General features: G+C 48.3%; 4 protein-coding genes across 18 annotated transcripts; 3 read left to right on the top strand and 1 right to left on the bottom strand.

Moving 5' to 3' along the window:
- Nucleotides 1-16,319: 16,319 nt before the first annotated feature.
- Nucleotides 16,320-18,344, top strand: LOC122384293. Its single transcript, XM_043371570.1, has one exon. It carries the CDS (start codon nt 16,320-16,322, stop codon nt 18,342-18,344), a length of 2,025 nt encoding a protein of 674 aa, XP_043227505.1.
- A 12,964-nt stretch (nt 18,345-31,308) lies between these two features.
- Nucleotides 31,309-62,407, top strand: LOC122384287 (metal cation symporter ZIP14-like). Of its 4 annotated transcripts, none has more exons than XM_043371562.1 (7): nt 31,309-31,438; nt 53,476-54,078; nt 54,445-54,570; nt 54,824-55,027; nt 56,005-56,224; nt 57,528-57,715; nt 60,434-62,407. In XM_043371562.1, exons 2-7 carry the CDS (start codon nt 53,491-53,493, stop codon nt 60,584-60,586), a joined length of 1,479 nt encoding a protein of 492 aa, XP_043227497.1. In that variant the 5' UTR covers nt 31,309-31,438; nt 53,476-53,490; the 3' UTR covers nt 60,587-62,407. The 4 variants fall into 4 exon arrangements, with proteins under 4 accessions (XP_043227497.1, XP_043227494.1, XP_043227498.1 ...); XM_043371559.1 differs by lacking the exon at nt 31,309-31,438 and adding an exon at nt 36,503-36,651; XM_043371563.1 differs by lacking the exon at nt 31,309-31,438 and adding an exon at nt 41,069-41,256.
- Nucleotides 62,408-64,741: 2,334 nt separating this feature from the next.
- LOC122384286 lies at nt 64,742-73,468 on the top strand. Of its 11 annotated transcripts, none has more exons than XM_043371547.1 (6): nt 64,742-64,901; nt 69,449-69,514; nt 70,184-70,271; nt 70,643-70,941; nt 71,263-71,920; nt 73,095-73,468. In XM_043371547.1, exons 3-5 carry the CDS (start codon nt 70,210-70,212, stop codon nt 71,760-71,762), a joined length of 861 nt encoding a protein of 286 aa, XP_043227482.1. In that variant the 5' UTR covers nt 64,742-64,901; nt 69,449-69,514; nt 70,184-70,209; the 3' UTR covers nt 71,763-71,920; nt 73,095-73,468. The 11 variants fall into 11 exon arrangements, with proteins under 11 accessions (XP_043227482.1, XP_043227483.1, XP_043227492.1 ...); XM_043371548.1 differs by having other exon boundaries at nt 64,743-64,998; XM_043371550.1 differs by having other exon boundaries at nt 64,767-64,892.
- Nucleotides 73,469-73,732: 264 nt separating this feature from the next.
- Nucleotides 73,733-128,829, bottom strand: LOC122384285 (KN motif and ankyrin repeat domain-containing protein 3-like). 2 transcript variants are annotated; one of them, XM_043371546.1, is made up of 15 exons: nt 128,797-128,829; nt 125,460-125,672; nt 101,342-101,414; nt 92,104-92,372; nt 83,761-83,965; nt 82,968-83,317; nt 80,048-80,128; nt 79,636-79,786; nt 77,811-79,348; nt 76,718-77,505; nt 76,345-76,449; nt 75,968-76,208; nt 75,446-75,658; nt 74,966-75,058; nt 73,733-74,592 (listed from the first exon to the last, which is right to left on the bottom strand). In XM_043371546.1, the coding sequence occupies exons 3-15, from the start codon at nt 101,355-101,357 to the stop codon at nt 74,254-74,256; spliced, it is 4,389 nt and encodes a 1,462-aa protein (XP_043227481.1). In that variant the 5' UTR covers nt 101,358-101,414; nt 125,460-125,672; nt 128,797-128,829; the 3' UTR covers nt 73,733-74,253. The 2 variants fall into 2 exon arrangements, with proteins under 2 accessions (XP_043227481.1, XP_043227480.1); XM_043371545.1 differs by having other exon boundaries at nt 125,355-125,672; nt 128,797-128,811.
- Nucleotides 128,830-141,655: the final 12,826 nt, after the last annotated feature.

Raw genomic sequence — 141,655 nt, 5'->3', positions numbered from 1 at the left:
GTCCCCCAATATTTTACATTTTTAACATTGTGCCTATGGATGCTGCATGGAAAGAATCGACTTCAAACAACCTTCGCCCCCCCCCCCCCCAAAAAAAAAACATCGGGTCGTGACGGAGTTCTTGTTTAAAGAAGTAAAAAGGGTCAAATGAACGTTCTTTTAGGATAAGGACAACATTATCCCACAAACATGTTTTTTCTAACCCTCGCATGTGTAGGGGGGGGTCGGATTGACCCCCCTTCCCCATGGTTTTTCGCGAATAACTCGCGTAAAAAGCGGCCGATCGCGACGAAACTTTCAGTACCATCGCATTGATCAATTTTACACCTACCCTGAAAATTTCATGACCCTGACCCAAATGACCTTTGACCTGTGACCTCTTTTCCGAGACCATGTTTGGCCGGAATCGCGATTCGGCGTATGTCGGCTCGCATTAGCCGCGCGTTTGCAAGCTTTTCGTGGTTTCAAACGTTCAAACATGTGATTTGATGTTGCTCCCATGCATTAGGGTGGGTGTCAAGGTCACCTGAAGGTCAGGTCAGGTCATTGACCTTTGGTGACCTCGGGTGACCTCGGTTCACTTTTTCGAGTTTTACATGTTTCTAGGCTAGTTTTTGGAGCTGAATTCGAATTTAGCAACCATTTGAACATTTACGAAGTAGTTTTGGTGCCTTCGTAACATGTTACGAAGCTGTCAGAGGCGGTTGACACGTACTACGAATACCCGTCACGACGCCTACTGGTTGACCTGACCTGACCTGACCCGACCTGGTCTAAATGCTTAAAGACATCATCTGTGATCAAAACTAACACGATATTCGTGATCAGCACCCCGAAAAACCCCTTAGCAGCCACACTTTACGACTTTCTAATAGGTCCCGATTTTCCCGACTTTGGGTCATTGACCTGACCTGGAAGGTCAACCAATGACCTAGGACCTTAAAATTGGGTATCATCGGCTTCCTCTCGTCACGGGCAACACGCTCGTTTTTTCCGCGAAGCTCTAGCTCGATCAGGGGCCAAACGGCAAGGGTTAAATTTAACCGACCAAATCGGTTAAATCCAACCGACCCCCCCCCCCCCCTACACATTAGAAGCTGGAAAACGCCGCACACATGCAAGGGTTAAATTTAAATATAACATAACTCACCTCTTCTTTCTCGAACTATGCCGGGTAGGTATCCCTCAGTTTCTCGATCGATCTGCTCCGCCGTTCACGGTTGGCACCGACCTCCTGACGCCGGCGGGGAATGTCTGCTGGTCCATCAGTTCACCTCCCTGTTCTCCGCGGCGCATGCGATTGATAAAGGCTTCATCGACAATCACCGAGCTCTTCACAGATAACTTACCGGGTCCCATCCTTCGCTGCACGCCTTCCCCGCTCCTGCACTCTCCCGCACAATTTCACAATAGCCTCAACAATTCAACGTGAACTACGCGAGTCACCGCAACGGACTGAAGCGCGCGCCGCGGTTTTCGAACGCAACGGCTATAATACTCATCACAGCGAACTCACGCATCACGCAGGAAACTCACCCTGCCGCGCATGCGCGCATCTTCAAGCCGGGGGTACCTCACGCACAACTGCACGTGAATTCGCGAGAACTCATGCATTGCGCAGGAAACTAGATTTGCCCAAGCAAAACTCATTTCCGACTCAGTTCGAATTCACGAAACTAAGCACTCAGAACTCACGCATAACGAAGTCACCCTGGTGATGTGAGTTAGATCAGCCAATAAGTGAGCACCACTATCGTATTCACTGAGTTTCTTCATGAGTTATTACTGAGTAATGCCTGGCCTGAGTAAAAAATTTTTTCAGTGTAGGTTGATCTCTATGATGGTTCAGCCCCCCCAGTCTGGAAGAAGTTCCCGCGCCACTGTCTGGCGGCCCCCACCAGGGCCGCCACCACGTCGTCCCGTCTGGTATCCTCGATAGCGGGGTGCAGCGTACCCAGGAGCCGGAAACGCCGCACCATCAAAGCAGGGCAGTGGAGCAGCAGGTGCTCAGACGTATCCGGCGCCTCGCCGCAGGCCAGGCACCAGCTCGCCCGGCAGCGCGGATCCGTGCACTGCTCGCACTGGGGCGACGGGCTACGGCCGATGCGGTGCAGATATGCCGCCGAACCGGACCAGTGACCCGCTCGCACCTGGTGGATGTCGATGGCGACCTCTCTCGGGTAGTCTCGCACCGGCGGCGGGAGGTGGCCGGCCATCAGCGAGCGGTACCAGCCCACAGGCCACTGAGCTAGGGCCCGCGAGCTGGCCGTCCTCGCCGCCGCACGGTGGACGGTCCGCACATCGACTGGTGCCATCCTCCTGGGGGAGTGCCGACGCCTCTCCGGCCAGGGCGTCAGCGCGCTCATTGCCGGGAATGCCGCAGTGCGACGGGACCCACTGCAGGCGGAGCGGTCTCCCCCCGGAGGCAAGATCTGTCAGCAGCTTCCAGATCTCGGCTCCCATCGGCGACTCCTGCTCTGATGGACCCCCGCGGAGCTTCGCGAGTGCCGCCTGAGAATCGGTACAGAGCACGATAGGGTCGCCGGTGTGTGCTGGATGTTCGTGTAGGTGCCTTAGAGCTTCTCTGAGCGCCACCAGCTCAGCCCGGAAGCTGGAACATAGGCTGCCAGCTGCTTTCCGTAGCTCCACCGTCTCGTCGTCGGGATACACGATCAGGGGCACCAGCGTCTCCGCTGCTGGTGCCACCCACGACGGAGCCGTCTGTCCAGGCCCAGGTGGCGCACTGGGGCAGACCCGCCAGGAATGTCTCCGCCGTTGACTTCTTCAGCTCCGCGCCCGCACCCACCGGAAGGCCGGGGCCGATATCTAGACAGAAGGTGATATCACCTGTCTCGGCCCAGGGTGGGGGGCGGCGCGTCAGCGCCGGCTCGATCGGAGCCGTGACTCCGGCGGCCGCCCACACGGCCTGGCCGACGTCGCGCCAGCCGGTGACCGACGAGAGACGCCGGGCAACGACCGCGTCGGCGACGGCTCGGAGCGGATCGGAGTCGGGGAGTGACCTCGCCTTGGCCAGGAAGCGCGCCGCGAGAGCGTGGCGGCGCACCTCGACCGGCACCTGGCCGGCCTCCGCCGTGACTGCGTGTTTTCTCGTTGAGACGGGGCAGCCGGTGACCACTCTAGAGATGGCTCGTACCTCTCTCTCGAGTACCTCCACGTGGGAGGGAGGCGTGGCAGGTAGCCAGGCGGCGGCGGCGTGTTCGAGCGGGCCTCGCACGTAGCCGCTCGCCACCGCCCGGAGCTGCTCCTCCTCCAGTCCCCAGTTTCGGCCGGTGAGTTTTCGGAGTTGGGCGATGCGTGGGCGCGTCTTTCTTCTCAGCTCCTTGCAGTGGGCGCCGAAGTGGAGTGTGCGCTCCAGGGTCACTCCCAACAGCTTCAGGCTGTCCCCGGCGGACACAGCTTCCCCTGCCACACGAATGGAGCAGTCGGCCGCGTCTCTGGGGGACTGCGAGAGGACCAAGACTTGCGTTTTCTCGCCCGCCACTTGCATCTTGGCCCTTCCGGCCCAGTGAACGAGGGCGTCCGCTGCCATCTGCGCTCGCCGCCTTGCCGTTTCAATGTCATTACCCGCCATAGAGTGGCCGTGTCGTCCGCGTACATAAACACGGTCGTGCTGGGTATCTCCTTGAGGGCCGCCACCAGCGGCGCCGCCCACAACAAAAACAAGGACGGCGCCAGGACACTTCCCTGTGGCAGGCCCGCGCGGAAGACGCGGTCGCGGCTCCTGCAGCCGTTCACGGTGACATGGGCCCGACGGTCACGCAGGTAGGACCAGACCCAGTTGAACCAGACCCAGTAGGACCAGACCCAGTAGGACCAGACCCAGTCGGCATCTCGGCGTCGGCATGCCGACGTCGGTCCGACCTCGGCACGACGTCGGCTGGACGGCGGATACGCCCGCATGTACCGTTGTTCTATATACCCTGCATGTACCGACGTCCAGCCGAGGTTTAGCCGACGTCGTGCCGGCGTTGGGCCGAGATCGTTTGCCGAGGTTGAGGTGAGATGACGTCCGGCCGACGTCGGCCGCTGTCTTGACCGTTAAAATAATATGAAATGCGTGTTTCATATTTCATGAAGAGCTGTATTCAAAATATGTACAAAGTTACTCCAAACTACTCCAAATCACTTGTTTGTTATATAACTATTATATTTCACATTACCTACTAGGTATTTGTTTACAGTTTTCCTTGATCGTTCGATAGTAATTCCCTACGCTCGAAATTCGCGATGTTCACAATAAATTTTGTTTGGGATCCATAATCCCACAGTGTATATAAATACAGTGGCGGCAAATGCGCTTGGTCACGTGACCAAATCTGCACGTGCGGTTGTGGCGAGGGCACTTCCCGAAACTCTGGTGCCAACGGCCTCGCGGCGCCCATAGAGAATACATGGGACCTTTTCTTTTCAGACCTATCGTGTCTAAACCAAGCCATTTAGTGCAAGGATACGACTGGTTTGAGATTCAGTAGTCTTTTGGCTATAAATCGGCATAAGAAACGTATTTTTATCGGCAAAATTCGCAAAGTACCAGGTGGTTTTCCGATACCCTGCACGCCTCCTAACCCCCGGCGGCCGACCGGAGGAGTCGGTAGCGCTCCACTCAAGACTTTTGGCGATAGCTCAGAACACCTTACAGCTAGAGGGCTGCTATTTGGCACACCTTATCCTTGCTTCCATACGCATCTTTGGAAACCAATTGCATTTCCGCCTCAGGTCAGATCACTGACTTATGACGTCACACGTGAACCTCTGCAATAGTCCCAAAATACCGAAACTTCGCAATGCCCTCGGTGCCAGAGGAGCTGTCACAGCGAGATGATATATACAGGACCTAGTATCCTCTAGAAGTCTCAAAACTTGTATATCTCGGATTTCTCCTAGAGGTCACATGAGGTCAGGCCGATCGCGTGACGTCACCATTACAAGTCAATGGGGAAAATATAGAAACTGTAATTTTGACGCCGAGAATGATCTAAACCTAGCTCAAGCACATGGAATCGCAATTTCATGCAATTCTTGCAATGTCTAATGCTTCACTTTCGCATCTTTATCCTAGCGTGACGTCATTTATGACGTCACAAAGGTCACAAGTTTTTTCGTCAATAACTCCTGATAAAATTGAATTGGCAAGTCGGAAAAGTCGCCAATATACTCGGGAAGACTTACCGAATCGAATGATATAAGATATTAACCTCCTCCGACCAACTTCGTGACCTGAGTGCCTCTGACCTGGCTTTGACCCGATGTGAACACCTTATGTTGACCCCACCCAAACAAAAGTGTACCATTTTGACGCACCGGAGCATGACAAACATGATGGTGCTAAAATCGCTACTCTGCGCCGTTTTGGCAAAGTTATTTCTCAAAACCCGAAATCGTATTTTGGCCCTCGGGGCACTTGACCTGACCCTCAGAGGCCACCAGTTGACCTGAGACTTTTGAACCGTGCATCAATCGCTGCGTCCCCGGTCCCGTAACGGCACACATGCTTGTTTTTTCCCGCGAGGCTAGCTCAATTAGGGCGAGGGAGTCGTACCCGCTCGCTCTCGCGGCCGGGGCGTAGTAAAAAAACTAAGAAGTCTGGTGATGATTGATGCAAGATTCTTACAGATAATAGTAGATGAAGGTAGGGCATAAGTTATTAAAGATAAATGAAACAAATTTGCGCCCTCAGTAGCCTTGATTTATGCATTAAGAGTTATAGAACCATATGCGGCGGAACGGGGAGGGCACCGGGGCACCGTGCCCCCTTTAATTTTGACATTTTAACATTAGCCCTATGGGCGTTGCATGGAAAGAATCGGACCGAAAGTCGGCAGTGCCCCCCCCCCCTTAATTGAAGGTGTTCCGCCGCTACTGTATAGAACAACTGTAAGCTGCAGGCTCAGCTCTTCAGTTTCTACCTATGCCTGCAAGCACAATAAAATCAATGGAAGAGTAATAATAGATTAATTGTATTTTATTGATGATATTCAAGTTTCAGTGGTAACTATGTCACCGATGATTCAATATTATTTGCACGGTATCATTTACCACCACACGGCTAAATATTTAGTATCCAAAATAATGCAGTAAAATAAGCTGCGCCACGTCTGTCGACAAAATCTGGTGCCAACTCAAGGTCAAACGGAAATGTGGTCACGTGACCAATGTCCGGCAGCTGCATAATCCATTACCAGCTCAGTTGTAGGGTAGGGGGGTCGGATGGACCCCCCGGCCCCCATGGTTTTTCGCGGATAACTCGCGAAAAAGCGGCCGATCGCGACTAAACTTTCAGTACCCTCGAGTTGATCAATTTTACACCATACTATGAAAATTTCATAACCCTGACCCAAGTGACCTTTGACCTGTGACCTATTTCTCGAGGTCATGTTTGGCCGGAATCGCTATTCGGCGTACCTATATGTCGGGTCGGCTCGCATTAGCCGCGCGTTTGCAAGATTCTCGTGGTTTCAAACGTTCAAACATGTGTGTGATTTGATGTTTCTCCCATGTATTTGGGTGGATGTCAAGGTCACCTGAAGGTCAGGCCAGGTCATTGACCTTTGGTGACTTCAGTTCACTTTTTCGAGCTGTAGGTAGTGGTACAGCCCTCTGCAAACTGCGTGGTAGGTATTCTTGTTTCAACAAAAACGACAATAACGCGAATACTATGCTATTGGTTAATCGGAAATCGTTACAGCAAGACGCGCGAGACTCTGCACCTTAAATGGCATCATCACCGTATTCATTTTCCATCTACATAGTTCGGCAACAAAACCCAAAAGTTTATATTTGCCCCCAAAACAAACTTTTGCATTTTGTTGCCACACAAGGCGTTTACCTTGTTTAGTGATAGACCTATGTATAATCGAAGGAGTGGAGCATGGCGCATCTATGTATTTGCAGTGAGTCCCAACCGACTGATAGCATAGCCTTTGAGTTATCCCGCGCCCCGCTGGGCTTTTCAGCCATACGCGCCCTGCTGGGGGGGGGGGGGCAGATTCTGCCCCCCCTGTCTAACTTCCGAACCGATGGTCGTAGAAAGACGGGGAAAACGGCGATCGAAAGCTCTCAACAAGGCGGATCTAAAGAGCCCAAATTTTTTTTGCTTAAGTAGGTCAGAGGTCAGGTCAAGGTCAGGTCAAGGGTACAAAATGCAAGTTTCTACAGTATCGGCCTTGCACCGTAGTTGCCGAAGAATGGACTGAGACTGATTGCCCAAAACGTGTTCTTAGACTACCAAGACAATATTCGTTGCATGCAATGTCATTCAAAGGTCAAGGTCAAGGTCAGGTCAGGTCAGGTCAGGTCACCAAAAACAAAATATAGAAAAGGGCATGTGCGACACATGTTTTATGGGTCATTTTACTCATAGAATTCAATAGGCACACTCAATAAGTGATATGGACCATCTCTGGATGAATTTCAGGTCGAGGTCAGGTCAAGGTCAGGTCAAGTGAGGTCAAATTTTGAAGTTGGCTGTTAAGGCCTAAAAAGGTGTCTATCCGATGCAGTTTTTCACGGAGAATCGAATGGTGCTATGTTCGTTTCCGTACGAGGTCTAAAAATTCCAAAAAAAAATCATTTTTCAAAATTTTTGTGTGTCGTGACGTCATAAAATTTTGAATAACTCTCACATTTTTGAACCGATTCTTCTAAAAATTGGTATGTAGGTGCACATTGACTACTTCTCTGACATATATTCCGGTTTTTTCGATACTTTCAAAATTTTTGATTTTATCATAATTTTCCCAAAAAAGCCAGTTAAAAAAAAAATTGGGCCAAAATCCAAATTTTCAAAAAACCGAGATAGCCATTTGATAGACAAAGTAAAATCACGTATAAACTTTTTTGTTACGTCTTGATTCCTTTAAAAATGAAGATGTAAGCGGCGTTTGAAATTTTGCCGTTTTTGAGGCGAAAATGGCGAACATGACGTCACAAAAACGTCAATTTCTCAAAAATTTTCTGACGGATTTCGCTCAAATTTTCAGGGAACGTGTCAAATTGATGTATGATAAGGTACTGAAAGTTTGACGTTGCTGGCGTAACGCTTTTAGAAGTTATTGGCGAAAACGAGAGGGGGCAGATTCTGCCCCCCCCCCCAGCGGGGCGCGGGTTATTATCGGTTTTGTCGAATAAAGAATACCCACCACGCAGTCTGCTGAGGGTTGTACCTACATGTTTCTAGGCTAGTTTTTGGAGCTGAATTCGAATTTAGAAACTATTTGAACATTTACAAAGTAGTTTTGGTGCCTTCGTAACCTGTTACGAAGCTGTCAGAGGTGGTTGACACTTACTACCCGTCACGACCCCTACTGGTTGACCTGACCTGACCTGACCCGACCTGGTCCAACACTAACACGATATTCGTGATCAGCACCCGAAAACCCACAGTTTACGACTTTCTAACAGGTCCCGATTTTCCCGACTTTTGGGTCATTGACCTGACCTGGAAGGTCAACCAATGACCTAGGACCTTAAAATGGGGTATCATCGGCTTCCTCTCGTGACGGGAAACACGCTCGTTTTTTTTTTTGCGCGAAGCTCTAGCTCAATCAGGGGCCAAACGGCAAGGGGGGTCCAACCGACCCCCCCCCCCCCCTACACATTATAGAAGCTGGCAAACGCCGCACACATGCAAGGGTTAATCATATTGCTCACATTCTAGTCACGTGACCTTCGAAGTTTTGTGACCCTGACCGGTCAGGGGGTGAACGGAGGTCTTTTCCGGGGCAGTGCCCCGCGTACCAAGTGTCCAGGACGGCAAAGCCGCAGAGCAAATCGACCCGCAGCAGGACAATAGGCATGGTTGTCGGCAGAATAACCCACGGATAGGTCGCAGAGGCACTGCGGCATGGGCCGCCGCACGATTTGGCGCTGGTCGCCACGCGACGGAGGTGGATAGGCGCTTGAGAGCAAGCCGGGTCGCGACAGGAAGAGTTTCGTCAGCCAGGCAGCGCAAATCGTCATCGCGAAGTGCAATGCTAAAGACGGGCCAATCCACAAGGAAACTGGCAAGAGGGCTGACTGTCAACGGTCATCCAGTATCCAAGTTAACAATCCATCGATATCTGAGGTTGTCTCTAAACCTGAAGAATCGATGTCGATCGTAGGTACTTCCCGGCATTCTGGGAGAAGGACAAATTGCAGGGGAAAAGCCCCGACCCGTCGCCGAAAGAACATCTCTTGGGCGATCGTTCAGTAAGAGGTGAACAAAATGGCACGGGAGCCTTCGACGGCACGATGACCAGCGACGTTCGATCTGCCCCGTCCAAGATCAGTCAACAGAAGCTGGGCAAGTTGATGTCTGGCGTGCCGGACCGTATTCTTGTTCGTATCTGTGAGAAGTGGGGATATGAGATTTGAGAAAAGCTAAAGCACAACCCTAATGTTTGTTATTTTCGTGCAATGGACGCTGGAAAGCTGTGGCTTTATTTTTGGGACACTCTGTTCTGTAACCGGGACATGGAAGTGGACAGAGACATAAGGGCGCGAGATGATCAGGAGGGCGCCGTTAGACCATGAGAAGGGCGCAGTGCTGTCAAAAGGGCGCCATTCTCCCAGAAAGGCGACAGGTGATTAAAAATGCTATATGATCCACGGGCGCAGAGAGGTCAGATGGGCGCCACACAGTCAGTAATGCTAAGTTGGTGGGGATGTAGGGGCGCCATACGATTACGAGGGCGCCGTGAGACCATGAAAAGGGGCGCCATTCTCCTAGAAGGGTGCAGAGTGATTGCAAAACGTTATGTGGTCCAGGGGCGCTGAGAGGCCAGAAGGGCGTCGAACAGTTAGTAGTGCTAAGTTGGTGGGGACATACGGGCGCCAGACGGTTACGAGGGCGCCGTGAGACCATGGAAAGGGGCGCCATTCTCCTAGAAGGGCGCAGAGTGATTGCAAAACGTTATGTGGTCCAGGGGCGCTGAGAGGCCAGAAGGGCGTCGACAGTTAGTAGTGCTAAGTTGGTGGGGACATACGGGCGCCAGACGGTTACGAGGGCGCCGTGAGACCATGAAAAGGGGCGCCATTCTCCTAGAAGGGTGCAGAGTGATTGCAAAACGCTATGTGGTCCAGGGGCGCTGAGAGGCCAGAAGGGCGTCGAACAGTTAGTAGTGCTAAGTTGGTGGGGACATACGGGCGCCAGACGGTTACGAGGGCGCCGTTAGACCATAATAATTGATAATTAGTAGCCATTTTCACGACGGGCTATCCGGTGAATGCACCTAATTTGACTAATTCTGCACCTAATCTCTTTTACAGTAAATATATTTATTTTATGAATTTATATTGGAATGGTCAAATATATTAGTGTTTTAACCTTCGCCCCAGTGGGGGGGGGGCATATGTTACCACCCTGTCGCGTTTTTTGCGTGTGAATAAAAAACCGCGGCGCGTAGCGCCGCGCCGCTTGGGGTAGCTTTTGGTACATCAATTTTGGACAATGTGTGAAATTTTTGACCCCAGGTCATGTCAGGTCAGGTCACCAGGTCAAGTTAACTGACCAAGCCTAAAAAAGTTTGCAATCATGTCCAGCCTGCAATGTTTGTCAGAAAGGTTTTAAACTTGGTGGATTGCATGCTGTTATGGGCACCTACAATTTGTATATCTCGGATTTTTTATATCCGTGACCTAAAGTCAGGTCAGTGGCGTGACCTTTCCATTACAAGTCAATGGAGAAAAATGAAAATGCCTCTAGATCCGTGTGTACGCATAGGAACAGTCCAAATATTTCAGAATCACAATGATTTAGTCCACTCGTGACGACCAAGGGGTCATTTTTGCTGATAGCCTCTAGAAAGGTCATCCGAGGTCATTTGAGGCTACAAACAGTTTTTTTGCCAATAACTCACGATTGGAAAGAGATAGAACGCTGGGGATGGTTTCATTGTGTTTGTCTTGTTGAGACGCATCGACTGATATGCAACATGACCTTTTCCGATCAGGTCATGACCTTGACCTGAGGTCAAATTTTCAAGTTGACCTTTCAAGGTCAAATTATAGTTCATTCGACGCGTCTCGGCGAGGGGAACACGATTCTGGCAATAGAAATGTCGTGGCTTTTTGTAGTCGAAAGTTATTGTCGAAAAACACTTTTCGTAAAAACGGCTATTTTTGGAGTTTTTGCCCTCTGGAGGCTAAACCGTTGACCTGAGGTCAATATTGATAATGACCTTTTCAAAAGAAGAGTTCAAAAGCTACCGATTGCTGTTCCATGCGTTTTCCTAGCTATCATAGTTCCTGAGATAGCGGCATGTTTTCTGAAAAATATCATGACAATTGGCAAATTTTGACCTTTGATGACCTCTGGTGACCCCAATATTGCTCTAAGGTGAAAAATGACCAAATACTTTCAAACGTACGCATTGAGAGCTATCGACTAATTTTTACCGCGTCTTTCTAGCCCTCTTAGTTTTTGAGTTAAAGGTGGGTGGTAACATATGCCCCCCCCTCACTAGGGCGAAGTTGGCTGAGACCGCCACTGGGGCGCGGGTTAATCGATGATTCTCCGAGTGCGCCAATTTCGACTACATCGAGGACGATGGGTGATGAAAAAATGATACTCACCAGCTGAAATTAATGAAGCGCGAATAAATTCAACTTTTGTTTGAGATTGCGAATAAAAATGTGTTTGTTAATTTAAATATCATCGAATTAGTTTTTGTAAATAAATTAACAACAACCGCTAAAAAATGATGCTCACTGTTAATATGACAAAGCAGGCATATAAGCAATTAGTGCAACCCTAGCTGATAGCTACCTACTAAGAGACCCACTGAACCTAATTTGACCAAATCTGCACCTAATCTGCACCAGATGTGCACCAAATATGTACCTACTACTAGATGGCCGTCGTGAAAACGGCTAATGGCGCAGTGCTGTCAAAAGGGCCATTCTCCCAGAATGGCGCCGAGTGATTACAAACGCTATATTATCCATGAACGCGAGACTGTCAGGAGGACGCCGTTAGAGCTTGCGAAGGGCGCCGTGCTTTTCGAAAGGGCTCTCGTAAAAGACTTGTGGGTGCATTTTCATCATTGTGGGGGCCGGGGGGATAATTCAGGATTGTGGGTGCTTCTGCCCCCACAAGGCACAAAGAGATATAACGTTTGGAAATAATCAGATGCATGATTGAGTTTTATTCACGATCGATGGCAACACAAGTCAAATTCCTAAAACCAGACGTTTCGGCCACAGAGTGCCTTCGTCAGTGGACACTAGTGATTAAATTAAAAACACATAGTATCAAAAACAATCGGTATAAATCGTTCGAAGTCGACACATCGGGCACAGGTTTCGAAATGAAACGATTGTTTTTCGAAACCTGTGCCCGATGTGTCGACTTCGAACGATTTATACCGATTGTTTTTGATAGGTACTATGCGTTTTTAATTTAATCACTAGTGTCCACTGACGAAGGCACCCTGTGGCCGAAACGTCTGGTTTTAGGAATTTGACTTGTGTTGCCATCGATCGTGAATAAAACTCAAGAGATATAACATTACACCCCTGGTTTGTGTTTCATGCAATGAAAGCAAACTAACTATTTGGTGTCTTTTGTCTGAAAGTGACCATTCCATTAGTCTTTTTTTTTTGTAAAAGCTCCCTGTTTACATGGCTCCTATGTGGGCTGATTTTTAGCATTTGTCAGCGTGTGGAAGCACGGAATAGTTGCATGTTCTTGATCATTGTTCGGTGGTTTTTAGAAATAAAAATGAAATATAAATATGGGACTGTTATTTGGTACGTACAACTCATGCATAAACTACACTTGCACCTTATCAATGTACATCCTGCTACGTGAAAGATGAAGTCTGTGCATCAAACATATACGAGTCAGGTCACTTTTCGGTGGAAGGGGTTAGCCGCTTTATCTTTGTTAGTCTAAATGCAAGGAAAACTTGCCACCCTTCGGCCGCGGGTTACGGACAAAAGTACGTATCGCTAAAGTACGTAGGACAAAAGTACGTAAGCAAAAGTACGTAGGATTAAAGTACGTATCGCAGAAGTACGTACAAAATAAAGTACGTATGGACAAAAGTACGTCAAGGACAAAAGTACGTATCGCAGAAGTACGTACAGTATAAAGTACGTATGGACAAAAGTACGTATTGCAGAAGTACGTACTATATAAAGTACGTATGGACAAAAGTACGTCAGGGACAAAAGTACGTATCGCAGAAGTACGTAGGGTATAAAGTACGTATGGGCAAAAGTACGTCACGGACAAAAGTACGTATAGCTAATGTACGTTGGGTAAAAAGTAGGTACGTATGGACAAAAGTTCGTCACGGACAAAAGTACGTATCGCAGAAGTACGTAGGGTATAAAGTACGTATGGACAAAAAAGTACGTCACGTACAAAAGCCTATGTATAGCAAATGTACGTAGAGTATTAAGTAGGGTAGCCTTGGGCAAGACGCCCCAGATAATTTATTTTGCTACATAGGTACCTACTTTTGTCTCACACCACCTGGAAGGCCAAATTTGTGCTCAATGTGTTCTTTGGACATTTTACTTTATCATCCCTCAAATTCATTCACTTATGATCGGACTCCCAGCTAGGAAGTGCTTTGTGAAGCAACTGCAAATGGGACATTTTGCCCCAACCCCAGGGCAAAACGCCCCACGGCATGAGGCAAGAAGCCCCATACACTAGATTAACCTTCGCGGGCCCGGGGGCGTTTTTCGCCCCCCCCCCCCTGGCGAATATTTGCGATAGCTCCCGAACGTTTATAGGGATAGGAAAGCGAAACTTTCAGTACCGTTTCTCCCATCAATTTGACATCTTCTGAAGTAAAAAATTTGGACCTAGCCCCATTGATGACGTCACAAAGTCGATTTTTCTAGACCCCTGCACGGCATACTTCGGTGTCACAGACGCGAACTTCAAATGGCTGCTAAAAATAGAGTTTTAGAGATAAATACAAATTACGAGCACGGTTGTGTAGCGTTTGAGCTAGATAAAAATACAAAAATAGTTTTAGTGACCTGAGGTCAGAGGTCAGGTCAACGACCCCGAGCTGTGGTTTTAGTTTTTCGCAAATAACTTCGACAAAAATGGTCCTAGAGCTACGGCAGTGGTACCATCGCATTTGCCTTGTCAAGCCGCGTCGAATAATATATATTTTGTTTGGAAAAGGACAAGTTTTATGTTGACCTCATGTGACCTCGAATGACCTTTGGTTGACCTTGACACACCAAAAGTCGTTTATGATGGATTCCTACCCGCTGATCACGAATCTGGCATCTATTTTCCTCTAAGCCTTTATTTAGAGCCTCCGGATGGCAAAAGTGTCTTATTTATTATTACAAACTTGAATCAGTGAAATAGCCTCTAGCAAGGACTCTCGTCTGTGACCTTGACCTTTGAGCAGCCTTGTATCGTAAGATGAACCACAAATATGGACCTGATAAGCCTCAAAATATTTCAAAATATCTTGGAAGTTGACACGCAAGATGTACGAAAAGTGCAAAGTTTGAGGTCAATTTTGAGCATGACCTTGACCGTGACCTTTGATGTTGAGCACATTTTCGGAATTCTCAGATGATTTTCTTTCGTTTGACATCCAATTTTGCCGGTTTTATGCATCCTTCCGTCCTCTAGAACGCTCACTTTGAGATCACTACACATGTGCCGGTTTTTGCCTTTGACCTTGACCTCTGACCTTGAAAATTGATCTGAGGTCAAAAATTTTGGGTGCTTTAGAATCTTCTCGTAAGGACCTTTCGTTTGGTATCTCTTTTGTTTGCGTAGCTCCCTTATTTACGGAGTTAGACAGGGGGGCGAAAAACACCCCTCCCCGGGCTGCGGTGGTTGGAATTACCCCCCCGGCCGGGTTAACAGAAGAGAGGATCTTTCCCCAGAACCCTGCCAGTTCCGAGAAACATCGGTGAGGCGTTTTACCTCGGCGGGGCGACTTGCCCCGGTCTACCCTACGTGTGGACAAAAGTACGTCACGGACAAAAGTACGTATAGCAAATGTACGTAGGGTATTAAGTACGTACCCCACCCTTGGGTTAAGTTGATCAATGTGTAATACCTTTCTTATTCTTTATTTAACCCTCGCCGGCACAGGCCATTTTGAGTCCTTCGACGGCACAAGGGGGGGGGGGGTTGCGACGACACCCCTCGCGTTTGGCCCCTGATCGAGCTAGAGCTCCGCAGAAAAAACGAGCGTGTTGCCCGTCACGAGAGGAAGCCAATGATACCCAATTTTAAGGTCCTGGGTCATCGGATGACCTTCCAGGTCAGGACAATGACCCGAAAACCGGGAAAATCGGGACCTGTTAGAAAGTCGTAAAGTGTGGTTGCCTTGTGGTTTTCCGGGGTGCTGATCACGAATATCGTGTTAGTTTTGATCAGAGACGATGTCTTTAAGCATTTAGACCTGGGCCTCGTTTCATAAAAGGAATTACTTACGGCGTTCCGTCAATTATGCCAGATTTGGCGTATTTGATGCCAATTCGGTTTCATAAAGCCGGAGACCGGAGTAATTCACGCCATCGAAAGTACGGAGCTTCATTTACGGCAAATGCTCGATTCCGGACCAATTGATGCCATTTGGGTTTCATAAAACGACGTAATTAACGCCGAATATTTTATCAAGCTCTTGATATCAGTGGTGTAAACTACGCACAAAAATGTTGCGTGATTTTGAATTAATGTGAAGATTCGAAGCTAATTTTTAATATATTTTATAATGTTGAGCCCGGTGAGGAAGACAGAACAGCCAAAATGAGAAAAAGAAACTGCAAATCTTCTGTACCAGTCGCTTTTTTGTGGCCACTATCGGAATTTTGTTTTGTTGTGGATCAGCTGCCGCTGTTGACGATCGGCCGTCGCGCGCCGATCCGGTGACCCAGTTTTGTCGATCAGCTGATCGTAATTTGTCGGCCGGCCGCCAGAGGCGCTGTTTGTCCTTCTCGCGACGGACCTGTGTGGCGGCGGGCGGCCGGCTTGTGTGGCCGAGAGTTTTGAGCATTAGTAAGCGGTTACAGTGCTACCTTCGTGTTTAAATTAAGTTCAATAAAGTTCAAGTAATCGTAACATTCAGCGGTGGGATTATAACCGGCGCCGCGTGCCGCAGTCGGCGTGAGCGAAACCGATCAGTGTGCCGAAGATCATCGAAGATGGCGTCGGCCGGCAGCGGGAAGAGCGTTAGCCGGACGTGACGTCACAGGGAAGCTTCGGGACTATTCCGCGGGTGGCGCCACCGGTCAGGTGTGTCATGGCGGCGCCCAGTGTGATGATGTAAACAAACTGAGTGAACGGATACCGGACGGATAATCTGTGTGATACGGGACCGGTGATGGATAACTCGGTGGACACGAGTGCCGGGGCGACTGGGGCACTGAGCCTGCCCCTCCCCGTGTTCGAGTACGCCGAACCACGGCGTTTCTTCAAGCAGTTTCGGCGTTATGCGAGCTTGAAAAACCTGTCGGGCGTGGTGGCCCTGGACTTGATCTGTTATGCCCTTGGCTCGTGCAGGCGGGCGGCCTGGGTGGCCGACCGGGTTGAGGCAGAAGTACAGGCTGCTGAACGGGATGCTACAGTCAGTGCTGCTGAACAAAAGGTGCTGCATCTCCTGACGCCGGAGGTGATGAAGGGGCAGATCCTTCAAGGGCTGGACCAGCGTCGTCTGCAGCCAGGCGAGACTCCGCGGGAGTACGTAGAGGCGCTGAAGAGTCAGATTCAGCAGGTCATGCCAGAGCTGACAGCCGAGTCTCTGGACCGCATGACCATCGTACAGGCGATTAAGGGTGCGCCAGAGGTCTGGTCGCACAAGCTGGGAGAGGGCGACCTGTCCTCGCTGGACCAGCTGGTGACTCACATGACTCTGCTCCATGGCAAGCAGAGGTCAGCAGCGAGGCGCTGCCAGGAGACTGGAAGATCTGTGAGTCGAAAGTGTTATTCGTGTGGCCAGATGGGACATATTGCCAAACAGTGCAAAGGAGGGAGCCGGTCAGGCGGCTCGAAGGGCATCAAGTGCTATAAGTGCGGAGGTGTGGGGCACATCAGTCGATACTGTGCCAGTGGTGGTAACCGAGGTGGTGCCATGGGGAGTGCCAGTGGTGGCACCAGTGGTGGTGCTGGCACCAGTGGTGCAGGACCAGGAGCTGTGACGGCCAACAGGCGAGTGGTTGTCGGTTCGACGTTGAAGCTGGACGTGACGGTGAATGGACGGCTAGTGCAGGATGCAGTCGTGGACAGCGGCAGCGAGCGGACGCTTCTGTCGCGATCGACGGCCGACAGGTGTCAGCTGCAGCTGCGACACAGCCGAAAGGCTGTGGTGGGAGCTGGACAGGAAAGTCTCCATGTTCACGGAGCTGCAGATGTGGTTCTGCATGTGCCGGGCACTGCAGGTGAGGTGACCATGGAGGTCCTGGTCGCCGAGTGCAGTGACTGTGTGCTACTCGGCACAGACTTTCTAAAGGCGGCTGAAGTGGCTGTCAACTTCAGTACCGGTGTGCTCTCATGTTTTGGACAGGAGGTTAGAGAGCCGGCCGCCACCGTGTGCCGGTGTGTGGTGACAGATGGTGCGGTGGAGGACTTCGAGGACAGTCTGGACGAGGAGGTGATGCCGTTCCTGGACCAGGTGAAGACACAGGCTGACCTGTCTCACCTGTCAACAGTGGATCAGGAGAAGCTGAAAGCGGTGCTGGACCAGTCGGACGTGTTCAGCTCGCCAGGGCAGCTCGGACGAGTCACAGCTGTCGAACATCGCATAGAGCTGATGGAGGAGCCGCGGAAAAAGAAGCCGTACCCGATTCCGCCGGCTCTGCGAGAGACTGCCAACCAGCAGATCGCGGACATGCTGTCAATGGGCGTGATACGGGAGTGTGCCAGCCCGTACGCGAGCCCGGTGCTTCTTGTAAAGAAGAAGGGAAGCAAGAGCTTTCGAGTATGTACTGACTTCAGGGAGCTGAACCGCTGCACCGTGAAAGACTCTTTTCCTCTACCTAGGATAGAGTCGCTGCTGGCGTCGATCGGTCCCAAATGCCGTGTCTTCTCGCAGCTCGATCAGAAGGCTGCGTACTGGCAAGTGAAACTGGACGAATCGGCACAAGAGAAGACAGCCTTCGTCACCGATCAGGGGCAATTCTGCTACCAAGTCCTGGCCTTTGGTATGTGCAATGGACCGGCAACGTACCAGCGGATGATGACGACGGTGCTGAAGGACCTGCTGCACCAGTCAGTGGTCGTGTATCTGGACGACGTACTCATCTTCACGGAGACTCTAGAGCAGCATGTCGCTGTTCTGAGGGAGGTGTTCGAGCGGCTCGAGCGGAACGGGATCCGCCGGAACTCCCATCCGTCCGCCAACTGCTGTTAGCCGCTATGGCCGCCCAGTGCGACGCCCGCAACCGTATTCGCCAGGTTAGGCCCTCGGGTGTGCACCTGTGACCTAGGTGTCCGTACTTTTTGAAGGGGAGGATGTTGTGGATCAGCTGCCGCTGTTGACGATCGGCCGTCGCGCGCCGATCCGGTGACCCAGTTTTGTCGATCAGCTGATCGTAATTTGTCGGCCGGCCGCCAGAGGCGCTGTTTGTCCTTCTCGCGACGGACCTGTGTGGCGGCGGGCGGCCGGCTTGTGTGGCCGAGAGTTTTGAGCATTAGTAAGCGGTTACAGTGCTACCTTCGTGTTTAAATTAAGTTCAATAAAGTTCAAGTAATCGTAACAGTTTATTCGCCGCGCCGCGCCACTTTCGTAGTTAGGCACTTCTGCTTAGCTGGCTTTCTGCTGTTTTTAATATATTGTTTTAATAAAGGATGATCATCAATATCAATTTTGTTTTTTCATACATAATTTTTAAGATTTAAATTCAACATAATTGTTTTATAAATTCTCGTAAAAAAATAAGTGTTGACATGAAATTGTAATTTGTAGGATGCTTGATAAATTATGGTAACTACGCATTTACGCAAATGTGCTTAGTTACGGAGGTGTAAACAATTCCAGCTGTGGCTTTGTGAAACGGATTTATTTGCGCTCCGTAGTTTGAAAGGGTGTGAATTACGGAAAGGTGTAAGTTACGGCAGAGTTTTATGAAACGAGGCCCTGGTCGGGTCAGGTCAGGTCAGGTCAACCGGTAGGGGTTGTGACGTGTATTCGTAATACGTGTCAACCGCCTCTGACAGCTTCGTAACATGTTACGAAGGCACAAAAACTACTTTGTAAATGTTCAAATGGTTGCTAAATTCGAATTCAGCTCCAAAAACTAGCCTAGAAACATGTAAAACTCGAAAAAGTGAACCGAGGTCACCCGAGGTCACCAAAGGTCAATGACCTGACCTGACCTTCGGGTGACCTTGACACCCACCCTTATGTATGGGAGCAACATCAAATCACATGTTTGAACGTTTGAAACCACGAAAAGCTTGCAAACGCGCGGCTAATGCGAGCCGACATACGCGGAATCGCGATTCCGGCCAAACATGGTCTCGGAAAAGAGGTCACAGGTCAAAGGTCATTTGGGTCAGGGTCATGAAATTTTCAGGGTAGGTGTAAAATTGATCAATGCGAGGGTACTGAAAGTTTCGTCGCGACCGGACGCTTTTTACGCGAGTTATTCGCCAAAAACCTTAGGGGGGGGGGTTGCATCAACCCCCCCCCCCCCCTGTGCCGGCGAGGGTTAATGAGCATTTGTTACAAGGCAAAGCAAAATTTCTCGATGAGTAAATGGGCGAAATGGACAAAGCTATATTATTTGGTATATGAATTTATTATGAGTTCCCTGTAGTATGGCAACAGAGCAGCAATAAAGAAAAAGTGGCTCAACTTACACTACTATACCCTACTTCTAGCTTACGTACTTTATACACTACGTACTTTGGCATACGAACCGTACGTACTTTAGGCATACGTACTTTTTACACTACGTACTTTTGCATACGAACTTTTGCGTACGAACATTTGCGTACGTACTTTTGGCATACGTACTTTATACACTACGTGCTTTTGTATACGTACTTTTGAGTACGAACATTTGCTTACGTACTTTTGGCATACGTACTTTATACACTACGTACTTTTGCATACGAACTTTTGCGTACGAACATTTGCGTACGGACTTTTGTCATACGTGCATTTTACACTACGTACTTTTGCATACGTACTTTTGCGTACGAGCATTTGCGTACGTACTTTTGGCATACGTACTTTATGCACTACGTACTTTTTCATACCTACTTTTGCGTACGAACATTTGCGTACGTACTTTTGACATACGTACTTTATGCACTACGTACTTTTGCATACGTACTTTTGCGTACGAACATTTGCGTACGTACTTTTGGTATACGAACTTTATCGCCTACGTATATTTGCGTACGAACATTTGCATACGTACTTTTGTCCTACGTACTTTAGCGATACGTACTTTAGTCCTAAAATCCAGGGGTAGCCAGTAACAGTTGGTAGCATTAAGCCAAATGGGCGCTCAAAAACTACTACCCCATAGGGTTTTCATGTTAAATCGACCTTTTTCAAGCGAGCGTCACACGTAAGCTAAAAAATAAAGTGCCAATATTATTGTGGGGAAAGGTAGCCTCAAGCTTCCTCTACAACCTTTTTATCTAGCATTTTTCGATGCGGAGGCCATAACAGGTCCAAAAAGCATTGGGCGCTGCCCGAGGTACCAAAAGCCCCTCCATGAGAGCCCAAGTTCCTGCGCATGCGCACATTGCATCAACTCTGTACTGGCGTACATTAGTGATACCGCTCACGGACTCGGTCAGCCAATCAGCGTCCCCGATTGCATTAATAGATGTCGCTAGCATCACGTAAATCCTGCCTGCGAACACATTTTAAGAATGAAACAGCTGCGCCATTTCCGCCTTCCATTGATTCCTTCCATCTTAGTATCAACTATACGCTTTTCAACTAACTTTAGACTAAGTTTTAAACTATGGTCAGTATGTTATTTCTGGTACATATAATATAAAAATAACTGCTTTATGAATTTGGCTTTACTCGTTAGAATAGAATACTCTATTTTTTCCATATTCAAAAAATATATCACCTACCATGTATCTTATCCAGGTAAAATGGGCGCTTTTCGCGTCGTTGGTGTACCCGTTGTTCTATAGGGGGACATTCATATGTGCGACAATTCAAATTTGCGACACGCACGCAGGTGCTACAAATCCAAAAGTGCATCAACGAAGAAAGTGCGATTCGACGGAGGACCTAGTCGACAAAAGTTCTACAAAGTGTTGCACTTTCATTGGCTGGCGCAAGGCTGGAGCTGGGCGGAGGCGGGCGAAGCGCTGGCCAATAGGAGGGAGTGTCACAGACACAGCTAACTCGGTACTCTCTCTGCGGCCGGCCGGGACGGCCACGCCGGAGCGCGGCAACGGAGCTCGGACGGAGGGGAGGGGGAGCCGCCGCGCACAAAAATAGCCGCACCTGGCCGGTCCGCGCGCATACCTGGGACGGGGACGCCGGCGTGGACAATACAAATTCCAGACGCCGCCGTCAAAACAGGGGGCCGGTCTCGGCCCTCCCAGGCTGCGCGGCGGCGGAAGGGTCAGGCGGCGCGGCCCGGTCAGGCCGGGCCCGGGCGGCCGGCGTCCTCGCGGCCGGCCGGTCTCGGCGGTCTTCCTGGCCGGCTACGAGCCACAGCCGGTGAACATACATAAGCATTCATACATGCGGCGGTCACATGCTGTTTTGGACAAACGATTTCAGCGAAGGAAGCAGAAGACGGTGAATTCCCCAGAACCTGTTTTTTAATTCTGCATGTTATTTTTAATGCAGATTTGCAACGAAACGCCTTGGAAAGCACAAGAGATCGTTTCAGGCAAGATAAAAACATCTCCATTATGAACTTCAATAATATGTATTTTAACCCGCGCACTAAGGGCATCATCGTGATCCTCCCGTCAATCCGCATCGAATGATATATATGTTCACCTCGAAAGGTCAAGGTCAAAGATTGACCTCAGGTCACGTGACCTCGAGGTCATCATGTATATCATTCGATGCAACTTGACGAGCTGAACTCAATGAGACCATCCGCACGGCTGTATCTTGTTCCTGTACGGAGTTATTGGTAAAAAAAAAACCTTTGGTGACCTTTGATGACGTCACATGACCTTACAGCTGCCCAACAGCAAAACAGACCTCAAGGTAGTGAAGGTTGGTCGTATATGAAGCCATGTATGGTTATGGGGCCATTCCGACCCGTTTTAGTGGTAAAAACAGGGAGTTGCTTTTTCCCCATTGACTTATAATGGGGAGGTCGAGAAATTGACCTGACCTTAGGTCATCGATATCAAAATTCCGAGATACACAAATTGTAGCTACTTATGACCTTATAACATCCTGCGACCTTCAAAGGTCTCCGACATCTACTGTAGCTGTGGCACGGTGTCAAATTTGCAAAAAAAAAGTGACTTGAGGCTGAGTCATTCAAATTGACCTGGTGACCTGACCTTCAAAGTTAGGAGGTTCAAACTTGCACACCATGTGTAAAATGGATGAGAGAATAGTCGTGCCAAATTTCGCGGCGCCACGCGCCACGGTTTTCCCGCTATCTACGAAAAACCTAAGGGGGCGGATATCCGCCCCCCCCCCCCGTCGGTGCGCGGGTTAATAGAAACGTCCGGAGTCGGAGTCGGAGTTGGAGTCGGAGTCGGAGTCGATTTTTGAAGCCGGAGTCGGAGTCGGAGTAACCCTAAAATCCATCGACTCCGCAGCCCTGAGGCAAACAACTTTTACTAGGCAAAGCTTTGCTACTGTGCACTGCACAGCAGTGAATACCAGGTCAAAATGCAAGCATTTCCTCAATTTGGAGAGTATGTATGGTATGCCCCCTTTGCTACTTCCGAGACCACCTTTCGGGATCCGTCTTATATGATTCAGGCACAGTTTTCTCGCTTGGAATTTGTCAAGAGGTGACGCCTGCTTCCGGGCTGTTCAGAAGTGCCCCCTGTTCTGGGTTGTGGTGTTGCCCGAAACGGCACGAACCTTTCCCGATCGATGCATTTTTAGAAAATGATCCACTGAACGGCTTTAGTCCAGCGGCTTTTCCGCAAGTCTTGTTAACTTTTTTAGTATTTTGTCCCATCCATCATGTCTGATTATGATTACGGTGTAAAATAGAATAGGCATTAACTACCGGGTTCATTTACTAAATCAATTTACCTACTCTTCCAACAGGCTCGATCCATTGCAGGGCATTCCTATTTATCATGGTAAACGACGCATCCTTATGCACGTAAAATGTAGTAGGGCATTTCCTTTATAATCACTTGCCTATCCGAGAAGACAATTATGAAACAGCAACTTGCATATCAACATAAGTTCCTGAGAAAACTGATCCTTTTTCCACTCACTGACAGACACATCTTATCACGCGTCGATGAGCTATTAATGTTTGGGAACCGATTAACCCCTTGTCAGTTCTGTAAAAAGGAAAACGGTCAAGGAACGTGATATCCACGGATATCCACGGATATCACGTTGTTCAGTAAAAGGCACAATACGCGTATTGTGCCTTTTTCTGAACATTCATTTGGGCCCGCCGTATTCACGTCGACTTCGTAAGTCGATTTTCTTTCGTAAGTATAATTTGGTATTCACGTCGACACTTCTTAAGTTTTTATCGACGGAGTTCACGTGATTAAAAAAATTTGCTTAAGAAGTAGGTCATTCGTAAGGAAATTCTTACGAAAATAATCGACGTGAATGTCTTTTTACCGTCTCGCATCCTATAGGATGCGAGACGTAGATCGATTTTAGCGAGACATTTTGTGAAAAAGGTATTGGCTCGCAAAACACTTATTTGCTTTTATTTATGTGTAGGGTGTAATTTTGTTCGTTTTGCTTGAAAATGTTATGGAATATATCGAAACCGGTCGCGAGAACGAACTTTATATAATACGGACACACCAGACTATAACTCTACCTAACTATAACTACAGTTTAAAGTAATTTTTGACATTAATTGGTGACTTAATTAGCGGCTTCAGCCATACTGCAAAAGCGGTGGTACGCTCACTTGAGAAGCTACAAAAGAAGCTTATCAATGAAAGAAGCGCGATTGTGTTCAATCAGACTTGCCTATTGAATGGATTGCTGCCTAACTATACAAATATATATATATATATATATATATATATATATATATATATATATATATATATATATATATATATATATATATATATATATATATATATATATATATATATATATATATATATATATATATATATATATATATATATATATATATACAGGGTTACTTTTACAGGAAAAGTTGAGAGGGGGAATAAAGTTCGGGGCAAAGGCGGATCCAGGGGCATCTGAAAGGGGGGTGGGCGGCAATACCATTAGGTTTTTCGTTAGGATGGAACCCGCAGAACCTTACCTACCCCCAAATCCTATTCTTTCCTCGGGTTTCAGCCACTTTATTTTGGAAGGTTGCCAAAAAATAATTTTGCTAAAAAATATACGCACCTACCTTGGCTGTAAGGGGCGGGGGAGGTCCCAACTTGACTGCGCCCTTGCAAATGCCAATCAGTAGTATCAACCTATCAGTGGTATCAATAACTAGTAGGTATACCCCGGCCAAACATTAAGTAACGCCTTTCTAAAGAGAGAGGTTAATCCGCGCCCTGATTGGAGGTCATTTTGGCCCCCATGTGGGTTTTCTTGAAAAGCGAAAAACGGCGGCGCGCAGCGCCGCCAAATTTTTAGTACCTTACCGGGCATCAATTTGAAACCTTCGCACAAAATTTCAAGTCTTAGGTCACCTTAGGTCAGGAGTAATTGATGTCAAACTGTTCGAGCAAAAATGAGCAAAAAACATGAAATTCTTAAACGCTCACAAAAGCTACAGTTAACGAGCAATTCCAAAGTTCTTTGTGTGGTCGTGTATGTAGAGAAACGACGGCGCTACAAAACTGCAACCTCTTCAACTACAAGGTGGGCAGTGATATCCGAACAAAAACTAATGAAGCACAAAACATGAATTATTACTATTAGTATTAGTGAGCAGTGAAAGTTCCATTGGGAAAGCCGGCTGTGATGTACATTTTTTTTTTTGCGCCCTGCTCTGCATGCAAAGCAGATGAACGTGAAAGCTGCATAAAGAGAAAAGTCATTTATTACTCAAAGCTTTAATGCCTATGGGACAAAAATAACGTTGTTTTTCCTTCAATGATTCCGGTTTGGAGGATGGTTAAACACGGCCATTGTCATATTGGGACAAAAATTTTAGATGTCTGGCCTTGGCGTCGATGAAAAAGTGAAAATAATCGTGAATAAATGGGTCGTTTCTGAGAAAGAACACAGAATATAAAAGGGGGTCCAAAAGGGGGTCACCTTCTTTTTGCGTCAAAGGAGGGGCCATGGCCCATTGCCCCCTCCCCCTGTATCCACCCTTGGTTCGGAGAGGTAATCCCGTCCCCCGCCGGTTTCTACGCCGACGCCTGTACCGATATGTCAGTGATTGCGAAAAGACGGAAGAGACAAGACAAGAGACGGTCCCACCGACTATCCGATCGGTATCGGGTCAAATCTGGAGTTCCTGCTGCACTGAACGTAAAATGGTTGGATGGAACCGAAAATTGAAAATTAATAATTATCTTAACGCCAGCAACGTTGATTGATGACGAGAATCTGATTAACGATGGCTATAGAATCTGAATAGCGAATTGATTGAAAATGGGCTCCAAAATAAATTTGAAAGGGGGAAATTCCCCTTTCCCTCCCTAGCCGTTCAGACACGATTTGAAAGGGGGAGCGGAATTTTCGAAGGGGGGAAATTCCCCTCTTCCCCCTTTAAAAGTAACCCTGTATATATATATATATATATATATATATATATATATATATATATATATATATATATATATATATATATATATATATATATATATATATATATATATATATATATATATATATATATATATATATATATATATATATATATATATATATATATATATATATAAAGTAATGCTCCAATGGCTGCTTAGTGCATTTCATATGAGACACAAACTGCTTTGCGTAAGTCGCGAGGATAGTGATGCTATGCTGTTGGAAAAATGTGCCTATATGTGCTTTACTGCGCAAAGATTTTGACGCTGCCACTCACCAGGTGGTAGAAAAGCATCCCCTTAGATTATGACAATTTTCCACCTCTGCCCGGTAGACGATTTGTCTTATCAAACCTGTGCTCTGTAAGCTCCTATCTAATAGGCAGCGATTCGTTTTAGCGTTCAAAATATTCCCCACGAACAGGGATTTACCACGAACGCAATTTGGCATGCTGAGGCTGTGCAGCACAGACGGCTCGGTAAGAGGCTCGATTCGCACTTCTGCTGGACCTTGGCAGAGCCATGAGCTGGCGAGCCGTCCTGCATAAAAATACATGTCGACCTGTCATCGACCGTCGAGGCCATGTGCATTGTGCGTTGACTCAGAACTGAGCCGCTGGAGGCTCTCGTAGGTAATAAGCCTCAGGCTCAGAGAGCCCTTCCAATAGCATCTCACGGCTCACGCTCCTGGCTCGAGGATGCGCCCTTGCGCGTAAGCAGCTTTGCCAAATTATTCACCAACTAGCCCCTCTTTCTGGCCGCCTTTTTCAATGCGAATTCTGCCACGGTCGAAATGGTGGGCGCATGCCCAATCTGGGACGATCTGCAGCGCTGCCAGCCCAGCAGTCGTATGCTTATCTCACCAGTGCAGCGCTGGACTGTGCAGGCAGATGCCTTCCTGACCACAGTGACCAGCAATGACACGCTGTGTCATTTCGGCCCGAAGCATGCCGATTGCCGACTGTCTGGTTCAGCGTAAAACTGGCCGTAGCTCGGTGACCCATGACCCGAGGTCCGTTCTCGACTTAATGTTCTGTGACCAAGGGCCGTGCCATGCAGCGGTGCAGCCGAAAGCGTTATCCCTTAGGGGTAGAAATGATTAGGAACCACATATGTGTTGTCATAGGTACAGGACAAAGCTTTTGCGGGGCCCTGTACCTATAAGCCCACCATGCAGTTTCCCTTCAATCGGCCTTGGTCCAGCAAAAATAGTCACGTGCTAACCTCTCTCCTTAGAAAGACGCTACTTGATGTTTGGGTAGAGCATAGGCTGATATTACGGATTGGCATTTGCAAGGGTGCAGCCAAGTTGGGTCCTCCCCCCCTCCCCCTTTACGGCCAAGAATGCGTGATTTTTTATTTTTTGGCAACCTTATAAATAAGGTAGCAAAAATCCGGGAAGCAAATGGGATTAGGGGTAGGTTCGGTTCCGCGGGCCCCATCCTAACGAAAAACCTAATGGGCATTTGGTCCCACATTTCAGATGGTCCTGGATCCGCCCTTGTGCGTTTTACATTCGTTTCCTGTGTAGGTAGACATATGTTTCGACCCGTTTGAAAACCCGCCCGTTTTAAAACTGACCGACCCGTATTGAAACTGACCGATGGGTAGGTATTATCCGTTTTCACGACGGCCATCTGGTACACATTTGGTGCACATTTGGTGCATATTAGGTGCAGATTTGGTCAAATTAGATCCAGTGTATCTCTGATTAGCATATCAGCTAGGGTTGCACTAATTGCTTATATGCCTGCTTTGTCATATTATCAGAGAGTAGGGGAGAGTGGGGTAAGATGCCCACTCCCAGGGTGGGAAAGACGCCCCACCCCCTCTAGCGGGAAACAAATAATCTAACATGAAAATTAATATTCTTAGCGTAAAGCGGAAGCCTGTCTTGCTAACTGCACAAAAATTTGCGAAGCTTAGTTGAGCAACGGTTGGCTGGTGATTGCATGTTTTTTATTTGCTGCTTTCAAAAAAATATTTTGGTGTCAAAACATTGTAAAGATCAAAGAAGGTAAATAATATTTATCTCCCTTGCTATGGTCGAGATACATTGACATACGTGTACTGTGTCCCAACCAGTTTGTTTCAGGTTGTTGTTTTATGGCTAACATATTGTACTGATTAAATGTTAATTCGGTACCTTGGGGAAAGATGCCCCCTGCCCTGATGGGGAAAGACGCCCCCCTATTTCCGTACGCTGTCCTTCAAGCAACCCGTCGAATCATTATTACATACTTGTGATGGGAGACAAAAGCCGATCTGGGACTATTGAGAGTCCAATACGGTCGGGTGCTCTCCATGCCGGTCTCTCGGCCCACACAACGACTTTTTGGGCGGCATCTGACTCTGAGAGCCCTCATGACATCCTCTGTGAGCCCCATTATTGACTCCAAGGTCCCGCACGACATCCTTTGAGGGCTCCCACGCTGGCTCTACGGGCCGCGCTAGCATCTGAGGTCCCCAGTTACTAGGTTTGTACTGTAATATATACCTACCTAGAGTTCACCTATGCAGTTACTACTACTAGTGCTCTTATACATCTCGCCGAGCCGAACGACCGGCGCAGCGACGGCCAGCCGAAGGACAGACGAGGCACAGTAGAGGCACGCATTCAAACCAAATTCCACAGAAAATGGAAAAGAGGGAGACTGGAGTGTGGAGAATGCCGAGCTTACGAGTGCATACTGCATATCAAAGTCGACGTTCTCATAGAAAAGTGGCTTAGTATGGAAAACCTTCATTTGTGGCGCCGTGAATTGGCAGGCTATGTAGGCCGTGCATGTAGGTGCCTACAACAGAAATTTAATTGTGTTTACTATAAGGGTAACTAGTAATTTCATATAGGGAAACGTCCTGAGAACGATACCAGGGAAAGTTTTGTCGGAATCTTTAATTCTCGCAATTAAAGGGTTACGTGTTGCTACTTACGATGAACGATTTTATGACGATTGAGTAACAATTTGCAAAAACTGCATTTGCTTTCTCAGTCCAATTTCATCAACACATTTAGCTATGCCTATTATGTTTCATGTTTGGTTTTGCGCTACAGTGAGGTGAGACACTTAAAAAAATATTTCGGCCTCATCCACTTAACTACCTACTGGTTCATTGGTTTGTACACGGCAGTGTTCCGATGAAGATAAAATGACACTTGTCAATTTCTATTTAGCTCCTCAAGGCCTCGTCTAACATGTTAACTGGGGGGGCCAAACCCCCGCAGTCATCGACCTGGCCCCCCCAGTCAGGGCAAAAAGTCACTACTGGGGGGGGGGGGCCGGCAATAGCCAAAAAGCAAACGAATTTTTATTTCGAGGCGTCAGTGCACATAAAAACAAATGCGTAAACGAAACGATGCAATGTGAGCACATTGAAATACACCATTAGCTAGGGCTGTTATGTGTTTATTTTGTTTACCTGAACCATTTTTTCGCTCAGCAATACGTTGCATTTCGTCTTTTCAGGCGCCCAACTCCGTGTTCCGGATATTCTTTTTTCATTAATTTAGTCCGAACCTTTTGAATGGAAGGATTCACAAGTACAGAGCCCCCGCTAAGCAGAGCTTTGCGTTGGCCCTGCCCTCTACCCTCCGATCGCGCAATTCGTGATCTATGGCAGAATTTAGAGCCCGAAGTTTAACGTATGCACATAGCCGCGCACGGCCCGTCCCCTCACTGACTTCGAATGGCTACGGCCTGCCACCAACCGTAACCATACTCGCCAGGAGGCTCATAAAGATCGAGCGATGTCGCGCTTCGAACCCGGACTGTTATAACCGGGACGCGTGCGCTCACCAAGTGGAGTGCAAGGTTCTACCGGCAAAAATTTCTCCTTTAGGTATCAATCTGTTGTTTCTGTCTTCGCCCCTCGGGGCGTCAATCTCTTGTTTTTGCCTATCGTCGTCCTCGCTATGCGGCGTCCAACTTCTGGCTGGACGGTCACCGGTGTGCGGCTAGAGTAGCTCCTAATTGTAATGAAGCAGGTTCCCGTTCTGGGTGGTCGTACGTAGGCGCAGATGCCAGATTGGTGGTCTGTCTGTGGGGACGGGAACTCTGACAGCTGGATTATCTAAAGAAGTCGGCATGGAGTCCTGGAGGGCAAATGCCAGCCACTTAGGGTCCCAACGTACCTCAAAGCACTACTATCTTCATTTTTGTATAGTTTATAGCCTCTGACGACCTTAAGGTTGTGTCGAAGATCCACGGCGATTACGGAGAATCCACCTGAGAAGCCGTCAGTCTCCAAGTTGATACACAGGCATTACACTGGTCTGAGGGGGCCCTAGTGGGAAAATACGGTCTCCACTCAGATTGACCCTTAAAGCCTGGTATGGATCATATAAAACCAGTGTGGGCTACCATAGAGACCGACGTAGGTTCAGAAGCTGGCATTAGCCCTCAGAGATCGGCATCGAGCGCTCAGAGGGGCCCATCAGAAACCGATATGGTTCGCAAAAAAAATATATGCGTGTGGGCCCTCGACATTAGGCTCGGCATGCAAATTCCTTAGACAAGGCACTGCCACTCAAACACACGCTCAACAAAGAGAAGTGTCATTATTATTGTCTGATGGGGCAATGTGAGGAGACTATAAACTAATGTACAAGCATGGGTCGGATGGCCTACTAGTTTTTTTATTAAAAAAATAACAAAAAATATTCATGGTGTCAGGGCTGTGATGAAAAATAAGTGGCCTAAATCCGGCGAGAAAACAGGATTTGGGGGTACCCTAGGTTTGGCTTCTTCAGTTTCTGGCCCCCCCAGTGAAAATTCCTTAGACGAGGCCCTGTAGCTCCTACTATATAATTGCCTGTTTTCTTACACGTCATAGACATAAAAAAACGTCAAATCGTCCCAGAATTTGCAATCCCATTCTTTCTCTCGCCCCGGCCCCCTATACTCTACCCGGCCCAAGCGGGTCCGCCCGCGCTCCACGTGGTCCGGCCCGGCGGCTGGTGCTGTCCTCCCCTCATCCGTGCCGCTGAGCTCTGAAGCGCGGGTGCCCTAAAACCATGAATCACACCCACCCGGCCCGAGCGCCGGCCCGAGTAGGCCCGCATGGTCCGGCCCGGGCGGGTCTGGCGGCTGTGGATGGCACCGGCCTCGTCCCTATCGCGTTGTTGAGGAGTGTACCTGGCAAAGCACAGTGGAACGGGCAGCCTCATTGGTCAACCGCTAGCCAATCAAAACCGTCGCTTTTTTGAACCGCCTAAGGGCCTAATGGCGTCAGGCTCCCTGTAGCACTTAATCGCACTAACGAGCAGTCGCACTTCTGAATCTGTAGCACTCGTGTAGTATTTGCACTAATGAACTGTCGCATGTTTGATATACACCCGTTCTATATACCCTGCTAAAATCTTCGGCCGCATGTGTAATAGTTTGGTAGTCGACCACCATATGTCAGGCAGCGCGGCGCCGACCGGGTGCCACCGATGTGTAGGCGCAGGCCACGGGCCACAGGGCATGGTGAGCTCGGTGGGCGAGATCGGCCCACGGTCTCAGTGCGCGGCAGCCGGCAGATCGCGTGTGCTGCGCTACGAGGGTGCAGAACAGGCAGGACCAGCAGCCGGCGCACGCACAGGTCAGCCGTCAGGTCAGTGGCCTCGGCCCTCGCCCCTCGGATGTCTAATTTCAGTCATTCCAATTCTGGTCAGCAGTTCAGCACAAAGTATTGGTGCGAAATGGTCCACGCGGACCGAAGCACCCACTCAACAATCAATCATTCAAGGACAAAGTATCGCTGAGTTAGCTCTAACATCGTGACGCTGAACGGGAAAGGGCTCATGCCTGAAACAGACTCTTTCCGCAGTCAGGAAATCGCATGCGAGAGCTTATTCAAATACATGAAGCACGCTCGCATCAATCGCACGCAGTGCACCTTCCGGATGCGATTGATGCGGGAAGAATTATAATGTATTTGATTAGGCTCTCGCATGCGATTTCCTGAACGCGGAAAGAGTCTGTTTCAGCCTTTAGACCAGGCTTTTATGTATATATATATATATATATATATATATATATATATATATATATATATATATGACAGGTCAGTTAGTATGCGAAATCCGTTAGTTTGCAACGCAACTAGTTTCGTTGCAAACTACCTGACCGGCCAGGTAGTTTGCAACGTAGTTGCGTTGCAAACTAACTGTACTTAATTGTATTTGTATTTGTTTGTATTTACATTTAAGAGCGATCCACATACAAAGTGCGTGGCGATTTAGTTTATTAGCCTTCATTCGTTTGTATTTGACAAAGTGTCGTTTTTTACACATTCTTCGAGTAGGTAAATGTTAACATGATTATTTTTTCGTCACACTCGTAGTTTCGGGCTACCCAGCGGCAAAAAAAAGAATAGGTTGACATTTGACATGGTTGACATTTGCATATTAGGTTGCAGGTCCGAACCTATGATGAAACATTATTCCCTGTGATTGTATTTATTTTTACAAAGAGGTTGAGGTGCTACTATCATGCTCCTTGTTACAGCATATTACTAATGTGCATTAACAATAAAGATCGAGCAATAAATAATAACCAACCTTCATAATGTACCTACCGTGGCTTTGGTAAAAGCTAGGTATATAACAATTTAGCGGTGGTCCCTTTCTCTTGAAAAAAACAATTTACATTGTTTAGCATTCAAACAGATAAACATCTCCTTTTTACGAAAATAAAAATAATTTAGTTAATTTCGTTACCGATTAACTAACCAACTATTCATCAAATATTTGTTATTTGCATAGTTATTTGCCAAGACACAAATTTATATCTTACCAATGTTTATTTTACGTTCGTGCTTTCGGAAAGCACAAATCAAATGCCGCTAAATGCTTCGTGAGGGCTCTCTCTATCGTCTGGAGGTTTCGAAAGATGCTCTCCAGAGATGGCGCTAGTAAATTTGGCTGACATGACGTCATGCTAAAAAGTGATGGGTTTTGTGAGAGCAAATGTAATAATAGTTGAAAATTTTGTACTTTTGCTTAATTAAGAAAAAATAAATATACAATTGTTCAAAACAGCGTTTTCCGCATTCATCCTTCATTGTTTTAAGAGGAATATAGACAGTTCAAATCTTTTTTCTTGACCGCAATTCGCACACGCACTAAATTAAAAGCTGGAGTTTTGTGCGTTCGTAAATCGTGATTTGAGAAAATAAGTTGACAATAATCTTTTGCACTTTTGCTTTACAATCATTTTTCAATGCAGATAAATGCATAAATGATTCAAAAATAGGCATATTTTTGAAATATTATGATTTTCCACAAGCAAATTTTCCCAAAAACTTGAACTACTTACAACTGACGAACGCATCCAATAATCTGGATGTCTTAGGATGAGTTCGTCATTTTTTCCCAAGGAAATACGATACAGTTCAAGCTACTTAACCGATTTATTAGGGTACTTTTGCCAATGAATTAATAAATAAATGACAACAATTAATCTCATTATCAACCATACTCGGAAGAATTTTCTTCGCATAAGCGCGAACACATCCGCGCTTTCATGAAAAGTCACGCCTGTAGATGTCAGGACTGCTGCTTTATGTTTCGCAGGGTGGCGCAGCGCGCAGGGTACCGACTACCGAGGCTGAGGTCTCCAGACTCTCCACCACGATTTAACTTGGAAATGGCCGATGGGGAAGGTCTCACCCAAAAACGGACGCCCTTTTACACAGCTGCATAAAGAGAATGAATTATTGGCATAGCTGACCACACGTCCCCTCCCCCTCTCCGCCCCAGCTCAATAGGAAATATCGCCTATTTTCCTTAGTCAGTTATATTCTGACTAATTTCTCACTCTTCCCAGTAAACCTTAACATGCATGATGCAGATGTCCACTGCGTAAGTCGTGTGCTTCCGTAAGTGTGCCAACTATATAGTGTTGCCTACACTCTACAGTGCCTACTGCTTCCCCATTGTCGTTATAATTGGTGATTCTCAGGTCAAAAGTTACACAGTGGTCTCAGAGAACAATCGTTTCAACAAATTAACGATTCAAACCGTTGCATTCTACTTATATTCCGGTCAGTTCTGCTACTAAACGATTCCGGCAAAACACTCTTTAGGTTATGTATTATGCGAACCACCACACAAAATTCGCCCAATCAATGGTCAGTTATTACTGCTGGGCTGAACCGTCATACGCTATATAGCCTATTGCCTATTGCAGTCAATATTTTCAGAACGATACTGACTGACGAAACACAACGTATTCGCGGATTCGCACATACGTTGGCACCCAGGTGGCCTGTCAGCAGCCGCACAAATCCGCACAGCGCAGCCGGGATTTGACATTGAGATGGTACACCGTAAAGCATGCCTTTCCGCACAGGGACACACATTCTCAAAATCCAAACTTATTCCAATACTGGTCAATTACGAATAGGCATAAAGTTTTGAGGTTTTCTCATGTTCATTCTTCTTTCAACACACGCGGCAGACTGCAGCAGCTGCAGAACATCTCACAGAGCTGCGCTGGATGCAGTCATGAGCTAGGACACGGTTTGTGACCAATGACCGATCGGGGGTGCCAGCCTCCTCCCGGCACGCGATGCACTGGCCGCCGCGCAGTCGATGTCGGGGCACCGCCGGCATTCGCCGACAGGGTTCCATCCGATTCGGTGTATTGGTGGCAGCCCGAACAGTGACCCACGCGAAGCTGGCGGACGTCGATGGCCGATGAGCGATGCCCTTCCGCGACCGGCGGTGGCAGTCGGTCCCACATCAAGAACAGATACCAGTCATGCGGTCAGTCGGCGACGGCGCTGTCGCGAGCCGATCTGATGGTCGCGCGGTGGGCGTTGCCGACGTCCACCGGGACCGTCGACTGGGGGAGCGCGGCCGCCTCTTGGCCGCCGCCTCTGGTCGGCGAGCTCGTTGCGCTGTGGGACGGCATCCACTGCAAGTCGTTCACTGTGAAGCGGTCGTTTGACCGGACCTGGCAGGCGGGGAAAGGGGGCCTCAGATGAAGTAAAACCATCCCTCAGGCCAGCTTGAACTGGCTCTCCACCTCACCATGTTAGATAAGCGGACACCCTCGTGATCATCGCAGCGATGATTGCCAATTGGTGTGTCATTATGGGAGAGGATGCCAGCCTCCTTTGCAAGATAGTCTGCCTTTAATATAGTGCAGCCCGACCCATTGCCTGTGGCGCAGACTGGGCTTGATAATGCAGTGCAGGACACACCAAACGTAAGCGGCCATCTGTACCCCCTGTGCAGCAGGGCTGACTCAAGAGCCCAGAGTTGCCCTCCCCCCCACCATTCTGTGCACGTGATAACTGGATGGGACATGCCATGGTCAGCATCTGTTCAAAAGCTGCCCTAAGCATGTAAAGCTCCACTGGCATGCTCAAGCATGGTCACAGTCAGTTCTCACTTCTCAGTTGAACCTCCAATGGAAACCCATCACAAAGTAGAGATCAGGGCGCCTCTCACACTGCAGCACACTCAACGACTGAGGCACCATCTCATCACTTGCAGGTGGTTCTTGCCAGGAGCAATGCCAGCCACGCACATCAGGTGATAACAGCAGTGTACAACTGCAATCTACAAGCATCCATGTTCTTTCTGGTTTTCTCCTGTTGAGATCCACTGCCATGCATGAACTTGATGGGCTTTTGTTGCGCTCCTCCCATGTGCAGACAGGTTTATGCTGAAACAAAGCAAAGCAAATGTGATTAATAATGGCCCTGTTTCACCATCCAGACACTGTGTGCACTGATAGCTACGGCATACCATAGCATCACTCAAATGACGTTGCATGTGATCTCTTAGTTTATGATCAATCGCGTTTGGAACAGAGTGAGAGGTTCTGAAAAACCGTACCAAGAACAGAGGTTTGAGTTCAAATACTGCTAGCATGCTGCTGGTGCTGGTACCGCAGCGTGCTAGCGTTCTGGGATGCTGTCATAGCTTAGCGTCACAGTGAAGTTTGTTGACACTGCCATGGAAACCCAATGCTCTGACACACGCAGCGCACTGCAGTGCGTGCTCTGCCGTGAAACACCACCCATGAACGTTGGTTGCATGACCAGGATGGAGCAGTGTGGCAGACAGTGATTTTAATTTTAATTGCACTTCCTAGAGATTAAAATGTTGTTGGTGAAATTGCTATTCATTATTCCTATTACCATTGTCTAAATTTCACATTTCAAGACAGCATCAGCATTGACATGTTATATAAAATAAGGTTTAGACTTCAGGTGGTCCCGGGTTCAGCTATTAAGTAAAACAAGGGCAAAAAATTGTAAAAAAAAAATATTTTAAAAAAATACCTGCCTTCATCAACACCTCATCTAATCTAACCTCATCCTCATCTAACAAGGCCCTAAAAGCAAGCAAAAACCGTTTTAATAACAATGTAATATTTTGCAACCGCTGCACCATTACTGTCACGTACGCTATCCCTAGATTGGTTGCTGGTAAGTAGTGGTTGTCGTCATCAACTCGTCATGCAGCAGCTGATTGGGATGGGCGGGGCCTATTTTTATCCAGGCGATAGAGAGAGCCTTCGTGAGCACCAAAAATTGTGTATTATATGTCTTATCCACGCCATTTTCCCCGGCAAACACCCATCACCCATTGTGCCGGCACACAGGGGTCTGTTCTCTTCCTTCCATAATGCTCATCCCTTCCTCTTGGTTTGTGGGTGGGCATTTTTGGGACTGTGGGTGGTTAATTGCTTTTTAATTTATCATTGCTTCCATCTTAAGGTGCTAGGACACTTCTTGAATCATATGAAAGTTGTTGAAACAGTTTTGACTCTGGTTCTTGATGTGTGATGACCTTGCCTTTTATTCATGTAAGTGAGCCGAGAGTCATTAGGTAGGTAGCCAATGGCCGGGCCGGGCCGGGTGGAATCATTTATTGTTGCATATAAATATTGATATAGGTAATTCAGGCTGACAGACCACTATTCATTTGTAAGCTTAGTTATAGTAACAGGAGCTGTATCTGCCACTTGGCTGAAAGAGAAAATTTGGCATGGTATCAGATTTACCCTATTGCTCTGCTGTCTTGTTCTCCTGTTTTTGTGTGTTTGGACAGGCCATAATTTCTTGAAGAATTTCCCTGCTGATGCATTCCTCATGAAAATATTATGGTAAAAGTATACATTGAGTCCGAGTGACTGTTTAAATATAAAGTTTTCATATTCTTACATTATTTGACATCCTGAATCCAAAAATGATGCTTGTATGTCCTGGAAATAAAAGGAAAACATAATCAAACCTGACCTAACCTTACCTATTTACCTACAAACCTACAACCTCAGTTGGGCAAACTAGACCTTTGGAATCAAAATATGGAGGCATCAAAAGATTGATTCCTTATGGTGAGGCCCCATCTAGAATACGCCAACTCAGTCTGGGGACCGACGTCCAGAGGTGATCAAGACGCCGTGGAGAGGGTGCAGAGGAGAGCGACAAGGTTCGTCCACTCCGTGCGACATCTCGAGTACCAGGACAGGCTCAGGGAACTGAAGCTCCCCAGCATGTACTACAGGAGGCTGAGGGGTGATGTCATCACAGTGTATCTGATGTTGACGGGACGCCTGAAGGTGACAGCTGGTGACCTGCTGGAACGAGAACCGTCCCAGAGAACGAGGAACCACGGTCTGAAACTGAGACAGCCCAGAGTCAACACCCAGCTGCGTCAAGTCTCCTTCTGTTCGCGCGTCATCTCGGCCTGGAATGGACTCCCAGCGGACGTTGTATCTGCCCCAAGCGTCAACGCCTTCAAGAATCGACTTGACAAGTTCTGGGCGCACCGAGTCTACGAACTGAGACCAAGGCAGTGAAGAAGACGCTTGACGAGTAGGAAACGAAGTCACCGAGAACAAGACGGAACTAAGAAGACATTGAAATGCCACTGATCGGAAATCACCCAGGTCCCTCAGGACCTTTCTTTTCCGTGTATACCTAACCTAACCTAACCTTATGACCATATTTGGGCATAAATGCAGACCATTTCTAACTTACCAAACACTTAAAAATAAGAGAGTGTTTCAAGAAGGAGCATGCCTGATCTTGAACAGAAATGCTGGAAGTATCTCCTAAGCAAAATAATATTGCTCCTATCATAACAATTTGAATTATATAGGTAGTTAAAGGCAATCAAGGAATTGATTCACTTTCAACAGATAATCATAATATTGATTCCTCATCAGCTGGCTAATCATTATTTTGATTCACAGGTAATGTTAAGAGATAGGCAACAATAGCCGGGTACACAACGACACAAATCGGAGCGGGCCAGCGAGGCCCGGGTAGTGGGCTAACATGCGGTTCACACCACACTCCACATGCCTACCCAACGTCTCACTACACACGCCTGCGATAAATGGTTACCAGTAATTAAATGCCCTACTTCGATTTTTATGACGAATAAAAAGTCATTCAATCCAAAAAAGCCTATAATACTGACTTACAAACAATATTTCCTCAGCAGCTATGCGCCGATGTGAGCCTGCCTTTACCTGGCATCGGAGTGGGCCAGCTAAGCCACCTGCCGCGGAGATGGCCAGGCTGGCCCACTGCGAATTTCCACGGAGAAAAAAATATGCAGATGTCACGCTGATTTACTGACTCAGCACCTTTTCACTGAATTTGTCACCTACGGTGGGCTACCGGCCTCGAAATGAGAACCTGGGCGCATGCGCGTATATCGCATCTAGGACAATTTTATTGTCAAGAAGAGGGAGATAGGTAATTATGGAACGTTTCTAAAGCTGTATTTGTATTTTGACGGTCTGTGCCCAAGGTAGGTGTTATGAATTTATGTTTTTAATGAATGTGCTGGTTCGTTTGCTTGCTGGCTGCTCTTACTTACCTACTTTCTTGCTCTTTCGTTTTGATTTTTTCCCTGCTAAATTTCTACCTGATAAGGCATTTATAGATATGCAATATATTTATACTTGTCTCTAATTTCCATGTAATGCCAGTGCATGGAAATACTGGGTGCTTATATGCATTCAATAATATTGCTGCAGTTCTGTATTACCTATTGAATGAAATGAAATAGGCTGTTTATTCTATTAAAAATACATATAGGTATTTGTGTGCAGGCTGTGGCGGTCTTGGTAAAGCTGGCGTCTCTGTCGACGCTAGCCGGCGAATGTGTCAATTTAATTTATATTTTATACTGGGTATAATAAAACATAATCTAACCTGACCTAACCTTACCTACAAACTTACAACCTACCAACCTACATACCTACACCTTACCTACCTACCTGCCTTCCTATTGCTGACCGTGACGCCAGCGTAACCGATACCGCTGTGTCCAGCATCTTGCTCTGAACTCTGATTTAGATTAAGGAAACTGCATATCAATATAGGAAAATGATAAAGAAGAACTTTTGTAGATTGATTATGCTGTTCTTGTTCCATCTTTCTGAACTCGCCTGTGGTTTGTGGACTCTTAAAACGCAGTAGATGCGTCAGTGTATTTCCCTTTGTTGGACATCTGTTGCTGGTTAGTTTCTGGCTTGAAAAAGTATTAAATTGTGTGTTGTCTGTATTTATATTAATATGCATCAACAAGTATTTTTGTCTTCTTCTATTCCAGGCTGGAGAGTGGTGAAGAATAATCCTTCAACAGAAATGTCTGCAAGATTGTTCAAAACATTGTTTTCTTTTTTATTTTCATTTAAGACTCTTCAATTGACATAATTACAGGAAATAGCATGTTCATTAAATGCATCAAGCCATGAGTTAGGGAAGTGAACTACTATAGAGTGATCAGTGAATGGATATGTTGGACTTTGTGCATAGTTGTGCGAAGTGGTGAAGTAACTTGGCTTGAATTTAGATTCATCCCTACTCTCCTAATTTCTAAAAAAAGTTCTTAAATTTTATTCCCGATTGTACTGTGTTCACGTTGCAAGGATGGGTTGCGAGTTGGTTGGATTAGTGGAAACATTTGCCTACAAAGTGTTGCATGTTGTTAAGCACTGCTGGCAATGCTTATGGTATGTGCTGTGTTGGACTTTGTGTATAGTTGTGCGAAGTGTTGAAGCAACTTTGCTTAAATTCAGATCCATCCCTAGTCTGCTAATTTTTCAAAAGGTTTAAGTTTCTTCAATTTTCTTCCTGTTTGTACTGTGTTCATGTTCCAAGGATGGGTTGTGAGCTGGTTGGATTAGTGGAAACATTTGCCTGCAGAGTGTTGCATGTTGCTTAGCACTAGTATTATTTGCTAGCAGTGCCTATGGTTAATTGTTGCTTGTGCAATTTCAGAAAAAATATATAGAACTTGATTAATTATATCTACATGTTTGGTGCATGCGTACATGTAAGGTGAGAACCAAGATGGAAAGGTCAGGACCCAACAGCTTACTTTTTAAGATATTCAATTAGAGCACATGGCAGTTGGAGTCACTCAGCTGAAAAGGGTTCATGAAAATCATTTGTACATGTACATATGCTTTCAAACCAAACTGGGGCCAGCAAAGAGCACCAGCCGACTGGCCAGGGTCAAGATCTAGCTGAGGTTGGGGGAGCAGCAACAAACTTCGCTGCTCAGATCAGGTGGTAGGTACTCTTCAATTCATTCCACGTGTTACACTGCTTAGAAATGGGGTATATTCAGAGGATAATTCTGCATTCTCCTTCATCCACCAGTAGCCAAAGGCCCGCAGTAGTCCAGGGACCTCAGTTTTCGATCCATGCTTGAGGTCCCAGCACAGCCATACGGACCCCAGTCCCTAGAAGTCACAGCCAAGCATGCTGAACGAAGATTAGAGATGCAGGTTGCCGTGTGTTAATGGTGCATTGTGAGTTTCCGTGTATAACGGGAGATTTGACGTTGTCGTGGCTTATACGACGTTCATTTATTAGTAGAATTAATGAATTGTTCGCATCTGAACGCCAAAATTTGGCCTTATAGGTATTACAGACGGCAAAACAGTTACCTCGTTATGCATCTCTAATAGGAAAGTTGCCTGATTTGGTGTATTTAGTCTGAAGTTAGTTTTACAAATAGTAGGAAATACATGCTAATGTTTTCGCTTTTTTCCTTATGATTTATCAAGTAAAAATGATATTTTAGAATATGATTTCATCTGTCAACACTCGTTTGCACAATATTGATGCGTATTTTGTTTGCATTTCACTTTTATTTTGAATAATATAGGAGGAACTGAACATAACTAAGTTTAGACTAGATTTCTTCCTACTGAAACGGGCCTCGCTGGCCCTCTAGAGGGCTTAGCTGGCCCCAGGTTTATGCCGTTGTGAACCCGGCTAATGACATGCAAGAATACAGCATTTATCTTGCTATTATTCTCATTAAGTGGTATCCTCAGTACCACAACAGATACCTATAGCATTGTTGTACTTTACCTTCACTACATTTGATAACAATTCACAATTTTTAAACGTCAAGAATACAAAAACTGAAGCAACAGGTAAAAACCATATCAGTAGGCGGAACTATGGTCAAGCGTACCCATTTTCGGGAACGCATTTTCGTTCCCATGTTTGGGAACGATAAACCCAAATATGGGAACGCCATGTAGGCATTATTTAAAACAAGAAAAAGAACCGTTAAATGACGTCCAAAAAATATAAAACGATCGTGAACCGCCTGATAGTTGTCTCAATATTGTTGGGAAAGAGTTTGATATTGTAAGGCCCATCGTAGTTTCAAATCGTTCCCCTATTTCTAAAGCAGTCCATCACCCGGGCCGCGAGCCCAAATTTGGGAACGCTCTCGTACACTGGCGCTGCAAGCGTTCCTTATTATGGGAACGGCGTACCCAAAATTGGGAACGATTTCACCGACGCCTTTCAGGGGCTCTTTTCATTAACAAGCATCACGTCCAACGCCGCAAATTATTGTTAACGCAACAATCATCAGATGACCTTTCCGGCAAGACCGTTGCATGTTTCGCCCGGTCTTCTGCGCTTTTATTTCCGTCGATCTCGCAGCGGACACGCCCCCCTCTGCAGAATTACGTAATCCACAACGCTCAGCGATGTTCAACAAGGTCTTCCATACTTATATCCACCGTCCGCGCCGAGGGTGGAGACATGTCAAGCACCTGTCTGCTAATCACCGAGAGTTGACGAGCACAAGAAGTATCCAAAAATGGGAACGCTGAATATGTTACACCCTCAAAACACCTAGTCCCAATGAAAATCTAGTTTTTTCCTTTCTTAATGAGTGTAAGTGGCAAAAGGCCTGGTAGGATGGGCACGAGGAATGATCGAAATCAGCATAAAAATTATAAATAAGCCACACAGAGCGACCTATATCAGAGAAATTCCTCCCAAACGATCATGCTTAGAAACGCCGAAGACAAAAACCACGCTCATGACGCTGCTTATAAAACAACGCTAAACAGCTAGCATCCAAATAAAATATGTCTTTCAGGGCTGATAAAATATAGCTGAATGATTTTAAACCACTGAAACTGAGTTTACAACAGTAGTTCGGTAAAATCACTGACGTTCCACGCGGTCGATCGCCCCGACACCAAAAGTCAACAATATTACCTCGGGACTGTTCGCGTGTTCGCTTGCATATGTCAGCATCTGGTGTCGCTAGAATGAAACTTCATAACCAGGCGAAAATTATTATACTTGACCTCAAACTGTAAAAAATGCTTCATTTTCCTTAAAATTGCATGTTAAATGTCGTATAACCCATATTTCCACCATTCTGTCATTTTTAAAAAATCATTAAAAATATCATTCCACGGCCAATTTCCTTGTTCCACGGTCAGATTAAAGATAACTTTATGGAGATTTAGTAGATACTTAAATCAGCGTGCACTTTTTTGAGACGTGATGCACTTTTGAGTTTTAGTGGGCGAACGGCCGAAAAATTGTCTTCCGTTCTCATAAATGGGAACGCCCGTTCCCATATTTGGGAACTCCGTTCCCAAAAATGGGAACGTTCCTATATTTGGGTACTCATGACCATAGTTCCGCCTACTGATATAATAAATATAAAAGCACTACAACAATGATAATTAGGGGTTTGAAAATTTCATTTTGCCATTTTACACAAATACTGATTGTTTAGTATGCGATTCATGTTACAAAAATAACATACAGTGTGATTTCCTCAAAACAGCTTTTACGTGATGGACAGTGCCTCTGTCTTTTTCCCATTCACAAGGCCAAAGGGACAATTTCTCAGTTTTGAGGTAACACTTTTTGCAAACCTACCACATTTTTCTACCTTTTTAAACAAAAATCTCACCGTCATGGGCCTTTTTTCAACCGTAACGATACATTTGAAGTCAAAAGTGTACCCAAATGAATCAAAAAATTGATTCTATGCCCATATTTGGTCATGGCTCCTCCCACCAGAATCAAATTATTGATGCCTCCATATTTTGATTCCAAAAGTCTAGTTTGCCCAACTGACCTACAAACCTACAACCTACAACCTACAAACCTGCAACCTACAACCTAAAACCTACAAACCTACCAACCTAAAACCTAAAACCTACAAACCTACAACCTAACCTAACCTAAAACCCACAAACCTACAACCTAACCTAACCTAACCTAAAACCTAAATTTTTTGCTGTTACATATTTGTATCAACAGCGTCACAATTGTCCACTCGGACCTATTATATACTAATACCATTATTTGTACAAAATTTCCAAGGGTGTTAATGCATGAATAAATAAACAAGAATAATTAATAAGCTAAGATAAGTATTTTTCAATTAAGAAATTTAAATGCAAAGCACATGGTGCCTGGTGGCTGGTGGTGCCAGTTTTTACCCATTATCCATGAAAAGCCTAAGGAATATCCCCCAATGGAGAAAAAAGGGGCTGCCAGATGCCGGCTGTCTGAACGCATGCTTTATCAGCATGCTGCTGATTTTCTCATAAGTCATATGTGGCAGCTCATTGCTGGCATTTCAATGGTGTCACTGATTAACCACACAGCACACAGTTCACATGATTTTGATTTTTGATTTTTGAAAAGTTGAAATTGACAGCAAGCTGGCAGCATAATGCTGAAAAAGAGTGAACAAGTAGCTCCCTGGTCTGCCCAACAAAGCTATAAAACTTAAAAGAATGCCCAACAAAATCTGAGATATCAGTGGTTTGAGCCTGGTCCCTAGAGCTGGTCAATTCAGATTGAAGATTTTGCATTTTAATGTCAAATTTTAATAATCCTCTGGTTCCTATGATTGATATTGATAAAATTATAAATGTTAAGCTAACTATCAATTATGGCAGTTTTGACTAGATTTTGTGGTGGCTAGTCTGCCTGGTCAAGCAGTTGGTGTGTATTTGTATTTTGTGGTGGAATTCTGCAGCCACTGCAAACATAGCTATCCCTTTCTTTTGCAATTCAACCAAAAATAGTTCAATAATGATACCTTTTTGAAGTAGCCTTGTAGTTTGCTGCTATTTTGAGTATTTCATATTGAGATAAGTGATAACAACATACCTTGGGCTAGCGATTGCTACTACTTTAACACTTATTGAAAAGTGAAGGATCCTGAGCTTGAAGTTCCTAGTGTTCATAGTCTGTTGGAAAGCCTTCTCTTGTTTTCTACAGATTGTGATGCTGACACTGATATTACATGATGAGACCAAATTCATTGGTCGCTAGCTGTGTCACTGCTGCCGGAACTCTGATTTTTATCAAGGACCTGGGGTGACCAGGGCTGAGCAAACATCTAAGTCATTTTATTGGAAGGGGGGTTTGATTTGAAATGGATGTCTGTTGTTGAGGTAGGTTCAGCTTCCTGATCGATTTTTGAAGTTGGAGTCAGACTTCAGAGGGCTCTTGCTTTGCTATAGATGCAAGTTGGATATGCAGCTCTTGAAAAACTACGCCTCTGAATTCTAATGCCAAGATCTCGACAACCGCCAAGATCTCGACGTCATGCTTCTGTCCGAAACTTGGCTACGACCGAGCACACCCAATCGCCTCCTGGTCATCCCTGGCTACTCCATCAGCCGGGTGGACCGACCTGACGGCCGAGGCTTTGGTGGCGTCGCCATCATCACCAAAGCGGACCTTACGCCTGTAGCACTGAAGCCACCAAGCTCGCAGTGCCCGGACAGTCTTCTGGAATCGCAGTGGGCATTGTTGAAATTACCAAAAAATCGCAATCTGATTGTCTGCTCGGTGTACCGACCGCCGCGTTATTCCGCGACCGCACTGCGTGCGGATTTTACAGACTTGGAAACCCAGCTTCAGCGTGTCCTTATCGACCACCCCAACGTCCCGTTTGTTATATGCGGCGATCTGAATTGTGACTTGTTAAAGAGCGCTAGCTCTCCCGCCCGTCAACACATCAGCGAGTTCCTCTCTGACTACTCCCTGGATCAACTCGTGACAACATCAACATTCACTACCGGTTCTCTCTTGGACGTGTGTATTGTACAAAACCGAAAATTTGTGCGTTCTTATAGCGTAGTCCATTGCCATTTCAGCCCACACAAACTCATCCACGTGACCGTCGACGTGCCTAAGCAGCGCCTAAAACCAACTGTCATCCAATCTAGATCACTTAACCAAGTGGACGTTCACTCTATCAACCAAGAGCTGCTGAGTGTCGATTGGCAGGAAGTTTATAACTCGACGTCTGTTGCTGACAAGTGGCAGGTCTTTTTAGACAACTTTCTACCTGTCTTCGACGACCATGCCCCCCTCAAAAATGTGCTGATAAGAAATCCTACAGCGCCCCCTGTATCTGCCGCCACCCGCGACATTATGTCCAGGCGTCGCTCCGCGTTACGTCGGCTAGGCCGCGAGTCTCCCGAGTATAAGGCTCTTAACCGCTCCGTCCGTGCCGCCTTACGCCGAGACCGCCGTCACGTCCTCCAAAACGAGATCAGCGAGCGTGGGGTAAACAAAGTCTGGCAAAGCATCAAATCAGTGATCGCTGGAAAGAAAGATGGTCCAAATATTCAGCCCGATCTATCTCCCGACGATCTGAACTCCTTCTTCGTCTCTGTCGGGCCCCGCATTGCCACCGAACTGAGTACCCAAAACAACGATACTGATCTAAATGTACGTCTACCCCGTGTCGGCGCATGCAGCTTTAGGCCGAGGGCCATCACTCTCGGGGAACTCGGACTCACAGTGTTCAGCATGCGAAACTCTGCCGCGCGTGGCACTGACGGTATATGCATCCGCATGTTAAAAGTATGCTTCCAAACTATTGGCGACATCATTTTACACATCATTAACGTCTCAATCACCCGTTCCGACATTCCTGACCCCTGGAAACACTCTATCGTTCAACCGATCTTCAAGTCGGGCAACCCATCTGACCCCAGCAATTTCAGACCGATCTCCCTAGTTCCCGTAATCATGAAAATCATCGAGCGTGTAATCCATCAGCAGCTCTATCACTATCTCACCCATAACCACCTTCTTTCGTCTACCCAACACGGATTCCGCCCCCGACACTCCACTGAGACTGCACTGCTGTCAGTCACAGATAGCATCCTTGCCGCCACCGATAGGGGTGAGATCTCAATGCTATGCCTCATAGACCTTAGCAAATGTTTTGACGTCATTGACCATGAACTCCTTGTCAAAAAGCTCCAAATCTACGGTATTGAGACCTCCTGGTTTTCGGCTTATCTTCAGGGACACACGCAGAGTGTATCCCTGAAAGACAAAACCGGCCGTAAGATAACCTCTCGACCGCTCCCAAACACCGTAGGAGTTTTCCAGGGTTCGGCTTTGGGTCCCCTCCTCTTCACTATATTCTCCAACGACCTCTCACTATTTGCCGGAGACGCCACCGCTTATCAGTACGCAGACGACACCCAGATATTGGTGAGCGGCCCACGCAACGACATCAGGAGTCTCATCTCGCGCATGGAGACATCGCTAGAGTCACTTAACGCATGGTTCTGCGCACACGCCCTGAAAGTCAACGCTTCTAAAACTCAACTGATGGTATTCGGTAGCCGACAAAACCTACGTAACCTGCCTCGCTTCAAAATCTCTTTCCGTGACGCTGAGCTCCTGCCGTGCGCGCAGGTGGGAAACCTGGGTGTTGTATTCGACGGCGCACTCACCTGGGAAGCACACGTGGCCGAGCTGAGCCGTCGCTGCATGGGCGTACTGATCGGCCTCTCCCACGCACGACACTGCCTCCCAGACGGTATCCTCAAAACGATCGTGACTGCACTCGTCATCTCGCGCGTCCAGTACTGCCTCACTGTATATGGAAATGGCTCCCAGAAAAACTTCGACCGACTTCAAAAAATTCTAAACTTTGCAGCACGGGTCATATTCGGCCGCCGGAAATTCGATCACGTCTCTGGCCTCCGCGATTCACTCGGATGGATGCCTCCGAAAGCTATGGCCGATGTTAAAACCATGGTAACTGCGCAGAAAATAATAAGCAACGGCGAGCCCGAAGCACTAGCTGCCATCTTCACGAATAACAGTGACGCGCGAGAGAGGTCCACCCGGCAGGACCACCTTTTCCACCTTCCACGCTCGCGGCTCGAGACTGGCAAGCGACGATTCGGCTACCGGGCCGCGGCGCTACTAAACAGTCTGCCTCCCGGTGTCATCGAACAGCGCCCCGCCCCATTCGCCCGTGCGGCCAAGGCTGCAGTCTGTCCGGCGATGGCGACCGCCCGACGATGACCCGTGTCAGGGGAAGGAGGTGCGACATCCGTGTGCGGTGTGCTGTCTGAATCGTCCGTTTGTATATAGAGAGAGCGAATGTCAAGCGATTGAATCTGTATGCCTGTGTTTCTTGTCCCCGCATGTTTTTGTTTGTGCCCGACTCAGACTCTGGACTGTAATCGCCACGCCCCGCGTGGATTGTCCATGAAGGTAATACAATACAATACAATACAATACAATGCCAACCACATTGCTCGGCGGACGGCGATGTGGGATCAAAGTACCGATAGGCGCTAAACATCCCGCCAGAGACGGTCCCTGCCCCTGGTCCCAGCGGATCGACTGCCAGCCCGGAAATTGACTTCCGATAGCGACCCGAGACGAAGGTGGTGTCATCCGATTCGTCGGTATTGTGGGCAATCAGATGTTCCCCCAGCGAACCGATCTTGTAATCCCAGTGATACCTACTGGCTTTCTCATTGCATGAAAATAAGTCCGCTCCACATACATTTACATTTTACCGGACGCTAGTGGAGCCTTTTTATCATATGTTGAAAGTCGATGGACAATTGACAAATGATAGCCGAACCGCCGCTTGCCCGTTTCCACCCGCGAACGCGGGAGATGGAAGAGGTGTCTTGTCTGGATCTTGCCTGGATTGTCTCTCGCGGATAGCCGGCTGTTAGCAACGAACAAGGCTGCTAGTTCCTTGGGTTCTCGGCGCTGTATGACCTTGTGTGCGATGACAAGGGTTTGGAAATCGGACATACCGCGCGGGGACAACATGATGCCATCTGGGAGACAGTGGCGCGCGTGTGAGAGACCAATCAACAGTCCGGCACACCGGCGGCAGATTTCGGAGACGTGTGCGTCTCATGACAGAGTGCAGTCGAAAGTGACGCCAAGGTTCTTCACCTGTGCGCACGGCTGCAACGCTGCATCACGGAATGGTACTCTAAAAATCTGGTAATTTACGTAGATTTTGACGACTGCCAAATACAATAAGCTGTGTTTTACTTGCGTTCACTTTAAGGGCGTTAGCGCAAAACCAGTCGTTGAGTGACGCGAGTGACGCGAACGAATCCTCCATGCGCGACATGAGAACTTCGAGATCCCGAGCTGGACCGCTAACCAATAATTGAGTGTCATCGGCATACTGAAACACTTCTGCGTCGCCCGCGTATAGCGACGAGCTATTAGAGAAAATGGTGAAAAGAAGCGGCCCTAACGCAGAGCCCTGGAAGATAGCCATGGTATTATAAAGAGGCCGAGACAGCACTTACGTCCAGATGCATCTTTCAAGATTTGCTCTGAGTGTGTCCATGTAGACACGCGGCGAACCAGGCAATTTCTAAGCCGTGCAACATCATTTTTTGCATCAGAAGATCTTGGTCAAAGACTGTTTAGATTGAATATCACCACTGCTTTCGCTTGCCCACGACACAGTGCCCTGTTTGGACTTTCGTGGCTGTGCCTTTTTGTAACGCAGTGCTAAGATCATCGGATTCAGGGTTCAGCTGTAAGTCGGAACTGTTTGCTTTCTCTCGCCATGGTTCGTGGAGTCTCGGGCAGGCGGGTGACGAGTGACGACTGGCGAGACGGTTGTATATAGACATTGTCGCACACAGCTGCATGTTTAACACGCGCAGTGGAAGGGTTGCGAGTAGTGATGTCAATTTCAGAAATTTTGGAAACCAATACCAAACCGATACCGACCAAAACCACTGAGAGTATACCAAAACCGAACCGATTTTCAGAAATAGGGGGAAATACCGACTAGATACCGAAATCAGGGAATTAATCAAACAAATGCTTCAAACTTTCTCAAGACATATGATAACCCTTGAAAGGTACCTAATACTTTGAAATAAGGTAACAAAAACAAATCAGGCAATCTGTTAGTTATTTGCATTGCAAAAAAAACATTTATAACTTATTTTGTAACTATTAACAAATATTCAGGCCAGTTATTTTACTGGAATGTGGATTCAAGTCAACTGCATGAGGTGTTAGGAAAATAATTTGAACCCTGAATCTTGTCCATGCCTGAACCATCAAACCTTCTTTCAATTCAAGTCATTCATTTCGAGTCCGGTCAAGACAGGGTTAAGTGTGTTATCATGATCCAAAAGTGGTGACCCAATTGACAATGATGGGCTACACTTTGGGCTGGCTACACCATTAATGTAAACAAAGCCCATGATACCTACAGTTAAACCCAAGTAGCATGGTGATTGGTGACGATACTGACGCAGCCAATTTTTCTTCATAAACAAATGTGTAACACAACAAAACTTGATAAATAATTACTTACGAGGCACACTGATAGATAGCAGACACCACTGTAATGATATCGCGATGAAATCTAAGTAAAATGTCCATAATTTTACGGAAGCATTGACAGACGTCACGTGTCATCTCTTCCATAATGGCGGCCTTACAGGCGGCGGCCATTTGCATTAAACTTTATAAAATAAAGTTTTTCTTTTCGTTTTTGCATAAGTCCACTTAAATCAAAATTCCTTGTTTAAATTTTGACATCTTAAAATTAATTCAAGAAAGTTGTAGGCCGCTTTTGCTGAAACATGAAGCACCAGAAAAACATAGTTGTTCAATTATTTTCAATTAATTATTGAGCTATATCGGTTCCTCAACCTGGCGCAGCTGCGACATTGAAATGTTTTTAGATGTGTTCAGTTTGGAAACTGCTGTGTGCGAGTCAAGCCAAAAGCCAATCATATTTTATAAGTGCTTATGATAAAATTGCTAGCGATCTGTATCTGTTGAGAGAGCAGGAAAGAGAACACTAATTGAAGAAAATAAATTATCCACAGGATCATGACAGCATCGCTCACTACAAGGCTTTTTGAAGTTCAGCGAAGTTGAAGATTTGTGGGGTGATGCGGGTGACGATGAAGTGACAAATGCTGCCTCAAATATTTGATGATAATGGTGAAGCTAGTGCTGTATTAAACAGGGTTTTGGATAATGTAATTGCATTGCAGTAAAATGGAGAGGAAGACAAGGTCAAGATCAATCACAGACTCCTCAAAACAAAGTCAAATTTGTTGCTAATAAATGCTTTGGAAATTTTGAGAAAGGTAGTTTAAGTATGTTTTCCAGCATACAGTGAGTTAAACATTAATTCATGTTTATGTCTTGCACATTGGCTTTCTTTGTAGGATAATTATCCTCATGGTATTGGAATTTACTAACACTGATAAGTTGCCATTTAACATTGGTAGACTGAATGTATTTGATATTACAGTTGATGTGATTGCCCATTTGTTAGGACATCATGCATTTGGGAGAAATGTGTCATGATTGCCATTTTTCTTCATCCAGTGTCATTTAGGAAAATCAAATTTAAGTTCAGAAGGTTTATCAAAAATGCTTTCAAATATTTTATGACAGTAGTTGATTTTCATGATACCGACAAAATACCAAATGCTTTTGGTATATAATACCGAATACCGAATCGGTATTGGTTCGGTATCGGTATACCGAAATTTTGGTAACCGATTGACACCACTAGTTGCGAGTACTACGCCCAGTGGAAGGGGGGGGGGGGCGGATGTCGCCCCCCCCTAAGATCTCAGCTCCCACTGGAGCTAGAAAGACGAAATTTGGAGGGTAGGTGGGGGCCATGGGGAACTCTGTTGTGTGTGAATTTCATGACACTAGGTCAATATCTTCAAGGTCAAATGAGGTCAAATGTGGTCAAATCTGCCATATTAGCGACTTTTTTGCGTTTACACGCCGATAACTCAAAAAGTTACCGGCCGATTTTTTTAAAACTTTCACTATACGAAAGAACAAACATTTGTGAGTATGTATGGTGAATTTCTAGATAATCCAACAATAAATATGGCAGTTAGAAGCCTGCTAAGGGTGAGATGTCGCCGGCTGAAGCGGCATCGGCCGACGCGGGAAACGCGGCAATCACAATTTTGTGTTTACAGTCCAGGGTTGTGCTTGACTCATGAGTCGAGTCAGAGATTTGACTCAACTCTGACTCAGATGAGTCAGGTTTGAGTCGAGTCGGATAAAATGTTGAGCTGTTGAGTTGAGTCAGAGTTGAGTCAGACAAAAATATTAAGGTGTTGAGTTGAGTCAGAGTTGAGTCAGTAAAATAACTTTTGACATTGAGTTGAGTCAAAAACATTTAGGAACATGAGTCAGCTGACTCATCTTTCTAGAAACAATATATAAGCTTTTCAATCTCCCCCCGCTTAACAACTTAGGCCTGGCCCTGCTGCCGGATTTTTTTTTCACCCCCGCCCCCCGCTCAACAACTTTTTTATCTGAGTCAATTTTGAGTCAACACACTTGACTCAACAAAAAAAATTGAGTCAAGTTTGAGTCAACTAACATTTTCATTGAGCCGCTTGAGTCATGAGTCGAGTCAAGGGAAAAATCAGCTCCTTGTTTGAGTCAGAGTTGAGTCAGGGCTTTCTGAAGTTGAATGATGAGTCGAGTCGGCAAATTTTTTTGAGTCGAGCACAACCCTGGTTTACACACTCATAACTCAAGTTGTTACCGGCCGATTTTCAAAAAATTTTGACCATATGATTGCCTGTACATTTCTCAGTCTTCTCACCGAATTTGACGCGAATCTAATATCATCAGCGGTAAGGAGCGCGATGTAAAGACGGAACCGTCCCGCCCCGGCAGTCTACACTCTACAATTCAGGCGGCGCGTAACGGCTAGCGCCGGCCGCCGCGCCGCCGCGCCGCGGCGGCGGCAGGATGTTTGACTTTACACCGCTATTACTAGAAAAGTTGTGAACCGATTTTCTTACTTCTTGCACGAGAAGATCCGCAATTCAATTCTGGACAGGTAGCCGAAATTTCACATTGATACTATGCTTGCGGCGCGAGTTATTGGCGAAAAACAGGAGGGGTGGGCGAAATCCGCCCCCCCCCTTCCACTGCGCGTGTTAACTTTTTGAATAGTCTCTAACTGTGTAATAGTATACAGTTAAAACTTAAAATTGTTCGCAATGTGAAGCACTCTCGTCTTTCTCTCCCCTTTCCATCTCTTTCTCTCCATCTTCTTCTCTCCCTTTTCTTCCTTCCCTCTCCAAAACTCACAACTAACTTGCACGATATCGTACAGTGTCGGGCCGCGCCCTCCCGTCGGTAGCGGGTCCCGACTTTCCTCGTGCCTTCATGACTGGCCCGGTGCACGGCTGGGGCAGACTGGGACCGGATCTGTGCTCGAATAACCCCACGTCGACCGTCCGCCGCCGAACCGTGTCGGCTCGGCTGGCTCGGTATTGTCCAGCGTGCATGACCTGGTGGTCCGTGCTATGGTGTGCTTCATATTTGACGGCCATTGCGGCACGTATGGAGGACAGGCACGTGCGACCTCGTCAGCATTCCGACGATTTGGATACTTTGAATCTGACCGGGTCTTTACTGTTATTTTGCTTTTTATTTATTTATTTTTGTTTTTGTTTACCAATGCACTATGGCTTGCTGCAGCGGATCGTTTATCATTTGTGTCGTTTTTATTGCGGATCAGTATGTGAAATCACTGTATAAAAATACAGTTCCTTGTACTGCTAGCCTACCGATATTGCAGTCTCAGGGCCTCGGAGGTAGAATTCCGTGAAAACCCCACTCCAGCTGGGTTGATATTCTCGGCCAGAGTGCAATCTGCCTATTTCTGTCCGAGTGAAGACCGACATTTCAACTGTGTGGTCGATACCAACGACATCGCGTCAGCTAAAATTACATTCCGAACAGTAAAGCTGACGATTTTTCAGTTTTGTCCAATCTGTCATTCAAGTGGCTTTTGAGACTGAGTGAAGGCGTGCAGCACGATTGTACTCGGCGTTATTGCCTTTTTCCTTCTGCATTTGATTGCCAGGCAACAGTTTACAGTTATGTGTAGGTTGGCTACGAAAGGCCTCATATAACAATAGCGGACAAACATGTCTGTTCAAGGACGACTGATAAATCCATCAGTCACAGTATAACACACTGTCCATATAAGTAGCTCCACTAGTATGCACCTAACAGCCCCTTTCTTTCCGCAGATTGTCCGTCTCGCCATGACGTTTCGGCGGTCGCCACCGCTGCTGGGACATTCACCACTTCTGCTGGTGCTGCTATTGCTCCCTCTGTCCAGTCAGCTGGCTGCCTCATCCGACCCTCTCCCGTCCGACCTCGCCGGCCTGTCCGAGCTGTTGACGGCACGGTACGCCCCCAACTCTACCTGGACAGAGTCGGCCGTGACGCGTCTGGCGACCGCCGTCCAGCGTGCTGTCACCTGTGACGCTGCGTCCTGCGGCTCCCCGCCCACCGGCTGTGTGCCGGCGCAGAGCCTGTTGGACGGACTCGGACCCGAGGCGGTCACCCTGGAGCGGCTATGTCCGGTGGTGTTACACCAGGCGCAGCAGCCGGGATGTCTGGCGCGGCTGGCGAAGCGCGAGGCGCCCGCCAAGCGCAGCCGTCCGTCGCCGGCGGAGGTCTGGGGATATGGTGTGCTGTTCGTCACCGTCATCAGCTTGTCGTCCATCTTTGCCGTGCTGCTGCTGCCGCTGCTGGGGCGCGTCAACTTTGAGCGGCTGATGCCGGGCCTGATCGGACTGGCGGTCGGTTCGCTGTCGTCCAGTGCGCTCTTCCATCTCATACCGCAGGTCAGTGAGCTCTCCGACTGATTCCGGTGGACTGTGTGTCAACGAGACATCAGGGCACATGAAAAAAATCATGATACTGTGGAGGCAGCTCTTTGGCACAGGTAGACACTATTTTTTAAAACTCGATGTAGTTGTGGTGTTCCCAAATTGTATCACCCTGTGTAATTGCATCAGCCAGGTTGTTTCCGCGGCGCATTACGTGATAGCCGATCACCGAGTATGACCTCAGCCGGGAGCTGAGACGAAAAGGATCAACCGGCGTCGGCCAACAAACACGTATAGCCTTTGACAATCGGCCTGACTCCGCTCAGAAGTGTTTCGTTGGTTATCTACAGTCACCACTGTATTTCTCTCCCCCGTTTGCAGGCGTTTGGAATGGTGGTAGAGGGTGCCGGCCACGGGTACCTGAACACGTCACTCTGTGTGCTGGCCGGAGCCTGGTTCTTCTTCATGATAGAGAGGCTGATGAAGATAACGCTCGACTTCAAAAAGGTAAACTGCTTAGAGTCGATGCCTAAGTCACATCGAGTAAAACAAAATTGCTGGCTTTTTGTGTTACAAAATTATTGAATTCAATATCCATCGTTTTTTTTTTCAAAACATATGCTGTTCGATTGAAGTTCCATCTTTATGTTATGTGGCCTGCGCTAGCTGATATTATGCGGAGCACGTCATCTCAGCTACCCACTCAGCGCCGATCCAGCTTCTCCTTCTTTCTCCCCACTGACCCCTCTCTCCCGTCCAGCGCCGGTCGTCTGCTGATGGGGACGAACCTCGCCTGGACTCAGTACTGGAGTCGCCCGGGACGCGCGGGCCGTGCAGCAGTCCTTCCAGCAGCACTGTGGGCGACCCGTCCACCGGCTGTGGCGGTGTGGTGCTGCCCAGCTCCCGGGACGTCAAAGCCACGCACCTGGAGCCCGTGAGGGCCATGTTCGGACAGGTTGAGGAGGTAAGTGATGCGCGGCGATCGGTGGCTTGAATGAGGACGACTTTGAAAGGGGGGGGGGGGCAGGAGGTGTAAGGGAGGGATTGGGGTGGATGTTAATGTAATACCACAGGCTGTGGACACTTGGCTGACTGTTTCAACAGCATCGTCTGGTAAGGCGGCCAAGCTCCATTATGTTTGCTGACTTTCCAAAGCTACAATAGCTGTCCACGGATCACTAAACACCTGGGTGGAAACACCAGTAGTAATGGTAGCGATAACTAACGACAAAACAATCATCGAATGGAACTTTTTGGTGCTCATTCCGTCTAATACCGCCAGGTAACTATAAGCCACCATTCCACCGGTGCCTCTCGCTGGCCCACTACCATCACATTCCCGCAGCTGCCGGCACAGCCCAATCAGCCCCTCCGTCGCTGCAGTGAGCCATATGGCCCGGCTCTCACGGGTGCCTTATCGCGTCCTTGCAGTGCCTGGCTGGGAGCGGGACCGACCGCACCCCCGGGTGGATGTAACGGGATGGACGGTCCCTGAAATGACGCGGTTTGCAGCGGGTGGGACCGCGTATGGTTTTGAGTAGTTCCGTCATACGGTTTATAGTGGGAGGTGTATGCAAATGATAACTCATCTATCCGCTTTGCTTCAGTGGGTTTAGTCGAAATAAATCATCGACCTCTGGAACTTTTCCTAGATAGCTAATTAAGTATTAAATGATTGTGCTGTCGTAATATCACGGCAAAATTTACTGTTAGTCATATTTGATTTTGTTCCGTTTTCTCAAACGATGATTGGTCGGGTATCGACATACAGTTATACCGTCGTTATTTTCTGCAGCTTTCTATAATTCATTTGCATGTTACCAGAATGGCCAGCTCCCTCCCCTAACTTCACAGTGTCGTTTATCCGAGTGCAATCACACACTTTCGGGTGAGTGATACCCTGCATACCCGTATACAAACATCTCTCTCGCTCTCCCCCAGAAACCCCACAGCCACCACCACCACGACCACGAGCTGGCGCTGCGCCGCGGCTCAGGGGTCGCCAGCGAGATCGCCATCGTCGCCTGGATGATCATCTTCGGCGACGGCTTCCACAACTTCCTCGACGGCCTGAGCATCGGCGCCGCCTTCAGCGAGAACATCCTGACCGGCATCAGCATCAGCCTGGCCGTCCTCTGCGAGGAGCTGCCGCACGAGCTCGGTGGGTAGGGGCACAGCGGTGGAGGCCGAGGAGGAAGGTGGATCGCAGGGACTTGGACAGGGTGGCAATGTTGGGTTGGATGTGCGTAGCTTGAGTGCTAGAGGCGGTTATGTTTGTAGTGTGATATTCTTAGCACAGGGTTGTCGTGAGTGCTGATAAAAAGTATCGATTCATTTCCAGTTATGGTTCATGTGAGGCTTTCCTTATCCAGAGCTGTTTCTCTTTCCATTGTATCATGTCGACAATCTCGAACAATAGTCCTACACATTTTGTTTTATATCACGCGATGGGTATCACAACTCAAATTTTAACGTTGGCGGCAACAGGCTGCCACAGCCGGCAACCCTGCTGCCTAAGACTGACGCCTAAGTCTGACGCCTAAGTTTAACGCCTAAGTCTGACGGTGTGAAGGCGGTCATATCACTCAGGCGACCCTGGAGTATGTCACTGTCAGGTTTTCTCCGCCAGCTGATTCACGGAAGATCTGGAATATGTCTAACCTAAGCCGCACGCATCCGTGCAGAACCGATATGATTCACTTATATAAACACTTGCTGCTGCCTGGTTACCGTATCTTGCGGGTGTAGGTTGTTGTTATAAGGGAGCTGAGGAGGGGCGTGGGCCGTGGTAGACTGTTGGTAATATATTTTATCATTAGTGCACCGCCATAAACAGACACGTCACCGCTGAACCTATTGTCAGTGTCCTTTGTTTGTTATTCTGCGCTGCTGGTCGGAGCTGGTTGTGCACTGTGCAGCTACCATATGCTACTTGCCCGTGTGGCGTATTACTAATAACCAATGGTCTGAGCTGTGTAAGCTGAGAGACGCCGCTTGACCATGCTAGGAAGGATATTGTCCCGATTTAGAATAGACACTTTCTCCAGCAACGGGGTAGTATCAGGCTATCCCACGTATCTCTCACGTGGCATTCAGTTTTTGCGTATTGCCGTGTTTGTCAAACAGGTGACGTCAGCGGTCGTGATCCTACACGTTTCTCAATATTGGATATACAAATGAACACGTCTTAATTTTCCACCTCCCACTCTACAGACTCCGTGCGTCGCGTGTTTACGCGGGCGTCATGCTCATTTACTGTATCTCCAGCCGATAGTCTTTCGTCTCTACTTACGCAACGTCAACACATCTCCAAAATAAACCATAGTGAATGACGTCATAGTTCTGGCAACTTCTCACCATTACCTACGCCTTCTTACAGCTCTCTCCCACCAGGTTCTCATCCTCTCTGTCTCGCAATAGTGTCCACTCTCCCTCTCTCACTGACCTCTGTCCTCTCTCCGCAGGTGACTTCGCCGTGCTTCTGGACGCCGGCATGACGGTACGTCAGGCGGTGGTGTACAACTTCCTCTCGGCGTGCACCTGCTACCTTGGCCTGGTGCTCGGGGTACTGATCGGCGACTTCACAGAGTCGACCAGCTTCGTGTTCGCCCTGGCAGCCGGCATGTTCCTCTACATAGCGCTGGTGGATATGGTGAGTGCAGCTCGGCTCGACGGGGTAAGGATGGAAGGAGAAAGAGGGGTTACATATCTACTGGTAGATTTGAATGGTGTAGGAAATGGGGAGAGGCCATCTTATTTTAGCCAGGACGTCATGGTATGGCGAATGGAACGGGTAGTGCCTGAATGTAAGGTTATGGTTTGTATGCGAGTTAGATTGAGAGCAGCGGAAGCCCATCAGGTACATCTCTAAAGTTATTTCATAATATAACTGATGGGAAGAGTAGAATTAGTGGCTGTGAGCCGATATCGTAGTATCTGGGAAGTTAAAACTCGTTAAATGTGGCACTGTGATGGGTTTATTTGTGGCTTCTGTGTCGCGACTGGCGTGAGTGATTGGATTTCGGCCGGGTGCTATTTTGGTGGTCTCCCGGGGGCATTGAATGGAAGTCATACGGTAATTAAAGGTAGTGTGCCAGCTTTCTTGGACCATATGGAGTTAATGACCCGGATAAGGAGAACCGGATTTTTAGAACTTATCCATACCTTCAAAACTCATGGAAACGTCTTAAATTCTTCAAATTTTGAGTACCCCAGTGCGAAATTCGCCCCGACGGGTTGTCGGTCGTACCCCAACCACATTCCACACCACTATGAACAATAAATGCACACACTAAAATCGCTATTACCGATAGGCTCATCCAATCAAGTTTCGATAAACCCGTTCATCATCATCTCCTGCGGTTTCGAACACGCCTGTTAGGTGGCTTCTGATGCTCGTCGAGGTCGGAATTTCCAAATACGCGTGGTGCGTCGGGCCGCGCGCTCTGACTTCGGCCAAGAAAAATGCGTCAGCTGATCATTGTCATTTCTGCCACTTGCGTGTGGTGTAATGGGGTCATAACTTAAGAGACGGCTGTTTCATATCAATTATTTTACATAAAATCATATTTCAAACCACAAATTAATGTTCGACAGCCAAATTTAAGAAACAATACCAATACAGGCTTACAGTTTAAGGCTCGACATTGTGTTGTCTACGATTAGACAGCTGATAACTCATTCCCGTAGGGGAGAGTGGGGTGGGTTGTATCAGTTTTTACTCCGAGACCCATAACCTCGTAACTATCCGTGATAAACTCATTATTTCCATACTATCCCCTTCCTTGATTCTTCTGCTTTTTTGTGCAAAATAACTTTTCCGCTACCTCTACCAGTTTTTCTTCTACGGTCTCCCGAATAGAACAATGTTTTTGATACAACTTGCCCCATGGCTTGGGTGAGTTGTATCACATGGTGGGGTAATTTGTATCACTATTTCACGTTTCAGGGAGAGTGCTTGCTACTGGTTTTGAACATAACAACAACATTAAATGGGGTTAATACAATGTATAGGTATGCTCAAAGGCTTCACTTTATTAGACCAAACTTAGGTCAATGCAATCCGAACGAAACATCAACAGACTAGACGCAAAAGTGGCCCGTTAAGAGCAAAGAAGTCAACACATTGTGCCGAAATGGAACGAGCATTGACTTGCTTCCTACAAACGCGAGCCAGGGCTTAGCTTTCGCTATCAAAAGCAACATAGCCATACATACATACATACATACATGTTACAACATACCCCACCCGGCTCTGATACAACATGTACCTAGCCGCGTTCTTGGAAAAAACATCCTCGTGCTAAAAAAACAGCGGACAGCTGGATAAATCCGTTTTCACTCACGCAGCCTTAGAACCTACCCTCACCACCGCCACGGATATCTTTCAAATTCGTGCACATCTAAATGCCCAGAACACACATTTTCTTGCAACTTATTTTTTTTAAATGACATTAAAAAAACATAAAATCGGCTCTCACCTCGAGACGCGTCCACTCAGCCACAAGACAGAACAGGGAAAGATGGCGCCCAGAAAACCTCGTCGGCTGGTCGTGTCGCGAGCGCCATCCATCGGATAAGTTTGGCACAATTCGCCCTGATACAACTTGGACATGATACAACTCTCCCCGCTCTCCCCTACGTCGTATGGTCGTAACACTATAATGACCTTTGCTTATTGTCACAAGTGCGCCGCATTCGCGATTGTTGCCCGACGCCTGTTTGCAGGTGAGCCCACTACAGTTGTTATACATATCTAAAAACCGATAAACTTTTAGGCGAAAAAGGCACTATTCCAGCCCCATTTTTGATTTTTTTTTGCGATATTAGGTAAAAACAGAAGCTTCTTATCCTAGGAAAAATAAAACGGGAAATCTTTCAAAGGTGGCACACTACCTTTAACTTACGGTGTCAGCCGCGCTGCGGGTCCGAGATGCGTCATGTGGCAGTGCTATATTTGAGCTACATTGGCAAAACATGTTTATTATTGTTTATTGTTTATTGAACACTTAAGAACTCATCCATACAACATGGCTATTCTTGAGTTGGTGTCATAGGAGGTGAAAAAAGCAAATACGAGGGGATGGTAAAAACATGGCACATAGATGGAATATGCTATCTGGCACCAATCATCATGATGTCCTTTAGCTGTTCTTCCCTACAATTACTTCACATCATTTTAATGTGTCATAGTTTCCCCTAGTTTCTGTCGTATTTGTCTCGAAGTATGCCCATCCGAGCCACATTGCCGCGTAACATGAGCATATTTGCCCTCCAGTCTTAATACCCCTGTCTCAAAGTCTAACCACTTCAGTCGGGCCTAGTCTGACCTCTCCATTCACCAAGTCACACCACCCGGCCCCATCGGCAGGTGCCTGAGATGAACGAGGCGGCCGAGAAGGCCAGCTCTATCAGCGTCTACCGCGGCCTGCGCGTGCTGCTCGCCCAGAACATCGGCATCCTACTGGGCGTGTTCTCCCTGTTCGCTCTCGCCTACTTCTCAGACAGCCTGACGATCGGCTGACCGCGGTGGGAACACGGCTTTAGCAATACGTCTCGGTGTGGAGGCAGCTTTAGTGGCACCGCCGGTGCCAGGCCGCGGCAGGCGGTCCTCTTCCCTGGCTGCCAAGCAGCCGAGGTTGTGAGTTACATGAGTTAAGACTTAAATGTCTCACATGACTGAGTTACTTATAGCAGCCGTAATGGTCACGTGTTTGTCGTGGGTCCAATAGCAGATCTAAGGGTTGATCTGGCATTTCTATGTACTTATCTTTGAATCCAGTTTACATTTCTGTATTAGTTTTTACCTTGTCACTTATTGAAGGAACTTATTGAGATTTTACCAAGCACGACATTTCAATAGTATTAATGGATGTTGAGATTTCCCGACGTACTTAATAGCGTGTTCCCGATTCCCATGTTTACATGAGGAACTATGCGTCGAATCTTCCACAGACTTACAACTGTAACATATTGTTACTGTAATATTTGTTATGCAGCAAGATGGCATGCCTTAGACTGCTACCTTACCCTGTGTAATTGTTGGCACCATATTCATCATTGCGAAGTCATTTCAATATCCATTTGTTATCCGTAGAGTACAAGTAATGGTTCAAAATAGCACCGATTTCCATTTTCAAACGTTGTTAAGGCCGGCTATTAAAACCATATCATGTGGCCTGAAGCCAGGTGTCTCACCTCACGGTGGCTATAAAAAAATGTTTGAAATTTCGGCACTGACTCGAGAATATTCCCTATTGAGTACTTAGGTTTGTGCTGAGTGCAGTTTTTCCACCAGCCTCCATTGAACCCACATCGGTGGGGCGCCTCAGAGTTGTTCTTCCACGAGTGTGCTGGTTTTGGGCAGTTGCCTAACCGTCCCACTGCCTAGCGGACTGTTCCCTGTAGGCTAGACGGCCTGGTGCTGTGGCAGGCGACCGGTGTCTGCCAGCCACGCTATTTGGACAGTAGGGCCCCAGCACTGAACAGGGTCAGGTCGAAATGTTTTCATTGTCAGAATATGACGTCAAAGTCTGTCGTGAAATCAGCTAGGCCTAGCCTCTTAGAGGAATAAATATGAATATTGTAATTAACAGGCATTTATCTTATATCTCTGATATCTCTTATATCTGGTATCAATGACATTGAACGCATGAATTCCGAAATCCAATTGTTTTCAATGGGCAGATCGACGAAGCCAGAGGCAACGCTCAGCATAGCTTGTCGTGTAGACCCTTTCCGATCGGGAAAATTCGTTCATGAAAAAGTCAAACTTGCATCCATCAATTTTGTCGTTGGTTAGCGTCGTGTTGTTCCAGACTAGCCTTGTTTAATAACGATAATGTAACTTTTGTACCGTCGTGGAATGATGTGTGTCTGATGGGTAGCTTGCCGCTACACTGTTATTCGGAGTTGATGCTGATTGACTGGATGAGATTTTCACGGGGAAATGTGGCAGCTCCCGCCTACCTTTGAGTTGCATGTTGTATGGCAGTAGGCAAATCATGAAGTCTGCACAGTGCAGATTATGTGTGAATAGTTTGTGCTGCTGCAACGTATGTTTTTTCGCCCTGTGGCCAGTTTTGTAAGATTATGTGACGTGAGTGATTGCGTTACGGGTATGCAGCTGGCCGTCGCGTGGAATTTCATATTATTTATACGCGTATTTGTGACACTGAAGTTCTCCTCTGTTGTGTTCGGAGTTATGTATATTTGCTCTGTTGGTTTTAGCAGCGCGGTATAGGAAAAGACGCGTCCTGGGTCTGAATGACGGATCTGAACCAATATGCACGGTGCAGTGAAGCCTGTGTTGACATCACCCGAGCTTGTTTGTGCTAAAACGTTTTGTTTTTAGTTTTCGATAGAAACTTTTTGTCGTTGTTAGCCTTTCATTTTGATCTAACAATTTTAGCTCTTTTTTGCGGATTGAATAGTTGGTGGATATCTGAAGAACGTCTCATTGTACTTTTTTACCAAAGTTACTAGTTTCGTTATGGTTTTGTAGTTATAAATGGACAAGTATTGTATCGAGAGTACATGAACCTCCAGGCTCCACGAATCAAACTATTAAAACAGTTACATTTAAGGCGTACCGGTTTCGTCTATTGACTTCTTCAGCGCCGTATGAAGGCGGCGCTGAAGAAGTCAATAGACGAAACCGGTACGCCTTAAATGTAACTGTTTTAATAGTTTGATTCGTGGAGCCTGGAGGTTCATGTACTCTCGATACAATTCGTTATGGTTTGTCTACGTTTTGAGGTTTTAGGACGAGGCGCAGGGCATGATCCAGCAAGATTACTTGACTACTATTATCCAGTATTCACTGGCTTTCTCTATTTTATGGTATCTGTATCTGACTTACACCAATGTTGTAGACGACTCGTTACCTCTTTTTTCCATCGATGTTTCGTTGCTGGCTGTCTTGGGCAGCAAACCATCAGTTGAATCTGCGGCGCATAACAAATCGTTCATTTTATTGTTGAGCAGTCGGTAATTTCATAATTCATATCATGATTCACACTGGCCTGACCGCTCTGTTTTGCGCCGAATGTGGGCATTCACGTCTTAGGGTGCGCGTGTTTCTTTTTGCGTTTGCTGTGCGGCGTGCGTGGGTATTGATCGGCATTGGTTGAGATTGAGAAATGCGTGCTGTGTTGAGGTTGTTAGCGATTTGAAATTGTTTACTTTTGGAAATCGATGTAATATAGTAGATCTCTGCAAGACGTCTCTGCATTGTGTGTTCGGATAGATATGTCCGAAGGTCCGAAGTTACAACTGGTTACAACAAATGTTTATGGTCGATCGATCTCTGCTATTTAGATGGCCAAGCTTTGTCGAGATGTCGAGGTTTGTCGTCGCCCGTAGTCACACTCGCCTTCCTTATTAGTCTGTTCCATGACTCCACTGACTCCGGCGCGATGGCGGTTCCAAGGTCGGAAGACGTGACCATCGACAACGATGTGACCATGTGACTTGGAAGGGCTTCGAGGAGACGCGAGATCAACAGGTGCCAGCGTCGAGCGAACGGGTTTCATAGGGCCTGTTCCAGCGCCTCCAGAAGAAATTCTTGACTGGAGGCTCTACCAGAGGTTTTACTGGAGGCGCTGGAACGCAATCTGGAGATTTCTGGAGATTGGCGTCATAGATACCAAAAGAATGACGATTGTTCTCTCTTGAAACGCAAAATTTGTTTTCAATTTTAGTTAAAAAGATAAATAAAATTATAGCAATGTAATTTTCTTTACATTCAAGTTGTAAAATAATCAGTCAAATGTCTTTTGTTTACATTCGTGATTGTCGCATGTGCACCATAATTGTAGACCAGAGCCTCCAGAGAAATTTGGACCTCTCAACTCTCTGGAGGCTACTGGAGGTTTCTGGAGCTTTGGCGAGAGCTTTCTGGAGCTTTCTGGAGGCGCTGGAACGCTCTCTGGAGGATTCTAGAGCTTTCTGGAGCTTTCTGGAGGTTTCTGGAGGCGCTGGAACAGGCCCATAGTAGGAGTGTTTGTAGGGGATCCCAGTCTGGGTCACAGTCGCCAGTCGGTGTTTATTAATTTAGTCCCACAACGGCTGCCAGGGGAGGATCATTCATCGCACTATTGTTTTTCATGATTTATGCATGCAATTTCACCAACCAAAGCGATTAATACATGTTATTTCACCAACCTAAAAAAAGAATCATCAAAGCGTTGCACAATTCAATCAAAACAAATCGTTCGTTCGAACTTCGAATGGCGGCATCAAGACAACTCGCTCCGGTGGCATTGCCTTCTTGATTCATTTGCAACTTTCATTCATTCAATCATTCATTCATTCATTCATTCATTCCCATTCGGGACTCATTCTGTACAACTATGCATTATGTGGTCTTGACTCATGACTCTAGAATGAGTAGAATCTTTGCGGCATTGAAGTCAACGTTGATACGATGACGTATCGTGACGTCAGAAGGATGTCAATTATAGAACAAATAAATCTGATATCATCAGCAAATCAATATTCAATCTTACTCTAACGAAGACTTTGATACAATGAATATTGCTTTTTATTTCAGTTCAAGTCTTTAACTGATATTTCTTGCCTTACTCTAATCTCATTTTGCGATAGGCCCATTAGGGACTATGACGTCACATTCTTTATATTTGATAAAGAAGTGACATGCATTCTGAACGCCTTGAAATGATTTTGGAGTGAAGAAATGAACCATAATGAACCAAGGGACGACGCAGATGATAGATGCAGATTATTTCAAGAGTTCTCTTTACCATATACCGTGATTTCAAGTGCACCCAAGCTCCCCAAGCTGCTTTGAATTGCTTGGAACTTGACAGGGACGGACGGTAGGCTGCTTGAAAGCGTGTGACTGTCATGAGATTGGTGTCTGATCCTGATGCCCTTGAATTGCATGCTAGTGACGTTCGGTGACATTAATTTAAGGTAAGTTGAAGTGATCGCTCATTTCAATTTCAGTTGGCATTTCAGTTTGGGTCGTGAATCAAGCACAGAATTGGTATACAAAGACGAAGTGCTTACCTACAGGAGAGTTAAACTTCTAGGTATCCAATTCCAAAATATTTTCTCCCATGAATCTTTGCACAATGTGCATGGCATCGGTAAGGCAGACATAGCACGAGCTGCCATATGTGATACCTACCATAGGCTGAAGGTTGTAGAGAGTAGGTTGTAGGTCAGGTTAGGTAAGGTGGGGCTAGGTTTGTTTTGTTTTGGATTGGTTAGGAAGACGCATTCCCGCACATATGGCAGCTCATCCTATGTCTCATGTCTGCCTTACCAGTGACGTATTGTCGTGCAACTTTGACCACCAAGAGCAATTCAAATTGGTATTCATTTACTTAAGGTCCACCAGGCACCATACAGAGGTTTCCTTAGGTGTAAAATGTTATATCATTATATTATATCATATATTTAGGAATACATCCATAAAATGGGTTTTCAGTGTTCCACGTCATGTAGCACAAGTAAAAGCATTTTCCTATCAATCCACATTTGCATCACCCTTTAAAAGGTTAAAAGGCATCTGCGATACACTTTTTAAAGACAGGAAGAGAAGACGCGTTTCTCGCACTCAGCGGTAGCCTATTCCACGCTCTCACCGCCCGATTGAAGAACGACCGACGGGCAAACTCTGTGCGGGCCCGCGGCACCTCCAGCTCGCCGTCACGTGTCGCTCTCGTTTCACGCACAGACACATCAGAGCGGTGGGTGATGCGTGAGCGGAGAAGCTCAGGGGCGCTCTCGACATGGTTCAGGTTGTACATGACGCACAGGTCACGCTCAGTTATCATGTCCTCGATCACCCGCCATCCAAGCTCTCGCAGTGTCCCGGTAATGTGTTCACGATAGCCAAGACCAGTGACAATGCGGGCGCCAAAATTCATGCATCTCTGAAGTCTGTGCTTTTGGGTCTTTGTGCAGCTTCCCCACACGCACATGCAGTACTGCAGATGAGGGAATACCAGTGCCTCGACCAACAGCTGCTTTGTCTCACGCGGCACACGACGCTGCATTCTGGCCAGCCCTATCAGAATGCAGTAACATCGGCGAGTGATCGCAGCCACATGCTGCTCCCACGTCAGGGACGAGTCGATGTTGACGCCTAGGACCCTCGCCGACTGCACAGGCACGACTTCCGACTCGCCGAATTTGACGGTGAAGTTGACATTATCATTTTGGCGTGAGGATCTCAAGATAAGCAGTTCGGTCTTCGAAGGGTTTATCTTTAGCCTATTTTGCGTGAACCAGCAGAGAGCTACAGACAGGGTTTGTTCTACGCGGCATTTAAGCTCTGACAGGTTTCTTGGCGAGTCTGAATCTATAAACTGGGCATCGTCGGCGTACATAACAAGCCTCCCATGCGGCACGTGTTGTGACAAGTCATTGGAGAACACCAGGAACAACACTGGGCCCATTATGCTGCCCTGCACCACCCCATGCGTCACCGGCAGCTCAGCACCCGATCCACCTCTAACTGACTGCGTGCGGTCGGAAAGCCATGCACGGAACCACCCCTGGTCATCAATACCGTACCACCCCAGCTTCTCCAAGAGGCGACCATGCTCGACGCTGTCAAACGCCTTGGAGGTGTCAGCGGTGACGAGTGAAGTCACGCGCCCTCCGTCGATGTTATCGGTGATGTGACCGACAGCATCGAGCAGGGCCGCCTCCGTGGATTGGCCGTGGCGGAACCCGTACTGCTGCGCACAGAGGATATGATGACCGGTTAGATAGTCCATCAGCTGGGTGCACACGACGCGTTCACAGAGTTTAGCGACCACAGACAACACTGATATAGGTCTGTAGTTGCTGGGATTGTCCTTATCGCCACTCTTGTGTATGGGGACAACGTTACTATAGCAACGTTACTATGTTACTATAGCAAAGCAAATTCGTTTTCCAGGAGTGGGCCAAAGTTGCCCTTGGTGACCAAAGTTGCACGGAACTACAGTAGGTACCCAATATGCACAAAGCCTAGCTTACACAAAGGGAACAAGACAAGTGATTCAGGTTTGGATTGTGGGGCCAAGGCACCTTCTAATCAATCACATGTTTGACTGGGATGAGGACATAGTTTCAGCAGGGAAATGGTTGATTTTTGTACTTTTTTCATTAGCTGTGTGTGCTAATGCACCATCAAGTCTTGACTCAAGATTGCAGTTGATTTGCATTGTTCCTTGTTGTCTTGCTCTGTTGCACATTGCTATTCCTTGACTAATGAATGACCTGATCATTCAAGTGTGTCTGGAATCTGGATTACCACTTACCAGTATGAACTTAGTGCAAGACAGCAGTACAAAAGTTGAACCATGTTGTAATATTTATGCCGCTGTTATCCCTCACCAGCTTGAGCTGATGCTTATTGCTTAGTCATATATACAAATTACGATGGCTGGGCAGGTAGTGTGGTATGTTCCTCTCTTTTCTCCCCTGGGGATCCAAAGAGTTGGATTTGGATGTTTGGGGATGTTTGCAAATGGTTACTCCATACTCCATTTCTGTTAGCAATGATTGGTACCTACCTACTTAATTTAAATCCATTCAATTCCAAGCTGTTTTCTCCCATGAATCTGTACAGTTGTCAAGACAGTTATCTTTAAAGAATCCTGAATTGTTCACATTATAATTCAATCATGCTGGTGTATGCACTAACTTAGAGTTTTACATTTTCATTTTCATTTGTGACTTTTATATGTGAAGTCAGGAAATTCAGAGATAAAAAATGAGGTGATTTTCTCAATTCCATTAAAGATGGGCATTTATCTAAACCAGTATAACGCCTTTTGGGGCGACTAACGGAGCGAGCGAGAGGGTGGGCCTTGCACGTGCGAAATTGCGAGGGGGTACCTCCAACTGACTTGTGCACGGCACCCTACTAACCGGTCTCTAGCGATGTGCCAAATTTGGGCACAATCGGCCCAGCCGTTCTCGAGATCTGGAAGCGGCACCCTGCACGTGCGCACGTGCAAAATGGGTCCCAACTGACTTGTGCACGGCACCCTACTAACCGGTCCCTAACTGTGTACCAAATTTGAGCGCAATCGGTCGAGCCGTTCTCGAGATCTGGAAACGACCCCTGCACGTGCGCACGTGCAGCAGCACCCCAACTCTGGCACATGGATATGTAGTGCCTAGTGGGTGCCTACCTACATGCCAACTTTCAGCGCAATCGGCCAAGTAGTTACCGAGATATTGCAACAATTACAAAAGTGACACCTCTTCGTTTTGCACGTGGCACGTGCATAAGGGGTCACCCACATGCATCGGGAATAGTCCAATACTTGGTAGAAGGAATGAAGCTACCCTACAAAATTTACCGCGTGTAAATCGGTCAAGTGGTTGCTGAGATATAAGCCTCGCAAAAGCGTGACCACGGCCGGCCGGCCGGCCGGCCGGCCGCTCATACTCAGAAATTTCCGTTAATCTAAGGAAAGACTACGCTCGCTTCGCTCGCTCCGTAATAATAAACACTGTAAAGTGAGGCTGTGTGCTAGCTGTGTAGATATGCCCATAACAAAAAGATTCAAGGAGGCCAGCCAGCTCTAAGTACAAACTGATGTATGAGTAATATTATGAATTATATTTTTAAATTTAAAGGCTGAGCTACACTATGCGTGACCGTCCAGGAAATTACGTGCGTGATCTGCAGATCCGTGATTGCGAAACTTCCTCATGATATCGGTTTCTGCGGTTTACCAGAATTTCCATGAATTATTGTGTGCTGACGTAATAATAACAACTAATAAATGGTTTCGCAAAAAAACACTTCACTTTGCTATCTTCTATAATATTTTTTTGGTAATTAGTTTATTTTGTTAATAAAACATCAAAAACACATGTAAATTAAAGAAGCAATTATTAATTACGTCACTTGGATTCATACGGTGCGCCACCAAGTGCGCCAACAACTGTCTCTTATCACGCAATCTCGCAGATTCTGCAAACAAGTTCGTAGCTCTGAACTTTATATCGGTATGGAACATCCTGACCGTCCTGACTATCCGGCATTTCCTGTACTGAACGTCCGGGATTTCCTTGACTGAATCTGCGTGACCCCAGGGCCCAGTGTAGCCGACCCTGTGTATCGTGTATTTCCTATCAGCTGAACTTGACCTGCGTACCGATTTTCTGCAAAACCCGTAAACTCGCAGATCACGGACGTAGGATCCCGCATAGTGTAGCTAGACCTTTACTCAGTGTGCTTAAGTTTATCAGAAGTAGCATAATGATGATAAGGACACAGCTGCTTTCATTATGTAAATTACAAAATTTAATTCATTATTCATTAATCTCAGCTTTATTAAAAACACATCCTCCCAAAATCTTTATGTCACCTTATTGCTGTATCATTGATGTCATTTTCTTTTTGCAGATACTCTAGCAACAATGGTGGATTAGCCTGGTATTATTTTGAGCAAATCGCTACTTTTTTATAAAGGTAAGCAATCCTCACGCTGTACCTGTCATTATCTTTGTTATATCTGTGCTTCAAAGCTTTGTGCACAGATACAGATACATTGTGTATATTTTCTATGTGGCAGTGAATCTACTGACCAAACAAGGATGATAAGTCTAAGGGCCTGGGAAACCTTCAAGTTCTGTGATCAAATCTTACATAAGTCATATACCAATTATCAGTGTTGAATCCATGCATCATTTAATTTCCCTTTTACATATTGTTATCAATGTTATCTAAAAGTGCGAGGAATTGGATGCATTGGCAGTGTTTGCTCGCCGGTTGGCTAATTTTTCCGCTGCCTAAATGGGCATTAGATACCCTTTTTTAAATACCCTTTTGGAAGAGCATTAGACTTGAGGTGAAAGTCTGACCTCTGCTTTGGGATGATGTGTAATGTGCAGAGCAAAGGGTTCATTACTTGGTATCCATTCGACTTGTGCTGGGGGAGAGATACATGCTATTAGCATTTCGTCGTCGAGTTGCATTATGAATTGATGCACCTGCTTGCTTGCTGCCTGTACTGACTGCGGTACTTAGCCACGCAGCACACATGCCTTTTAGCTAACATTTCAGCATTAGTAATGGTGTAGTTCACCTAGCCTACCTTGTCTGTCTGCACTTGGTGACTGGTCTGTCTCCTGCTCCTAGAGGTACCTACTTTATTTGTGTGCAAGATGGACGGACAGAGCCGCACGTGCATCGAATGGATGTGCAACGACGAGTACGAACCGGGAAGGTGAGGATGATGAAAAGATAGATGGATGGATAAGTGCCGACGTTTTCCTCCATGCATGATTGCTTCTTTACTTGCGCTGGGTGGCAGGCACTGCACAGGCAGGTGCTAGGTATGAGCGCATCTTAACAGAATTTGAATTGAAAAATCGTGTTGCATTACAAGCGTGCTTTCTAGAGGAATATATCTCGCTAGCAGCATCCCGTGCTTATCATTTTGTCTTCTCTTTTTTTGTGGGAGCTAGCCAATAAAACCCGTGCTAGTCCACCCGTTTCCAAACTTTAACATGATTCAACAGCCATCCACCGATCACCGCTCGGTACCGGCAGCCTGTCCGGTGCTCTCTGACCCGCCCCGTCGCCCGTGCGCGACAGTTTCGACCTGGCCAACATCGTGTCTCCGCCGGACCATGAGTCCATGTTCCACTCGCTGATGAACGCCACGCCTCTGGGCGGAGACGAGGGACCGGGTACACCGCCAGTGGGCGCCCACGGCTGGTCACTGGGCCGCCGGCCGTCCGACTCGGCCTCCATCGCCACCCCCACGTCGCTAGTGTCGCTGGTGCGCCATCTGGAGGTTTCTCCAGGGGAGAACTCGGCGCCGCCGCCGCCGCCGTCCGACATGACCTCGGCCACGGCCACCAAAATGACCGTCAAAGTCGGCGATGAGGCTGGTGAGTGGATGATGGAAAAGTGGGAAGGGCTGTAATAGAATTAGTAGGTTGAAGTGCAGATGTCGCCGCGTTGTACCTCCGTGTTTGTCTTTTGAAGCTGAAATGCTTTATGTCTTGTCAGTTTATAATGTCGCTTTGTTTGCTTTTCAATTCAATGCATAGAAGATATGCGTTTCAAGGCCGAATCCGGCCGAATCCACCTTGGGCATTAAGTCAAGACCTGTGCGTTTTGAAGCGTTGAGTCGTCACAGCGAGTGTTGCACCGCCGATAGACGTATATCCAAGATTTCTTTTATCTGACCGCCTGCTCTCCCTCCCCAGCCGACACGTTCGCCGACCCTGTCCCGGCGCCGTCTCTGACCCAGGCCGTCTCTGAGGCTCTGGGCGCCGCCGAGTCACAGCAGGACGCGGACGAGGTAGGCTACAACCTGACGCGCGTCACCTCAGCCACGGATCTCGCCGAACTGCCGAGCGTGGAACGCCCCAACCTGGAGCGCAGACCGTCCGTATCGTGCCCCAACACGCCGCCGCGTCAGCGCCGCGGTCACCGGTTCTTCACGCCGTCCATATTCTATCCGGAGCGGCCGGCAGACATCTGCCGCGAGTGGCGCGATAGCCACCCTGACCAGCCGGACGCGGCTGCCCCGGCCGGCGGGGCGGCGGCCGTCCCGGCAGCCGGAGTGTCCGGCCTTCCGCCGGCCTCGTCCCTCGCGACTGCCGGAGGTATGACCGATCCGCCGGCTGAGCGTAAAAAGAACCGCAACAGGCCGCGTCCCAGCCGCCTGCGCGAGCTCAACTTCCTTGCACCCACCTCCATGTAAAAAGAAGGTGCCGACCCACCGGCGCAGACCTATTTACCGATCGCCGGCGCCGTGGACTTTGTAGACAGCTCCGACGCGTTTAGACGCCCCTGGCGCGGTGGTAGTGCCACGTTTAGAATCTGCCAGGACGGCCAGTTGTATAAGCTGTGGGCGAGGTAGTTAACCCGCGCCCCGTAGGGCTACCGGCGGACCCTACCACCCGTAGGGGGGGGGCCGTTTCGGCCCCCCCCCCTAAGATCTCGGAAAGTTACCGGCCGATTTTCAAAATTCAAACGGCGTTCGATAGCCCCACCCGGGAACTACCTTGTGACCAAATTTCATTGACCTAGGTCAAACCGATGACGTCACAGGTCAGGTCAAAGGTCAGATTTTCACCGTTCACAGGCAATTCAAGAAATGTGCTGTGAAAGCGAGTAAATTGGTAATTTATTGAAAACAATCGATGGTATATTGTTCGTCAAACACATACTTTGCTATCTGAGGTCACTGATACCAGGTCAGGTCACAGCGAGGTCAGGTCACCGGGGGTCACAATATGAATGTGTCGTGTGATACATGTTTTATGGTCCATTTTACATGACAAATGCGATTATGTGGGTTAGGCAGCCTTTGGGGCCAGCCTAGGTCACGTTTTTGTGAAGGTCAGGTCAAGGTCAGGTCAAATTAGGTCAAATTTCAAAGTTGATATTTTTGCATAAAATGGGTATTGATTCGATGCAGCTCGTCACGGGGAGTCTAATGGTGGTCTTCGTTTTGCTCTACGAGTTCTAGAATTGCCAAAAATTGAGTTTGAAAATTTGACGTCATCATTTTTGGACAGTTTTTTCGCTATAACTTGGCCAAAAAACGAGGTATCGATCTGAAATTTGGTATGTAGATAGAAGACGGTAGGCACTATCACATATATTCCGGTTTTTTCGAAACTCAAAAAACTTTTTGGATTTTTTGGCGAATATATCCAAAAAAATGCTTTTTTGATTTTTGGGGGTCAAAACTCAAAAATTTCAAAAATTCGAGATAGCAGTTTTGTAGCCCTGTCAATTCTACACCTTTTATGTTTTGATCATTTTTCTGTATCTTCAAAGCTGTAGTCCTGACAGGTCTTCTCGCGAAGGTCTTTTTTCGGTCGAAAATGACAGAACATGACGTCACTCTGACGTCATTTGTGGCCAACCTATCATAGCCTCTGGAAAAATTTTTGGTCACAATGTGTAAAATTGATGCCCGGAGGGGTCCTGAAAGTTTGGTGGCGATATCTCCAGCCGTTTAGGAGATATCGACCGAAAAGGACAGGGAGGGGCCGTTTCGGCCCCCCCCCCCTACGGGGCGCGGGTTAACTGAAGGACTATCCGCGAACGTAGCTCTCAAGGTGGTGTACTTAGTTGGAAGATACTGACAATAATTGCGACGGGGTTGGCTTTCTAGTGAGCCGGGTTCTGCTGGTAGTGGGCGCTGCGCGGAGTCGTCGCGCTGTATTCTCACTATGGTCGCGAAAGGTGGGTTTCCGTGGGACTGTGATGGTGTGCGCCGTGTGCTCCCCGCCCCGTTCGGCTCGCCCGTGTGGTGAGCGTCTCCGCCGCTGCGGTCTGAAGCGGCCTCTGTCGGCCGAGCTGGCCAGGTTGGTTTGTCTGTCTGTGATTGAGCTCTGCCGCGCCGCCGGGGGCGAGAGAGATCTGGGTGCACTACAAATATATCGCTGTTTCAGAGACGGCTTTGAGGGTGGATGCTAGGCCGAATTGTTGGCAGGAAGGATAGGATTGAGTGTACCGTCTTTGGGCTTCAAATGCGTTGGCACAGCATCGCTGTCTTGATGACCACGCACATGCTAGTTTGCCAAGATTCGAAGTGAGGCGGACAATCTAAATATGAATACTAACCGGCACACAATTAGCACTGAATGATTCTGCGCCCGCCTGTCGTGCGTTCTTTCTTTCTTTCTTGCAACTCAATCAACCTCTCGTATGACCACCCAGGTTTCGAGGAATGTATTGGCAGCGGATGGTTAAAAACCTCACCTATCGCACGTCAAACACAAGCACACATTAAAAGTCAGTTACACATTCGTTGGCACATGTTAGTACTGCAGATTACCGCTGACTTCGCCCACAGCTCGGTAAAGCAGGATACGTCTGGCGCTGTTCGGTCCGGTACAGCCGGTCACAAGCAGACTCCTCACTCAATGATAAAACTTGGTCAGTGCACCACTCGCTTCACGCTCTGGAACCCAAAACGTCTGGGGAGTCCGCGCTGAGCGCCTGGGTTGAATAGGAAGGCAACGTCTCGAACAATTCTGACTGAGGTTAGTTGTGCGTCGCAGCGAACGACTCGTCTGGCTGAATCAGTTACATATCACGACCAGCCCGTGCCACCGGTTCTCGGGGCGCGGTCTGCCGCCCGGCCGCGCCGCTGCGCGCGTTACAAGGCACTGTCACCGACCGATCCTCCACACCTCCCCTGGACGGAGTATCACCACAAGCCCACATCACGCGCTTCAGTGCAGCGACGACAGGCTGCGCTTGCCGAGTCCCGGCGTGCCGGTGGGCGTGGCTCCGCGCGGGGGAGTGGCGCTGGCCCGGCCGCCCGGTGTCCGCGAGCCGCCCTTCTTCAGCCTCAGCGAGCCATACGGGGAACTGCCGCGAGAGAAGTTGGAGTGGGCGTACAGGAGGAGGCCGACGTCACGGTGGCCGGCCTCCATGGCCACCTGGAGCGCCGTGCAGCCGTCGTTGTCGGTGAGTTGAGTGTCACACTCGGGGTGGGCCAGCAGGACGCGTACGATCGCCGCGTGGCCGTGCTCCGAGGCGCACATCAGACTCGTGCTGCCGTCCTCGTCCTGTTAGGGGAGAGGGGAAGGGGGCGTCAGACCTAGCTGCTGCTTCCCGTGATCTGGGGTTCGGAGAGGTTTATATCTCCGTGGCACTGGGGATGGTAGGACTGTTAAGTAGCGCCATTCATCGGAGATCTCGTATCCACAGAGCTGAGGGGTCCGTTTGAGCGCGACGCCTACACAAAATATCGGAATTACTCTAAGCTGAACGGGGATAAACTTAGAAAATCCTAGATAAACCTAAGACGTTTCGAGACTATGGACACTAAGACGGCCACTAATGGACAGCCCATCGCCTGGAGGTGATATTCCTTTCAATAATTTCATACCACCAGTTCAGGAGCACCGGTAGCAGATCTGCAGTGACCACCGCACGCACCTGTATGTTGATGTCTGCTCCGGCCTCCAGCAGCAGGTTGACCATGTCCAGCCGGCCGTGGGAGACGGCCAGCATCAGCGCCGTCTGACCGTGCTGCGGGACAGGGGCGACGGAGACGGGCGTCAGACTCGGGGGTAGCGAACACTCGAGGACAGCTCACAATGGAGACTGATAATACGGCTCAGTAGGGTAGCGGAACGCCGCCATGATGCATGTTGGCTGAATTTAAACAGATAATGCTATACGACCATCATGCTAGAGGAGGTTTGGTAAGCGTGACCGGTCGCACTCGCTTCACATAAAAACGCTGATTTCGGAAACATCATCAAGAGGGCCCGCATCTGCTGCTGTCCTGATTAAATAAGGTTTGACGAGAAGATTGACGAGAAAATAGTATGAAAACATCTGAACCAGCTAGCTGAGTCAGTCCCACCTCAACGCGTTCCGAACAGTTTTCAGAATACACCACCATCATCTCACCTGTTTGGCTCGGACATTGACGTCGCCGTTCTGGAAGAGCCTGCGGACCACCTGGCGGTGCGTCTCGGAGGTGATGTGGGCCAGCGATAGGAGCATGATGCACGTGTAGCCGGCGTTGTTCTGCCGCTGCACGTCCACCACCTTGCTGTCCAGCAGCACGCTCACCACGTCAAAGTTGCCGTGCGACACCGCGTAGTGCATCACCGTGTTACTCTGCCGGGGGAGGCCGGGGCGGCCGGTCAGTGAGGTTAGTGCAGCTGGGAGTCTAGGGCTGAGGGACTAGTCAGTTTGGTACGGTTGTGGTTTCTTGGTGGTTCAGACTCAGAAGAAAAAGTAACACATTTTTTTGACGGAATTCGACGCAAAATTTCCGATGCACAAGGAATCAACCAATGGACAATTCAAATGAAGATGACAGAAATGAAAACGAAATGACGGATATATTCAGCAGAATGCCAATAATTGTCACTTAATTACGTAAAAGCCGCATCTATACCGAAAAAAAACTGATCCTATACTCACGTTGTTATCCGCCATGTTGACCACGGTCTTCAACAGGTCGAGCGACATGCCTTCCAGCACGTCCAGGTAGTCCTCCACCACCAGCGGGTCGGCGTCTCGCGATCCGGCCACCTTGAACCACTCGGCTTGAACGAGAGCGCGCGCCTGGGCGACGGCTGACGACCCCTTGCCGGCGCCCGGGGCGCTCAGAGAGTCGTTCAGCACCTTCAGAGCGGCGCGCATCTCTGGACTGGGCTCCACCCTGGGGAGAAAAGGGGATTGAGAGGGTTCGGTGAGGGCAGGTTAGGAAACGGGAGCTTATCGTCATAGCTGATACAAGCAATGCAGGATGATGATTAAGACTGAAGAACGGTATGAAAGTGTAAACTGGTACGCACTTTATTCTGGGAGCTTCTGGTTTCTTCTCTTTCATCTCCTCCGTCGAGATCATTTCCTCTACCGCCGTGAAATCATCTAAATCCACGGGTTCCAATGTCGATTTTCTGCAAAGACGAAACAACCCCAAGTCACATACTGTAAGACCACGAGAAAGATCATATCGAGGGATAGGACGTACGATTGCAGGGCTATACGAGTACGGTGTTCCATTACTTTAGCAGATTTAGGTAAACGCTTACAAGCAATGTTTCTTAGTTTAAACAGCAAAGCTACAAACGTGATTTTGGCAAGACAACCCCGGGACGAAAAATCCTGAATCATTGCGATGATACGCGTCACCGCCCCCTCCCCGTCCACCTCAGCAAAACTCACTGATCTGCCGCGTCGCCCTGGCCGAGCTCCTGCCGCTGAGAGTCCGTGTCACGGGGCGCCACAAACGTATCCCTGCGGCCAAACTGGCGCTGTTTGGGCTCGGCGTCAGACACCTGACCTGCGCCGGACACCAGTCTGGCCGACTCGGGCACCGCCGCCGGTCCCGACTCCGCCGTCACCGCCGGCGCACCATTCGTCGGTGACGACTCTTTGGCCGCCGGACGCGCCGTCGAAACCGACGGTGACGGCGACCGGAGCTCCCGTCGCGGCGTGGGCGGAGTTGTTGATCCCACGGGCACCGGGATGCGTCGAGCGGTGGGCGGGGTGCCCGCTCCGGCAGCCTTGCGTGCCGTCGGCGGGGTGGCTGAACCGGCAGCGGTCGGCGTCTTGCGGCCGGTCGGTGGGGTGGTGACTCCGGCAAAGGAGGCCGCTCGCCGCACCATAGCCGGGGGAGTGGGAGCGGCCGGGGCCGCCTTTCGGGCGGTGGGAGGCGTCGCCATCCGGCGGGGGATCTTGGAGCCGCTCGAGGAGCGGGAGAGCGGCGGCAGCGGCGACTCGCGGTCGGCAGGTGTCGCCGGAGGGGTGGACGGTGGCGCCGCCAGCGTCTGAGTCGCCTGGTGACGGCTGCTGACGGGCGGGGCCGGGGCGGCCGGCGCAGGGGCGGGGGCGGCGGCAGCGGCGGCTGGGGCCGGGGATGGGGCCGTCTGGCAGCTCTGGTGACGATTAACCAGGTGCTCGCCGCTGGCAACACTCCTCAGAGGAGTCACCTCTGTCATGGTGGTCTTCACCTGAGCCAAAACAGACGGAACGTTCAGCGGTCAGTACAGGAACAATGACACGACACAACAACCGTTCATCAGAGTGGAGTAGTAAGCCTGGTTGCAGATGCAGCGATTCGTGTGAGTAGAAACCTCAGACATTTACACCCTTCACTATGAAAGCAAATTATAAAAGTATCAAAACAAGCTGGCAGTGTTCCACTACCTGAGCGCTGACTCACTGCTACCCAGTAAACGCCAGCCCAACATATTAGCCACCTGAACACAGCCTTCCCAGAGCAGCGCGTCTCGATCAGTGAGTTTAACTTTCTTACCTTCTTCAGCGGCTCTTTGAGGCGATCGGTGAGCACCGCTCGCGACATGACGAGCGGAGCCACCGTGGCCGTCGCCGCATCCCTCCTGTGCGCGGGGGACGGCCGAGTCACCGCCGGAGCAGCGTCCGTGGCTGTAGCCACCGACCGCGTGAACCGGCGGAACTCTGCCGTGACGGCGACATCACGCCGCTCGGGCCGCGCCTCGACACCCCGGCTGTCCTCCTCGAGACACTGCACGCCAACACTGGTCATCGCCGGGTGTACCTGGGCGGCGAAGGCACGCGTCGACGGCCTCCAAGGCTCCGGCTCCCGATCAGTCTGAGCTCCCGAGGAGCGGAGCGGTGTTGGTTGCGGCGGTGGCTCCGTCTGCGAGGAACAGTTGACGCTCTTCACGAACGAGAACGCTCCTCGCACGTAGTTGACGCCAAGCTCGTACTCCTTGATCTGTGTGAACGTGTCTCGCGTCTCGCTGGACGAGGCTCTGGTGGATCTCTGAAGCTCTCGCAGTTCGTCTAGCTGGTCGCGCAGATCACACATCTGACGCAGCTCATCGAAACCTAGCTCGGTGGAAGCCCCGACGTCTCGGGTGGCCGGCGGCCGGTCCGTGCTCGTCTCGGCACTGACGGCCGCCGCGGCACGGGTCTGAGAGCCGCGCTCCACGCCCGGTGGACGGCGTCGCTCCCGCTCCAGAATCTCCTGAACCGAGTCATCTCCGGCCACGGTCTCCACATGCGTACCTCCGACGGTCAGCTCCGAGCGCCGCGTGTTGACCCCCACCGTTCGGTTGCCACCGTGCCCGCTCAGGATTGAACCCAGCGAGAACTTGCGGCGGCCCCGGTTTTCTTGACCGGCGTTCAGGTCGGTAAGGACGTAGACAGAGCGTTGGGCTGGCGCGGGACGCGGAGGCGGGGTCGGTGGGCCACCGCCAACGCACGCGTCCCGTGTAGGAACCCGCACTGGTGCTGGTGGAGGGGTGGGGTCGCGGACAGCCATCCCCAACCCGACACCCATGTCCCGAGTTATCGGCTTGGGAGCGGCCACCACTCTTGGAGGAGTTGGGTCGCGGACGGCAAGCCCATGACCCACTCCGAAGTCACGCGTTGGTGGTTTCGGAGGAGCAACAACTCTTGGTGGAGTTGGATCACGAACTGCAAGACCATAACCAACGCCAACGTCTCTTGTTGGAGGCTTGGGTGGTGTGACCACTCTTGGAGGCGTCGGCTCGCGAACGGCTAGGCCGTAACCCACGCCCACATCGCGTGTCGCTGGTTTGGGTGATGTGACGACTCTAGGAGGTGTCGGGTCTCGTACCGCTAGGCCGTACCCCACACCAAAGTCCCTGGTGACCGGGCGGGCTGGCGGAGTGACCTCCCTCGTGGCCAACCCCACATCACGGGTTCGGCCGCGGCTGGAGGGAGACTCCCGCATCGGAGTCGCGTCCAGTCGCTCCGGGCAGCCGTCCACTCCGATGTCTCTGGTTAGCACGCGACAGCTGGTGGTGGCATCCTGTAGCACACGGCGGTCGGGCGAGCTCGGATCTATGAACAGAGAAGCACACAGAGCGCCGTCAAAGCCGCCGCCGCGCCGCCGCTATCCGCGCCATAAACATTAAACAACCACAGTGACTGCTGTGATGACGGCAGATAAATCTCGCCACAGGCTGAGTGGGCCAGATTGGAGCTCTGTTAGCCCAAACGAAGGCCGCCGTCGCAGCGGCAGTCTTCGAGGTCGCGAGATAACTGAAAATTCGACAGCATCGCAATAAGAATCTAAGGCTAACCGTGCAGCAGGGGTGGCGCGGCACACACCAGCGCGCAGCACCTACCCTGAGCGGGTGAGAGGCTCCTGGAGCGCAGGCTGACGGTGTGCTGGGTGGTCCGTTCGGGAGGGTCTCCCTGCGGCTCACGGCGAGGCCGGCTGCGGGTCAGCTGCTCCTCCATCGACCGCTTCTCCTCCCGCAGCACGGACAGCTTGTGCTGCAGAAGAGCAGGGAAATGGTCAGACACCCGGCCCGAGGTGGACCGGTCACAGGGCTGGGTAGAGTCCGGGGAGCAGCCTCGGAATGATGTGTTGGTGACTATCTATAATTCATGTTTTCACTAATTTGACAGCTAACGAATTATTTATCTTGCCATTCCACGAGCAATTGCGATCAGCGATGCAGAGCTTGATGCGATGTCTGACGTTTGTGTTTGCAAGTGTAAGGACGTTTGATCCTTTTTCAATCTTCAACTCACCTTAAGTAGAGGAATGGCCTTGACTTGCTCCTCCAACTCCCGTATCCTTCTTTCATATTCATTATTCGCTTGTTCTTGACGCTGAAAGCGTAGCCGGCGGATCAAAACAAAATACCCGGCTGTAAATGAAACAACAACGGCGAAGAAAGCCGTACAAAATAACCACATCGCTTATAGCCAAACCGTACAAGCAGCTATCGAAATAGTGAAACCTGAGGAGGAATATGTGAACACAGACAAGGCGAACACAGATAAATGCAGAGCCCCCTGTTCACGGCCCATTTTTGTTTTGAATTAGATCGGCCTTGAAAATTTGAAAATGTAAACAAAAACAAAGTGCGCTTTGCGCCGTGACTCGAAATTCCAGAGATTCCTCATCAAACTGGAGAGCACGTGATAAGTGATTTTGGATACTCCGATTGGAAAAAAATATACTACAAAATCTGGAATATATTGAATATATTGAAACATCGTTCGTTCCACACGATCTACAGTTTGGATTTGTTCCACAGCGTGGAACAGCCGAAGCCTCTCTTTTGTTTTCTGAGACTGTCCAGTGGCACCTAAGAAGGGGATCTCCTGTATTCGTCGCTAATTTAGACGCCAGAAAGTGTTTTGACCGCATTTGGCATGACGGTCTTTTCTATCGTCTTCTTGATCTGCTTGAGAATCGCTCGTGGTGTCTGCTTCTCTCGTGGTATCGCAAGCTTACTGCCAAAATTGACTTTATGGGCATTCGTTCCGACAGTTTCCCACTAGAACGTGGAACGAGGCAAGGGGCCATCCTTTCCCCAGTACTGGCTAACATATTTTTTCGTCCCTTAATACAGACTCTTGATCATAGTGGACTTGGGGCTGAACTAATGGGATATCATGTCCCCTCGATCTGTTACGCTGACGACATAATGCTTGTTTCTACGAACTCCATGAGTCTTGGCCATCTTTTAAGCATTGTGGGGGAGTTCGCGGGCACTTGGAGACTCGAATTCACTCACCCTGATCAGTCTAAAACTAAAAGTCATTGCCTTGTCTTTGGTGCTGAACATTTAGCTGAGCTGCCTACATGGCAGTTGGCCGGTCAGCAGTTATCTATCCGCTCTGAAACACAGCATCTAGGTGTGACCATCAGCACTGATTTACGTGGCTCAGCGCATGCGCGGTCTCGAGTAAGACGTGCCCGTGGAGCTTTTTACGGGCTCACACCTGCAGGAATGTTTAGCAAGGCTATGTCTGCTTTAGACAAAGCTTTTCTATGGCGCACGATTGTAGCCCCTTCTTTGACATCTGGGAGCATCGTTGCTCCACTGAGAGCTGCTGACATAAGTAACCTGGAATTATTTCAATCTTCTAGTATAAAGGCAGCCATTGGGCTCCCTGTGTATGCCCATCATTCTGCCCTAATGTCAGCGCTTGGCATTCCTAAGGTTCAAGAGCTTCTCCGATCGCTTACGCTTCGCGGCTTTGCTCATCTGTTTCGCTCGGATCATAGGCTTAAGCAGATAATGATTCGCAGCCTTGCTGTTCTAGCTACTACGCCTTCAGAGTTAGACGGATCATTCTTGAGCTTTACACATAGCCTCGGAAATAATAATTTTGAAGTTACAATGAACATAGCATGTGGCAATGTTGATGGTGAGCTTATTCGTGGCTCTTGTATGAATGATGGAATTGTGGACACAATCAAATTCCTGCTCAACAGCACTTGCTCTCATTCGCGTAAAATTCTTAGGCTCATAACAGTCACAAATGAAAGCACCAGGCACACAACTTGAACTAAAGTATAGGTACTATCGATGGTTTTAGAATGTCCAATGATTGGCTCTTGTGAATGTCCTTGCGTGGCCTAGCATTGTTCTGCAGGCATTAATGTATGTACCTACCTGGCCCAATGTATATGTACTGCTACTTGTTATAACTGTCACCTCACCTTGTCACCTCACATTGTGTGTGTGATGCAAATAAATGTGATGATGATGATGATGATGATGATGATGATGATTGGTCAGAACATGGAGGATATCCCTATTGCAATTTGCAATGCTTTTATGCCGTATGCGACCTTGGTCATTGACGATGACCCAGTGAAATGAATAATGAATAATGATGCTAACAGCTGAATATTCTAGTATAGGCAAAACATTATGCCAGAAGACGGCCTTGTGCTAGAGATATGTAGGTAGGTATTTATATGACCTCGGGTCGGGCTGGGCCAACTGGGCCGACTGGGCCAAACATTTGCTCCGCCTTCCTAAAGAATCTGAGCCAGCGTCTGACGTGCCAATATTTACGGTTACGGATCAAACAAATCAATATAAAAGGACCACCGCCACATCGCAACAGTGAAGGTGCCAAAAGCCTATGTCTACCGTTTGTCAGCGCTTCCCTGACAGATAACACCGTAACAGCCTCAGACACTGGCAGCCTGCCGGTCGTTCACGCAAACATGTCTTCCCATCGGCTGGTTTACTCAACGTTACCTTTCCGTTTACATTGAATTCGACAGCAGACAACAGGCACGCGATTAGATTTCCGACAAACATAGCCAACGGAACGGACGGCCGACTTGGACGGCTGAGCTTTCGAAAACATGTCAGCATGACACGACAAAGGCAGCACAGAGAGGTCAGCCTTCGCTCTGACACGCAGGCCAACGGAAACAATGAGTGGTGAATAATGGAGAGCCCCAGGATACAGGGCTGCCCGAGAATATCTTCGGTATCCCTTCAAATTTTGTCTTCATGTAAGAACAATAGGCTGGGTTATAAGAAAAAGCAATTCTTGCGGCGAATGCTTCTCAGTCTTAGGTGATGCATAAGTGCCAATTATTTTTCATGATAATTAACATGATCTGGCCAGTTTTATACCGTATTGTCGCATAATGAATGATTGACCATTCCCTCCTTTTGCGGTCGTTTCTCACCGTATCCTCTGCCTGACGCTGAGAGTTGCTGGAGACGGTCACCCTCGTCTCCATCCGGCACTCCTTCCTGCCCACCAGCCTGCTGTCCGTCTGCTCCCGCCCCGATCCCGGCGTACCCTCAGAGGTCACATGGGTGGTGACCTCTGACCTCCTGTGACCCGGCCGCAGTTCAGGCCCGTCCTCCATACGGCTGAGCTTCTGCAGCGAGCTGATGGTTTCGGCCATCTCTCGGGCGAGGTCGGAGGAGCGTCCGAGACCGTTCCCCGCGCCATCCGATGAGTCTGAGAGTGACGAGTTGGACGAGGCACGCGGCAGGTCCTGTTCTACAGTCCGCCAGGAGCGCAGCGTCGCTGAGGGAGGACAGGGCTCGGTCAGAACAGGCAGCTGTGTTGGCGTGTGAAGTAAGGTGTGGTGATTTGCTGTTCAGCCACGCGGGAGTACAGGCTGCAGTCTGGTCACGAGCGCTGCTGCCGAATCTGTTTGCACAAACCCGCCCAAAAAGGGCAGACACATCGACTCAAGATGCAGGGAGTCATGGAAAACAAATCATCCGCCTCGGTAGAGCACGGCAGCGAAACAGACCATTACTCTTTTAAGTGCAGGTGCATACCTACTTATGCTCGTCGCAAAGACGTCGATGTCCACAGTCCATATGCCGCAGACGTGTGCGAGCATTGTCAAGTCTGCACCCAAAAAGGCACACACGTAGCAACACAGTACCTATTCATCATCGCCCACTGCATGCACATTTCGGGAGTCGGCGCACACACTGAGAGAGCTCTGCAGCCCTTACCTGGCCTGGGCAGAGAGTGGTACCGCCGCCCGTTCGGCCGGTACTCGCCACCGTCGCTGAGGTACGCGTGGTTCTCCTGACGCACGCGTGACCTCTGGAAGGTCTCCTCGAAGTCGGACATGACCTGACCGAGTGAGCTCTCCAGATCGGTTGCCAGCTTGTTGTCGGTCTGGGTGCGTGACGGTGGGAAGAAGTGCGCCGGTGCCTGAGGCACGAGAGACATGGAGGTTAAATCCATCGTTTCCGGTGATGGAATACGTCTGAACGTTCTGGGGAGGGGGAGTACTGGGGCCACACTGTGCGTTGCACCCAAAGGAAAACCACAGACACCACAGTGCCGCACTGTCTGAACCAGTTCCACTGACTTATGGATGCTAAGTTTGTGGTGCCATCAGTAGATTGCGCATGTAGGTAAGCGAGCCGGTTTTCAGGCGTATCGCCCACGTCAAAGTCGTCAAAACCGGTTCTCGGTTCGTCCATGTGCTTAGCAAGAATCAAATTAAGTCTGTAGTTTAAATGCGATTCTGTTGTTCACATGCGATCTGATATGCAAATGCGCTAATGCAAGCGGGTCAGACGGTCCGGTCGCAAACAAAACGCGACCCCGGACATAACACGTCACTAGGTAACATTTCAGGAGTCGGGGTCGTAGGTTTGCAATTTGCATCTCCACCGAAGTCTCCAGGCGAGTCGGCGTGCATTGTTAAGCCGTCATGCCACCCTGCGGGGGCATTATAGCCGGCCACCGCTCACACGTCAGCCGCCATCGCCCATGCAACTCGATCTGTGTCCACTTGTCCAGGTGCGGCGGCGAAGACGTCACGTTGGATCCGGACGCCACGACGCCGTGCCGTGCAGAAGCACAGAGCGCAACAGCGTAAACAACATCCCCAGCCTATTCCGCCTGTCGACTGACAATGAGCAGGCGCGTAACCACCACTGGGGACGCTGGGGACCGGTCCCCAGTAACTTTTGGGTTACTGGGGACCGTCCCCAGTAAAAACCGACGACCTCCCCAATTTGCTTAAATAGCCAAATATTGTCTCTAAATCGAGGTGAAGAGTAGTATGTAGTCAACGGAGAAAAAAAAAACTGGATGTTTTGTTTAGTCAGCGCCCGGGTGGGCCTCTAGCCAACTTCGCCATCGTAAGGGGGAGGGGGCTTTTTGGCTAGCACCAGATTATCTCGGAAAGTATAGCTAGAAAGACGTGGTAAAAGCAACAGACAGCTCGCTACAAGTATCTTTTAGAGTTACCTATTTCATTTTCGATCAGGTCGTCGCTGAGGTCACTGGAGGTCACCAAAGGTAAAATTTTCACGAACTTTTGTTCCCAATTTTGACATTTGACAACTTTTCACAAATCGGCGCATAAGTCAGGAACCAATAGAACTGCAGTGCTGCGGGAAAGCGCATTCGATAGCTCTTTCAAAGGCCTTTCTGAGCAATGTTCTCAGATTTGACCTTAGGTCAACGATTTAGCTTCCAAGTTGGCGTTTTGGCGGAAAAGGTTTTTGTATCATAACTTTTGACTCAAAACTTGTATGACGCTGATTTTACCGGCATCGCCTTTGTCTCGTCGAGACACGTCGAATGAACTATAAGTTGACCTGAAAAGGTCAACTTAACCCTCGCCCTGGCAGGGGGGGGGTCGATGCGACCCCCCCCCCCTAAGGTTTTTCGAAGATAGCGTAAAAACGGCGGCGCGCAGCGCCGCCAAATTTGGCACAGCCTATGGGGCAACCTTTTTACATATGACCTGAAAATTTCAGGTCCGGGTGACCTTGGGTCAGGTCACCAGGTCAGAAAAACCGGTACAAGGTCATGGTCAAATTTCAATTTTCTTTTTGCACCTCTCCAACTCACAGTTTTCGACTGATTTCCTTCAAACTTTCAGGATGTGCTAAGTTCACCGAGTTGTATAACATATAGTCCGGCTTTTTTGAGGTCACTGACCTGAGGTCAGTTAGAGGTCATTACGTCGTAATGTTAAGCCTATGGGAAAATACTAAATTCGGAAAATACTGGAGATATCCGCTTCGTTCTATCACTTTTGTGCTTTGAAACCACGGTACTTAACAGCAGGTCACTTGGTGATTCTTTGTTTGGTGTACTTATCCATGGGTCAGGTCAAATGAGGTCAACTGAGGTCAAATGACGTTTTTGCCAATAACTTGGCACATAATGACGCTAGAGCTTAAAAAATGGTACCATTGTGTTCCTGGTGATCAGCCGAATCGAATGATATGCGATATGATGCAATTTGATTAACTTGAACTTAATTTATTAATTTAAGTTTACTTAAAATTTAAGAAAAACTTTAAGTACACTTAAGCAAGCTAAAAAGTATATCATTCGACGCGCCTTGACGTGCTGAGTTAGTTCACTGGTGCTTTTCTTTTTTCTCTATCTTAATTAGATCGAAAGTTATAAGCGAAAAACTTTCGACCTGTTTTTAGCGAAATTTTTACATTTATACCCCCCAAAACCCCCCTAAATATTGACCTAGAGCAACCAAATTTGCACAGGGGCGAAAACTCCAGGGGAACCACCTACCTACCAAATTTGGTGTTTCTAGGTGCCATAGGAGCCAATCGCGAGGGGGGTCGCATCAACCCCCCCCCCCTGCCAGGCCGTGTTATGAAAAATGCCCTGCCAGGGCGAGGGTTAAAAATTTGACCCATGGTCAAGGTAACGGAAAAGGTCATGTTGCATGTCATTCGAGTGGTATTGTTGAGCTGAACACATTCATGGTAGCGCTCTAGTATGTTTCTACCTAAAGTTATGGTAAAAAAAAAACTGTTGGAAGATGTTTCATGTCCTGAGATGACCTCAGGGGCATAAAAGGGGTCGCAGGTGCAATTTTCCGGTTCAAATTCAATGTGTCGTGTTTACCTGTGTCACGGTGTTTGAATGTGTTTTCGGCCAAAACAAAAACAATTCAATTTTCTCCCAATGACTTAAAATGGAGGGGTTGCAAAATTGACCTGACATTAGGTCACCGATGTTAGAACTTTGAGATAGAATTGTTCATGCTGCAAAAGCTCATGCCAAAGCTCGAGTTTCTTCTGGGATGTAAACTGTAGGAATGACAGTCACCATTTTTTTAGAGGCATGGTTACTTTACTTGACCTGGTGACCTGCCCTTAGGTGACCTGGGGTCAAAATTTTCACACACAATTGAGGTGTCATAAGCCATACCAAGGCCCTAAATCCAAGTTTCGCGGCGTGCGCGCCGCGGTTTTCCTTACACGTGCAAAAAAAAACTGGCAGGTTTGGCCAAAAACGCCCCCCCCCCCCCCACACACACACTCGGGCGAAGGCTGATCCTGAAATATACCTTATATTTGGACTTTGCGGCCCTCCATGTGGTCCCCAGTAACTTCAGACTCGTGATTACGCGCCTGACAATGAGGCGTCCGTCAGCCGACCGCGCCGCCTCCAGAGAAGCCGTCAAAGGCTGTACTTTCCATTCCGTCCAATCGTGCTTGTTGCGCCGCCGGGTGAGGCCGAGCGGCGGGCGGGATGGAGGAGTGTCGAAACTCGGCACTCCGCCCCGCCGAGCGGTGAGAAGGGAGGGACGCTGCCGTTCCTATAACAGGGACCCCAGCCCGGTGCGCGTCCTGACAGGTATGGGCCGGCTCGGCACGGCCTGTCCATCATAGAGGGTCGAGTCACGAGCTATGGGCAGTGCCGGCTCTCACCGGGAGCAATGCCACGGCTATAGTTTCCTGGGACGGTCACATTCACCCTTCTGCGCACTATCGTGGCTTCAAGAATCTGTGTCGCACGGACCAGGTTTTTATGTGCTTTCGTAGTTGAGTTAGGTATACATTTCTATTTATTTATCCTGATATTGCAATGCTTCATCATGCTACTATTCGTTACACCATTGATGAATGACCCATTCATATTCAACAACTACGTCCCCCTCCCCCCAACCTATGACTATCGAACCACCAACCGGCCCTTCTATTCATCGTACTCGTATGTCAGCCCGCCAGCCTCCCTGCGGCAGACAACACGAAGGATAAACACCGGTCCACACCGGGTCACATACGAGCCGTACAGCTAGTTCTCAGTCTCTCGCTCGGCAAGGTCGGACGGCTGCGTCTCGGACCCACCCAGACTCCAGTGAACGCAGCAACACTTTCACCGAGTGACCGTCTCAGTGCCGACGCCCTTCAACACTGTCAGCCAGACTCTGACAGGTAGCTTCACGCAGCGTTTCAGCTATTATGATTGTATGCTTTTAAGACGTTTAATTACCCCGGAACCCCTAATCTATTTTCGCAAAAAAGTGCATAGTAAATGATCACGAACTTCAATAACTCTTGTATATTGATAGAGACAAGTAGAAAAACACGGAACAAATAGTGCATGTTTTTTTTTTTAGTGCATGGACGCGTTTCGATTATTAAATCTTCATCAGCATGACAATCACAGAGAAAACAAGATATAGCACACAAACATTCGAGCTCGTCACAGTGCAATCGTCTTGATTTTAAAAGTTCATGCATATGACATATTCACTACTAATCCACCTGTAGGAGAATATCCACGAAAAAATGGTAGCAAAATAGATCACTGACATACATATGACACATGGATAACAACAAATTTATACAGAACGATCATGAACAAGTAGGTACTTATACAAACTAATGACGCGTCTTCTTTAAACTATACATCGCCGCTGGTTTTGCCCATTTCATCGAACCCACCCTAATATTAATCGTTTCGTTCATTGCTATAAATGCCGCCTCTGTCGCCTTCCGATTGTCGTTGTTTTTACATAATGCTATAATTTCCGCCCCGCCCCATCTTGGTAAATGATGTGTTTTCTGAGCATGAATTACTACCGCGCTATGTTCTGCGTTGTTTCGCATGTCCCGCTTATGTTCCTTTAATCTAACGTCTAAGCCCCTCCCGGTTTCCCCTATATATGATTTGTCACAAAAACCACAAGGAATCTTATACACTAAACTTTTTTCTTCTCCATTTCTTTTTGTGTGGTTTTTCAGTATATCCCCTACCTTTGTTCCCGAAGAGAAAGCTGTTTTAAATCCAGTCATTTCAATCTGTTTCGCTATCATCTCGGCTGGTTTCGAATTGACACAACAATCTTACATCAAACTTTTCCATATAGAGTTACGAAGACTGAAGCAAATGTTGCGCAGTTGCGTTTCAGCTATTATTCCAGCGCATGGCCCATGCGTGTGGCCTCAGCTCCGTAACGTTACACCCGTAGTGATACAGTAAACGAGTTGTTGTTGTGACCCTGTAACACTTCTGCGATACGAGAGACGCGCTGTTGCGGTGGCCCTGTTCTACTGCGGTTGTTGTGGTTCGGTCATGGTCTTGGCTCAGCGACTCATGATGCGCTCGATACGCCTCATTGGTGAAACAAACCACTTAAAAAACAGTAGCCTGCCATCCGAAAATACAGTCACAGACCGACTCAGCTCTCATCCGGTTCCCGTGCTGACATTGCGTTCATTTTCACAGCAATTATCGAGTGTGTCGCATGTGTCCAGTGACGTGTGAACGTTACAAACGACGGTGTCACCATCGCTCATCATTGTAGCTTGCGGTTCCTTCAGTCGTTTACCGACAGACAACAAGTCGCCGCGACAGGCTATGTCCAGTCCACCCGATACCATCTCCTCTGTCTCACTTCCCGTCTTCAGATCTTTTGAACGACGGTCACCTTTCCCCAACCCTTCTCTGAGGAAGCCGTCTGTAGCACTGTCGATCGTGTCGATAGCACCCAAATGACCCTGACCGGGCCACGCATCACCAGCCGCCCCTATCGCCCCGCGCGCGCCACGGTGCCTTTCTCCTGGGGGCAGGTGTTCCTGCGTGGACCAGCGCGGCGGGCTGCGGGCCTCGCGAGCGCGAGGTGCGGGCCGGGCGAGCGCGGAGGGCCGGGAGAGCACGGAGGGCCGGGCGAGCGCGGAGGGCCAGGCGAGCGCGGAGGGCCAGGCGAGCGCGGAGGGCCGGGCGAGCGCGGAGGGCCGGGCGAGCGCGGAGGGCCGGGCGAGCGCGGAGGGCCGGGCGAGCGCGGAGAGCCAGGAGGGCCAGCCGAGTCCTGTGATTATGCCCTGGGAGCGGTGAGTGGCAAGGGCGGTAGTGGTGACCTGTTGGACAGGAGAGAGGATGATATAAAAAGTTGGTTTGGTAAGAAGGGACCGGACGGTAGGACGGGCACCGGCTTAGTTTGTGGGCCGAGAGATGCGATGTTGAAATATAAAGTGCTGCGGTATTTTATTCGGTCTCGATGATTCCGAATATCTGTCAAATATCGCAGAATAATATCAACCAACGCCAGCGGCTGAAAGCACAGTTCGCAATCCCTTCAAACGCAAAGTGGCTAGTGTCTTCTGTGCCGCGACGTAATTAGAATCCCATTCACGTTGAGAACGCACAGTCTACATTTGCTCCCATGGCCCGGCTGAGTGGGAATGCAGCGCTGCAGTTCCTTGAGTGCCTCTCGCCGGCACGGAGGCGCGCTAATTGCCGCACTCGATCAGCCGAGGGCGAGGTCCCTTCACTGACCCGTGTGGCTGCCAAGCACGTGCTGTCCAGCGCCGGACGCTGGGAGCAGCTCCCCACGGAGCTGGACGTCCACCAGTGCCGCCCCGCCGGGTCCCACGTGACCTGCTCTCCGGGGGTGCGTGACACTAGCCCCGCGGGGTTAATGAGGCCGTAACAATCGGTTGGCCGGCGCACCGGAGCAATCCATAGAGCCGGCTTTGTTCCTGCTTTCAGACAATGTCGTGAAATAGAGCACCGTCTGAAAGGGTCAGAGCAGGGCATCGTTTGACCCAGAGGTCGGCGGTGGATTACCCACTTCCCAGGCTAGGTGAAACCGCACATTGCATCGTGATGTGACTCACTGCACTAGAGAGTTCTGCTACATCACTTTGCAGAAAAGGTGATGTCGAATGAATGTAGAATTAGCACCAACTTTAATCTCATACATAAGTGGAGGATAAATGCCAGCGTGACTTAACATTCCCTCCTACCCATGCGAGCCACTGTTTTCGCCTTCTGGATGTGATTCGTTTCGCGCCCCACGCGTGATTCGATCGTAATTAAACTGCTACGACATACTCAGAGCCGACTGAGAGCCCATGAACATCAGACTTCCAATGCCTTCAATGACTGATGACGGCACCCCGTGTCTTTACAATCTCCTTACAAAGATACCAAACATAAGTGTAATGGTAGTAGTGAACGAAAAGGTCGAATCAGCAGCAGCAATGCCATTTGTGTAAAAGGGAGTTGCCCACAAAAACTGGCGGCATTTTAGAAGCATAGCTTCAGCACTTTAATTGCAGTAAGTGGATGAATAAGAATGAATGGAAATCGTACAAATTCCGACCTCGATCCATTTGACTTCAGTCGAATAACAAACGAGTCGCTTTCTACCTTATCTGGGTGGAAAGCATGCATAGTAAGACAATGAGAGCAATTAACGTTACGACACGCCGAGAAGACTCATTCACAATCACGCTTGCATGCTGGATGGCACACAAAACGACACACATAGGTCCAATCGATGGAATGTTACGGTCTGTGGCAATCAGCAATAACTCTAATCTTGTTAGCTACCATCTCGAAACGTTCACTCACAGCATGCGGCTGATACACACTCACAAGTCCCGCTTGTGATGCAACAAGTCCACACACTACAAGAGGCCAGTACGCGATAAGTAGGTAGGATCAAACACGTCACAGGGGATCAAACCAACGCGTCTCTGGAGATCAAACCAACGCATCTCTGGGGGATTAAACTGTCACATCAGCGGCACAAACACCGCATATCTGGAGGTCACACATCACATCACATCACATCACAGCACACGGGTCACACCCGTCACACCTGAAAGGCGGCCAACTGACGCAGTTTGACGGCCCCGGCCAGACATTGTGATGTGGAGGAGACGAGAAGGGCGGCCCGGTAGCCCAGCTGCCACCGTCTCATCGCGTCCGTCATCGGCACAGGCTACATGGGTGGGGGACCGATGGGCAGGGGCGTATCATATGGCGAGCGGCGTGAGGATTCAGACTAGCCTCGGGGTAATTGCTTTATTTCATTGCTGAAGTATTTACTTCTTTTATCTTCTCATAAATGCTCCAAACATGAGCCACGGTTCGTGTCAACATGACTGTCTTCAAAACATGTGAGGAAATAGCGTGATATTTGTTTGGGAGTAATTTAAAGGCAACTTACGTCCGCCACTTCCATGTCACAAATCAGGAACATGAGTTGGGCCCAGCCCAGACCAGCCGACCACAACCGACCAACCCAGACCAACGACCCCCGTTGTCCTGCTTACCTGTGCCGGTGGGCTGATGGACTTTGGTTTGTCGGCCTTTTCCTTGTGCAGTCCGAGCAGTGTGTTGTAGGACTTTTTGTGACTCTTCTTGGTGCGCCGCAGCCGGCTGGCCGGTCGCTGGCTGTCCCGGTTGTCATAGTAGCTGTCACAGAAGCGGACAAAGTCGAGGTCGATCTTGTAGCCGTACGGGACAGAGTACGAGCTGGGTAGGTGACGCGGCAGGGAGTTGTAGCTGCGGCTGGTGCGGCTGAATGACAGCGCCTCGCCGCCTGCCGGAGACACGGAGAGGGAGGGATATTGGTCAGACAGAAAGTATGAAGAAAAGCGACAACAAAAATAATCAAAAAAACACCATCCTTTATTTTCATTTAAAACGTTCGAAACAGCTGGACCACGTGATAATGCAAATTGCAAACGTTAGTGCCTTAGTGGAATGATGTTATGTGACTGAGTGTTACATGGGACATACATATGTTATGTGACTTAGTGGATGCTTTGGTGTTGCGAAAACTGATTAAAGACGGAATGAGTAGAAGAAAAACAATCTGGCTCGACGAAAGATGGTGGTCTTTACTAGATAATGCCACCGTTTTCCGCTACATGATGCACCTAAACACCACGCACATTGCACATCCCGACACACAACTCCGTTCATGACCTCAAAGGTCATCATCCATCACTATGCCCGCGGCTACGTGATGTGACCTGTTCTGTGAGCTTGCGGCTGGAGAAAGCATTCCTATCGACCCACCAGCTGTCGCCGTTGCTCAACCGCGATCAAGAATCATCAAACGTGACCCCGTCAGCTGAGGTCACCACTGGAGACACCACGGCGGCGGGGCCGGTCACGAGAGGTCACGTGAGGTCAGGTCACGCACCGACACGGTGATCTGCATACTCAGCTCACACGAGCCTGCGTGACCGTCACAGAGGAGGGGGCGACGCCGGCCCAGAACGATCGGAACGATCGCAATACAGTGAAAGCAAGCTGTGACGATGAGAGATAAACGTGCACCTGATGTAGGTTTGCAGATGACTGATAGGTCTGCGTCAACTATGCGTTCATTTAAAGCGCTATTTTTGGACATCTCGCACAAAAAAGCTTGCCCTAACATTCAATCAAAACTGGCAAGTAATCATGAAACTAAAACCTTGCCCACCAACACCACTGATCTATTCCACCCCACACATGTCTTCGCCCTCGTTTCATTTACTCCATTCATCTGCAAAGTAGGTGGATAAAAACCAGCTCGACTGGGGCAGAGATTAGATCGTAAGGTCGTTTGGTCGGCCGCGGTAACGGTTATTGAATGACACAGCGCGCTATACAAATCAACAGATGGACTTTTTACCCACTCAAAGTGGCGTAAGCCTTCGGTATGCCTGGTGGCTTTGACATGTCCTATCCCAATTTTCACACGTCTCTATCTCAGGGATTTATCCACAGTCCCAAGCTACTTGTTCAACGCGAAGCGATGGAAACAAGAAAAGTGTTTCGTAGCGATGAGAATCGCGAGGCAATGCAGAACTTCGCAATGTTCCGACGGCTGTTGAACAGTTCGATGAAAATGGTGATTAATGAATAGATTACTCCTTTTTCGGGCCGCGGATTTTTGTTTCTTTTGCACGGCTGCAGACGGACAGTTAAACCAGCCCCGTGGTGCAGCCAGTATGAGGTCAGCTAAGACGGTGGCACACGCCGGACAAATGGTGAAGCATCCCACACAGAGAGTTAACGTACGGTAGACATTCGTGCTATAAAACATGCATGCATGACATGATGATGATAGCGGCTGGTTCTGCAAATGGAGAAGGCGTCTCTGCATGGCTGAATATCGGCTCTCCACAGTCCACACCATAGTATCCCCTGGCCATCGGAAGATACCAGCTGGGTATGATAACGGCTAAAGACAAGTGAAGAACTGAAATTTATTAGTGAGAAGTTACAGAAACAAGGCCGGAAGGCGTAAGAATTGTCCTATGGCGACCATCTGGGCCAACCGGTAATTTTTTCTTTTAAGTATCGAAACAAAATGTGAACTGTTCTGAAAACTTGAAACGTTGAAGTGTCAAATTCCTTTCCTATACATAGGAAAGGAATTTGACACTTCAACGTTTCAAATTTTCATTACGGAGCGAGCGAAGCGAGCGTAGTCTTTACCACATGCCGAGATATCCCTTTAACATTAGCACGTGCATTTGGGAAATGGCTTCGGCCCGCCTCGGCTAATGTTGAAGGTATTTGGGAAACGATTCGGCCCTAGGGCTTTTTGATTTTCCCAGACAAGATTTTACTGAATATTCTGAGCGGAAGAACCAGTTTCAAAGACGGTCGTCAAGTTAGATGTAAGTGAATCCTAATCTATAATCTAAGATTCGGAATCAGGTGAGCCCCTACGATTTGGACCAAACTTGGTCAGTGGATAGTACGTAACGTCCTGATTACGATGCACCCAAAATCTAAGCTCGGCCCGCCATATTTACGAAGTTACGGAGGTTTGAATTTCAAGGTCATTTGGGTGAGCCCCTGCGATTTCCGTCAAAATTGGTATACGGACATATTACATCCTCCTCATTACAAATATCATAAAAGTTAAGCTCGGCCCGCCATATTTTTCAAGTTACGGAGTCACAAAGTTACGGAATTTCAAGGTCATTCGGAGAGCCCCTCCGATTTTCGTCAAAATTTGTATGCGGACACATTACATGCTCCTCATTACGAATATCGTAAAAGCTAAGCTCGGCCCGCACTATTTCAAAAGTTACTGACGTTTGAAACTCACTGAAATTCAAACAGCTCTAACTTTTGAAATAGTGCGGGCCGAGCTTAGCTTTTACGATATTCGTAATGAGGAGCATGTAATGTGTCCGCATACAAATTTTGACGAAAATCGGAGGGGCTCTCCGAATGACCTTGAAATTCCGTAACTTTGTGACTCCGTAACTTGAAAAATATGGCGGGCCGAGCTTAACTTTTATGATATTTGTAATGAGGAGGATGTAATATGTCCGTATACCAATTTTGACGGAAATCGCAGGGGCTCACCCAAATGACCTTGAAATTCAAACCTCCGTAACTTCGTAAATATGGCGGGCCGAGCTTAAATTTTGTGATATTCGTAATGAGGAGCATCTAGTGTGTCCGTACACAAATTTTGACGGAAATCGTAGGGGCTCTCCAGAATGACCTTGAAATTAAAACATTCGTAACTTCGTAAATATGGCGGGCCGAGCTTAGATTTTGGGTGCATCGTAATCAGGACGTTACGTACTATCCACTGACCAAGTTTGGTCCAAATCGTAGGGGCTCACCTGATTCCGAATCTTAGATTATAGATTAGGATTCACTTACATCTAACTTGACGACCGTGTTTCAAAGAAGATATTTATGGATTGTGTGTTCACTAACAGCAACAGCAAAAGTAAGTGACTGCGTGTTTACATACTTTTGCTGTCAACGTAATTCAACTAAACAAGGTTATCGTTCCAATGCCAATGTATTTATTGCTGCAGAACATGGTCGGAATAATCATTATTTCTACATAATGCACGCAAAAAACGAACAATTTAAATGCGTGAAGCATCTAAACGTGCCACAATGAAACATTTGATATTGTTCCAGCTGGGATCCAAGACGCGTTTGATTCAGCGTTTCACTCAATTTTTAGTTTTCCTCACGGTTTCCTCACTCCTGCTGGACTCCATATCTTTATTCTAACTTCTGGCGTTTCACCATCTTCATCCTCAGCTTTTTCAAACCCTAAATAAGGGGGAAGTAGGAACTTCACATTTCATACTCAACGCAGCCTAATAATGAAAAACACAAACAAATAATCACGGTGACTATAAATATTAACATAGTATTTATATAATATTAACACAATATTAAGATTAAAGTGTAAAATATCAAATGAATATGATATTAACTGTTGCGCCGGTACGGCATGTGGTAAATCTCTTCCCAACCTTGGGCTGTGCTGTGAAAATGCAGTTTTATTCACCTCGGTTTTTTGCTACGGACCTCGTGCCGAGTAGTAAAGTAATCTTGCTCGTGCCTACCGGCACTCGGTCCTCCGCACAAAAACCTCGGTGAATAAAACGCATTTTCCCAGCCCCGGTCGGGAATATACAGGGTGATCCAAAAAATTTGGAACCCCTAACTTAAAATGTCTCTAAGTCCGAAAGTATTCACTTTATTGACCAATTGCGAACACCATTAGAAAGAGCAATAAATCCTCTATAAAATCACGTCAAATTGGTGAATGTATGTTGTAAAGCATTGGCACACTATTAGCTTTTGGAATGAACGTCAGAAAACTGAGTGAAACGAAATCGCCAAATGTTAACAATGCGTTGAAATCCGTTAGCACTCTATCTGTTGTCTTTTTGCGAATAACACCACATCCAAATTCAATTTTATTTCATAAAAGTTAACACAGAAGCACACAGTAAAACAGATACACGCGCCCTAGCTTCCGCTGTTCATCACAGCATGTGCTCAACGGCGAGCTCCGGGGGCCGTCACGCAGGCCTGCAATTGCTTGGGGACAGCTCCGACTGTGCGGGCCAGCAGTCTCTGGGAAACTGGTCCCAGCAGGCCGTCAGTCTTTTCTTTCCTCACAATAGCACGTGAATGAGCTATTTTTATTCATGAACCTCCAACAAGCGACATGGTCAGAACAGCAAACCGTCAATCACTGATTTGCGCATAGTATGTTCAAAACCGTTTCACTGAGTTTCGTGACACAAATTTTATAGGCATATGTCTAGGGCAATATTTATAATAATAAGTAAGTAGGGTAGACCGGGGCAAGTCGCCCCGCCGAGGTAAAACGCCTCACCGATGTTTCTCGGAACTGGCAAGGATCTGGGGAAATATTCTCTCTTCTATAAAACGTGCACTATATATATATGACCAGACTGGAAAGAAATTGTGATGACTCCTTAGGGAGATATAGCCAAAAATGTGTTTTTGGAGTGATTTTTATGTTTTGTTGTCAGGTTATGCATCATGGCGTTCTTTTATGGTGCACATCAGGTTAACGACTTTTATGTATTTTGAACAACTATTATCTCACGCTTATAATGCCGGGTTGGTTCGTGTTAAATTATGTCTTGCTGGAGTGCAAGGCGTTGTTTTCTGACCGAACTACGTGATGGGGTAAAACGCCCCAGTAGGTCGCGGGGCAAAAAGCCCCATGGGGCGTTTTGCCTCATGTGTTGTTCGTACTACCCACTTCCTAATGTTCGGTAGCTGGCAAACAGTAAGCTTCTATGCATTTATGTGTAGTTTTCTCAGCAACCGGATGGCAAAGGAAGTATTTGGTTGACAGTTGCATGGCAATAATTTATTATTTGGCCTTATGAGGCAGGTGAAAAACCTGCTCATACAATAGTTTCATAGCTGAACACCTGATAGGATGGAAGGTGCTAACTTCAGTGCCGTGCCTCCCAAAGTCTAACGGACCTCTCATATAAGATTTGGTCAACTAGCATATTTAATTTTTAATCTAGAGAATGGGGCTTCTTGCCCCGGGCCGTGGGGCGTTTTGCCCTGGGGTTGGGGCAAAATGCCCCATTTGCAGCTGCTTCACAAATCACTTCATAGCTGGGAGCCCGATCATAAGTGAATGAATTTGAGGGGCGGAATTTAAAGTAAAATGTCCAAAGAACGCATTGAGCACAAATTTGGCCTTCCAGGTGAAGTAGGACAAAAGTTATGTAGCAAAATAAATTATCTGGGGCGTCTTGCCCCAGGCTACCCTACAATCAACTTGGTTTTATAGAGAATTGAACGTTCTTTCTAATGGCGTGTACAATTTATCAACAAAGTGAAAATTTTCTGACTTATAGACATTTTAAGTTAGGGGTTCCATTTTTTTTTATCACCCTGTATATTCCTTAGATTAACGGAAATTTCTGAGTATGAGCGGCCGGCCGGCCGTGGTCACGCTTTTGCGAGGCTTATATCTCAGCAACCACTTGACCGATTTACACGCAGTAATTTTTGTAGGGTAGCTTCATTCCTTCTACCAAGTATTGGACTATTCCTGATGCATGTGGGTGACCCCTTATGCACGTGCCACGTGCAAAACGAAGAGGTGTCCGTTTTGTAATTGTTGCACTATCTCGGTAACTACTTGGCCAATTGCGCTGAAAGTTGGCATGTAGGTAGGCACCCACTAGGCACTGCATATCCATGTGCCAGAGTTGGGGCGCTGCTGCACGTGCGCACGTGCAGGGGTCGTTTCCAGATCTCGAGAACGGCTCGACCAATTACCCTCAAATTTGGTACACAGTTAGGGACCGGTTAGTAGGGTGCCGTGCACAAGTCAGTTGGGACCCATTTTGCACGTGCGCACGTGCAGGGTGCCGCTTCCAGATCTCGAGAACGGCTGGGCCGATTTTGCCCAAATTTGGCACATCGCTAGAGACCGGTTAGTAGGGTGCCATGCACAAGTCAGTTGGAGGTACCCCCTCGCAATTTCGCACGTGCAAGGCCCACCCTCTCGCTCGCTCCGTTAGTCGCCCCAAAAGGCGTTATACTGGTCATATAGTTCTAAAATACCAGCAGGCATCTAATTGCACTTGAGTTCAAAGACACTGCCGTCAGGTCTCTACAAATGACAACATTGACTGCATCGATAAAGTGGCTAAAGTGGCTGTCGACAGTCCTTATCACACAAGCAGGTCACATCCTACAGTCAACAAAAAGTGCGTCCATCATCCTCCTGAGATCAGTCTCTGCGTCTGTCACCAATTCGTTAGACACTCGGTTCGTCGTGTGACCGCCTCCCACGACTGATGCTGACACCAGGTGATGTCATTGATCAGTCCTCATCAGAGCCGCTAACGCTACAAACGACTTCTGTCAATCGGCAATTGAAGATGACGGATTAGCTGCGACCACTGCGTGCAATAAGTGCACGGTTCCGCTGGGTTACTTGCAGATTGAATGAAATTTGTTTGGAGATATCAGAAATTATCCGAGCGTGATCTTCCAGGGAAAACAACGAATATTGAAGACAGATGTACGTTGACTCTATGATGTTAAGGGTAGGCATGGTCAAATATCGTCATCAATGCCCTAAATAAAAATATACGTTTTACAATCAAGAATCGCTTGAGTCTTTACAGACAGAATTCTACTATGTTGATGGTAACTTCGATCCATGCCTGCAATCAAGGGAAAACGGTAGACGAAATATTCATCTGCGGTCAAATGATGATCCTAACTTCCAGAGAGGTCATTTAGACATATGTGCAAATAAGAGCATTGCAAGTGGATGAAGAGGGAGGGAGGGAGGGAGGGAGGGAGGGAGGGAGGGAGAGAGAGAGAGAGAGAGAGAGAGAGAGAGAGAGAGAGAGAGAGAGAGAGAGAGAGAGAGAGAGAGAGAGAGAGAGAGAGAGAGAGAGAGAGAGAGAGAGAGAGAGAGAGAGAGAGAGAGAGAAGGGAGAGAGAGAGATGCGGCAGCTGGCCGAGACAGGTGGGCGCTGTCTCGTCTCGCTCTCTCCTCTGATGGACGGAGAAGCAGTGTGGCGTATGTCAGTAGTTACATCCAGAGTCAGCACACCTGCTGTGACTTCCCGGGTCAATCGAGGTGACATCCGCTCAGCCGCGTGTGCAGGTACATTCATTTGCAGAAACAATGCTAGATATACTCGTATGTGTCTTAGAGGACAAATGAAAGGGCATGTCAATACCGTTAATACTTCAGACATTCTATGGGTGTTTTGTCTCGATAACGATGGATTTGAATCGACGCCTGATGACGCACGACATCGAAGAAGCAGGAGTGCACTGTGAGTGTGTAAGTCATAAAATACGCAGATTTCATAAAAATATAAAGTTTACGTTTGAGTCATTCCTAGAATGGAAAGAATAAATGCAAATTGAAGGCTCTACTAAGGAAACTGTACGATACCACAACTTCCATTTTAGAGTGCTATGTTTAGCCGTGATTAACGGAACAGGTTTCGACACCAATCATTCACGTATGAATAACGGACTAAGTGTTGTGGTTTATCTCGACTAATCCCTAAATTCTGATTGGCAGAGTGTCAATCTAAAATTGCTTTATTCAAAACCTCTTCATGTTTATGGTAATTTGTGCGTGGGTCGCTCTTGATATTAGGAACAGCGACCAGAGGCTGATTGACATCATCGATGAGCTATTAAAGATAAGTGGTAAGGCACATGTATCGCATAAAACCATCCTAGTTGATCTCTAGGTAAGCTTAACATAGACTAGAGTGAAAAATGTCTCTATTTCCACAAAAACGTAAGCGTTAAACAACATCTTGTTATTCTAGCGAACAAGAGCGGTTCTGACGAATATATAACACGCAGCTTGATAAAAAGCGCCGTTTCCTTCAGCAGTGTGCTGAGCATGGCTGGTTTTGTATTCCGGTGTACCGAAGCTAGCCTTGGCTGGTGTTTGCACTCTGCCTCCAGTTCAACTACCGTGGTCCGGGGCGAAGTGTGGGCATAGAGCTGAGGGCCCAGTGAAGGAGACTTCTTCTGCCAGACGAGTGCCAAACGGATGCGCATGCTGCCGTCGGACAAAAGCAGAAATGGGAACTCTTAGCAAAATTGAATATGAAATCAGGAAAACAATATCTCAAGTATGCCTGCTTTGAGGCAAGTCATAGATTATCAAGTTTAAAAATCATATCTAAAGACTAAAAAGCTACAATAAAATCAGCCCAATAACAACGCCCGGCAAAATAATTTTGCTTGCTGCACATAGATGGCAGCACCAAAAATGCCTGAAGGTAGACTGCGCCGCAGGGCAGCAGTGGGGTCTAGGGACGCGGGAACTCGGCAGAGAAAAGCGTAGGATACGATTCTTACAGTTGTGCAAGGCAATAGGCACTGATGGCAAGGTATTTCAGCATACCACTAGGCATAATAGTTGTCGCTATTCAACAATAACGTAATGCTGGTAGCTGAAAAAACATGTTCATTTTTCAGAAACTTCATGTCTCAAATTTGATATAAATGCCGTTATCCTAAGCTCCGGCCCGACACGTGGAAATCGTACACGAACTCCGACACACTGGCACACCGTCTATCGGCCATTCGCCTATACAAACATGTTCGTACAAACAGACGAGGCCCAGCGGCGGCCTCGCCCACTTTACACACGGTTCACACACGGCCGACGGCGCCCGCATGAGACGCCGAACGACGGCGACGACGGCCGCGGTGGATAAGATTGTCACCGAGTCAACATACCTTGTTTGCCGTTCATCGTGAGGTCCCGTCCGCCGTACAGGCACTTCTAGGCGGTCCGCACGCCCGCAGACACCTGTAGAACACACAGAAAAGACACCGGTCAACGACTCACTGCGTAAACGACTGCACCGGTCCGAGACTGTGCGGCACCGTTTGCGAAACGCGGCCGCCTGGACTGGCCGGCTGGGTCGCGGCGGACGCGTACGTCTCTGACGTCACAGCGAGAAGGTGTTGAGTAAATACAGCAGGAGATGACACGCGCTGCGGCACAGAGGAACCCCACCTGACGCGTCTCACGCGCGGACTGCGGTTGGCAGGCGGTCGATAAATGTTGATTTTTCTCAGTGCACTGATTTGATCAGCTAACTCACAGCTATTGAAGCAGTGACAGCAGCACCGCATGGATTCTAGCACTGTCGATAAAGTCGGACAGGATGTTGTCCGTCAGACTTAGACCACATCCACAGCTGTGGTTGTGTAGCTGTCGGACAATGAGCGGCTCGGGGTGTGGGCTGCTGCGACCGGAACCGGCCGCCAATCTGGGCGGGGGCGGCGGCGGCGGCGGCGGTGGCGGGGGCGGCGGCGGCGCCGTGGGTGGAGTCGCCCTTATATCTCGGCGCCAGTCAGCCTTCGGGCCGGCGCGTGGCAGAGCTATGCGTGAGCCTCTCCCCAGCCGTGACGTCATCGGTGGTGGAGACCAGTCACCGATGACGTCACAGACCAGAGTGGGAGCGTCGCTCAGCTGTGGACTTGCTGGACTCTGCTGACGATTCAAGTTGGAATTCATCAGACAGCTCAGGATACAAAATTTACATCAGCTTGCAACAAATCTTGTATATACAAAAAACCTCCCGACCTCTGGTCTTTAAAAGCCTAAATTCCATCGTAACCTCCGAATACCTTCGCTGCCTAGCTTCCTAGGAGACTTTTGATTATGCACCGCACAATCCAGAACAATGATTCAGTCATAAAATGCATAACAGGTGCCATAACTCCACCTAGCCGACCAATCTGTTTTTCATAAGTCTTCTCTCTCCGGCAGCACAAACACTGGCGCACTGCTCCTGACAATCTCCACTATCCCAGCGCCATCAGGGGAGCCGCGGGACACGCCCACTGAGAGCTCCGCACGTGACGATCCCCCCCCCCCTCCCCAACTCCTCACCGCCGCCGTCGCCGACGCCGCGGGCTGCCTGTTGCACATCAGTGTTCGCCACGGGCCGGGCCAGCCCAACGGGCCATGGGCCGGGCTGGGCTACGGGCTGGGCCGGGCCCCCAAATATCATTAGTTAACGGGCTATGGACGGGCCGGGCCAAGAGCTTTGTGCACTATGGGTTTTGCGACTAATGTCAATTTAAGAAAATTTGGAAACTGATGCAAACAAAACCCACTGGGAAAATACAAAAACTAAACCAAATTTAAGCAATGTGAAGGAAAGCCTACTTGATATTGAATTTTGGGAATCTTGAGAATTATTCAATATCGCATCATGTCACACTGACACATAGGAGGGTTTTCATAAAAATTCCGCAACCAAAAAGATCAGAGAATCTCTAGCATCATTAGTTTGTTAATAAAAGTTAAAATGTAGTCATCAGAATAACTTACTTAGCACTACAACTCCAAAAACTAAGAAGCCACTCAACAATGATGGGCTACAGGGCTACATTCACTGAAAAAAGTTTTTACCATCAATTTACTAAGTTACTAGCTTTGGTAAATTTTACCATCAGCCTACCATCATATTACTACCAGCCTACTATGGTGCTGAATACTATCCTGCCTTGACATGTTGATATTACCATGGTTACGTTTATCAGGGGTGGTTTTGTACCCCAGTTTACAAGGTGGTAACCACCTGAGGCTAGTAGATACCCTCGTAAGCTAATATTCCCTACCATAGTAAAATCAACCTTTCCACGGGCGGATCCAGCAGGTGAATTCGGCGATCAAGTCTCCTCCTTTCCATAGAGGTGTTTGCCAATTTTTGATATGTTGGAAGGAGCGTTATCCAAGGACTAGCTGAGACCCTGAGCAATTAATAGTTTTATGGACGAAAGGCCAGAAATTTCTTGCAACAGTTCCCTGGGTGTGCTTCTGCTGCTATGGTAAGGTATACCATGGCAACACCATGACAACACTACACCCTTACTAACAATCCACGTGCGTCTGACTCTGCTGCAGCGGCGCCGCCATGTCAGTTCCGGCCGCGCGCCGGCGTTGTGAAGGTGCTCCGTGGTTTTAAATATTTGAACGGTGATTGTGTGGGTGGTTAGCGTAGCTGACGGTGGAGGATACTCGGAAATAACAAGTAAGTCGTTGTATCTTCAGCATAATAATACTTATCTCACGAGTGCCATTTCCAGCAAAGATCGCAGCCTTTGTTTCGGTTCATGTTGTTGAATTTCCTTGAGACCCTGTTGGACCGGGTAGGGGGAGGGTGGTGGGGTGGGTATCATTGCGGGCATTTCCCAGCGTCGGAAATCAACGTGTTTTTTTATTTGTTAACCCACGCCTCACTGGGGTATGTGCTCTAACGCGCCCCACAGCACGTTACAGCACGTTACAGTGGGGGGGGGGGGGGCTCCTAACTCCGAAACTACTGGGCCGATTGTCAAAATTCAAACGGCCCCTGGTAGCCCTGGAAATATTGTTGAGCGAAGCCTAATGTCATTGACCTCGAGGTCATCGATGACGTCACAGGTCAGGTCAAAGTAAAAATATCAGCGTCTTGGCACTCTGGGCGCCGGCCAACAAATCAGATCAGGCTCATTTTTTGTTTGCACACTCGTGAATATATGCGTAACATAACCTGAGGGTACCGAACTTGTACTTCGAATTTTTCAGGTCAAGGCCATCTCATCCCAGGTCACGAAAGCTTTATATCGTGCATCGGTGACGTGAGACATGTTTTATGGTTCATGTAGGCCATATATATCGAAATCAGTGTTGTATGTGTCAGTTTAGGCCATTTTAGCTGAATATAGCTGAGGTCAGGTCAGGTCACTTTAGGTCAAAAATGGTCAAATTTTGAAGTTGACATTTTTCAACAAAAAAGGTGTTTGTCAGATGAAGTTCACATATATTCAACGCATATGTGTTCAAACACATATAGACCCCGTTTCCATGGGCATCACTGATCCGGATCAGCAAACTTAAATCGTATTATATTTCTCGAACTCTTCGTTACATGATATAATTCCAAGTGGATTAGGCTTATATAATCAGTTAATCCCTTATTTTCATTTTCATATATTGTCTAACTATACTGGATTAGCTAATCCATTTTTACTGATCCGGATCAGTGATGCCCATGGAAACGTGGTCATATTCTGCTTTTTTTCATTCAGAAACGTATATGTAAAAAAAATAAAAAAATACAATTTCTGAGTTTTTATATTTATAATTTTCAAAATATTCAACATTTCGAAAGTCCGAAATCAGTTTGGTAGCCCTGTAGAGTCCACCCATGCAAAAAAAGGATCTAGCTTAACCCTCAAGGCGGTGGGGGGGGGGGGGCATTTTTTGCATCCATCTTTAGTTTTTTTTTCGATATATCTCCAGAACCGCTGCGCCGATCTTCACCAAACTTTCAGTACCCTTTTGCACATTGTGACCAAATTTTTTTTCCAAAGGCTATGATAAGTTGGCCGCTACGTCGGAGTGACGTCATTTCTGCCATTGTCGACCAAAAAAAAAGCTTCGCGGGAAGAGCTGTCAGGTCTATAAATTTGATTATGCATAAAAATGTTCAAGACATGAAATGTGTAGAATTACCAGGGCTACTATACTGTTCTCTCGATTTTGTTTTTGAAGTTGACCCCAAAAATAAAAAGAAATAGATATAATAGCCAAAAAATCCCAAAAGTTTTTCGATTTTCGAAACAAACGGAATATATGTAATAGCCACTATGGACTTCTATTCACATTCCAAGTATTAGATCGATAACTCCTTTTTGCCAAGTTATAACAAAAAAAAAACTGTTCAAAATTAATGACGTCAAATTTTCAAACTCGATTTTGGCAATTCTAGACCACAAAGCGCAAAACAAAGACCACCATTAGACTCGCCGTGACGAGTGGCATCGAATCAATACCAATTTTATGCGAAACTATCAACTTTGACCTGAAATTTGACCTTTTTGACCTGACATTGACCTGACCTCCACCAGAAAGTGACCAAAAAACCGTCCCTGATGGTCTTATAACCAACACCATTGAGGCGAATATGAAAAATTGGCCATAAAACATGCATCGCACAACCCTACTTAGTAAAGATAGGTTCATGTGCTGACCCTTGGTGATCGGACCTGGTATTATCAGTGACCTCCAATAGCAAAACTGTTCAAAATTAATGACGTCAAATTTTCAAACTCGATTTTGGCAATTCTAGACCACAAAGCGCAAAACAAAGACCACCATTAGACTCGCCGTGACGAGTGGCATCGAATCAATACCAATTTTATGCGAAACTATCAACTTTGACCTGAAATTTGACCTTTTTGACCTGACATTGACCTGACCTCCACCAGAAAGTGACCAAAAAAACCGTCCCTGATGGTCTTATAACCAACACCATTGAGGCGAATATGAAAAATTGGCCATAAAACATGCATCGCACAACCCTACTTAGTAAAGATAGGTTCATGTGCTGACCCTTGGTGATCGGACCTGGTATTATCAGTGACCTCCAATAGCAACATATGCTCGTATAATAGGCAACTCACGCCCTATCGCTGATTTTTGACAAAATGCCCTTTACTCGATGTTGCAGCGCATTCCTTAAAAGACCCGTGAACGGTGAAACATTTTATCTTTGACTTGGCCTGTGATGTCATCGGTGACCCCGAGGTCAATGAAATTGAAGTTCCCTCGACAAATTTAACAAGGCTATCGAACGCCATTTAAATTTTACCGATCCGTCATAGTAGCTTCGGAGATTCGGGGGGGGGGGGTCAAAAATCCCCCCCTCCCACCGCGCGGAAGGTAGCCGGGAGGCCCACCGCTTGCCGGGTTAAAACTCAGATCTTGAGAGCGATTACCGTTGTTCAATGCTTTGCATCAAAATCGGCCGAACATGATGTCACTCTGGCGTCATTTCCGGCCGATCTATAGTAGCTACGAAAATTTTATTAGTGCACAAGGTGTCAAATAAATTGATGCAGCCGAAGGTCCTAAAAGCTTTGTTTTGATACGTCCAGCGGTTTTAAAGATATTGCGTAAACACGAGAGGGGCTATGAATAGCCCTCCCCACAGTAGGGTGGGGGTTAACCCTCGCCCGTATTGGTGTTTTTCCAGCCACGAACGTTTAAGGGGGGGTCCGTTGAACCCCCTCCTTGCCGTTTCGCCCCTGATTGAGCTAGAGCTTCGCGGAAAAAACGAGCGTGCTGCCCGTGACGAGAGAAAGCCGATGGTACCCAATTTTATCCTAGGTCGTCGGTCCTAGGTCATCGGTTGACCTTCCAGGTCAGGTCAATGACCCAAAAGTGGGGAAAACTGGGACCTGTTAGAACGTCGTAAAACGTGGCTGCTATTGGGTTTTTTAGGGAACTGATCACGAATATCATGTTAGCTATGATCATAGATGATGTCTTCATGCATTTAGGCCAGGTCGGGTCAGGTCAGGTCAGGTCAACCAGTAAGGGTTTTGCCGGGTATTCGTAGTAGGTGCACTAGGTGGCAACCGCCTCTGACAGCTTCGTAACATGTTACGAAGGCACCAAAAATACTTCGTAAATGTTCATATATGGTTGTTAAATTCGAAATCAGCTAAAAAAACTAGCCTAGAAAGATGCTGATAAAACTCGAAAAAGTAAACCGAGGTCATCAAAGGTCAATGAACTGACCTGACCTTCTGGTGACCTTGACATCCACCCTAATGCATGGGAGCAGCATCATATCCCATGTTTGAACGCTTGAAACCACGAAAGGACTGCAAACGCGCGGCAAATGCGAGCCGACATACGCCGAATCGCGATTCCGGCCAAACATGGTCTCGAAAAGTAGGTCACAGGTCAAAGGTCATTAGTCAGGGCCATTACATTTTTTAGGGTAGGTGTAAAATTGATTATAACTCGAGGGTACTGAAAGCTTCGTTGCGGTCGGCCGCTTTTTACGCGAGGTATTCGCGAAAAACCGAGGGGGAGTCCGTTCGACCCCCCCCCCTATACGGGGGAGGGTTAACAAGCCAAAACGTTGCTAATTTTTATTTTGATCTGACCTGTGACGTCAACGGTGATCTCGAGGTCAATAAAATTAGGTTTTGCTCGACAGTTTTTCCAGGGCTATCAGACGCCGTTTCAGTTTTGACAATCGGCCCAGTAGTTTCGGAGTTGGAGCGGGGGGGGGGGTTCTATAAATAGCCCCCGCCTCCCCCAGTGGAGTGCGTTACAGAACATACCCCAGTGGGGCGCTGGTTAAGAGTAGAATTTTTGAATTATTGCCAACACTCAACACTGCACCTCATGGCAATTAATTCATTATAGGGCATTTTACCTGAACCAGCCTCTGGCCTAATGTCCCAAATTTGCTAAATTCCTCACCCTACAAATCCCCTGTTCTATTAGATGCTGCCATTTTTTTAAAACAACTTATCTTAAATCCTTGTTTCATCAAACTGGGAGCTAGGTCACGGGACACTGCGAGTCAAGGTGGGAGGGGTAGGAGATAGAGTGTCACTGCAGCACACACAATCAATCTTTCCATTGGTTTATCTTATATCAATGCCTGCTCTTTTCCAGAGCTGGCTTTCGAAGTTCGAACCTTCGGTATATGGCTACCAATGCCCTTGGAGAAGGTGTTGCGTGATAAATCGCTGGAAGGGCGACATTCAACGATTGTGTGAAAAGAGACCGATTGCATTGTGATGATAAAGTGAACTGTAATAATTGTTGTTCATGCGCGTTGTTTGGTTATGTGCAGACGTAACTTTGTTTGTGGCCAAATGCTTTTTATGTGTGAAATATTTCATGTAGGTTACTAGGTAGATGCTTTGGAAAAGTGAAGAGCTGCTTTGTCGACTGCTAGGTAGATACTGTCATGCATGCTGTTGTGCATCAGTAAGTGGCTGTCGTAATGATAAACAAATTTGGCATGGATAGGCTAAAGCACAGCATATGAAGCATGCTGGTTGATGACTAGTAAGATCCTGTTAACCGACTGGTAATATCACAATAAATGTCACATAGTAAACTATTGTTTTACGATGGTTGGCCAGCAAAGCAAAGCTGGTATCCAGATGACAAAAGGATGGTTTTACCATGATAAGTCATTAGTAAGCATTACCAGGGAGTAGCTAACGATAGTAAAGTCCTAGTTTCGTGCTAGTATCACGTGGGTTTTTGGGCATGGTATGACGACATATAGTTACCGTGTTAATACCATGGTAATTTTTACTGGCATTGGTATTCACATGGTTTTACATTCATATTAGGCCTAGTATTTGGGTCGTAAGTTAGTTTACCATAGGTAAGAGGCTGTTCAAAATATGACCACCACTCGAAAACTAACTAGGGTGGTATTTTTCTTAGTAGGCGGTACCAGGATAATACTAGCGTTAGTAGAGCTTTGGTTTCTTATTAGTTATGCTTTAGTTTCAAGGTAGTATGATGAAAAAATATTACCGTACTAAGACCATGGTATTTTGATGAGCATTGGTAGTTGCATAGTATTCCTTTGATATTGGGCCTAGTATTTGGATCGTAAACTGGTTTACCATAAGTAAAAGGCTGTTCAAAATATGACCACCACCCAAAAACTAACTAGGGTGGTATTTTTTTCTTTCAGTGTTAAGTTTAACACTTATATATGGCGATAGTGAGACAATTCCAACACAGTCTTTTTTCCTTCACCGACGGCTTTTTAACAGACAGAACCTTAAAAGGATACTCACAAAACACACTGTAAGTAACGAGGAACTCTACAGAGCATTTCGCGATGAAAGCTTCTTTAAATGTCCATAAATTTGTCAAAATCAAAATAAATCACAACAAACCAGCCCCTTCTCAACAAAATTTGCAATCATGGCGGCGGCGCTATGTTTATGTGGCGGCATCTAGGTAGTATACACAACAGTATATCAAATAAATACGTTTTTTAAGTGAGGATCAAGGTGAAAAACAAAATTAAACAAATAAAAAATAAAACCTTAATCACGAAGTCTGAAAACTCGAACGAAAAACAAAACAAAAACTTGATCATATATGTTTTATTATACAATTGGTCAGAATCGCTACCTGCCGCAGCTGCGACAATCAAGAAGTGTTCGCTCATTTTCAATTGATGATGATGATGCGTAAAAGCCGCAAAAGTACCCAATGACATTTCAAGCTTACCATGTTTTCTGCTTACGCTGCTAGCGATATCCATATCTTGAAAAGAGCCTAACATAAAATAGCAAGGAAAGTAGCAGATAGTTGTCCACAGAGATTCGGTTGACACGTGGGCATGAATTGAAAATAGATTAAATCAGTTTTGCTGATAAATGGATGGATTTTCTCTTTTTTTGGAAGACAGTGCTTAAGTTAGTGTCACCTATTTTGTATGCTTTCTCAGGCTTTTGATATTGCAGCATCTATGGAGTGCAAGGTCAAGGTCAATCCCAGACAGATTCATCAATTCCCATAAGTCAAGCTTTTTTCTGCTGGTAAGTGCTAGGAAGTATAGAGTATGTTGCAAATACTTCCTTCAAGTATGCATTAGAGTCACCAATTATGAACGATAATGTTCACACACATCAGCTTGCAAGATAACTTTACTCATAGAATGTAGTTAATATAATCATGTAAACTTTTTATAGGTGGGGCATTCCACGTCAAATCAAACACCGAAATCCGTCATCCCCTTCGATTTTTCTGAAAATTTGTAGGCAGACTGGGCATGGTTCAAAACTGAGTTACGTGTAATATTTTCGAAATTTGATAACGTATCGCCGAGATATAGGTCATCGAATATAGCCAAAAATGCCACACATCATTTTTTTAAATGCTTATAACTCTGGTTCCTTTTCTGGTATCAAAATGATATTAACAGGGTCTTGTAGGCAATTGACAAGGCTTTGATTTTTAATTATAAAATTAAATTGAAGTGACCTTGAAATGCATTTGACCTTGAATTAAAACAGAAAAATTTAAATAGCAAAAAACACGCCACCTTCGATTTGAGTAATTTTTACATATTATGTCCGTCACAATGTTCCTAACCATCTGTGAAAATATTGGAGTGGGCCATTCATAACTTTCGCGGCAAACGCCGTTTTCATGCATCAACATCACGCAACCGCGCGTGACCTTGAAAGACAGAGTCAAGACATGCTTGCTTGTGTACACTTTCTGAAATGAATGATTGCTGATTAGTGATATCCCAAACTCTGCGAGAATGGAAATGCATAGTCATCGTAGTCAAGCATTCACGTTCCATTGTAAAAGTGTCTCAGGCAAACGGTATTTTGCGGTGAATTTTGAGCCGTGTGGAAATGCATCATGAAATAAATTCAACGAAAACATTATCACGCAACGACATCTTCACGTCTTTTGATCTTCACTATACGAAAGAACATACATTTTTGAGTATGTATGGGGAATTTCTAGTTAATCCGATAATAAATATGGCAGTTAGAGTCCTGCTAAGAGTAACATGTCGCCGGCTGAGGCGGGATCGGCCGACGCGGGAAACGCAGCAGTCACAATTTTGTGTTTACACGTTCATATTTCAATTGTTTACCAACCTATTTTCAGAATTTTTCACCATAAGATTGCCTGTACATTTCTTAGTCTTCTCACAAAATTTGACGCGAATCGAACGTAATCAGCGGTAAGGAGCGCGATGTAAAGACGGAACCGTTCCGTCCCGTCCCGGCACAGTCTACAATTGAGGCGGCGCGTAGCGGTCGGCGCCGGCTGCCGAGTCACCGCGTCGCCGCGGCGACAGGATGTTCACTTTACACCGCTATAACTAGAACAGTTGTGAACCGATTTTCTTATTGCTTGCACGATGAGATGTGCAATTCAATTCTGGACAGGTAGCGATAAGTAATTTCGCATCAATATTATGAGATATTGGCGAAAAACATGAGGGATGGGGCGAAATTCACTCTTCCCCCTCCACTGCGCGTGCTAACATACGTTTGCATATGTGCCATTTTCTTCAAAACTTATGAATGGCCCACTCTAATTTTTTCACAGGTTGTTAAGAATATGGTAGGCAATAAAATATATGAAAATGAGCCAAATCGAAGGTGGCGTGTTTTTTGCTATTTCAATTTTTGTGCTTAAGAACAGAGTTAAGCAAATTTCAAGGTCATATATTTAAGTCGATGCAATTCTAAACAAATGCTTAAGAAATTACCTAAACAGTAAGATTTATTTCATTCAAATCAAACAAGTACAACCAAAGTTATGGTCGTTCAAAAATATAAAGATGCAACATTTTGTAAAAAATTGATGCCCTATATTTAGAAGACCTGTGGTCAGAATGTGCAAAAAACATCAATGTAATGTCCGGGGCGACACAGGAACTCGCTCACAAATTTATAATGAAATCGCTGATGGTAAGGTGCAAAACAGCCGATTTTTGTTCGATTTGACGTGGAATGCCCCAGGTGTGTAATCATGACCTAATTGACTGAGGTGCTTGCTGTTACTGTTAAAATTTGTGCCATAGGTGCTTGAAATGATTATATTCATTGAAAAGAAGGGGGTCATGATTGCCATGTTAATATTCATGCAATTTGAATTGTTCTCAAAATAGTGTAATCAATCATGCTTATTATAGCAATAGACTAAGACAATAACTAGATTGCTATTTTTGACGGGCCGGGCCGGGCTGGGCTTGGAATATTTGCCAAGAGCGGGCTACGGGCTGGGCCGGGCTCTGAACCCATGGGCCCGGGCCGGGCTGGGCTGGGGATTTTGGGGCCCGTGGCGAACACTGTTGCACATGACGAGCGAGCTTGGTGCGGGGGAGAGCGAGGGAGAGGGAGAGGGAGAGAGTCGACGCCCGAGCCGGGGTCACCCAGCAGGGTCAAAGGTCAGCGCCTGCCTTTAGCAGCGCGGCTGCAGACTACGGAGCCAGTTCAGCAGGTTAGATTGTGTGTTCGTTCAGCAGGGAGGAGGCACTGCTGTCCATCAATGCCGGATTCCGATCGTACCAGAGCTGCTCAAAACGTAGCTGACCTGTCCCGATGCAGGCGAGGTGCATACCAACCTAAGTTGCCACTCTGCAAAATATCCGACATCTCTCGGATCGGAAACGTCTGTGCAGTGTGCGCGTCCTGCGCTGAGCGAGGGACGTAACAGCGCAGCCAGAGGAACGCATTGGATTCACCGCCGAAGGGCGTATGCCGCGGAATGTGTTTACCTATCATCTGACTCCGATCAGCATCCGTCAGAATAACCGCTGCCCCCGCTGCTTTAATAATCGCCCCTGCAGACAGATGACGTCTGGAAGATGACGTCACGTCACGATGATGACGTCACGCTGGAATAGATGACGTAAGCTGACCAAAGGGTGTCTTGGCTTCTGATGAGACGGGCGATGAACGAGTAATAGCCGGCAGACGGCCGGCATTATAGAGCGGAAGGCAGCAGCGCAATTGGCAGCACTGAGCAATTTGGAAGCACTGATTAGCGCTGTATGTACGGAGAACGGTGCCAACTGGGCCGCGCGGAAGCTGGGGCATAAACTTCTCCGTCGAGGGGGAATACTGATTAGATTAGAGAAGCGATCTGTATTCCTCACCAGACTTCGCCCCAAGGCTGAGGCAAGTAACAACCAACAAACGGACTTTGGCCGTTACACTGGACTCAGCTAGTGAGAGAGCACCGCTTAGACTTGTTCTGCGAACCAAAGTGGTGTCTACCCAAGCATCCATGGTCTATGCAATGTGCAATGGAATGTAGGTTCCTAAATGTACAGATAGGTATACCCTGCAGTACAATTGCACCACCAGCCGAGGCCTGGATGGTAGTCGCTTTAGGAAATACGCAACAGCCATAAATTATCTTTGTCTATGAATAATGAATGCCATGCAATAAGGATGCGTCAACGACTCTCCCGGCCCTTCCAGCATTCCTCCATCATACTCTGGACATTCCTCCCCACCACCCACCCACGACTCGAGATTGCATGCCATACTGCTCTAGGCGTGACCCCGGGGTAGCACGGAGCACATCCAGCGTAAAGTTCAACGTCCAGAAGCTGAGACACCGCTTGCACCGGGGAGGGGAGAACAATGGCTTGGCTGGGACGGGTTGTGTCTGGAGTCCCAATTCCTGGCCGGACATACGGGTGCTCACGGACGACAGGCAGACGGATAGTGTGGCAGTCGGGCCGGCCATACATGCAGACCTAGACACGGGTTTGAAGACAGATTGACAAACAATGGGACAAACAAGTTGGCTGTTGAGATGCCCGCCCATGGTGAAATGAGCCAACAAACAAGAGGGTCAGAGGGGCAATCTAATTGTGAAACGAGTCAGCAAACTAGGTAAGAAAGAAACACCAAACTGACAAATGATACTGATAAACATCTACCAAGTAGTGTGAAAAGACCTGAAGGCTGAAAGGCAAACTGTAAAGCAGGCAAGCAGACCAACAGGCATATGGGGATCGGTCGCCATGATAAGAGCGAGCTAGTGAGTCCTGCCGCTACCCCGGGCAGTCCTGCCTGCTGACCCTGCAGTCCAGCGTTACTGACGCCAGTGACCCTGGCTGATCCAATGGTAACCGGTTCATCGCTGTGGCGAAGGTCGCTGCGTGGCTACCAAGGACGCCCCATCTCGAGGACCACCACGGTGTGGTCGGCCGGTTATCGCTGACCGAGCAGCCCACTAATGATTGTCCGACTCCGACTGGCGTGGCTTGGATGCTAATCAGGTCGTTATAGTGAGAGCAAAAGCATTGCTGTGTTCCTGATCTTTATTGGAGAGCGTACGAGTGCTCGTAGCCGATATAATCGACGCAACGCGTGATTATAAGGATGCTCGATTTTACTACGCAGAGTGTGGCCTTGGAAGAGTTTACAGCACGGGCTTTTAGCTGGTTCGTAATCCAATGCATTGTTAACCATTATCTTCCGATTCCTCTGTTGTCATTTTCCTCTCTCGGCGGCTATCATAAATCGTACGCGTAGTTCGTACAGTGAATGCACTATTCACTGTCCACCGTACATCGACCACCGTCCACCATCCACCGTCCACCGTCCCCCGTCCACCGTCCACTGTCCACCACACCTTTCCACCCCTCCATCCACCCCGTCCCGTCACGCGTTTGGAGCCGTCACGACCGGCCCGCGCGCCGCACGTGACGTCCGGCGCGTCACGCTCGGCCGACCGCTGCACGTAACGTGACGCCTGATCACCACGTCCGTCACAGATCACTGGGTCGGCCGTGGCGGCGTCACTAAACGCCACGACCGGCGGAAATGACCTGCGAGTGGTCGCAGCTGGTGGTCTGCGGTCAGCTTTGGCTCACGGTCGGAGATCCACGCTCGGGAATTAAACGATGGACAGTCTGTAAATGGATGTTTAATGGTCCATCGGCCTCGAAGAGCGATTTCCAATGTCATCACGATTGATAATGAAGTGCAATTGCTGGAGCCAAAAAAAGAGTGGTCACCAGGCGAAAGGCTGAAGAGTGGTCTCTCAACAGAGGATACCAGGCTAAACTCACGGTTCAACCCCCAGCTAGCAGCCTTGAGCTGTGAGCCCTGCTGACGATAGCTGCCGGTGCGACCTTGTCAGGTTCGTCAGCCCAGCTTCAGATGTGCCTACCTACCGGCTCGGCAGCAAGGTACTAAACCACAGCTCAGCGCCATTTGCGGCGGGAGAGAACCGGCTCTGGCTGCCGTCCGAGCTCACAAGATCGCCGCTCCGAGCTCACAAGATCACCACTCGGCAGATCACTGCTCCGAGCTCGGTATAGATCTGCACGCTCGGGAGGCTCCAGAGAGCCGTGGTAAATACTGCGGCATGTTTGCTCTCAGAACCGGACGTGCTCAATGCTGATACATGCAGACGGATCGTGCTCGATGGGGAAGCGATGGTAGTGGTGGTCGATGGTGGCTGTGCCGGTGGTGGTGACTGGTGATGGTGGTGACGGTGGTGACGTTGGTGACGGTGGTGACGGTGACGGTAATGGTGGATAGGGGCAGCGCGGTGACGTTGGTGGAGATGGGGCGGAATGGCGCTGGGAGGGACCCAGCTGTCTATCGCCCATGTCCGTCGAAAGCAAACATTGGTTCTGAAAGCCAGCTCCGTTTTGAGGTCGAGCCATGTAAAAACAGCGCCTGCTTACGTTCAAATACCGCCACCAGATCGCTTGCATGCACTTTTCGTTGGAACATGAGATCGGCTCATGCCAGCCATAGCAGGAAAACGGTATTTCGGTAGGAATGGTACGATATCTTGTAGTGGAAAAACACCTTTTATTTTAAAAAATTGAATATTTGGAATACCTTTTATAAAGTATAAAACACACCAGCAAAAGTGCCGTAAGATCGCAAGCAGGCACATTTCATAAAAACACTCGCAATATTTTTAGGAACACCACCTCTGAACTGAACACTCAACTGATAATATACCATTCCTGGTAGCTCAGCTTCAGGAACGAGCAGTTTTATCGCTCAGACTTCTGCGGAAAATTCCCCGCACGGAATGCGCCGACACGATCGTGCGGACGGCACGTGTGATTTCATTTCCACGTGTTGAGACCCAGGCACGTGTCTCTGTGAGATTTGGTGGCGTTAGCCGCAACGTAAGCAGTCTCAAACTGTGCCCAGGGTCCGGAAACAATACAGTTTATGTTCTGTTCCCAGCAATCAGCGCATCTAAATGCTGGTTTCATTGCAATGCAAGGCAGTTGACAGCGTCAGCTTCACACTCCCACGGCCAGATTTCACTCTCCAAACGTCGTTCAGTGTCTGCTCTGACTTCTAGATGTGGTTTGAAGTTGTTTATGACATGTGTGATCGATGAAAGTCAAATAATTGACGCCTGATGGAATCAATTACCACTCTGTATTTGCCCTATCTAAGGTATGTAGTTAACAATTCAATGCGGTCCATGATAATCAAACAGATTTCGACGAGCAATGCATGCTCCTCAGTATAATAGCACCGAATTGTATAGTTTACATCAAGATTAGTCGTCAGTTGATAGCATTTAATCGTATTAGGGCATCAAAAATAGATCCCCGTCATAACATCCGTGCCAAACACTGTCGATGATGGCCGTCGATCCGTGCCAAATCATCGAGGCTGCCCTCTCGTCGACAGCTGGTTCGCGCCTAAACACTGACCCAGCCGGCCATACGTCATGGTAATACTTGGGCTAGAGTCAGGCGTCAACCCAAGGCAAGCCATGGCAGGTGGAGAGAATACAGTGAAACCTTAGTAAGACCGAGATGAGGCCCAGACAGGTCACCGACATGGTCACAGCAAGACTCATGTGGACAAGGGAGCAGCAGATGACATTTCGAAGAGGTATCAGCCCGGTTCCGGCCTAATGATAGTCAAGGAAAAGGGGGTGACTTGCAGCCGGAAGGAGAAACAAAGACGCTGACCAAAAGCCCATTCTACCGACCGACGACTGACCGCACGTCGACCGATCGTCAATTGATCCGGCACTTTGATTAACTTTTCCAACAGCCAGCCAGCCGACTAACCGACCAGCCAACCATCCATCCGTCGGACCAACCGACCGACCGCCGTGGCAGCGGGTATGAGCACTGGGCAGTGAGACTGCCTGTGTGGGTATACCGGCCTGGCTACCTCCCACAGTCTACCGCGGCTCGGCAGCGGTCTGAGCCGCAGACATCCGTGGGAGGACCTGTTCGCGGTCGGCAGTGCACGCACCAACACCTGCTCACGGATGAAGAGAGGCGCACCTGCGCTTCACGGGTTCACCAAGGCACACGCATCGTCACATGCTGCGCCAGCACGATGGTGTGCACCCGGGCATACCATATAGCAAATGCCAGATCGGAAGGGCATACCAGAGCACACCAGAGCATATCGCAGGGCGCACCAGAATATGAGTTTCATATTGGAGAATACCAGGTAGCATCGGAGCATACCAACCAGGCACATCGCGCGTTCGAAGTACCACGCATCGGAGCACACCGGAGCACACCGGAGCACAGCATAGGCAGACTCCCGCGGAGCACGGCCCACCACGCGGGAGGTCCACAGTCCGCCACCTCCCGCGCCGGGCGCAGTGATGCGGCACGTAAGACCCACCGTTTAGCCATAGCGAGGTCTCTCGTGCAAACACCGAGCTGGGCGGCGTCGGTCCCGGACCGGCTCGCTCGCCCACTGAGACTGGCAAACGGTGTGGGAGGGCCGCGGCGCACCGCCGCGACCCGGCGCGGCGCGACCCACACGACTGGCGTTCATCGGACGGCCCACACGACTGGTGGTTCATCGGACGACCCACACGACTGGTGGTTCATCGGGCGACCCACACGACTGGTGGTTCATCGGACGACCCACACGACTGGTGGTTCATCGGACGACCCACACGACTGGTGGTTCATCGGGCGACCCACACGACTGGTGGTTCATCGGGCGACCCACACGACTGGTGGTTCATCGGGCGACCCGCACGGTTTTAATCAGCCCGCGATGGCGGATGTCGTTCTGTTTTTGGGAATTGCTCACAAAGAAAATTATGTAAAGAAGCATTTAAAACTCACGACCAAAACGTCTGTGCTCTACCTTTCAACACATATCCCAAAAATATCGGCAAGGCTTTCGTTAAAAGTGCAATACGCCTTTAACATGAATCGGTTATGACTAAAACCATTATCGGGCATGATTACGACGCCTGCTTTCCTTGAAATTAGTCTATGGAAGGAAAATCACTATCGTTCAACATTGAACATAACATCCGATGTAGTCTCTCAGAGGCCAGGTACACAAAAGTTTGTTGTAACACCTGGCTTGCCGTCTAGCAATACCCAATACCACGTCCCGCTTACCGCACTAGTATTTCCGGAAAACCGCCGTATCTCCCACAACTTCACACTTTCCTCTGACAACACTTACCACAGACAGTCAGTCTTCACCGACGAGTTACTCACGTCGGTACCTTCAAGCATCAACCCAATGTCGACAGGCAGCTTGCCGCTTCCCGGAGCTGTATCGTCCGGTCGGGTCACCTCAAGTCGCTCGCACGTCCGGCCAGTCCTCCGACCAGCGGAACCGGCGAACGTGACGCGCATGCTACGTTCCCGACGCGGCTGTCACGTCGCCGCCGCCGTCCGCTCGCCGACACCACGAAATAGCACTTAGACGCCATGTGACGGTTTCTCCACATGTGTCGGCATATTTGAGAGCTGACCTGAATGGCCAACAGTGGGCGAAAGCTTAGATCCGAGCGTATAACGAATTGTAGTTATGTGGAAGCACGAGCTTCAACCACTGCCCTCCATCGATGGATTTCGACAATGCGCTGCCAGTGGTGCTGAGCATAGCACCCATTCCGGTTGTTTGAGTTCCCATTCCTGTCGCGGAACGACCGAAGTTCCGGTCTTTTGACCAGGGCTGTGCCTCCCGGCCAGTGCTCTGGCCGGAGGCCAACTGACGTGGGGTTACAATAGCACCCCGCGACAATCATGCCATACCACGTGTGTGCCATCTTCACCCTCGCGGTCCTGATTTCGTCGCCGTGCGTCTCAGACGCGAAGTAATCGTCCCATCTCGTCAAAGTGACGACAGGTGACGTTCAGGCGTGTGGCGAACACCTGTCTAGGCGACGGACACTACCATCTCATCATGGGTCCCCTTCCGTCGTCAAGACAACACCTGTCGCGGAGAAGACACCTATTTCGTGCCACGACTGATGGAGATTTAATCGACCAGCTGACCGCGACGACTTAGGACGGAAAACTGCGGTGGGAGATATTTGAAAACGGACAGCCGCCCAACCACCTGTGATGGATGAGCTAGAAAAATGGACGCAGGACCGGAACCAGAATCACCGCCCGTATCAGCTGAATCGTGAGTACGTAACACGGAAAGGAGCAGGAGACGGTTACAAGTTACAACGAACAACTGAATCGTGAGCAAGTGCCAATGAAAGGGAACTGAGACAGCAGGACAGGAGGTGCACACCAGGAGGGGAAGCGGGGGGAACACCGCCACTGTGGGAAACACCGCCACCCCATCTGGCGGCGAAAGTATGAACTATAAAGTGTAAAAATCCGTTATTTCCTATTAACCGCATGAAGGTAAGCGTCTTCTGATTTGTGTTCCGGTGTTTCAGTGTAATCGAAGCTCATTGTGGGCATTTAAAGAAAAATGCACATTCTCTTATAAAAATTCGATGAGTTGGGAGCACTTTTGAATGTCTTTAAGTAGAGACTCATTTTGATTTACTTGATTACATCGAAAAATAACTGATCGGCTTTGTCCAGTAAGATAGGTTTGCTTGAACCGTGTAGTACCTACATTCTTGCCGCTGGCGATTTTTGCTTGTGATCACTTATTGGGGAACACCGCCACCCCGTGGCGGTGTTACCCCAATTGAGGTTGCGGTGTTTCCTGTTCGTAGCGTGATAAGTGATGAAATTCCAAAGACACGCTTTATTTATGTTCGTAGATGTTCCTAAGTCGGGAATAAGCAGCTTATTTGACTTTTTACTTTATATTTTTCATGCATCCCGACCAAGCACTTGCCAGCTGTATAAAACTGGCAAACAGCTGATGAACCTATACCTATTTAGGTGTCCATTACCGATTATTTGCGAAAATTACCACTTACCGACAGGAAACTCATCGCACGCGATCTCTGAACAATTAAAAGCTTTCGTAGGGATGGGTTGGGTTAACATCAACACCGGTGGCGGGGTTACCCACACAATTTGTAGGCGGCAAATATGCAAGGTATTTTTAAAAGTCGTGATACATGAAAACCTTTTAGGAGCATGCAAAATAAGTACCTAAAACACGCGAGCAAATGTTTAAATATTGTAACCAAGACAATAACTACCAAGAGACTTCACACATATTCTCTCATTTTGGCGAAAAGCTTAGGGGGGCGGTGTTACCCCCGCTTCCCCGACATATTTGATGTTTGACAAACTTGACGGTGCGATTCGTCTCGAACCAAAGGATTTCCAGGCTGTTTGGCATATTGGCTAGCTGCCACCGGTCACCCGACGACCACCCCGTGACCTGCCCCCTCATTCTCCTCATTCCGCCCCCCCCCCCTCCCCCAAATGCCAGAGCATTCAGGGTCACCGCGGTAGGGTCGCCTAGTGCCAAATGTCCTTCCACAAATCCAGCAGCTAATCATCATCGGTATTTTAGAGGCAAACCACGTGCAGCCGACCGTCATGGCCCCTCTCGAGCGGTGCCAAGTTCAACGTCCAGTGACAGTCCATTTCGAGCCAGAACGGAAGCGCCACATTAAGAAGCCACGAGGTGCACTTGGCACCGCCGGAGATGAGTTGCACAACCACCAACTCATTGAGTTGTTATTTCAGACAACACACAGCAGAGTAATGTACACCTACCAAGACCTTAATTGCATGTTACCATGAGCGATGCCAACCAACGACTAATTACCTATAGTGCATATGACATAGTCAGTCATAAAGATAAACCATATTGTTCGTGTATTTACAATTCTCAGGTCATCTCTGAAGCCGATGCAAGTGAATACCTTGCAGTGGACTATTTCGATGCATTTTAGTGATTTTACAGCAGACACTTTGAACGGGCAGCGTTCACATTCAATACGAGGTAAGCGCCGCACAACTGTCATCTTTTCCTGTAAATAACCATTCACGTAATCACAGCACTGCGGAAAGTGACCGCCGAGCGGCCATTTATACGTACGTACTTCACAGTCCAGCTGTAACGCGACAGCCACACACCAGATGATACGCGTGAATTTTATGGCCCAATTTGTACATAATCCATACAGGATCCAAACAATAAACACGCAGTTTCAATGCATTTGGACTTGATGCGAGCAAAAATATGCCTTTGATATCTGTACAAAAACCTATAATAAGCACATGAGCGGCTTCTGGTTCAACATGCAACACGCTTTTTATCCATCCTATAAACTTCCCGGTCAGGGCATACTGGAACGGGACTCCAAAGGCCAAAGGAGGCGGCCATCCTGCCGCTTTTGGTTATCAGCGAGAACCTTGTCGGTCTTTACTAAATCAATCAACCCGCCCAAAGATCACCCTCAAAACCGAAGTTTTCTCCTGGGGCAGAAAATACGAGCATTGATGAGCTCAAGTAGCTGTCTATTATTTCGGTTTTCCTTCATACAGCTAAAGCACTTCCAATAAATGCCCACCAAACGTCCAGCCCACAGTCATCCCTTGTCAGCAGGGTACCCCAGAGCAGTCACTCTCGATATAGACAGAACACGGGCACACCAGTGCGGCTGAATTCAGAGGTCGCTCTCGCGCGATAAGGACCACCACAGGACAGGTTTTAGCCGCCTGACCTTGACCCAGGTGTACCAACATGATACGCGGTTTGTAAAGACAAACGGACCGCGCCGAAAAAGGCCGCCTGCCAGCGACAAAAGCAAATAGCCGGGGCGTGAAGTGATGCAAGGACGGAGACGTGTGAAGCATCAAAGCATAAAGCCGCTTGCCATCGACGGCTGACGAGTACCTACAACTAAAACTGACACAAGCCGATAACTTATCATAGTTCTATGCGAAATATAAGCCGTTCCGTTATCCTTTTAGGTTGCCTATTATATGTAACTGCGGCGCTGGAAAGTAACATCCAGGACGCTTAAAAAATATAGTTAATTCAAGGTTGACCGGTACCTATTGACGATGCACATTACATATTATTCTGCTTATACAATGTGTAAAGGGCTGTATTGCATCACAATTCCACGGACCATTCCATGCTCAACCCGTGCTGAGTTGCATTCCAATTCCCTCCGTCACCGTCAGCAAGCCAATGAGCTTATGCAGATCAGTCTCTATCACAGGCTTTGTCACAGCCCTCCGCGCAGTCCCCTTCATCCGAACGTGCCAATGACATCAGTAATGACATCACGCGGTTAAACGTCTATCCATCTGGCACGGGCAGAACCTCTCTCATTGGAGAAATTCCAGGATCTCAGACAGCAACCACCAAGTCGGAATACAATGCAGGTCCAGGAGCCGCCCTCCGGTCCCTGTTCTCAGCCGTATGGTCTCCCAGACTCCCAGTCCCGTCCAGACGCTCGCCGGCCGCCCCTACAAGGCGAGACAGCCCGCCGACACGGCCGGTCGGCTGGTGACGTCATGAGCCCCCGGGCGGCGGCCACCGCGGCTCCCGTGCCCTCCGCGGCAGCCGGTGTGGCTCGGTCGGTGGAGGACTGGCTGCAATGTCTTTCGGCACGCCGAGGCAGTGTCGAATTAAAATAAAACAGACTGACAGCAAAACAAGCGGAGGTCCATGCTGGAAAGCCTTTAGGGGAAAAGACCTAACACGAGATTTTGCAAATGGTCAAAGGTCACAGGCGACTCATGCCATTGATTATTTTTGTACGGTCGGTTACCAAAATTATGGTAATAAAAAGTAACAGATCATAGTCCAAGTTGGCTTTCAGCTTGATGTGGTTTCGCATAAAATAGCATGATTCAGGGGCAGGACAGCTCAGACTTAAAAGTAGGCGTCGCCAATGATAATGAGCAATGGTAGTCTCCTGCCGCCCAGAAAGGAAAAGAAAACCTAAAACGTCACTATGGTCATAAAAGAGCGTCGAATCACTCCTGTCTCGGTCTTCCTTTCATCGCTGATCGATGTTGGCTGCGACGCCCACCCAACAGACATAAATCTGAGATTCTGAAGCGAGCGGAACCAGAGGGCGGTCAGCCGGCCGGGGTGGCAGCAGTGGACGCGCGCGGGGCACGCACTCGCCCACCCTGCGGCACTTTCACTTCCGTTAGGCGCCGCGCTGAGCGCAGGTGAGATCATGTGAGCGAGATGTGTGATGAAAGGCGAGATGTGACAGACGGCGAGATGTGCGATTGAAGGTGAAATGGGTGACAAAAGGTAAGATTGAGAAAATGGGAGGTAAGACGGTGACGACGACAAAGACGAAATGATAAGATGGCATGGGCCACAGACGAAATAAGCGAGCCAAAAGGTCGGAGTTGGTACAAAAGGTTCCAACGACCAAAAGGTTGAAACGGTTCCCACAATCATGTGATGACCGGTAGTATAATAGCCATAGTATAATAACCATAGTGTTATTTATTACACTATGCCGGTACTCAGCAGTGGGGCTTATAGTGGTCAAAGGGCTAACTAAACAACTAACTAACTATGCCTTATTCATGGGCGTTGTTCTCCAGAGGAACCGATCCATCTTTAAGTCTGACTTCTGAGCACGGGGCTCGAGGGTCCGGCTAAGTACGCGCGTGACTGACAATATGATCTGAGGTCGACATCGGCGATAGACTAGCAGTGACATGGTAAATTATTCGTCGCTTTGGGTTTCAGCTTTCAGTGACCCAGCCCGCCCCGCTGACCTCAGCATCAAGTCTACGTCGGTGGTCAGCTGGTTGATTTACCACGGCAAACATTCAACGGTAACAGCCATCATTCCAAGCATCTTTAGCACTGAATCGAACCGCCGAAAGCCCTTTTAACCGCCAATCGACACAGACGAACGAGATTAAAGCACAAAGCTCAGCCTATTCGCCGAGTCTAGAGCACATCAGATGCGTCATAAGTCACCTCTCCAGTCGCCGGACCACTCCAAATAGGGTCGCTGGCGGCACCGGTCGGCGCGGCGGGAGACGACGTCTGTTTGGTCTAACGGCCGCACCAATGCCTTATCCAGCACGGACAGGGGCGTGCCTCGGATACTGCCTCCCCCCCCCCCCTCGGCGGAGGGGAGGGCCGTGCCCGAGTAGCGGTTGGTCGGGGAGGACACGGTTCCCCGTGGCGGCGGAGGGGGAGGGTGATAGCTAGCTCAGGAGCTAGCTATCACCCTAGGACGACCAACTAGGACTAGTTGGTCGGGGAACGGTCTCGGTAGTCGGAACGCCAGCGGGTCGCGGGCCATCTCAGATTCAGCCAGAGGTGGCTCCACTCTGGTCTGAAGGTCATATTCCAGAAACGGCTGAACGGATTTGATGAGGGGCTTAAATTCGAGTTTCTGGGTCACGCTCGAATCCCGTTCAGGCGAGGAACCACGTGGGTAAAGTGTTAACGAAAATCGCCGGGAAATGACACGGTATAGGTATTCTATTTAGATGTGCATACATAAAACAAACAATACATGAGCGACTTAACACTAAAAAAAATCAACATGAAAGCTCTATTCATTTAGTTCTAGTCAGAGTTTATGAAACCTAAAGACGATGATATAACCCCCAAGTCAAGATGGCCGGAAGTGCGTGCGAATGCTCCAGGTGTGGGACGGGTTCTCAATCTCCCAGGCCTCAATGGTCGCAGGGTGGAAGATCCGGAACAGCGGCAGCGGAGCAGTACATAAGTCCCCAGCTGTCCAGAGCACACCACGGATCACCCGACTCCACAGACGGAGCCATTTGCAGACAATACGCGCTCCTTCCTAAGCCCACCCGACCTTGGACATCGGCCGTGTGAGCAGAAAAACAGCCCACCTCACGCAGCAGTTGACGGAGCACCGTTCATGGCAGCATTGGTAGGAATACAACATTCTGATCCTGATCCGTGCTGGTAATACTCCGAGCAGCGTCCCAACTGGAGACACGTGAGCGATTTGTGACAAAACTGACTAGCCGTTTCGATGTCACCGAAATACACGTTTTATTATTTATATCGCAGTTTAGGTACTGCATGATTATAGCTTTCTTTGGCGTATGTGGGCTAGATTGAATATTACACGAATAAGGTTGCTAGTCCGAGTCACCCAAGTGACCCCCTGCACCCGCACCTTACGCCAGTCTCCACCCACCCCACCTGTGAGCACGCGGCGCCTTCCCATCACCCACGCAGTTCGGGGCGCCGTTCCAGCTCCCCTGTCCCTCGACTGCCCCGCGAGGGAACTCACCTGGGGCTGTATCCGTCAGAGGGGTACCATGCGACGCTCCGACGCCGGCGAGGGCTGCCGGCTGTAGCGCGAGGTCTGCGCACCCCCTCCCCTCACAACGCTCACCGATTACTGCCGCGCGGCGTTGAGTCTGGACGAGGGCGGGCGAGGGCCACCGACTCCCGCCCGCCCGCGACCTCCGGCCAAACGGACACACCCCGACATCTGACGGTAGCTTCAGGAACTAGAGTCGGCAGCTCTCGTACTCAGGGGCCAGATGTCGCTTTCTCTCGCTTGTTCGCGTCTCGATGAGGTATGTACGATGCTTGGTTACTTGCGCTGTGGTGGACGAAATGGGCGGGTCACACTACCTATTTTGTGTATGTGTAGGCACGGGGAAACCTTATACAACCTGCAATGCATCAATTTTTGTTATCGCTTTGCACACAATTTTAACCCCCAGGTCATTTCAGGTCAGGTCACCAGCCCCGTCTTCCTTCGACCCGATGCAGGGTAGGGTCTCTACTTTTTGATCACGCTCCAGTTTTACCGTGTTGGAAAAAGTACGCGAGTAGCGCCGCAAAACTAACAGCTAAACTAAACCGCATTAATGCTGCATCTGTGTTGAAATAGTGTCCCCAATAGCCCATGTTACCGAAGGTCTTTTCATCAGGTTGCGACGAGTTGAGCCCCTTTATTTAAAGAAATAAATGCGATAGGTGTTGCTAATCCAACAGCTTATTTCTTAGGGGTTTCAGGCCTTGTTGTATGATCGTATTGGTAACAACACCGTAATTATTGAATTTAAATCGGCATAGGTAGGTACCTAGCCGGATTTAATCTTTGCGGGCATACTGTTTCGCGCACGTCTGTCAAGACAGCCTCAGATTCAGATTCACTTTCAGAATCACATTCGGACCCCCTTAGATTTTCATAAAAACTGGTCCATGGGTACAGTTTTGGACGCTGATTCCAATGGTGAAGTCTGTTTTTCGCCACATATTATACTTTGGCCCCTAGAGGCATTCAAAGTTTTTTTGGGGCGAAGGGGGACCCCCTTAGATTTTCATAAAAACTGGTCCATGTGTACAGTTTTGGACGCTGATTCCAACGGTGAAGTCTGTTTTTCGCCACATATTATACTTTGGCCCCTAGAGGCATTCAAAGTTTTTTGGGGGAAGGGGGACCCCCTTAGATTTTCATAAAAACTGGTCCATGGGTACAGTTTTGGACGCTGATTCCAACGGTGAAGTCTGTTTTTCGCCACATATTATACTTTGGCCCCTAGAGGCATTCAAAGTTTTTTTGGGCGAAGGGGGACCCCCTTAGATTTTCATAAAAACTGGTCCATGGGTACAGTTTTGGACGCTGATTCCAATGGTGAAGTCTGTTTTTCGCCACATATTATACTTTGGCCCCTAGAGGCATTCAAAGTTTTTTTGGGGGCGAAGGGGGACCCCCTTAGATTTTCATAAAAACTGGTCCATGTGTACAGTTTTGGACGCTGATTCCAACGGTGAAGTCTGTTTTTCGCCACATATTATACTTTGGCCCCTAGAGGCATTCAAAGTTTTTTGGGCGAAGGGGGACCCCCTTAGATTTTCATAAAAACTGGTCCATGGGTACAGTTTTGGACGCTGATTCCAATGGTGAAGTTTGTTTTTCGCCACATAATATACTTTGGCCCCTAGAGGCATTCAAAGTTTTTTTGGGGCGAAGGGGGACCCCCTTAGATTTTCATAAAAACTAGTCCATGGGTACAGTTTTGGACGCTGATTCCAATGGTGAAGTCTGTTTTTCGCCACATATTATACTTTGGCCCCTAGAGGCATTCAAAGTTTTTTGGGGAAGGGGGACCCCCTTAGATTTTCATAAAAACTTGTCGATGTGTACAGTTTTGGACGCTGATTCCCATGGTGAAGTCTGTTTTTCGCCACATATTATACTTTGCCCCTAGAGGCATTCAGATTCACTTTCAGAATCACATTCGGACCCCCTTAGATTTTCATAAAAACTGGTCCACGGGTACAGTTTTGGACGCTGATTCCAATGGTGAAGTCTGTTTTTCGCCACATATTATACTTTGGCCCCTAGAGGCATTCAAAGTTTTTTTGGGGCGAAGGGGGACCCCCTTAGATTTTCATAAAAACTGGTCCATGTGTACAGTTTTGGACGCTGATTCCAACGGTGAAGTCTGTTTTTCGCCACATATTATACTTTGGCCCCTAGAGGCATTCAAAGTTTTTTTGGGGCGAAGGGGGACCCCCTTAGATTTTCATTAAAACTGGTCCATGGGTACAGTTTTGGACGCTGATTCCAACGGTGAAGTCTGTTTTTCGCCACATATTATACTTTGGCCCCTAGAGGCATTCAAAGTTTTTTGGGGAAGGGGGACCCCCTTAGATTTTCATAAAAACTGGTCCATGGGTACAGTTTTGGACGCTGATTCCAATGGTGAAGTCTGTTTTTCGCCACATATTATACTTTGGCCCCTAGAGGCATTCAAAGTTTTTTTTTGGGCGAAGGGGGACCCCCTTAGATTTTCATAAAAACTGGTCCATGGGTACAGTTTTGGACGCTGATTCCAATGGTGAAGTCTGTTTTTCGCCACATATTATACTTTGGCCCCTAGAGGCATTCAAAGTTTTTTTTTGGGCGAAGGGGGACCCCCTTAGATTTTCATAAAAACTGGTCCATGGGTAGGGTGAATAGGTCAAAAACGCCCCCATTAAGCGCGAAACCTTCTGACACTCAACCCAACACAGATTACTCAAACCTTTGGGCACCATCATGTAGCTCATTCTTTTTACTACGCTTTGAGACCAAGAAAAGACACCTGCGTGTGGTATTTAACCCCCCAAAAAGGTTTTCGCATACCCTTACAAAAGGGCGTTTTGCCCCATACCCTGGGTAATACGCCCACACCCATGTGCAAAGCGCCCCCACCCCATCCATCAACAGAAAATGATAAACATGGCAGAACTTGACGTCATTCTGACGTCATTTGTGGTCAACCTATCATAGCCTTTGGAATAAAATTGTGTTGCAATGTGTAAAATGGATGCCCGGAGGAGTCCTGAAAGTTTGGTGACGATATCTGCAGTCCTTTAGGATATATCAGCAAAAAAGGACAGGGAGAGGCCTTTTCGGCACCCACCTACAGGGCGCTACCCTGCACTCTCACCACCGTGCAAAACGCCCCCCTTTCAGAAAACTGGGGGCGTCTTGCCCCATGCATCGAGTAGGCGTCTTTCCCCATCCACTCCATTTCCGGTCAACAAAATATTGACAAAAAACGCGCCACTAACGCCGCAGCATAATAAATTCAACGGAATGGCAATAAAACGCAGTTTTTAGTGATGTGCACAATAGCAAGTTTTGTGATATAAAGAGGGCATCAAAATCTTAGGAATCTTCTGTAAAAACAACAAAAACAACACCCAAAACCAACATCAGCACCTACCCACGCTGCTCCTCAAGACGCAGAACCGGAAATAGAGACCTACGTAAACAAGCAGCTGACTGTTCTGAAAGACAGGATAAAACACCTATCCGTCGATTAGAAATACGATTTTTTTTAGGGGAGGCCTTTAACCCAGGGGTGCGTTTTCCCCACAGTTACCCTACAGTTTTGGACGCTGATTCCAATGGTGAAGTCTGTTTTTCGCCACATATTATACTTTAGCCCCTAGAGGCATTCAAAGTTTTTTTGGGCGAAGGGGGACCCCCTTAGATTTTCATAAAAACTGGTCCATGGGTACAGTTTTGGACGCTGATTCCAATGGTGAAGTCTGTTTTTCGCCACATATTATACTTTGGCCCCTAGAGGCATTCAAAGTTTTTGGGGAAGGGGGACCCCCTTAGATTTTCATAAAAACTGGTCCGTGGGTACAGTTTTGGACGCTGATTCCCATGGTGAAGTCTGTTTTTCGCCACATATTATACTTTGCCCCTAGAGGCATTCAGATTCACTTTCAGAATCACATTCGGACCCCCTTAGATTTTCATAAAAACTGGTCCATGGGTACAGTTTTGGACGCTGATTCCAATGGTGAAGTCTGTTTTTCGCCACATATTATACTTTGGCCCCTAGCCCTCGCCCGCACATGGGGGGGGGTGGTTGCCACCCCCCCCCCCCCAGGCAGTCTTTCTGCTCTGCACTCAACATTTTTAGAGCTAGACGGCTGATTTTTCGTATAGCTGCTCGTCTATCCTTTCTTGATGTCCACTGAAAATTTCAAGTTTCTGTGATTTTTGGTTTCGGAGATATGACCTTGTTTTTCAGGTCATGTCATGACCCAAATGGCCAATTCTCAACATCTTGCGTTTGCCATGGGCCTTGTGAGCTTTTGACACCCTGATTTCGGCCTTTTTTGCCAGTCTTACCTCCCACCTATCATGGAACATGTTGTTCGACGATGTACAGGGGTCAAGGTCAGGGTCAAGGTCAACCTAGGTCATCTAAGATAATTGCGTTTTAGGCAAGCTGAATTTACTTTTTGTGAAGTTTTTTTACTGCATTTTTGGTAAAAGCTTCTCAGATCATGATTTCATGTGATATGGACCCAAAAACAATCGGTGCACACTTCAGTATACACACAGACACACACAGACATACAAACACATATAATTGACCTTGACCTAACTTGACCTGAAATGACCTCAGCAGCAAAATTCTGGTCGGATAGTGTGACAAAGAGGTTCTAGCTGGCTTGGCACCAGAAAACAGCATCGTCATCGGTATTTGATAAGTGTAAGTAGGTATAATATTATTTAGTGGCCGAGAGCCGTGAAGGATGCACGGCTAAATCGTGTTCCCGGCTGTGGCGGGAAGCGGTCGCGCGTCGGCGCGCGAGCAGAGCAGAGCAGAGCGCTGGGCAGAGGGCGTGTGTGTGGAGCGCGGCCGGAGGCGCGGCTGGTTGTGTGTTGTGTGTTCGGTCAAGCTGAGAACACAGGAATACAGAGACATGCAGTAAGACCGGAGGCTGTATCTGAAGACTGAGGTGTCTTACATTGGTGGCAGCGGTGGTTGTGGTTGCGAACCGGGTTGTGTTGGCCTAACACAGTCTTGGCCTGATAAATTGTTTGACACGGAACCGATCAGCTGCGAGCTGTTATATAAACATTTGATTTTTTTCACGCCCCAAGTGATACGCAGTGATTTACGACGACGTCGTGATTATCTCAAGAGGAAATGGCTCACTTCGCGCCACCCAGGTATGACGGTCGGGGGTCATTTCGTCGTTTCCGAGAGGATTTTAAGAGTTTTTGTGCCGTGCAGTCGTTCACGGGTGAGGCGACTCTGAACTGTTTGCCGCTGTGTCTGGATGGAGCGGCCCGAGAGGCGTTCGACACGTTTGAGCGTCCTGCTGACGGCTCAATCGACACTCTGCTAGACCGTCTCGGAGCCGTGTTCCCGGACGCTAGCGCCTTGGACTGCCACAGCGCGCTGCAGGCGCTCAAATTCGACCCGACGGCTCAGTCACTGGACACCTTCATTGTTCAGCTGCGCGGCCTGGTCACTGCCGTGTTTGGCGCCCACTCGCCTGATACGCATCTCTATCACTATTTCCTGGCCGCCTTGCCTCAGCGGTTGGCTCATGCAGTGGTGTCTTTGGGATCTGTGACCTTTGATGCAGCCGTAAAAAGTGTGCAAAACGTGCTGGCTGCTGATCGTCTGTCTCGGGGACCGGTGGGCCAGGGACAGCGCGTGTGTGCAGTGGGCGGCGATGGCGCCCGGTCCGAGCCCGCCCTCGACCAGGCGGAGGCTGGGCCGGCCGGATCGGACTCAGAGCGACCGGGGGTGCGTAAAGTGGGAGGCGAGGCTGCAGAACCATCAGTGCTGGAGCAAATTCTGCGCCGCATTGCGCAGCTGGAGTTGCAGCTGGCTGCTACTAACCGGATGGGACAGATGAGGCATGACCGGGCCCGGGGACGACAGGAGTGTGACGTGTCAATGCCCATATGTCTGTGTTGTGGGGAGACGGGTCACGGGAAACCAGATTGTCGTTTCCGTCTAGCCAGGTGCTTTACCTGTGGGAAGGTGGGCCATGTTCAGCGCACGTGCCGCCTCTCGGGAAACGCCGGAGGGGAGGGCGCTCAGGGCGGCGCGCGCGCTCCCCGGTCACTCGGCCGCCGGGACCGAGAGTTTTGAATAACTGCGCTGCATCGGCGTCGGACATTACGGTCAAGGCAAAGGTTAGTGAGGTGCCAGCGCAGCTTGTTGTGGATACAGGAAGTGCTATAACAATAGTTCACAGACGGATTTATGATCAGATTTCAGCGCGTCCCCAGCTACAACGTTGTGACGTCACCGCTAAAACTGCAACTCAACAGCCGTTGCGCCTGCTCGGTCGGTGTGCAGTGCATTTTGTTATCGATAATGTGTCATACCCGCTCTCTGTGTTTGTATCCGACGAAATCGGTCCCATCGACTGCCTCCTGGGCATGGATTTTTTCGCGCAGTACCCGTTTGTTCTTAACTTATCGACGAAGCAGCTAACACCTGCAAACCAGGTGAACCGTCAGCCGGTCGCCACGGTGTTGCCTGAGCGACCGACGACTCGTGTGTGCAGGGTGTCTGTACAGGAAACGTACGCTATTCCCCCAAACTGTGAGGTTGTGATCCCCGGCCATGTCGATGATGCTGATTTTGAGGGAGAGGCTGTGTTCATTGCCGACGTCGCAGTCAGTGGGTTGACGTTCCTGGACGGACTGGTTGATGTGAAGCCGGGCGGCAGTGTTCCGGTCGTGGTGCGTAACGTGACGTCGTCCTCGGTCTCGGTGTCTAAGGGCAAGGGCCTAGGATCAATGGAAGCCGACTTCTCCATTGAAGGGGAGGGGAATGATGCAGACAATGGGGTGTCAAATGGTCCCAGCTCTGGCGCGGGTTCCTTGGAGGATTTGGTCGATCTGTCTGATGTGTCGCTAACGAGTCAGCAGCGGGAAAAGTTCTTTGCTCTGTTGCGCCGGTACCCCTCGTTGTTCTCAGACCAGCTTGGTCACTGCTCACTAGTTGAGCACGTAATCGACACGGGCACTGCCAAGCCGGTGCGATCAGCTCCCAGACGAATTCCCCCACACCTGGAGACAGAAGTAAAGCAGCGCGTGCAGGATATGGTAGATCAGGGGGTGCTGGAGCCGTCTGATGGCACTTGGTCATCACCGGTAGTCCTGGTGAAGAAAAGAGACGGTTCTGTGCGAATTTGTGGGGATTTTCGAAAACTTAACCGCGTGTGCCAGGTGCCAGCCTTTCCAATCCCAAGGGTTGATGTCCTACTTGACAGTCTGGGAGGTAACTCTTTGTTTTCGGTGCTCGATCTAAAAAGCGGGTACAACCAGATGAGCATCCGAAAGGAGGATCGATCCAAAACGTCCATCACGTTGCCGTTTGGGCTTTGGCAATACACAACGTGCCCATATGGCCTCAGTGGTGCCCCGAGTTCGTTCGCCAGACTGTTGAGTCTTGTGTTGGGTGATTTGGCTCCCACTGATGCAGTGAGCTACTTTGATGACATTTTGGTTTTCTCTGGCGATTTTGACACGCATCTTTCACGTCTTGAGAAGGTGTTCCGTCGTCTGTCGGCTGCGAATTTGACTCTCAACCTCTCAAAGTGCAAATTCTTTCAATCAGAGATCACTTACCTGGGTCACGTGGTGTCGTCTGATGGGGTCAGTCCCGATCCAGAAAAGGTAGACAAAGTAAAGGATTGGCCGGTGCCTATGAATGAGAAGGCATTGTCACAGTTCTTGGGATTGGCAACGTACTTTAAACGGTACATCAAAGATTTTGCTGCTATCGCGGCTCCGCTGCATCACCTCACCAGGAAAGACGTAGACTTCCATTGGGATGCGGAGGCTCAGATGGCTTTTGACTCGCTAAAGGCGGCGCTGTGCACGGCTCCGGTTCTGAAATACCCTGACTTTTCCCCGGGAGCGAGCGAATTCGTACTAGACGTGGATTGTTCAGGGTCAAAGATGGGCGCGGTTCTGCTGCAGAGGGATGGACAGGGTGAGCGGGCAGTGGCATTTGACAGTAAAAGCCTGTCTAAATCCCAGCGGCAATATTCAGTCACTAAAAAGGAGCTACTCGCAGCTGTGACGTTTGTGCAGCAGTTCCGACATTACCTTTTGGGTCGTAAGTTCACGCTCCGCACAGACCATGCCGCTCTGCAGTGGCTTGTGAATTTCAGAAACCCTGACGGGCTTCTGGCGCGGTGGCTGGAGATTTTGGGCGAGTTTCAGTTTGAGATTGTTCATCGGCCAGGTAGGCTACATGAGGCTCCGGATGCGCTCAGTCGGAGGCCGGACCCGACGCAGGAGGTGTCTACACAGACAGACACAATGGATTTTCAGTCGCCTCCCGTCGCAGCTCGCCACGTTCAGTCCATGTGGCCTTCTGATTTCATGTGTTCGGCGCAGAACTCAGACCCCGCCATGGCGGAGGTGAAGAGGCAGCTTGCTGGGAGCACACAGCGGCCGTCCCAGTCCTCCGTGTCAAAGGGCGCTCTGCTGTACTGGAGGCAGTGGTCACGTCTGCGTTTGATTGATAATGTTCTGTACAGAGTGTTCCGGGCTGGGCCGAGGGGGCACGACCAGCTGCAGCTGGTAGTCCCACCCCAGCTCGTGCCTGTGGTGCTGGGGTCGCTTCATGATGGTCCGTCGGGTGGGCACTTCAACGCTTCAAAGCTGGCGAAAGTCGCGCGACTCAGGTTTTGGTGGCCGCTCCTGGAGCGTACGGTGACTGAGTTTTGCGAACAGTGCCGCCGCTGTGCCTCGCGAAACTCTCCGACTCCCCGCCCATGTGCGAGTATGGGGCAGTTGTCTGCGTCCGAGCCGATGGAGCTGGTGTCCATGGACCTTGTGACCAACCTGCCGGAAACCGCTCGAGGCTACAAACACCTGCTAGTGATCACTGATCACTTCTCACGCTGGGTTGAAGCGTATCCCCTCGCGGATGAAAAGGCTACTACGATTGCGAATGTTCTTGTAAATGAGTTTATTTCTCGTTTTGGCGTCATGAAACGTGTGCACTCGGACCAAGGTCGGAACTTTGTCGGTGCGGTGATGAAAGCTGTGAGCGAACTGCTCGGCATTCAGCAGTCTCAGACATCCAGTTATCACCCTATGGGCAACGGGATGACTGAGCGAGCCAATCGCACCATTTTGAACATGCTGGCTAAGTTTGTTGAGCAGCACACGGAGTGGGATAAGCATCTTCCGATGCTCATGCTCGCCTACCGGAGTCAGGTGCACGACAGCACGGGATACTCTCCGTTCGCCTTGATGTTTGGGCGAGAGCCCCGCCTGCCGGCGGAAGCCTCGCTGGGTGATCGGCCGGTTGTGGATCGGGCCCCAACCTTCCCCCAGTACATAGACGATTTGAGAGAGACACTCCGACTTACTTTTAAGGATGTGGTTAAGCGCGATCAGCTGTCCCATGACCGCAACAAAGCTTTGTATGAGCGCAGAATGAACGAGTGGTCGTATCGCCCGGGTGACAAAGTGTTCTTGTTTCGCAATGTACCGAAGCGCGGTGAATATCATAAGTTTGTGAGGCCTTGGCGTGCGGCTGAGATCATAGAACAATGTGGACCAGTGAACTATCGAGTGCGCGAGGAGGGAAAGCGGCGCAGTCTGGTGGTGCACCACAACCGCTTGAAGCCGGACAACACAGTGGAGCGCCCGCCGGCTGTGAGTGAGGGGCACAGGACCGCGACAAGAGCGCATGGGTTGTCTCTCTGGCGAGATGTGCCGGGAACGCCCATTGCCCGGCCCCATAGTGTGCCTGGTATGGGTGGGGCGCCAATTGTATTTCCGCCCCAAGGTGTCACAGCTGGCCGCTATGTACCGCAACCTGTTGTTTTGCCGCACGTGCCGATGCCGCGTCTGCCCGAGATGCGACCTGACTGTGTGCCGCCACCTGACCCTGTACCGCTCCATGACGCTGTGCCGCACCGGCCGGAGGTACCACATGTTCCGCCGCCGTCCCCGCCGCCGCCGTTCGATGCCGAGCCGCCGCGGGATGTGGATCAGCGGCCGCGAACTGTCACCCGTTTCGGGCGTGAGGTACGCCCCCCGAAACGGTTCGACCCTGCTCACTGGTCTTTTGATTAAGCGTTTGTTGTGACTGTCGTTGGCATATTGTTCAATAGGAGGGGAGGAGTGTAAGTAGGTATAATATTATTTAGTGGCCGAGAGCCGTGAAGGATGCACGGCTAAATCGTGTTCCCGGCTGTGGCGGGAAGCGGTCGCGCGTCGGCGCGCGAGCAGAGCAGAGCAGAGCGCTGGGCAGAGGGCGTGTGTGTGGAGCGCGGCCGGAGGCGCGGCTGGTTGTGTGTTGTGTGTTCGGTCAAGCTGAGAACACAGGAATACAGAGACATGCAGTAAGACCGGAGGCTGTATCTGAAGACTGAGGTGTCTTACATAAGCAGCGCACTTGATATCCAACGGTGACCCAAAACAGCAACATTTTTTAGTTTGACCTGACCTGGAAGGTCAATGACTGACCTGAGAAGGTAAAACTGGGTATCATTGGATTCGTCTCTTCCCAAAGAATCTTTTTGGTCTTTACTGCTAAGCTCTATCTCCAACAGGAACGAAATGGCGCGGGGGGGTGGCAACCACCCCCCCCCCCCCCCCCCCCCATGTGCGTTCTAGGATGGGAAAATGGCATGTGCGGGCGAGGGCTAGAGGCATTCACAGTTTTTTTTGGGGCGAAGGGGGACCCCCTTAGATTTTCATAAAAACTGGTCCATGTGTACAGTTTTGGACGCTGATTCCAACGGTGAAGTCTGTTTTTCGCCACATATTATACTTTGGCCCCTAGAGGCATTCAAAGTTTTTTGGGGGAAGGGGGACCCCCTTAGATTTTCATAAAAACTTGTCCATGGGTACAGTCTTGGACGCTGATTCCAATGGTGAAGTCTGTTTTTCGCCACATATTATACTTTGGCCCCTAGAGGCATTCAAAGTTTTTTTGGGCGAAGGGGGACCCCCTTAGATTTTCATAAAAACTGGTCCATGGGTACAGTTTTGGACGCTGATTCCAATGGTGAAGTCTGTTTTTCGCCACATATTATACTTGGCCCCTAGAGGCATTCAAAGTTTTTTTTTGGGGCGAAGGGACCCCCTTAGATTTTCATAAAAACTGGTCCATGTGTACAGTTTTGGACGCTGATTCCAACGGTGAAGTCTGTTTTTCGCCACATATTATACTTTGGCCCCTAGAGGCAGGAATCAGCGTCCAAAACTGTACCCATGGACCAGTTTTTATGAAAATCTAAGGGGGTCCCCCTTCCCCCAAAAAACTTTGAATGCCTCTAGGGGCCAAAGTATAATATGTGGCGAAAAACAGACTTCACCGTTGGAATCAGAGTCCAAAACTGTACACATGGACCAGTTTTTATGAAAATCTAAGGGGGTCCCCCTTCGCCTCAAAAAAACTTTGAATGCCTCTAGGGGCCAAAGTATAATTATGTGGCGAAAAACAGACTTCACCATTGGAATCAGCGTCCAAAACTGTACCCATGGACTAGTTTTTATGAAAATCTAAGGGGGTCCCCCTTCGCCCAAAAAAAAACTTTGAATGCCTCTAGGGGCCAAAGTATAATATGTGGCGAAAAACAGACTTCAGCATTGGAATCAGCGTCCAAAACTGTACCCATGGACCAGTTTTTATGAAAATATAAGGGGGTCCGAATGTGATTCTGAAAGTGAATCTGAATGCCTCTAGGGGCAAAGTATAATATGTGGCGAAAAACAGACTTCACCATGGGAATCAGCGTCCAAAACTGTACACATGGACCAGTTTTTATGAAAATCTAAGGGGGTCCCCCTTCGCCCAAAAAAACTTTGAATGCCTCTAGGGGCCAAAGTATAATATGTGGCGAAAAAAAGATTTCACCATTGGAATCAGCGTCCAAAACTGTACCCATGGACCAGTTTTTATGAAAATCTAAGGGGGCCCCCTTCCCCCAAAAAACTTTGAATGCCTCTAGGGGCCAAAGTATAATATGTGGCGAAAAACAGACTTCACCGTTGGAATCAGCGTCCAAAACTGTACACATGGACCAGTTTTTATGAAAATCTAAGGGGGTCCCCCTTCGCCCCAAAAAAACTTTGAATGCCTCTAGGGGCCAAAGTATAATATGTGGCGAAAAACAGACTTCACCATTGGAATCAGCGTCCAAAACTGTACCCATGGACCAGTTTATATGAAAATCTAAGGGGGTCCGAATGTGATTCTGAAAGTGAATCTGAATCTGAGGCTGTCTTGACAGACGTGTTTCGCGCTTAGAACCAGGGCACAACAGAGGTACAGGTCCCCTTGATTTTTGCATTTTAACATTAGCCCTATGGGCGTTGCATGGAAGGAATGGGACCAAAAGTCGGCAGTGCCCCCCCCCTTGATTGAAGTTTTTCCGCCGCTACTGTTTATAAGAGCAATTTTCCATTTCCTATAATAACCGATGGTTTCTTTCCAGGCTAATCGGACACGTGGACGCAGAAAAAGCAGTGCCGTGGCACGCGCGGTCGGTCGACATCGCTTGACTTCACGTTCAGTTCTCCTCAACAGTTCACCGATTCCCATAAGCGTATTACGTTTCGGGTCTCAGCACACAGGCAACAGCTGAGTGATAGAGTGTCGGCTATGAAAGCCATAAAAGTGATACAAAGACAGAACTCGATGGGATTGCATCTTTGTTTTCAGCCTTTGAGTGAGGCTGCTGGTGTGCCTCGGGTAGCGAGAGGTCAAGTCGGGTCAGATTTTGATGGTAAATGACATTGTAATGTAGGCCTATCTATAAGCTATGAGTATGAAGGCCCTCATAAAATAAGCGTTTTGACTCTCTCTTCCGTTTGTGCTGACCTTTAAATAGCGAAAAGCCAATACCCACTGACTTATTGGCTTGCCTCCAGATTGGCTACGGCTCCGATTCTGCTTAATAGCAAAAAAAAAGTTATCAAATTTCAGACACCGAAGTGTGATATTTTTGGAGAAAAATGATGTCGGCTTCCGTTGAAACTCCAAGTTTTGGCTTTCCGATCGTCATTTTCGAATAATATATGACATAGTCAAACCCTGGGCATCTTTCCCCACTCTTCCCTAATAAAGCCACGTACTCCGCTTAATAAAGCCACTTGGGAGTTGCGAAGTCCGCAGTAACGTCTCCCCATTCGAAATGTGGCATCAAAAAACCCGTTGCTAAGGAACCGCGCTGGAGCAGCGGTCTGCAGCAGTTAGAATTCTAAAAACGAAGGAGTTCAGAGCTATCAAGAGCGCAATTACTATACACTTCAGAGAAATGTCCCACAAAGCAGGCACGCCCGACTGCTTCGTTGGCATAGCAGGCATGACGGGGAGTGACCGTGGATGGATATGTTGACTTAATCGCTGCGACAGCTTTGCGGTGTGCGCTGGTCACTTTCAGGGGGACATGCCCCCGCACTACGGTCTCTACGGTCGCAGGTTCGGGGGCACGTCCAACCCTAAAACCTGCCTTTAGGTATACATTAGGCTGCAATATTATGAAAGTCAAATTATTTGGGGTCCGGACCCCCGTGCCCCCACCAGTGGCGGAGCCCCTGGTCACTTTCATTGTAATAAGCAAGGCAATCAGAAATGCTTGCCTGTAGGTACGTACATACAGTCCACAGCAGAAGTAATGTGTGGTTTCAGTCATGGGTATGTTCTGCTTCTGAAGCCTAAGAACGATTAGCTGCAGACTGCAACGGGACTTTAAATGTAGCTTACATGTATCTTCACCCTTGCAGCTACAACTTTATCTATTGACGTCTTCTTTTCAATCAGTCCGCATTTAAAAATCGTCGGTCAAAGCCATCCGTTGAGATTGGTAAAACCACACATTGCTTTAGCGGTGGGCTGTACGCTTGTAATGCGAGGGAACGGGACGCGCAGCTGCGAATCGCATGCTTTTTAACGAAAATAACTGACTCCGGTTAATAAAGCCACCGCTTAATAAATCCAAAATACCTTGTCACCAAGGTGGATTTATTAAGCGGATTCCACTGTACTTTTGTTTACTTTTTATGATCTCCGCTGTTCCTAGCGACTTTCCAAACTAATTGCAAGCAATAGTTTGGCAGCTAAAAGTGCGGCACTTGTTGCGCGCAAAGCAGCATATCATATAGGTACCACCGCGTGCTATCAAATGTTTTAGTTAAAGATTTAAAATCGTTAGATCTGCGCTGACGTTACACATTCAGAGGGGGCATTCAATGCATTAGCCCCTCTGAATCCAAAGTGCTGCAACGTTCAAATTAGATATTTTCGACTTGAGGCATTGCTCGATGTTGTGAGACGTGAGTGCTCAAATCGGTAAGTGCAAGCCAGGGACTCCATTTTTGGCTACCTCAACTCAAAACTAATGTTAACCCGCGCATGACTGGGGGGGGCTACAGAGCCCTCCTCCCGTTTTTCGGCCATATTTTCTAAACCGTTTGACGGATCAACACGAATCTTGCGGTACCCTCAGCGGCATCAATTTGACACCTTGTGTTAAAACTTAAACTTTCTAGCTAGCATAGGCTGACCGGGAATGACGTCAGAGTGACGTCATGTCGGCCGATTTTGATGCAAAATATTAAATTACGGCAAACGCTCTCAACAGCTTATACTTTTAAAGCTAGATCCAATTTCTTTGCATCGGTGGACTACAAATAGGTACACGTAGCTATCAAACTGCTATCTCGAATTTTCGAAATTTTGAAAATTTTGAAAATATTTTTTTTACAATTACAAAAATATATTTCTTGATTTTTTTTTTCAAAACGTTTTTGGTGTTTCGCAAAAACCGGAATATTTTTGATAGAACACACACTACCTGGTGAACTACTGTATTAAGTTTTAGCCCTATATCTTCAAAAAATAGCCAAGTTATTTGCCTTATTGTCAAAATTTTACAATTATTTATTTTTCAAAACCATTTTTCGTACAGCAATATAAATGGCGTCATCGTGTTTGTTCCTGAGCTCAAACTGCATCTGATAGGCGCCTTTTTTGTTGAAAAATTTCATTTTCAAAATTTGACCTTTTCTGACCTGAGTGACCTGACCTCCGGTAAATTCAGCTGAAAATGACCTCAAATGACACAGACGACATTATTTTTTTAAATCTACGAGTAAAATGGACCATAAAACATGCGTCACGTGACCGATACATGATATACAATTTTCGTGACCTAGGATGACCTGGACTTGACCTGAAAAATTCGAAGTAAAAGTTCGGTACCCTCAGGGGATCTAAGGCATATATCAAAGAGTGCGTAAACCAAAAATGAGCCTGATCGGACTTGTCAGCCGGCGGCCAGAGCCTAAATTGTGAACAAGCAAAAATGCCGATAATTTTTACTTTGACCTGACCTGTGACGTCATCAGTTACCTCGAGGCTAATGAAAATAGGTTTTTCTCGACAGTTTTTTTTTCCAGAACTATCAGACACCGTTTGAATTTTGACGATCGGCCCAGTAGTTTCGGAGATAGGCTGGAGAGCCCCCCCCCCCCCCCCCAGTCACTCGCGTTATGGAAATGCGTTATGCGCGGGTTAAGGTGGGATGGTCACTTTAAGCGGGTTCTACTGTATCTAGCCTGCAAAGACTAGGTACTCCCTATCTAACATAATTCCTAATCCCTTGCGCATTCCAAGGCTTTGAATTGATTAAAAAAAAAATCCATCCATAATATGACGAAAAGCAAGTTCAGACGAAGCCATCGCATTCTGTTTGTCACGTTCAAAACGGTCACCCAAGAGTACGTTCGGCCTTAGCTTTGGCAAAAGCTGCCTTGGAAAGGTAAGAGAACGAAATGTTTCCCAGTCAACTGGCGTAGAACATATTTTTTGCCATGCAGCGTCAACTCCGAATGCGGAGTTTCGAAGTCGCTCCAACCCCGAGTCCGACTCCCGGCAAGCCTGTCGACTCCGACTGACTCCGACTGACTCCGACTACGCAGCCCTGAAAGCCCTACTGACATATATCGAACTGAACATGAATACAGATACCCTATAAATGAGGCTGCAGCATAAATATTTTCGATTCTTCTGTCTGTTACAATATATTGTATCCGTTCTTTCACATCAATATTGCCCACACTACGCAAAAGGCGTTCCACCTTTATTGATTTCGCTTGACTTAACACCTCTTCCGGAGCGGGGGGCGGTGCGGCCTCCATAGGTACGGCTTCGGCAACAAGCAACATTTTTTTCGAAGGCTTCGGACTTAGGCTGTGGCCTCGACTTACAAAATGTACGGCTCTGGCTTCGTATCCCTGCTGTGCGTCGCGCTGCGACTGGTAAACAATAC

This window comes from Amphibalanus amphitrite, unplaced genomic scaffold (genome assembly GCF_019059575.1).
Source record: "Amphibalanus amphitrite isolate SeventyFive unplaced genomic scaffold, NRLGWU_Aamphi_draft 000185F_arrow, whole genome shotgun sequence".
In the NCBI taxonomy this organism is placed as follows: Eukaryota; Metazoa; Arthropoda; class Thecostraca; order Balanomorpha; family Balanidae; genus Amphibalanus; species Amphibalanus amphitrite.
This window is presented reverse-complemented; position numbering and strand designations above follow the sequence as displayed.

Bases quoted from the DNA above. Each gene is read 5' to 3' on its own strand.
- LOC122384293 (XM_043371570.1), top strand. From the start codon at position 16,320: ATGGATAACTCGGTGGACACGAGTGCCGGGGCGACTGGGGCACTGAGC.
- LOC122384286 (XM_043371547.1), top strand. From the start codon at position 70,210: ATGGACGGACAGAGCCGCACGTGCATCGAATGGATGTGCAACGACGAG. The intron at 70,272-70,642 runs GTGAGGATGATG...CGTGCGCGACAG, and splicing joins GACGAGTACGAACCGGGAAG to TTTCGACCTGGCCAACATCG. The intron at 70,942-71,262 runs GTGAGTGGATGA...CTCCCTCCCCAG, and splicing joins CAAAGTCGGCGATGAGGCTG to CCGACACGTTCGCCGACCCT.
- LOC122384287 (XM_043371559.1), top strand. From the start codon at position 36,631: ATGACCTTGCCTTTTATTCAT. The intron at 36,652-53,475 runs GTAAGTGAGCCG...TTCTTTCCGCAG, and splicing joins TGACCTTGCCTTTTATTCAT to ATTGTCCGTCTCGCCATGAC. The intron at 55,028-56,004 runs GTAAGTGATGCG...GCTCTCCCCCAG, and splicing joins TGTTCGGACAGGTTGAGGAG to AAACCCCACAGCCACCACCA.
- LOC122384285 (XM_043371546.1), bottom strand. The intron at 80,129-82,967 runs GTGAGAAACGAC...CTACGCTTTCAG, and splicing joins AGCGTCAGGCAGAGGATACG to CGTCAAGAACAAGCGAATAA. The intron at 74,593-74,965 runs GTGCGTGCGGTG...CTCCCCTAACAG, and splicing joins GAGCAGACATCAACATACAG to GACGAGGACGGCAGCACGAG.